The sequence below is a fragment of the Nicotiana tabacum genome, chromosome 17, assembly GCF_000715075.1.
Source record: "Nicotiana tabacum cultivar K326 chromosome 17, ASM71507v2, whole genome shotgun sequence".
Classification (NCBI taxonomy): Eukaryota; Viridiplantae; Streptophyta; class Magnoliopsida; order Solanales; family Solanaceae; genus Nicotiana; species Nicotiana tabacum.
The window spans coordinates 130,790,870-130,935,048 of record NC_134096.1 but is presented as its reverse complement, the minus strand read 5'-3'; the positions used below and the strand labels follow the sequence as shown (position 1 = coordinate 130,935,048).

At 38.7% G+C, this 144,179-nt stretch overlaps 6 protein-coding genes and 1 long non-coding RNA gene across 9 annotated transcripts; 2 read left to right on the top strand and 5 right to left on the bottom strand.

Moving 5' to 3' along the window:
* Nucleotides 1–58,468: 58,468 nt before the first annotated feature.
* On the top strand, nucleotides 58,469–61,059 carry LOC107770089 (uncharacterized). 2 transcript variants are annotated; one of them, XR_001644527.2, is made up of 3 exons: nucleotides 58,478–58,902; nucleotides 59,013–59,418; nucleotides 60,377–61,059. It is a non-coding gene; the product is annotated as an uncharacterized LOC107770089 (long non-coding RNA). The 2 variants fall into 2 exon arrangements; XR_012701481.1 differs by having other exon boundaries at nucleotides 58,469–58,902; nucleotides 59,013–61,059.
* Nucleotides 60,678–65,288, bottom strand: LOC107770088 (putative ribose-5-phosphate isomerase 4, chloroplastic). Its single transcript, XM_016589351.2, has 9 exons — nucleotides 64,994–65,288; nucleotides 64,787–64,914; nucleotides 63,521–63,590; nucleotides 63,016–63,120; nucleotides 62,670–62,765; nucleotides 62,519–62,575; nucleotides 61,821–61,938; nucleotides 61,667–61,733; nucleotides 60,678–61,059 (listed from the first exon to the last, which is right to left on the bottom strand). Exons 1-9 carry the CDS (start codon nucleotides 65,168–65,170, stop codon nucleotides 60,981–60,983), a joined length of 897 nt encoding a protein of 298 aa, XP_016444837.1. The 5' UTR covers nucleotides 65,171–65,288; the 3' UTR covers nucleotides 60,678–60,980.
* Nucleotides 65,289–87,036: 21,748 nt separating this feature from the next.
* LOC107770087 (subtilisin-like protease SBT2.2) lies at nucleotides 87,037–94,927 on the top strand. Its single transcript, XM_016589350.2, has 10 exons — nucleotides 87,037–87,713; nucleotides 88,151–88,304; nucleotides 88,461–88,858; nucleotides 89,787–89,882; nucleotides 90,680–90,752; nucleotides 91,485–91,767; nucleotides 92,474–92,793; nucleotides 93,184–93,454; nucleotides 93,585–93,866; nucleotides 94,367–94,927. Exons 1-10 carry the CDS (start codon nucleotides 87,451–87,453, stop codon nucleotides 94,786–94,788), a joined length of 2,562 nt encoding a protein of 853 aa, XP_016444836.2. The 5' UTR covers nucleotides 87,037–87,450; the 3' UTR covers nucleotides 94,789–94,927.
* A 530-nt stretch (nucleotides 94,928–95,457) lies between these two features.
* On the bottom strand, nucleotides 95,458–105,934 carry LOC107800454 (gamma-soluble NSF attachment protein-like). The gene is made up of 9 exons (XM_075235094.1): nucleotides 105,602–105,934; nucleotides 104,827–104,894; nucleotides 104,642–104,726; nucleotides 104,397–104,555; nucleotides 101,642–101,779; nucleotides 100,828–100,906; nucleotides 99,349–99,428; nucleotides 96,620–96,749; nucleotides 95,458–95,829 (listed from the first exon to the last, which is right to left on the bottom strand). Exons 1-9 carry the CDS (start codon nucleotides 105,643–105,645, stop codon nucleotides 95,725–95,727), a joined length of 888 nt encoding a protein of 295 aa, XP_075091195.1. The 5' UTR covers nucleotides 105,646–105,934; the 3' UTR covers nucleotides 95,458–95,724.
* Nucleotides 105,935–106,911: 977 nt separating this feature from the next.
* LOC107784108 (vacuolar protein sorting-associated protein 54, chloroplastic) lies at nucleotides 106,912–126,563 on the bottom strand. Of its 2 annotated transcripts, XM_075235093.1 has the most exons (20): nucleotides 125,527–126,563; nucleotides 122,947–123,009; nucleotides 122,501–122,580; nucleotides 121,583–121,700; nucleotides 120,102–120,176; nucleotides 119,199–119,355; nucleotides 118,877–118,965; nucleotides 116,376–116,632; nucleotides 115,627–115,798; nucleotides 115,444–115,527; nucleotides 115,099–115,362; nucleotides 114,944–115,029; nucleotides 114,406–114,559; nucleotides 113,754–113,835; nucleotides 112,166–112,245; nucleotides 110,961–111,122; nucleotides 109,874–109,941; nucleotides 109,017–109,097; nucleotides 107,739–107,978; nucleotides 106,912–107,242 (listed from the first exon to the last, which is right to left on the bottom strand). In XM_075235093.1, exons 1-19 carry the CDS (start codon nucleotides 126,316–126,318, stop codon nucleotides 107,846–107,848), a joined length of 2,997 nt encoding a protein of 998 aa, XP_075091194.1. In that variant the 5' UTR covers nucleotides 126,319–126,563; the 3' UTR covers nucleotides 106,912–107,242; nucleotides 107,739–107,845. The 2 variants fall into 2 exon arrangements, with proteins under 2 accessions (XP_075091194.1, XP_075091193.1); XM_075235092.1 differs by having other exon boundaries at nucleotides 114,944–115,362.
* Nucleotides 126,564–132,337: 5,774 nt separating this feature from the next.
* LOC142172117 (uncharacterized) lies at nucleotides 132,338–132,790 on the bottom strand. Its single transcript, XM_075235892.1, has one exon. The coding sequence runs from the start codon at nucleotides 132,788–132,790 to the stop codon at nucleotides 132,338–132,340; it is 453 nt and encodes a 150-aa protein (XP_075091993.1).
* Nucleotides 132,791–133,963: 1,173 nt separating this feature from the next.
* On the bottom strand, nucleotides 133,964–139,555 carry LOC107784100 (alpha-glucosidase). Its single transcript, XM_016605172.2, has 5 exons — nucleotides 139,228–139,555; nucleotides 137,174–137,874; nucleotides 136,198–136,428; nucleotides 135,420–136,066; nucleotides 133,964–134,997 (listed from the first exon to the last, which is right to left on the bottom strand). The coding sequence occupies exons 1-5, from the start codon at nucleotides 139,542–139,544 to the stop codon at nucleotides 134,110–134,112; spliced, it is 2,784 nt and encodes a 927-aa protein (XP_016460658.2). The 5' UTR covers nucleotides 139,545–139,555; the 3' UTR covers nucleotides 133,964–134,109.
* Between the last annotated feature and the right edge of the window lie 4,624 nt (nucleotides 139,556–144,179).

Here is a 144,179-nt window from a genome sequence, read left to right as displayed (position 1 = left end):
TACACATGTTATGATCTACCCATAAACTATGTTTTTAACTCACATGTGATAGAAATTACTTAACTCAATTGGTTAATGAAAATCCCTATCTAACCAGCTCCAAAATCGCCCCCAAGATGTGTAAGAAATGAGCAAAAATGCCTAAGTCCCGTATTAAATAAAGTGCTCTGCCTTCTGTGGTTTCCGCATCTGCGGCTCAACCACCGCATATGTGGAAAGGGCCTCGCGGATGAAGTCCTTCCCTCTAGCCGGCTCCTTCGCTTCTGCGTCCAGCGGCTCGCTTCTGCAAGACCGCTTCTGCGGTATGTGCATCGCACCTGCGACCTCTGTCCGCTTCTGCGCTGCCTTCCTCGCACCTGCGCCTTCACAGGTGCGGACAATTTCCCCGCTTCTGCGGTCACTGGCAGCCCCCTTCTTGGCCGCTTCTGCGGCTCGTGGCTCGCTTCTACGAGCTCACACCTGCAGCTATCCATGTGCAGGTACGGTTACACCAGAAGCTGGGAGCTTCAACTGTTGCCCCCAAGTTCCAACTTTGTCCGAGCCTCATCCGATTAACTCCCGAGGCCCCCAGGGTCCCGCCTGAACATACCAACAAGTTTGAAATCATAAAACGGACTCGTTCGAACCCTCGGAACGCGTAAAATAATATCAAAACTAAGAATCATACCTCAAACCAAATTGATTCAACTTAGAAATTTTAAATTCTTCAAACTTACTCCGAACGCGCCGAAATATACTTAAACTACTCGGAATGACACCAAATTTTGCGTACAAGTCTTAAATCACCATACGGAACTATTCCCATGCCCGAAATTCTGAATGGACCTCAATTACTCCAAAACCTACTCCAAACAAAATTTAAATAACTTTAAAACCTTCAAATAGTTAACTTTCACTATTAAACGTCGAAACTCTCCCAGGTCGTCCAAATCCCGATTCGAACATACGCCCAAGTCCTAAATCATCATACAAACCTATTGGAACCGTCAAATCCCGATTACGGGATCATTTTCTCAAAATGTTGACCAAAGTCAAACTTAGCCTTTTTAAAGTCAACTAAGGAGTTTAAAAAGTGTTCCGATTTCAACCCGAACCCTCTCAAATCCCGAACTCACTATACCCGCAAGTCATAAAATAGTAAAAGCACATACATGGAGTCTTATTTAGGGGAATAGGGTTCTAGAAAGCAAAACGAACGGTCAGGTCGTTACATTCTCCACCTCTTAAACAAACGTTAATTCTCGAACGGGTCAAGAATCGTACCTGGAGTGCTGAATAAGTGTGGATATCTGCTCCGCATGTCCTCCTCGGACTCCAAAGTCGCCTCCTCGACTAGTTGGCCCCTCCATTGAACCCTTACCGTGGAAATCCTCTTGGACCTCAACTAGCGAACCTACTTATCAACAATGGCAATTGGCTCCTCCTCATAATACATGCTCTCGTCTAACTGAATTGTGCTGAAGTCTAACACATGTTACCTGTCGGCATGATACCTCTATAGAATAGACATGTGGAAAACCAGATGAACTCCCGATAGGCTGGGAGGCAAAAGCAAGCTCATAAGCAACCTCCCCAACTCGTCTCAACACCTCAAATGGACCTATAAATCTTGGGCTCAACTTGCCCTTCTTCCCGAACCTCGTGATCCCCTTCATCAGCGAGACTTTCAAGAGAACCTTCTCGCCCACCATGAATGATAAATCATGCGCCTTCTGGTCCACGTAACTCTTCTGTCTGGACTGTGCTATGCGAAGTCGCTCATAAATCAACGTTACCTTTTTCCAAGGCATCCTTCACCAAATCACTACCATATTACTTAGCCTCCCCGGGCTCAAACTATCCGATGGGAGAGGAACATCGTCGACCATATATAGCCTCAAATGGAGCCATCTCGATGTTGGACTGATAACTGTTGTTGTAAGCAAACTTGGCCAAAGGCAAGAATTGATTCCACTGCCCTCCAAAGTCAATCACACATGCCCTGAGCATGTCCTCCAAGATCTGAATTGTCCGCTCTAACCGCCCATCGGTCTATGGGTGAAATGTTGTGCTGAGCTCTACCCGGGTCTCCAACTAACTCTGTAACGCTCTCAAGAAATGTTAAGTAAACTGAGGGCCTCTATCTGATATGATGGAAATAGGCACACCAGGCGACCAAACTATCTCCTAAATATAAATCTGGGCCAACCTCTCCGAAGTATACATGGTCACCACCAGAATGAAATGTGCCAACTTGGTCAACCTGTCAACAATGACTCAAACTGCATCAAACTTCTGCAAGGTCCGCAGCAACCCAACTACAAAGTCCATAGTAATGTGCTCCCATTTTCACTCAGGTATAGTCATCTACTGGAGTAGGCCACCTGGCCTCTGGTGCTCATACTTAACCTGCTGGCAATTTAGACACCTCGCAACATACTCAACTATGTCTTTTTTCATATGCCGCCACCAATAATGCTGCCTCAGGTTGCGACACATCTTAGTAGCACCTGGATGAATAGAATATCGTGAACTGTGTGCCTCCTCTAGAATCCTCTCACTCAAGCCATCGACGTTAGGAAAACATAGACGACCCTGGAGTTGCAGAACACTATCCTCACTGATAGTAACCTCCTTGGCACCACCTTGTAGCACCGTCTCCTTGAGAACTAACAAGTGCGGATCATCAAACTGTCGAGCCTTGATCTGCTCCAATAGTGAAGACTGGGCAACGACACATGCAAGAACTCGGCTGGGCTCTGAAATATCCAACATCACAAGTCTGTTAGCCAAGGACTGAACGTCCAAAGCTAATGGCCTCTCCTCTGCTGAAATAAATGCCAAGCTACCCATACTCTCCGCCTTTCTGCTCAAGGCATCCGCAACTATATTCGCCTTGCCCGGGTGATAAAGAATAGCAATGTCATAGTCCTTTAGTAACTCAAGCCACCTATGTTACCTCAAATTGAGATCCCTTTGCTTGAACAAATGTTGCAAGCTGCGATGATCAGTGTAAACCTCATAGGACACCCCATAAAGATAATGCCTCCAAATCTTAAGAGCATGAACAATAGCGGCTAACTCCAAATTGTGTACAGGATAATTCTTCTCATGGGGCTTCAGTTGACGTGAAGCATATGCAATAACTCGCCCCTCCTACATCAATACACAACCCAAACCAACGCGTGAAGCGTCACAATACACGGTATACATCCCCAAACCAAAAGGAAAAACTAGAACCGGTGTCGTAGTTAATGTTGTCTTAAGCTTCTGGAATCTCACCTCATAATCATCGGACCAACAGAATGGGGAACCCTTCTGGGTCAGTCTAGTCAAAGGTGCTGCAATATATGAGAATCCCTCCATAAAACGGCGATAATAACCTGCTAACCCCAAGAAGCTCCTGATCTCAGTCGTTGTAGTAGGACGAGGCCAACTCTGAACTGCCTCAATCTTCTTGGGATCCACCTTAATACCCTCGCCGGACACCACATACCCTAAGAATGCTATAGAATCTAGCCAAAACTCACACTTGGAAAACTTAGCATATAGCCTCTGTTCCCGCAAGATCTGAAGCACCACTCTCAAGAGCTGCTCGTGCTCCTCCATGTTGCGTGAGTAGATCAAAATGTCACCAAAGAAGACAATGGCGAACGAATCAATATAAGGCTCGAACACCATGTTCATCAAATCCATAAACGTCGTTGGGTCGTTAGTCAAACCGAAGGACATCACTAGAAACGCATAATGGCCATATTTAGTTCGGAAAGCAGTCTTCAGAACATCCGAATCTCGAATCTTCAACTGATAGTACCCCGATCTCAAGTCGATCTTAGAGAACACCCTGGCACCCTACAACTGGTCAAACAAATCATCAATCCGCAGTAACGGGTACTTTTTCTTAATGATAACTTTATTCAACTGGCGGTAATCAATGCACATCCGCATGGTCCTATCCTTCTTCTTCACAAATAACACTAGTGCACCCCCAAGGTGATACTCTCGGCCTGACGAACCCCTTTGCAAGCAACTCCTAAAGCTATTTCTTCAACTCCTTCAACTCTTTTGGAGCCATACGGTATGGTGGGATGGATAAAGGCTGGGTACCTAGAGCCAAATCAATGCAGAAATCGATGTCACGATCTAGTGGCATACCTCGAAGATCAGAAGGAAACACATCGGAGAACTCCCAGACTACAGGTACTGAATCAATCGCCGGAGTCTCCGCGGTAGTATCCCGAACATAAGCTAGATAAGCCAAATAACCCTTCTCGGCCTTGTGTTGAGCCTTCATAAAAGAGATGATCTGACTAGGTGTGCTGACAGACGAACCCTTCCACTCCAATCTAGGTAACTCTTGTATCGCTAAGGTAACAGTCTTGGCATGGCAATCGAGGATGGCGTGATATGGAGATAATTAGTCCATGCCCAGGATAACCTCAAAGTCGGTCATATCAAGCAGCAGAAGATCCGCTCTAGTCTCATAACCACAGAATGTAACAATGCAGGACCGATAGACCCGATCCACAACAACAGAATCGCCCACCGGAGTGGACACATAAATAGGAGTACCCAAGGACTCACGAGGAATATCCAGGAAATGAGCAAACAAAGACGACATGTATGAATAAATGGACCCTAGATCAAATAATACCGAAGTATCCCTACCGCTGACAGAAATAATACCTGTGATCACGGCATCTGAGGACACTTCATCTGGTCTGGCCAAGAAAGCATAGAATCTAGCTGGAGCACCACTTGTATGGCCTCCACCTCTAGGACGGCCCCTGCCCACTTGCCCTCCGCCTCTGGGCGGCCAAACGGCTTGTGCGGCTACTGGTGCTGTAATCATGGGCTGCTGACCCTGCTGCACCGCCTTGCCCCAAAGTCTAGGACAAAATCTCTTCATGTGGCCAGGATCTCCACACTCGTAACAACCCCTCGGAACAGTGGACTGTTGCCCTGAGGTCTGATGCTGATGGCCTAAATACCCACTGGAAGAACTCGGGATAGCTGGTGGGTGGTAGGAACTCTCTGGCATGGCACTGAAATAGGGTCGAACTGGAGCACCCCGAGAAGGCGGCGGTGCTGGAAATGTAGGCTTGCTCGGATGACCTCTACCAAACTGACCTCTACCCCCAGATGGAGCACCAATGAATCCTACCGAATGACGGAACCACTTGTCCCGTAACATCTGCTCTCGATCCCGCTGGCGATAACCCTCAATCCTCCGAGATATCTCCACAACCAGCTGGTAAGAGGTCCCCATCTCAACCTCTCGGTTCATAGTGGATCGAATACCGGAGTGAAACCCTGCAACGAACCTTTATACCTTCTCTGTCTCAGTAGGAAGTATCATAAGTGCATGGCGAGACAATTCAGAGTATCTCGCCTCATAATCGGTCACTGACATATGGTCCTGTCGGAGCTGCTCAAACTGAAACCGCAACTCTTCCCTCTAGGAAGGTGGAATATACCTATCCAAGAAAAGGCGTGTAAACTGATCCCAAGTCATGGGAGGAGAACCTGATGATCTGCCGAGAAGATGTGACTGCCACCATCTATGGGCCCTGCCCCCCAGCTGGAAAGTAGTGAAATCCACCCTGTGGGACTCTAATATACTCATATTGTGCAGTCTACCCTGCACCGATCAATGAAGTCCTAGGGATCCTCATGTCACTCACCCCCGAAGACAGGAGGGTGTAGCCTAGTCCATTTGTCCAATAACTTCTGCGGGTTGCCGACTGCAGCTGGTCTGGGCTTAGGTACGACCGTTGCCACTGGCTGGGCTCCGCCCACGGGTAATGTGCTCAGGATCTGATATACGGCAACTACATGTCCAGGAGCCTGAGCAGTAGGGGTATGTGCTCCCCCTCGCACCTGAGATATGACTGGATCTGCTGGAAATAAACCAACTTGGGTCATAGTATCCATGAATCGTAGCATACAACCCATAACCTCCTAAAATCCCATTGCGGACATGAAATCCACCGGGGCTGGCTCTTTTGTAGGCATCTCACCCTGCTCCTCGATAATAGGATCCTCTGCTGGATCCGCTGGTAGTATAGCCGGGGCCACTCTGGGATGTCCTCCTCCCCAACCTTGGGTTGGTGCCCTCCCTCGGCCTCTGCCTCGGCCTGTGGCAATAGGGGGGAGCAGCTCCTCCCGGGTCCGAAACATCTGTCGTGCGTGTTCTCACCATCTGTGAGAGACTAAGAGAAAGACACTTAGTATAATATCAACTGCACGATAGGAGATGAAGAAAGAGTAGTTTCCTAACACCCTATAGACTCTCGAAGATAAGTACAGACGTCTCCACACCGATCCGCAAGACTCTATTAGGCATGCTCATAACTTGTGAAACCTATGTGAACCTAGTGCTCTGATAACATGTTATCACGACCCAATTCCTCCTATAGGCCATTATGGAGCCCTATGTTACCGCTAGGCAAGCCAACCGCGAACTAACTCTGTAATCCTCTCTTTTAAAGATTTGAAATAGTTGATTTTTAGTTTATGCAGAAATAAGAAGTAAGAGTTTAATAAAAATATGAGATCAAAATTTTTTAAATCAAGTGAGATACGTAAAACAACCCAAAGCCATCAAGTGTCTACTAGCATAAATCTGCAAAACTTGGTGTCACAAGTGTATGAGCTACTAGTAGAATATAAAAAAGAGTACTACACTATTGTCCGAAGAGAAATAGACAGAAAATAAAGCCAAGGAAGACTTCGGCTGCTGCGGAACAGGATTGGGAGTCAACTCACCGCAAAGTCTCGTAGTAGTCAAGGATGTGTGCCAGACTAATATCCAGATGCACCTGCCTCAGATCATGCCCATTCAGTGCAGAAGTGTAGCATGAGTACATAAACAACATGTACCCAATAAGTATGTAGTCTAACCTCGAAGAAGTAGTGACGAGGGGTCGACTTCGACACTTACTATGGGCCAACAATAAAATGTATAAAATTCTAATTAAACATGAAATATATAAATGACAATATAACTCAGAAGCAAGAAATAAATAAACAATCCTTTCACCAATAGTAAGTACCAAATCAATTTCCCTCATTTAACCATTTAGCCTCTCAAGTCAATGAAGCAATATCAAATAAACTTGGGCTCCCATTATTAATACGCACGAATTATACCGAGGACGTACGATCCGATCCCATAATACATATACATATACTGTGTGCACTGCCGAAGGTCGAACGGCACGAACCATAGATGCATCTATTAACCTGCCGAGGCGAACGGCCCGCTCCCATGAGAGTAGTGAAAATTTATCCCGCTCACAAAATATACTTGCGACGCGGTTGAACATAGATTTATGAAATTATCATAATATCTCTCAACTCTTCCAAAACAAGAAATTCAACTAGAAACTTTTTAAAATATTGAAATCCTCACCCTCAGTTCTATCCAAGATAATTAGTAAGCAAAATCAATTAACGATGTCAGCAAGGCATGGTGTAAACCTAAAACAACCCGGACATAAGCATAATTAATAGCTACGTACGGGCTCTCGTCGCCTCGTGCGTACGTAGCTCCCACAAATAGAAGAACATATTAATTACATTTACCTATGGGGTTAATTCCCTCTTACAAGGTTAGAAAAGAGACTTACCTCGTCTCAAGGCCTACTTTTAGGTCCAAGATTGTGCTTAAACCCTCAATTCGGTGCCAAACGACTTGAAACTAGTCAAATGTTATATAAAACAGTCAATACATGCTCGAAAGCTCATATCCCAATTATTAAAGTGATTACCCAACCCCAATTGAAGAATTGCTAAAATTCACCCCGATCCCACTTGCCCGAATTCTGAAAATATTTGAAGAAAGTCATTACCCATAACCTCAGGAACTCAAATATATGATTTCACTAAATTCCATAACAATTCTCGTGGTTAAATACCATTTTTACCAAAACCCTAGGTTTTTCATCCAACCCATGATTTTTCACTAATACACATGTTTGGATCTACCCATAAACTATGTATTTAACTCACATGCGGTAGAAATTACTTACCTCAATTGGTTGATGAAAATCCCTCTCTAACCAGCTCCAAAATCTCCCCCAAGATGTGTAAGAAATGAGCAAATATTCCTAAGTCCCGTATTAAATAAAGTGTTCTGCCTTCTGTGGTTTCCGCATTTGCGGTTCGACCACCGCATCTGCGGCTTCGCATCTGCGGAAAAGGCCTCGCAGATGCGGTCCTTCCCCCTAGCCGGCTCCTTCGCTTCTGTGACCAATGGCTCGCTTCTGCGAGACCGCTTCTGCGGTATGTGTGTCGCACCTGCGACCTCTGTCCGCTTCTGCGCTGCCTTCACTAGCAGCCCCCTTCTTGGTCGCTTATGCGGCTCGTGGCTCGCACCTGCGGCTATCCATGTGCAGGTGAGGTTACACCAGAAGCTCGGAGCTTCAGCTGTTTTCCCCAAGTTCCAACTTGGTCTGAGTCTCGTCCGATTAACTCCCGAGGCCCTCGGGGCCCCGCCCGAACCTACCAACAAGATTGAAAATCATAAAACGGACTCGCTCAAACCCTCGGAACAAGTAAAACAACATCAAAACTAAGAATCATACCTCAAACCAAATTGATTCAACTTAGAAATTTCAAATTCTTCAAACTTACTCTGAACGCGCCGAAACATATTTAAACTACTCGAAATGACACCAAATTTTGCGTGCAAGTCTTAAATCACCATACGAAACTATTCCCAGGCCCGGAATTCCGAACGGACCTCAATTACTTTAAAACCTACTCCAAACCAAATTTAAATAACTTTAAAACCTTCAAATAGTTAATTTTTAATATTAAACGCCGAAACTCTCCCAGGTCGTCCAAAACCCGATTCGAACATACACCAAAATCTTCATACGAACCTATTGGAACCGTCAAATCTCAATTCCGGGGTCGTTTTCTCAAAATGTTGACCGAAGTCAAACTTAGCCTTTTTAAAGTCAACTAAGGAACCAAGTATTCCGATTTCAACCCGAACCCTTCAAAATCCCGAACTCAAAGCTTCTGAATTTAGAATTTTCTTTCCAAATCATCTCCCAACTTCCCAAAATTTAATTCCAACTACATGTACAAGTCATAATACCTTAAGTGAAGCTACTCAAGGCCTCAAACCACCAAATGACGTGCTAGAGCTCAAAACGACCGGTCGGGTAGTTATATTCTCCCCCACTTAAACATACGTTCGTCCTCGAATGTGCTAAGAACCGTTCCGGAGTTGTACAAAATCACTGTTTAACACCTCGTACACCTACCCGTGCCACCACATTCCAGTTGAACACACAACCTCAAGCCAGACTGAAAATCCTCCCTATAACCTTAGCTAACAAGCTTCAGAACCAAGTTCCAACTTTCGAATTTCTTTACAAGGCCTTATTCTAACACATGAACACCGTACCAATCACCACACACTATACCAAAACATGATCATGCATCTATGCTGAAATCACCCCATGCACCACATAAATCGGTTGCCTATAATAACATCATCCAACTACAATAGCTGTAATTTCACAAATCCGCTGCCTGCAATACATCTCATGACACATATAAATCATGTTCCAACTCTCGCAATACTGCCATGACGAAAGAAACGTATAGGAACTCGTAACCACCTGTTGAATCAATAATTCATGGAGTCTCCCCTCCTGACAAGAGCCATTACTTCATTCTGAAATGAATAATGATATTTCCCTTTCATGTACCTTATATAAATCTGGTTGCACTAATTTTAGGTCCAATAATCTCGTCTCATCTAGTACAAGTTGCTCAGGTAATAAGCCATCTCAGACACTGCCAAAAATCTTATATGACGCCCATAACGTGCCAACAAGCTACAACTCGAATGCGATACATAATGAAGAACGAACTCTAGAGAAGGACTACCTAGCATGCGTAACGAATAAAACTGCCGAATAGATGTCGTGAACCCACCTCAGGGGTGAAAAACAAGACACACAAAATAAGTGTAAGGAGCTATGCTCAACATCTCATTGTTGCGGCGTGCAACCCGACTCGACATGACACTGTTGCGGCGTGAAACCCGATCCACACATAACAATCACGAAGAAAACACACATATCAAGTTGTAACGCTTATACTTACGAAATGCCCGAATGTCGACCACAAGCATGCCAGGTCCATCATACCAAATCCTGGGGAAATGGATAGCGTCATACGTTACGAACCCCAAACACAACTAAGGTGCAATAAATGACCTGCATCTTGAGAGCCATCCTGCTCACATAACACCACAAGCTACACGGGACCTCAACACGTATGCGAATAATCAAGTCGTCTCATAACCCACATGGCACTATAGAGATTGCATAGAATAGCTGACAACGGGAATAACATCCAATGTCTGACGATTCCTCCGTAAGCAATGGTATGATGAACGAACATATCTAACCTGACGCAGAGCACACACTCACATTAGTCCCACCAACGGACCTCACACCGATTCTGATCATACCATACTGGGCCAATAACTTCCCAAAGATCTGTAATGACTCTATTCATGACACATAAGGACAACCATCAAATCTGAAACAAACTCACATAGGCCACAACCCAAGGAATAGGACACCTCTCAGGCATAAGCTCTCGCAATTGCGATATTACCATAAGCTCCATATTTGGTCTTGATCTTTAACAATCAAGTGACTAGCATGCCACACTTATACAAATCTCCCCGTAGGGTATGCTCCCACTACCTCATTAGGTAGCTAAGCCTGCACATCCATACCACCAACCGTCCTAATCTATAAAGCAATTCACAGCCCGCAACTCAATATACAATGCCTCTTCTACATAACACCATTCCTAGTCGAAATTAGGATAATGCTAGCTTTCTCTAAACATCTGAATTCTCCTCTGCTCATCCAAGCTCGTGACATTCTTATCAACACCGGACCGTAACCTTGATCCTCAACTTCCAACTCCCATACTGCCCATTGCACCCATCATGCCGCTACGTGATAATACACGCATTCACCATAACCCTTGAACTACTAGTATATTAACCACTTCATTGGTTAGAAACCTTTCACTTAGCCAATTTAAGAAGAACCACTGCAACACGCAACTGAATTCTCAAACCACAGAAAATACAACCTCAAGCCGTGATCTAAACCGTCATAACTCTTCAGGAATCCATTTACATAACAAAGCCATCGAAATCAAATACTTCTCAACTCAATCATGTCATGGTGGTTGTTAAGCCCGCATGTACAACCACAACCACATATATGACTTCACACGCCGAAAGGAACTCATCATTGCCACAATCATGCCGACTCAACCATTACTAACCGACCCAACTTCTTTCAATATACTCTTGACCTAACTTAGAAATATAATAGTTCCATTCACAACATAACGAACTCAATCTGCACTCATCCCGAGTGACCCGAATCACGAGACCACATCGTCTTAATACCCATGAATCATCTCATACCCTTTTCAAACACATAATAGCATTTCCTAGTACACCCATTTTGCAAGACCGTCCGCGCATCCGAAGCTATTTCTTCCTTTACTCCGATATTGCACCGTAGCCAATGATACCATAGAAAATTCCAAGTCTCGTCTGTAATCTTCTGGGAAAACTCGATCCTTAACCACACAACGGACCCGAAATCCTTATTCACTGCACTTAAATTTTTGAACCCACTAGAACCGTAGTTGAGAGTCACCTACTCTGACCTGATCCCAAATCAAACCAACTTCAACGCTCTACGAGCACCTGAACACACTCCCGGAGAAGCAACTAGCTGAATTCTTTCCCTTGTACATTACATCCACAAGAAGCATAACTCTGAGTCTTTCCAAAACCTGCACCTGAATCGAAAAGGCGAAGTATAACACACATTCATCAAGTTCCTTGTTCAAATTACTCCTGATATTTTTCTTTTCTTAGTCATAAATAATCCACCAATGAATTGATAACCAGAAACCGCACAAGCAGACAACCATGTGATCCAATCGTAGACAGTGGGGATCTCCCACTTAGCTTTAAGCTACCATCCCATAACGTAAAGCCCAAAATGATCCCTCTTTCTCAATTACCATGAATCCTATAACGTTAACCCGCTAAATTTCTCGAAGTCTTTTGTTAAGCTTTTCATGAACATTCTGAATCATCAATCACAATCACATATTCGGCCTCTTACCGGATGGCAAGCAGTATTCTTCGCAGAAACGTCATCAACATCATGCAACTGCTAGCCTGCTCACAGGAGAAAACCCACCTGTGAGATTCCTTACTGACATCTTCCGACGATGATGCACGGGGTACAACTACCACAAAATCAGTAAATCCTCCAAAACTCATGCTCGCCCACCAGCTAAATAAGTCTGCTCCTTCCCTATTGACTTCAACTAAAAGTTCAACAATACGTTCCGAACTCAAGTCATACTGCATCAGAAACGATAATCAAATCTTCATACCCCTCTTCATTTCAAGCAACTCCCTTCCGCCATATTTAACCTTTCTTCGTACAGTGACCACCATTTCGAATAAAATATGTAGGCCAAATCACCTTCCATCACGATTCCCCAAACCGTTCTACACTTTCTCAAGGCATGCGGCTATCCTACCACGAAATCCATATGCTAATCTGTCACTCTTACTTCGGTTAAACCATCTCCTTTAAGCAACTTCGCAATCTTTGCTCTTCACACTTGACCTGCTAGTACTTCAACCACCACAAAATACTTTCCGCCATGTCCTCCCTCATACTTTGCTACCAAATGTTGCATCAAATAAAAAATCCATCTCTGTAGCACCTGAACCAATAAATTGTTACCGACGCTAAGCCTCTTCGAAGATCATCTCTCTCGATCCATCAACATTAGAAACATGCCTTTGATTCCGAAACCGCTCCCCCTATCTCTGGCAACCGCTTCTCATGTACCATTTCACCACGCCCTGCCTTGAAGGCAAAATCAAAGAAGACCATAACGCCGGAGAAACGTAATGCGTTCAAACAAGGACGATGACACCGCATTATAATGAAAATTCCACCACGCTCGAAGATACCTAGTCTCATCACTCCATCAACCAAAACCCGAACATACATCGCCCGATTACCTTTCCTTTGCTGGAATTAAATGTTGAACACCTAAATCATGCACTGAGAAATCCTCTCTTCACGTCATTCACTGCCTCAACACATAAACGAGCACCCCGCCATTACAACAATAATGTGCAATAACGACGTATGAACATCATAGAAATTTGTGCATAGCCTTAAAACCACCGGAAATACAGCTACTGAGCTGAATGACAGAATATTTTTCCGCAAGGCGACGATAATAGCTTGCCCGAAAACGTAGGGAAAAACATCATGCACCACGTCTGCAGTACCAATACAATTCCTGGACGTCCAATTAACAACAAGCGCTTCACGTCGCATAAGATTGGGTAGGAAGGAAATAAAGTCACAAGACTCAATGGAATCAAACCGCACGATGAGGAAATCAAGAAGGGAAGTGCTCCTAACAACCATGTAGCCTCTCGAAGATAAGTATAGACGTCTCTGTACCGATCCGTAAGACTCTACTAGACTTGCTCATGACCCATGAAACCTAATTGAACCTAATGCTCTAATACCAAGGTGTCACGACCCAAAATCCCCTAGAGGTCATGATGGCACCTAACACCGCCGTCAGGCAAACCAACTGTGATTTACTAATTTAATTACTCATTTTAGTATTTTGAAATCATGATTTTTATTAATTGAACAACATCAAATAGAATTTACCGAGTAAATGAAAGTATTTACACAATTACAATAACGAACAACTCGTAGAAAATTCCCAAAACCTGGTGTCACAAGTGCATGAGCATTTTTCTAAGGAATATAGTAATAATACAACATCTATCCTGAATGTAATAAGACAGAATAAAATAAATAGTACAATGGAGACTCGATAGACTGCGATGTGTAGCCTGGAATGTAGCTCAGATAAAGTCTCCTCAACAGGTGCGCGTACGTGCCAAGGTGATCGCCAATGAACCTGTCAGATCCTGCACATTTAGTGCAGAAGTGCAGCATGAGTACGTAAATCAACATGTACCCAGTCAGTATCTAGCCTAATCCTAGAGAAGTAGTGACGAGGGATCGACATCGACACTTACTAAAGGTCCAATAAAACACTATAATAAAACATAAGCAGATATGAAGCATACGGCAAGGATGGGGTAAATCTGTAAGATACATAACCTTTCAATTACTCTTTTAAAGCATAAATTTCTAAACCTTGTATTCTACCTTAACAGCTCAGAAGAATGTCAAGTATCATTATCATATAAATAGGAAATACCATAAAACGTCGGGCATCGGTGGAAAGATTAGCTCGTAAATATTCGGGCTACTAGCGATATAACGCACGATACTGCCGAGGCCGTTCGGCCCGATCCAGAATAACGTGTACACTGCCGAGGAATGTGCCGCATGATCCATAGATGCATCTATATACTGCCGAAGCGTTCGGCCCGCTCCACAAGAAAAGGAAGGAAGTCCCCGGATTTTAAGTCACGCGTTTACAATATAGCACATGAGCATCAATTAAATATGATTTTTACCATTTCTCAAATAACTCGCCCACAACTCAAAGTGTTAAGGCTTAGCCTAGTGCACATATATTTACTTCTAAATCAATTTCAATTATAATTTTAATTAATTAAGTCAGCAAGATGAGTCCAAGTAATTCAAACATTTTATGATGAGATCCTAAGTCTACCCGGACATAAATATGCTTTAGCTACGTACGGACTCTTGTCACCTCGTGTGTACGTAGCACCCACAACTAGTAGCAAATAATAATAATTATCACCTAGGGGGTAGTTTCCCCCTCACAAGGTTAGACAGGAGACTTACCTTGCTCCTTAGTTCCATAACCGGCTCCATAGCCTCTCTAACACATCAAACCGATGTTCGTCAATCCAAAACTAGTCAAACAAAGTGCAAACCAATCAAAATATACTCTAATACCCATAATTAATCAATTTAAACAATTTTCAACTCCGCTCGAAAAGTCGATAAAGTCAACCCTCAGGCCCACATGCCCGGATTCCGAAATATTTTGAAGATAAACATTACCCATAACATTACGAACTCAAATATATAATTTATTCTCAATTCCATGTCCAATTTCGTGGTCAAAATCTAAAAATACCAAATTTTAGGTTTTCCATCAAAACCCCATAATTTCTACACATTTCCATGTTTAAATCCTTATACAAACCATGTATTTAACTTGTAATGGGTGGGAGTCACTTACCTTATGTGGCTTGATGAAAATCTCCCCTTGAAACTCTCCAACATCGCCCCAACCAAGTGAAAATGAAAGAAAATAGGCCAAGTCCCATTTTTATAACACTTCACTGCCCAGCGACCTCTCGCATCTACGGTCCATTAGCCGCTTCTATGGCTCCGCAGATGCGATACGATGCTCCTCCTCGCTTCGGCGGCTTCCCCCATTCCTGCGGACAAAAGGTCCGCTTTTGCGGAAACATTGCCGCTTCTGCGAAGCAGCCCTCTCTCACGTTTTTCGCTTCTGCGATTGTTCCGCCGCAGGTGCGACTCTACTTCTGCGGTCCACCTGCTAGCTTCTGCAACCCCAGGCCACTACCGCTTCTGCACTCCCTTGCCCGTATCTGCGGCAAACTCCTTGAATATGTGAATCCCCTCTATCTCACTCCCTACCGCTTCTGCGACTCGCTTGGCTACTTCTGCGATGCCGCACCTGCGGACAAAACCTCGCAGGTGAGGTTACACTAGATGTGCTGCCACCAGCAATTTCATAAGGCCAAATTCAATCCGTTAACCATCCAGAATCCACCCGAGGCCCTCGGGACCTTAAGCAAACATACCAACACGTCCCAAAATACAACACAAACTTAGTCGAGTTTTCAAATCACATCAAACAACGTTAAAACCACGAATCGCACCCCAAGTCCGATTGACCCCAAATTTTGCACACAAGTCATAAATGACATAACGAATCTATTCCAAGGCTCGTAACCCCAAACGGACATCGATACATCACAATCCACTTCAAACCAAACTTTGGAAGTTCTTAATCTTTTAAAATATCAACATTACATAATGAGGGCCGAAACGTTCCCGGGCGATCCGATACTCAAACAGAATATACGTCCAAGTCTGAAATCATCATACGAACCTATTGGAACCTTCAAATCCCGATTCATAGGTCGTTTACTCAAAAGTCACACCTAAGCCAATTCTTCCTACTTAAATCTTCCGAAATTAGAATTTCCTATCCAAACCAATCCCGAACTTCCCGAAATTTAATTCCGACCACATGTACAAGTTATAATACCTTAAATGAAGTTACTCAAGGCCTCAAACCGCTGAACAACACGCTATAGCTCAAAACGATTGGTCGGGTCATTATAGTAACCTTATGGATTTAGGGTTTAAGGGGTGTAAATATACCTGGTCAAATCATCGTATGAAAACAAAAGGGTTAATTATGGAAAGATTAGATAGAGTTTTTATTAATAATGAGTAGATTAACGTTTTCCCTAAAGTTGTTGTGATTCACATGCCCAAAACCCATTCGGATCATAACCCTTTGCTAGTCCAATTAACACCCAAAAATATTTGCTATAATGGCAAATCTTTTAGATTAGAAACCAAACATCCTGATTTCATCAATATTGTTTGAGACAGCTGGATGACGAATATTCTAAATAGAGCCCATAATGTTCTTAAGGAAAAATAATACTTTTGGCGACATTTTTAAAAAGAAGAAAATACTTCTTGCTCGCTTACATGGCATTCAAACCTCTCCAAACTATCAAAATGATTCCTTCTTAATGAATCTTGAAATGCATCTCCAACTTAAATACAATGCTATTCTCAAAATGGAAGAAGACTTCTGGAAACTTCGTTCACGTATAAATTAGTGTAATGAAAGGGATGACAATACCAAATTCTACCACATTATGGCTTCCAATAGAAAACGCCGCAATTCTATAATGTACTTCAAAAATGACAATGGCAACTTGATCACTGATGCCAAATCAATTCTTGACCATACTTTTAATTATTTTGAACGAGCATTCACAACCTCTAAGAGTGTTACAAAGAGGGATGTCTTTGAGAATCATGCCTCTAATTTATCAAAAGTTGATTTAGGCATCCTTGACAGACCTCTAGCAACTGAAGAAATCATAAATGCTATTTTTTCATTCAAACCCTTTAAAGCACCAGAACCGGATGGGATTCACCATTTATTTTACCATAAATATTAGAATATAGTTGGCAACTTCGTGAAAAGTTTTTATCACAAAGTCTTTGAAACCCAGTCCCTTCCCATTGGAACAAATGATACCTATTTATGTCTCATTCCTAAGATTAACAATGCTAACCATCTAAAATAAATTAGGCCTATTGGCCTTTGCAACACCACTTATAAAATCATTACTAAGATTATAGCCAGTAGACTAAAGCATTTGTTACGAATCCTAATTAGTCCTACCTAAACCAGCTTTATAAAAAAGGAGAGCTTGTGATAATGCTATAATTATACAATAAATCCTTAATAACATGTGCACCTTTAATAGCTCTAAGTTCAATATGCTATTAAAAATAGACCTTGAAAATGCTTTCGACAAATTGGAATGGGATTTTATTCATAAAACCCTCAATTTCTTTAAATTCCCTCCTAAAATCTCCAAATTCATAATGCATTGCATTAGTACTAGCAATATTGGTTACCTTGTTAACGGTACTAAGACAAATACTTCAGTTCTAGTAGAGGTATTTGCCAAGGAGATCCTATGTCTCCATATATATTTATCTTATGTATAGAACTTCTCTCAAGGATTATTAACAATCAAGTTGACACCATGCCCTGGATCCTGTAAAAATTAGTTTTAAAGGTCCAAGTTTCTCCCATCTTTTCTTTGCCGATGATCTTACGCTAATTGAAAAGGTTAATCACAAAATGGGTCTTTGCATTAAGCGTTGCTTAAACCTCTTTACAGAAGAATCTGGCATGTCTATAAACTATGTGAAATTCAGACTAATATTCTCTAAAAAAATATTCCCCCCAAGCATCACTTCTTACTTTGCCAATTTATTCAGCATGAAATTAAGCTTCGAGTTTGGAAAGTACCTAGGTTTCCCCATCTTAAATCATAAACCTAAGCCCAAAGACTTCAGTTTGTCATTGACCAAATGCGTACGAGACTATCCCATTGGAAATTTAATTTCCTCAATATAGCGGGTAGAACCACTTTAGCCACCTCCACCTTGAGTTCAATACCCACTCACCTAATGAAATATACTATGCTCCCTACCAAGATCTTAAATCAAATTGATAGGATTCAAAGGAACTTTATATGGGGTACTACTAATTCTAGAAAAATATTACATCTAGTGAACTGGAAGACTGTGACCCGTGACAAAATAGAAGGTGGACTAGGTATTCGTTCAGACTACAAAAAAACGTAGTGATGCTTACAATTCTAGCCTAGAGACTTCTCAATTATCCTTCAAACCCTTGGGCTCAACTAATTACCTGGAAGTACGCCCAAAAAAATCTATTATTAACACTTCCTTTATTTGGTCCGCTCTCGTTAAAGGTTGGAAAGTTTGCAACCAAGGCATTATGTGGCACCCTAGCAAGACCTCAAAAATTAATATCTGGAATTCTAGATGGATCCAAAACAACCCTAACCTTAGAAGTAGTATTGAAGGACCATTGCATCTACTAGACTATAACCTCTCCTTACAAGACCTTAAGAATGAAGATAGATGGGATATCTCCAAAATTTCGTTTGTTCTGCCAAACTCTATCATTAATAATATTAATGCAACTCCTATTTCTAATGAGCATATTGCTAGGGACTATATGACTTGGGCTCCCAGCAGTAGTGGAGATTTTACTACTAAATCTTGTTACACACTTCTTGACAATAACTCTACCACTAATCTTATCCCAAAGCTGGATTTCACTTGGATATGGAAACATCAATGCCCCAATAAAATAAAATTCTTTTTTTGACAATGCCTTAATAACCGTATGCCATATAGGGCTTTCCTACACCATATTGGCATCAATATTGATGCCAATTTCTCCGTTTGCAAACAAGGGCCAGAAGATGCACATCACATCTTACTCAAGTGTCCTATAGCAACTTGCTTCTGGAGAAATCTAGGATTAGCTCTTTATCCGAACCCTATTAACTCCCACTGGCTAATCGAACTAAAACATTCTCCATTGCAAAGTAGAAACTAAACGTACCAATGGGAAAATAGAAACAATAATAATTATAATAACCTAGACCTAGACTTGTATGTGTCAATAGTTCTCAATTAAGCCTGGGAGTGAAATTTCTTCACGAAAAGAAATCCTCTCCAAAAAACCAAAATCAAAATAGACATTGGCTGGACTAAACCTCATCACAATACAGTCAAGCTTAATATAGATGGTGCTTTCTTAAAAGCAACCTTGCACGCAGGCATAGGAGGAGTCTTTAGAAATAACAACGGTGACTGGATCATGGAATTTTATAAATCTTGTTATGCAGCATCTCATTTTGTATTCAATGTTGAATGTTCACATTCAACAATTCTTCTTCTCTTCTCTCTCTGTCAAACGCTCCATCCCCATCCCCAACGGTCAAAAACCAGACCAAACATTCATAGGCAGTCGGCGACCAAACCACATCGGTGACCACCCCCACCAGTAAGTAAGCCCCCCTCCCCCCTCATCTCTCACGCCTCCCCTTCCTCTCTCTCCTCTTTCTTCTTTCCCTCTTCCCCACTCACATACTTACTAGAGCAACAACATTAACGGTGACAGCTGTTTCGCCGGGCAGCAACATCGGTCCTTTTCCCTCTTGCTTTTCTTCTTCATTTTTAATTCTTAGTTGCGGATAATTCCCCCTACCCCACCTCCCACCCCCACCTATTTTTTCTCTGTTTCTTTCCTCTTTGTTTGATCTTTCTCTTCGTTCCCTTTTCTTTGCACTTTTTTGCTACGGTTAGGACTTCACCAGTGGTAGCGGTGACAGCCCTTCCCCCCTTTTATTTGGCTTTGTGGTGTTTTATGTGTATTTCATGTTAGGGTCGGTGGCTTTTGGTTGTGAGTAGGACGTGCATGTGCAAATAGTGAAGAACAGCCCGGGCGACTGTCAGCAAGGGGCGAAGCGGGAGTTGGACGTGAACGTGGAAAGTGGCCGCAATACCGCTGTGTATACCAAGACAATTCCCAGGTTCTAATTGCGGGTGTTGGTACCTCCCATTTTCCCATTTCCATTCGTTGTGTTAGTTAAATTATTGTCATCTTAGTTCGTATTAGTTTAATCACCATATTAGCGTGCATGTAGTTACAGTATATCTTTCTCTACTCTGGTCTGTGCCTAGCATGTGTTAGTGATTTCTAATAGTCTGTCATAGGTATAGTGGTTGTGGTCTGGGATGGCCGAGTGAGGTCATGTCCTCAGGGAGAGTGGGGGGTGGGCAGGAGTTAGGGGTGGGAAGGCAGGCAAGGGAGGTAAGGGTAACAAGGGTGCCTATATATTGAGAATTGGGTCATGGAACGTAGGTACATTGATAGGTAAGTCTATAGAGTTAGAAAAGATCCTCCGGAAGAAGAGGGTCAATATAGCGCGTGTCCATGAGACTAGGTGGGTAGGGTCTAGGGCGAGGGATGCGGACGGGTATAAGCTTTGGTACTCCGGAGTCCGAAGGGTAAGAATGCAGTGGGTATCTTGGTAGATGGGAAACTTAGAGAGTCGGTGGTTGAGGTTAGACGGGTGAATGATAGATTGATGACTATTAAGTTGGTGGTTGGAGAGTGCACTCTAAACATCGCTAGAGCCTACACCCCGCATGCGGGCCTGGATAAGGAGGTTAAACGGTGATTCTGGGAGGGGTTAGATAAGATTATGCATCAAGTCCCGCCTACTGAGAGGCTATTTATAGGAGGGGATTTCAATGGTCATATTAGGTCGACCGCAGGCGGCTATGGCGAGGTGCATGGAGGCTTCGGTTTTGGGGAGAGGAACAGAGGAGGTACTTCGCTGTTGGACTTCGCTAAGGCTTTTGGGTTAGTGATTGCGAACTCTAGCTTTCCGAAGAGGGAGGAACATTTGGTTACTTTCCAAAATGCTGTAGCGATGACTCAGATTGACTATCTCCTCCTCAGAAGGTGTGACAGAGGGTTGTGCAAGGATTGTAAGGTTATTCTGGGTGAGATACTCATGACATAGCATAGGCTCTTGGTGATGGGTGTTGGTATTATGTTAAAGAGAAAGAAAAGGTCCGACCGAGGACGACCGAGAATCAGGTGGGGTGCCTTGACTAAGGATAATGCCTAGGAGTTGGAGGGGCAGTTGTCGGCTATGGGAGCCTGGAGGAATAATGGTGATGCAAGCATTATGTAGTCGACGACAACAGACTGTATAAGGGAGGCTGCAAGAGAGGTGTTAAGGATCTCGAAGGGCGTCTCTGACAGGCACAAAGGAGACTGGTGAAGGAATAAAGTGGTCCAAGGTAAAGTGGAAGCGAAGAAGGCAGCATACCTAAAATTAGTAGGGATCACAAGTGAGGAGGAGAGGAGAGCGTACATAGAAGGGTATAAGGTAGCTAGGAAGGAAGCTAAGCTGGCGGTCGCGAAGGCTAAAGCTGCAGTCTATGGCCATATGTGTGAGGAACTAGGGGAAATAGGTGGAGAGAAGAAGTTATTCCGGCTGGCGAAGACGAGAGAGAGGAAGGCCCGGGATTTGTACCAAGTGAGATGCATCAAGGATGACGATGGTAGAGTATTGACGGAAGATGCTCAGATTAAGAGGAGAAGGCAAACTTACTTTCATGAACTTCTGAATGAAAAAGGGGATCGGGATATTATGCTAGGTGAACTGGAGCATTCCGAGAGTCACCGTGACTTTGGGGACTGCAGGCGCATTGAGGTTGAGGAAGCCATTAGAGTTATGCGTAAGATGAGTAGGGGCATAGCGATCGGGCAAGATGAAATTCCGATTAAATTTTGGAAATGTGCCGGCAGAGCAGGCTTGAAGTCGCTGACTGAGTTGCTTAATGCTATTTTTAAGATGAAGAGGATGTCGAAAGAGTGGAGGTGGAGTACGATGGTCCCGTTGTATAAGAACAAAGGTGATATCCAGAGTTGTAATAATTATAGGGGTATCAAATTACTGAGTCATACCATGAAAGTTTGGGAGAGGGTGGTTGAAGCGAGGGTGAGGAGGACAATGTCTATATCCGATAACCATTTTGCATATGGTGTTTACTGCTACGGAAGCTATACACCTTATTAGGAGGTTGGTGGAATGGTAGAGGGAGAGGAAGAAGGATTTGCATATGGTGTTTACTGCTACGGAAGCTATACACCTTATTAGGAGGTTGGTGGAATGGTAGAGGGAGAGGAAGAAGGATTTGCATATGGTGTTTATTGATTTAGATAAAACGTACGACAAGGTCCCTAGAGAAGTTCTCTGGAGATGCTTAGAGGCAAAAGGCGTGTCGGTTGCCTACATTTGGGAAATTAAGGACATGTATGATGGGGCTAAGACTCGGGTTAGGACGGTAGGAGGTGACTCTGAGAACTTTCCAGTTGTTATATGGTTACACCAAGATTCTGCGCTCAGCTCGTTCTTATTCAAGGGGAGGTGCCATGGTGTATGTTATTCGCCGATGACATAGTTCTGATTGATGAGTCGCGAACCAGTGTTAATGAGAGGTTGGAGGTCTGGAGACAGGCCCTTGATTCTCATGGTTTCAAGCTAAGCAGGACGAAGATGGAATACCTAGAGTGTAAGTTCAGCACTGAACCGAGGGAAGTGGGCGTGGAAGTGAGACTTAAATCACATGTCATACCAAGTAGTGGCAATTTCAAGTATCTTGGGTCGGCTATCCAGAGGAGAGGGGAGATTGATGAGGATGTCACACACTGTATTGGGGTGAGGTGGATGAAGTGGAGGTTAGCATCTGGAGTCTTGTGTGATAAGAGAGTGACACCGATACTCAAAGATAAGTTTTACAAAGCGGTGGTTAGACCGGTCATGATGTATGGGGTTGAGTGTTGGCATGTTAAGAACTCACATATCTAGAAGATGAAAGCAGAAAAAATAGGGATGTTGAGGTGGATGTGTGGTCACACTAGGATGGATAAGATTAGGAATGAAGATATTCGGGAGAAGGTGGGCATGGCTCCCAAAGATGATAAGATGCGGAAAGCGAGGCCCAGATGGTTCGGACACGTACAAAGGAGAAGCACAGATGCTCCGGTAAGAAGGTGTGAGCGGCTAGCTTTGGAGGGCACGAGATGAGGTAGAGGACGGCCAAAAAAGTATTGGGGAGAGGTGATCAGGCAGGACATGGCAAGGCTTCAGATTTTTGAGGACATGGCTCTTGATAGGAAGTTGTGGAGGTCAAGTATTAGGGTTGTAGGTTAGGAGGTAGTTGAGTCTCCCTTACTTCGTACCTTTGTGAAGTTAGTCTGGTAGGGTTTTTGTCGATGTCATCTAGCGGCAATGTTGTGTCTTACTACTCCTTCGTTTACTATAGTATCGGGTCTATGTACTGTCTATCGCGTTTGCTTTACATCTACTTTCTAATTTTCATGATGTTATTTTTCTACGATTTCTATTGGTGATACTAATATTGTCTCTTTTGGTCTGCTTGAGCCGAGGGTCTATCGGAAATAGCCTCTCTACTCCCTCGGGATAGGAGTAAGGTCTGCGTACACACTACCCTCCCCAGACCCCATTTCACTAGGTCGTTGTTGTTGTTGTTGTTGTTGTTGTTGTTATTGTTGTTGTTATGCAATATCTTCGTTGCTGGCACAACTACTAGCATTGGAGCAAGGATTAAAAATCGCATTAGACATGACGTTCCCTTACTTGGAGATTGAAACAGACTCCTCAGAAATGATCAAATTGTTAAATGAGGACAATGCCCTAACTAACAATACTTTGCTCAACTGCAGGTCATTAATGCACCAATTGAGAATCCCAACGATCAGACATAACTTCAGAGAAGGAAATGGTGTATCACATCAACTAGCCAAGGAAGTTGTTAGCCACTTTAAGCCCAAAAGATGTGTTTACCTTGCTCGTCCACCACTTTTTGTTGAACCTGAATTAGAAAAAAATAAGCAAGGATTATGTTTTGGTACTAAATATTTGCCTACCAGTGTTTGTAATAGCCTCGTTGCTATAAACGATAGTAATGTCTTTCGGGACTATGTTACAACTATGTAATGCTTTTGTTTAAGTAATATAAGCTTCCTTTTATGTTCAATAAAAAAGATTAGTATACTCCCTTTTCTTTTTCTTTAGCTTACAAAAATAGTTTGACCAGAATAAAAATTTAACCTCTACAAAAATTAAAGTGGTAATATATATATATATATATATATACACACACACTAATACTACATTTTTTATCTGACATCTTCTTAATTAGCTATTTAGGACCCGTTTATCCATTAAAAAATCGATTTGTTTTTTCAAAAAATGTGTTTGTCCACAAAATTTTACAAGTTTTTGAAAAATATTCTCTACGCACAAAACTGCAATAATTTTGTAAGTGAAATACATGTCCAAATACAATTTTAAATTACAAATATTATTTTACTTTTTTTCAAAACTTACAATTTTTATGTCCAAACGCCTACTTATTTCCACCATTTCAAAAGCATTTTCTAGCCAAAGTTCAACGTGATTATCTTATTCACCTTCAGAGCTTTTGTGAGTCTCTCCATTTCTCAGGTTCGTTCTGTAAATTGTAAAATGCCTCATCTCCTTTCATAAAAATCGTACTGATTCATGTCGTTGATGTGTAATCCCAAGTGTATTTTGTCTTTGAATTTTGGAAAATCAAGCTTTGTTGAATATGTTGTATTATACCATAAGTTACGAACTCTGAATAAAAGTTCGTTTCACCTCGTTTACTCATCGTTATCTTGTAATACTAGTGCCCATTCAATCAAAATCAACTTGAAATTCGCATTTATGCATATAAATTTCGATCAAATCGAGCTGAAGCCCTATGAAACAGCATAGGGTTTACAAGTTTTTACAAGTATATTTTTTTATATAAAAAAATCCTGTCAAAAATTTTTATTTGATAAGTGTGTATATGGTCGAAATAGATTTCGGCTTTCGTACGTCTGATCGAGTTCGAAAGATAATCGATCGAAGTGAGACCTCGAGATGGGTTCCGAAGAAGGTACAAACAAGCTTCAAATCCGAAGGATTGATCAATGTCGAGTTCGATATCATTGTCAAGCTCGGATCCAAATCGAACTATGATGCAAAGTAAAGCTATCAAACTTATGATCCAGAGACCAACCAACATTGACTCCGAATCAATTCGAGAGCTCGAGTCAGAATCGAGCTCGAGCCAAGATCGAGAGCTCGAGTCAAAATCGAGCTCAAACCAAGATCGAGATCTCGAGTCAAGATCGAGCTCGCAGACAAAAGCCGTTGCAATCCTACTAGAGAGAATCTTGGCAGGAATTGTGGAAAAGCTGATTTATCGTGGGTCTCCCAATGAGTATTTTTTATTATGTTTAGAGCAAGATCCCTCTATTATAAAGGGCATGGTTATCATTTCTGTAAAGACAGGTTTTTCATGCTTACATTGTAATCAAAATACTATATTCACCCATAGTAAAGAGTTGTTCTTTCAAACTTTTTAAATTAATTCCACTTATTTTTTCCTAAAATTCATCTTCTTTACAACCTTACCTATTTTACATTCTTTGCAATCCATACTTATATTTTTATTTGTCCTTACAATTTGTATTAAGTTGCGCCACATATCCTTAAAACTACATACAAATTCAACTCTATCCGTTTTTCGGGTAAACAGTTTGGTACCCACCGTGGGGCTAAGGATAACAGTAGTTATTTGATATGAATCTGAAGAAACACACTGTTGTGTTTTGCGCTCGATTCCGAAAATATCTTGGATTTCGGATTAGCAACGACTAACTACCAATCAAATGACTTCACCAATCGACAACGGAGCCGGTCTTCAAGATGAGAACAATAACTTGACACCCAGTACCGAAAGGCCACTTGTAAACGCCATTGGAGCTCGAATCAGAGCACCAATAGATATCAATTCCCATGTAGCCATTGAGCCGAACCTCCATGCCGAACTCGAGAATAGCATCCATAGTGGCACTCGGTCTGCAGCTCGAGATACCCATAACGTCGAGAAAACGGCGTTAGCTTGCGTATGATTTTCGCAATGTTGCAAGTCCAACAGGCAGCAATAGCTCAGTTGCAGAGCCAAACCCAGTTACAAAGCAGGCCGGAGCCCAGTCCACCTCGAGAAATCACCCACAGAACGGAGCCAGCCATAGTGAAGTCAAATGAGCAAGAATCGGGGACTACTCCCGAAATTTGCTAAATTGCTCGAGGAGCTCCACCAATGATAAAAGGGTTAGATTCGAAAATATTCGTTAAAACCTTTTCCCTCGAGCGCAGCCCCGAAACCAATCCCCAAAAAATTTCGTATGGCTAAAATTCCCAAATATAACGGAACGACCGATCCCAATGAGCACGTCACTTCTTACACGTGTGCCATCAAGGGCAATGATTTAGAAGACGATGAAATCGAATCTGTGTTGTTAAAAATATTCTGAGAGACCCTCTCGAAGGGGGCAATGATTTGGTATCACAACCTACCATCAAATTCCATAGACTCGTTCGCCATGTTAGCAGAATCTTTTGTGAAAGCATATGCCGGCGCCATAAAAGTCGCAACAAGGAAATCGGACCTCTTCAAGATAAGACAAAAGGATAACGAGATGCTAAGGGAGTTCATATCTCGCTTTCAAATGGACTGAATGGACTTGCCACCAGTCACAGATGATTGGGTTGTTCAGGCTTTCACTCAAGGTTTGAACGAATGAAGTTCGACGACTTCACGGCGATTAAAGCATAACCTGATCGAATACCCAACCATCACGTGGGCCGACGTGCACAATCGGTACCAATCAAAAATTAGGGTTGAAGATGATCAATTGGGGTCTGAACCCGTTATTCGAAGGGATACTAATCGAGAACGAGGTCCGATCGGGGATCGATACCAACCGTACAACGGAAGCCACAAAGTCAGTGAATCGAGACATAACCTTAGGCAAAATAACAAAAGAAGTGATCGAGGTCAAGGGTCTCGGGGGCTGATGAACATAAGTAGGTTCGATAGGCCTGCCGGATCTAAGGAAGCACCTCGGTTATCGGAATATAACTTCAGCATTGATGCATCCGCCATCGTTTCGGCTATCAGACGCATTAAAGACACTAAATGGCCTCAACCCATGCAGACCGATCATGCCCAGAGGAATCCTAATCAAATGTGCGAATATCATGGAACCCATGGTCACAGAACGGAAGATTGCAGACAACTAAGAGAGGAAGTAGCCCGGTTATTCAACAAAGGGCACTTTCGAGAATTTTTGAGTGATAGGGCGAAGAACCATTTTAGAAATAGGGATTTTGGCAAGCAAACCAAATAAGAAGAACCACAGCATGTCATTCACATGATCATCAGCGGCGCCGATACCCCTCAGGGACCAGTGCTTAAACGCACTAAGACATCAATTGTGAGATAAAAGCGATCTCGAACTCAAGATTACACACCCATAGGAACTTTGTCCTTCAATGATGAAGATGCAGAAGGAGTCATACAACCTCATAACGATGCACTGGTAATATCCGTACTCATGAATAAAACTAAAGTTAAGCGCGTGTTAATTGATCCAGGTAGCTTGGCCAACATCATCAAATTGAAGGTCGTAGAACAGCTCGGCCTGCAGGACCAGAATGTACCCGCAACCCTGTACTAAACGGATTCAATATGGAATGTGAAACCACCAAAGGCGAGATAATTCTACCAATAAACGTGGCTGGAACCATCCAGAAAATGAAGTTCCACATGATCGAAGGCGACATGAGATACAATGCCTTTTTCGGAAGGCCATGGATCCACAACATGAGAGCTGTACCTTAGACCCTACACCAGGTCCTCAAATTCCCAATATCGAGAGGAGTCAAAACAGTATACGGAGAACAACCAGTCGCAAGAGAAATGTTCGCCGTCGAGGAAGCGAAACCAATATCCTCGCCTTGGCCAGTAAAAGGATCGGGCTCAGAAGGGGAACGAGATACCAAATAGCAATAACAGACATCGGCTTTGACCCAACTAGATAACCAGAAGATCGAAGAAGATGATGTTCAGAGGATCCCTCGATCCTTCGTGATTCCCGATGACTCCGACGCCACAAAATCAACGATTGAGGAACTGGAGCAAGTCACACTAATCGAGAACTGGCCCGGACGGAAGGTATACCTGGGAACGGGGTTGAGCCCTGAACTCAGGAAGAAACTTATTCAATTTCTTATCGATAACATTGATTGCTTTGCCTGGTCCCATTTAGATATAACAGGAATCCCACAGGACATAACAACGCATCGGCTAATCTGGGACCCTAGATTCAGACCGGTGAAGCAAAAGAGAAGACCCCAGTCCGAGGTAAAGCACACAATCATAAAGGACGAGGTAACCAAACTTCTCAAGATAGGATCCATTCGGGAGGTGAAATATCTCGAATGGTTAGCCAATGTAGTTGTAGTGCCTAAAAAAGGGAACAAACTTAGAATGTGTGTAGATTATAAGGATTTGAACAAAGCGTGCCCCAAAGACTCCTTTCCGCTGCCCAACATCGATTGCATGATCGATGCCACGGCCGGCCATGAGATCCTCACTTTTCTCGATGCCTATTCCGGGTATAATCAAATCCAGATGAACCCGGAGGACCAGGAAAAGACTTCATTTGTCACCAAATATGGAACATATTGTTATAATGTGATGCCCTTCGGGCTAAAAAATGCAGGGGCTACTTACTAACGCCTAGTAAACAAAATGTTCAAAGAACAAATAGGTAAATCAATGGAAGTTTATATTGATGACATGCTAGTTAAGTCCATACGCACGAAGGACCATTTGACCCATTTACAGGAAACATTCGAGATTTTAAGGAAATACAACATGAAGCTCAACCCCGAAAAATATGCTTTCGGGGTCGGTTCGGGCAAGTTCTTCGGCTTCATGGTGTCAAATTGGGGAATCGAGATTAACCCCGATAAAATCAAGGTTATCGAAGACATCACCATCGTGTACAGGGTGAAAGTTGAACAGAGGCTAACGGGACGGATTGCAGCTTTAGGCCGATTTATTTCGAGATCATCAGATCGAAGTCACAAATTTTTCTCTCTACTCAAAAAGAAGAACGATTTCTCTTAGACCCCGGAATGCCAACAGGCATTAGAGGAACTAAAACGATATCTATCGAGCCCACCACTACTTCATACTCCAAAAACAGACAAAAAACTTTGCTTGTACTTGGCAGTATCGGAAATCGCAATAAGCGGTGTCCTAGTTCGAGAAGAGTAAGGTACGCAATTTCCAGTTTATTATATAAGTCGGACCTTAAGAGAAGCAGAAACTAGATATCCGCACCTAGAAAAATTGGCACTGGCACTACTAAGCGCCTCTAGAAAGTTAAGACTGTACTTTCAATGTCACCCCATATGCTTATTAACCACTTATCCGCTTCGTAATATTTTGCACAAGCCTAAACTATCATGCCGATTGGCCAAATGGGCCGTCGAACTCAGTGGGTACGATATCGAATATCAATCCCGTACGGCCATCAAGTCTCAAATTTTAGCAGACTTCGTGACCAATTTCACGTCAACCCTCGTACCCAAAGTCGAAAAAGAACTCCTGTTGAAATCGGGTACGTCATCGGGGGTATGGACCCTTTTTACGAATGGGGCTTCGAACGTGAAGAGGTCCGAGTTAGGCATAGTTTTAAAGCCACCCACGGGTAACACTATTAGGCAATCTATCAAAACTACCAGGTTGACTAACAATGAGGCCGAGTATGAGGCCATGATTGCAGGTCTCGAGCTAGCTAAAAGCTTGGGAGCAGAAGTCATTGAAGCCAAGTGTGACTCTTTGCTGGTGGTAAATCAAGTAAACAAAACCTTTGAAGTTCGAGAAGATAGAATGCAAAGGTATTTGGATAAACTACATGTCACTTTAAACTATTTTAAATAATGGACTTTACAGCATGTTCCACGAGAGCAAAACAATGAGGCTGATGCACTTGAGAACTTGGGATTATCGGTCGAGGAAGATGAGTTGAGCTCGGGGACTGTCGTTCAACTCTCGAGATCCGTGATCGAAGAAGGTCATGCCGAGATAAATTCTACGAGCTTAACCTGGGATTGGAGAAATAAGTATATTGGATATTTAAAGAACGGAAGGCTCTCATCGAACCCTAAAGATTCAAGGGCTCTACGAACCAAAGCTGCTCAATTCACGTTGGCTTCGGATGGAACACTATACCGAAGGACATTCGATGGACCATTGGCAGTATGCTTAGGTCCGGGAGATACCGATTACATCCTACGTGAAGTACACGAGGGTACTTGTGGAAATCACTCCGGTGCCGATTTATTAGTCAGAAAAATAATATGGGCAGGGTATTATTGGATCGATATGGGAAAAGATACAAAGGAATTTGTTCGAAAATATGACAAATGTCAAAGGTTTGCACTAATGATCCATCAACCCGGAGAGCAACTTTATTCAGTCCTATCCCCATGGCCATTCATGAAATGGGGAATAGATATTGTCGGCCTTCTGTCATCGACCCCAGGTAAAGCTAAATTTATTTTATTTATGACTGACTGTTTCTCTGAATGGGTTGAAGCACAAGCGTTCGAGAAAGTAAGAGAGAAAGAGGTTATAAACTTTATCTGGGATCATATCGTATGTCGATTCGGGATACCCGCCGAAATAGTGTGTGACAATGGGAAACAATTTATTGGCAGCAAAGTGACGAAATTCTTCAAAGATCACAAAATAAGAAGGATATTATCAACACCGTATCACCCCAGTGGGAACGGACAGGTTGAATCAACAAACAAAACTATCATTCAAAACCTAAAGAGGAGGTTGAATGACGCTAAAGGAAAATGGAGAGAAATCCTACCCGAAGTCCTTTGGGCATATCAAACAACATCAAAATCAAGTACGGGGGCAACCCCGTTCTCCTTAGTATATAGGTCTGAAGCCTTGATACCAGTCGAAGTTGGCGAACCCAGTGCCAGATTTTGATACACAACTGAAGAATAAAATAACGAGGCTATGAACACTAGCCTTGAATTATCGGACGAATAATGAGAAGCTGCTCTCGTCCAATTGGCTGATCAAAAGCAACGAATTGAAAGATACTATAATCGAAGAACCAAGCTCCGCCATTTTAAGCCCGGGGACTTAGTGCTAAAGAAAGTCACCCTTAATACATGAAATTCGAATAAAGGAAAACTAGGACCGAACTGGGAAGGACCATATCAGGTTCTCGAGAACGTCGGAAAGGGATCATACAAGCTCGGCATTATAAATGGCAAACAGCTATCAAGCAATTGGAATGTGTCACATCTAAAATAATACTACTGCTAAGGTACGACCCTCCCATATTCATTTACATTTCAAAACTAACCCCTGTAGAAGTCTGATCATGAGCTAAGATGGATCCTTCAATACGAAGCCTTATATCTGAAAGCACGCATTGCACTCTTTTTCCCTTAGACCGGTTTTATCCCAAATGGGTTTTTCGGTAAGGTTTTTAATGAGGCAACCAATGATCGTGCTGCACTTACAACAGTATCCGAGGCTTCTTTACAATCGACCTCGAATTTGGGGGGAGGGGGCATTAGCCCTCAAATATATCAAGTTCTGATGCAAGAAAGTTATTTCGCAACAACAGGGTTCCAATAGGAAAATTTGTAAGAGCCAAATGGTCAAAACGAACCATGCTCATGTAGTTGGCCCGAACCCAGACGCGAAACATGAAAACATGTATAATGACTTGCAAAGAAAGTTCTCCTCTTTACCGACATCTTATATCCAAGAAAAATTCCTCTATTTGGAGATTTATTACGCAAACAGAATTAAGATAAACTCGACCACTAAGCCTACGAGCTACTTTTATTTCGAGTTCGAGCAAGCACTCACTCGACCGTTATGCCTACGGGCTACATTACTTCGAGTTCGAATCATTCACTCGACGACTAAGCCTACGGGCTACTTTTATTTCGAGCTCGAGCAAGCACTCACTCGGCCATTATGCCTACGGGCTACGTTACTTTGAGTTCGAATCATTCACTCGAAGACTAAGCCTATGGGCTACTATTATTTCGAGTTCGAGGAAGCACTCACTCGACCATTACGCCTACGGGCTACATTACTTCGATTTCGAATCATTCACTAAACTACTAAGCCTACAGGCTACTTTTATTTCGAGTTCGAGCAAGCACTCACTCGACCATTACACCCACGGGCTACACTACTTCGGGTTCGAATCATTCACTTGACTACTAAGCCTACGGGCTACATTTATTTTAAGTTCGAGCAACCACTCACTCAACCATTACTCTTATTGGCTACATTACTTCGAGTTCGAATCATTCACTCGACTACTAAGCCTATTGGCTACATTTATTTTGAGTTCGAGCAAGCACTCACTCTACCATTACGCCTACGGGCAACATTACTTCGAGTTTGAATCATTCACTCGACTACTAAGCCTACGGGCTACTTTCATTTCGAGTTCGAGCAAACACTCACTCGACCATTATGCCTACGGGCTACATTACTTCGAGTTCGAATCATTCACTCGACTACTAAGCCTACGGGCTACTGTTATTTCGAGTTCGAGCAAGCACTCACTCGACCATTACGCCTACGGGCTATATTACTTCGAGTTCGAATCATTCACTCGACTACTAAGCCTACGGGCTACTTTTATTTCGAGTTCAAGCAAGCACTCACTCGACCATTACGCCTACGGGCTATATTTCTTCGAGCTCGAATCATTGACTCAACTAATAAGCCTAAGGGCTACATCACTTCAAGTTTGAATAAGCGCTCGCTCGGTTATAGAGGCTACGAAGTCCAAATTTGATTAAGTTGTTTAAATCCTTGTGAAAACATTCATAAGGCATGAATAAAGTCTTCACAAGACCAGAAACAAAATAGAAGCAAGTCGGCAAAAAAAAGGATATTTCTATATACAAAATTGTTTACATGATTAATTACAACGTAAAAATTAAGGACTAAGCTTACTAGTCATCCCTAGGAGCGGTCTCTTCTCTATCGGGCTCCCCCCATTCTCGGATCCACTCTTACTCCCATCGTCATCATCATTGTCATCATCATCAGCATCGAAAACCAAGGCATCAGCATCGGCTTCGAGTTCTTTGGCCTTTTTTATCTCTTCAGCGAGGTCGAAACCACGAGCATGGATCTCCTCGAGGGTTTCCCTCCGAGATCGGCACTTAGCAAGTTCAGCGACCCAATGTGCTCGAGTATCGGCGATCTCGGCTGCCTCTCTTGCTTGGACCTGGGCAGCTTCAACATCGGCCCGATAGACGGCCACGAGTGCATCCGCATCGGCCTTTGCCTTTTCGGCATCAGATTCGGCCTTGGCAAGTACAGAGGCCAACCGAGCCTCGAGCTCCTCTATTCTTCTTGCTTGAACCAGGCCTTTTTCCTTCATTCTCTGAAGTTGGGTTTTGGCCGATGATAACTGGGCTCGAGCAGTTTCTTTCTCTGCAGCAAAGCGGTCCATACCTTCTTTCCACTGCAAAGACTCTGCTTTTATCATGTCGACCTCCTCATGAAGCTTCCCGATCATCTCAATTTTTTGCTGCAACTGTGAGACCGAAAAATTAGCCATCGTTCTGGTATCAAGCCCATAGGCTTTTAAAAGTATCATTACCTGCTCAGACAGATCGATCTGATCTCGGTAAGCCTTGGCCAACTCAGCTCGGAGATATTTTATTTCCTCTTCCCTCTGCCCTAAGAGAAGTTTTAGGGAGTTCCTCTCATCAGTAACCCATTGAAGGTCGGCCTCGTATCGACGCAGCTCATTTTGAGACCGAGAACATATTTCTCGATGAACTGCCGCTGCCTGCAAAAAAACAAGAAACGAAGTTAGAAACAAAAAGTAAACATAAAGATAGTACCCACAAAATAATTTTAAGGCTTACCTGATTCAAAGCCTGCTACACCCCGTGAAAAAGATCTAATTCATCACTAGTACCGGCAACGTCCTCGATACCGGTAAACAGGTCACGTAATGGATCCTCTCCATCATGAGGCTTGTCTAGATCGAGGGCCCCCAAAGCTTGGGCTTCCCGAATCACACCTGCGGAAAAAGAGGGAAAGGTGGGCGAATCTTCGATTGCTGCTGCCCCAAATGAATCACTTGGAGCATTCTCTTCGGTTCGAAGGGATTTAAGAGGGGCCCCTTCAGACATATCCCCCATCTGTTGGCTCCGATGGGATGCGTCTTCGATCTCTGACAACTCAGGGACTCCGCCCGAATCTTTCTCTGATATACCCTCAGCTCGAGGCGGAGCCTCATGAAGCATCATCGATCCAGCTGCCGATGGGGCATCGGTTGTTCTCTTTGTTCGGGCCGCCAGCGCGGAGCCATTATTTTCTTCATATTCTTCATCTACATCCCTTATACGTAGAACTAATTCTACGGTCAAAGGAATGGCATTCTTGTTCGGCTTATGAGCCGTCCTTTTCTTCGGTTTTGGATCTTCAGGAACGGAGGCTCTTTTCCTTTTATTTTACTTCACCGGCTTTGGGAAAGAGGCCAAAGTTTCTTCCTCTATGGACAAGGGCCTCAAAACCGCATCTTTGCCCAAACCTGCACATGGAAAATTTTATTAAAATATTTGGAAGGCATCTCATTCGAATTATCAAAGAGTATGAGAAAGGGGCTTACCGTGATTTTTTGCCTCTCACCGACCCTTTGACAAATCACGCCATGAGCGCTCGGCGTATGTGGAGGTCAAAACAAGAGCTCGTACCCAGTTTTTGAGATCGGGAACTGCTCTGGGCATCCAAGGAACCGCTGCATCACAAAAAAAAGAGTATCGATGAGAAAACAAAATAAAAGAACAAAATAGAAGGAAGTAACAGCAAGATCACACTTACGTTTCATATTCCACTCCTTGGGAAAGGGCATTTTTTCGGTCGGAATCAGGTCCGAAGTCCTCACTCGAATGAACCTGCCCATCCAGCCCCGATCCCTGTCCTCGTCAATGCTCGAGAACAGAGCCTTGGTAGCCTGACGCTAAAGTTTTATTAACCCTCCTCGAAAAAGTCGAGGACGGTACAATCGAATAAGATGGTCGAGGGTGAACGGCATCCCCTCGATTTTATTCACAAAGTATCGAATCAAGATAACGATCCGCCAAAAAGAAGGATGGACCTGGCCTAGGGTTATTTGGTATTGACGACAGAAATCAATAATAACGGAATCGAGGGGACCTAACGTGAAAGGGTAAGTATACACATTCAAAAACCCTTTCACGTAAGTGGTGATATCTTCGTCAGAAGTAGGAATTATTATTTCTTTTCAATCCCAATTGCAATCTTTCTTTAGCTGTTTGAGGTGTTTCTCGGTTATCGAGCACATGTACCTCGATACTGGCTCACATTGGTCAGGGGACGATGAGCCTTTATCGACCTTAAAATCAGAAGTAAGAACACACTCCCCAGGAACGCACTCCCCAGGCCGTGGTTCTGCCGGTGTCTCATCGGCGACACACTGTGAAGATGAAGCCTTCTCTTTCTGAGGAATGGTTTGTGACGTTTTCGCCATTTTCGAATTCAAAGGTGAGGAATAGAAGAAAGTGACAAAGATTTGGTAAAATTAAAAGGGGGCTTTTTGCAAAGAGAAATCACAGATTTGCGGGTAAGCCAGAGAATACGAAAAGGGACTTGAGAAATTTGGAAGATTGAAGAGGTAAAAGTGGTAAATGATAAAAGAAAGGGTTATTTATAGGTTTAAGCGATGGCGGTTCAGTATAAGCGGTGGCCGACCACCGTCTGACATGCATTAAATGCCTTGAAAGACTAAATCGACAGGACAGATATCACGTGCGTCATGATCGAGCCCGATGAAGACGTCAGCTTATAATCCAATCTAGCCGTTGAAAAATCATATCATTTCTCACCACATTCTTCCTAAGAAACGAGGGGACTATCTGTATACGGTCGAAATAAATTTCGGCCTTCGTACGTCTGATTGAGTTTGAAAGATAATCGATCGAAGTGAGACCTCTAGATGGGTTCCGAAGATGGTACAAACAAGCTTCGAATTCGAAGGGTTGATCAATGTCGAGTTCGATATCATTGTCAAGCTCGGATCCAAATCGAACTATGATGCAAAGTAAAGCTATCAAGCTTATGATCCAGAGATCGACCAACATTGACCCCGAATCAATTCGAGAGCTCGTGTCAGAATCGACCTCGAGCCAAGATCGAGAGCTCGAGTCAGAATCGAGCTCAAACCAAGATCGAGAGCTCGAGTCAAGATCGAGCTCGCAGACAAAAGCCGTTGCAATCCCACTAGAGAGAATCTTGGCAGGAATTGTGGAAAAGTTAATTTATCGTGGGTCTCCCACTTAGTATTTTTTATTATGTTTAGAGCAAGATCACTCTACTATAAAGGGCATGGTTATCATTTCTGTAAAGGCAGGTTTTTCATGCTGACATTGTAATCAAAACACTATATTCTCCCATAGTAAAGAGTTGTTCTTTCAAGCTTCAAAAATTAATTCCACTTGTTTAGTCCTAAAATTCATCTTCTTTACAACCTTACCTATTTTACATTCTTTGCAATCCATACTTATATTTCTATTTATCCTTATAATTTGTATTAAGTTGCGCCACATATCCTTAGAACTATGTACAAATTCTACTTTATCCGTTTTTCAAGTAAATAAAGTGTATTGTCATGTGACCAGGAGTTAACGGCTTCGAGCCGTGGAAACAGCCTCATGCAGAAATGTAAGGTATGGCTGCAACAATAGACCTTTTTGGTCCGTCCCTTCCCTGGACTCTGCGCATAGCGGGAGCTTAGTGCACCGGGCTGCCCTTTTTTGCATTTGCAAGTATAGGCAATTTTAGATTGACTCGGTTAAACTGCTGCGTACTGGAAGAACATTTCTATCTATTTTGAATCCCTAAGTAACTTGTTTGATCCTGAGTTTTGCTTTTTGCTGTCATTTGAGCTCATTTCTCATTGTGGCATATCTGCATCGATTAGTTTTTGAGATGGATCTGCATCGATTATTTATGATTGAGAACTAATCGTTTTTATGATGGACTCTGTGTTGTAGGCTTCAATTGTGTTTGGCTAGGATTGAAGCCGCGAAGATGCTTTCCTTTGAAATGAATGATCTCAAAAGTAAGTCAATTGATTGGACCTAGGTTCTTATTTTGCTGGCCAGTTTATTGAAATGTGGTTTCTCCGAAGACGAGTGTCACGACCCAAAACTTTTCACCGACGGGACCGTGATGGCGGCTAACATTTCACTTGCCAGGCAAGCCAACGTTAGAGAATGTAACTAAGATAGAATGTAATAAGTGCGGAATATCATAAAATTTTATTAACTACTACCACCCGGATCTGGTGTCACCATTCATGAGCATTCTAGAATTTACGACAAGTAAAAGTCTGAAAGAAATACAACTGTCTGAATGAAAGAAAACAGTAGGACATAAAAGATAGATGGGGACTTCAAGGTCTGTGAACGCCAACAGATCTACCTTGTGTCTCCAGATAGCGGACCAGTAGCAAATCTCGATCGATCAACCTGAGCCGGTATCAAAATCTGCACAGAAAGTGCAGAGTGCAGCATCAGTACAACCGACTCCAGGTACTGGTAAGTGTCGAGCCTAACCTCGGCGAAGTAGTGACGAGCCTAGGACAAGACACCCACATATAACCTGAACAATATAATCATGCTAGTGGCAACAACAGTAAATAAAAAAATAATGCAGAAATAATAGGAAGGGGACATACAGTGGGGAATACAACATAAAGAGTAAGAATAATGAAAAGACAGAATTAAACAGAAAATCCTTAAACGAATTGAGCAATTAAAATAGCAAAGAAAAACTGCACGGCATCACCCTTCGTGCTTTTACTCTCAACCTCACCAAGTAACAAATAAGATTGCACGGCATCACCCTTCGTGCTTTTACTCTCTTACTCACAAATATAAATAATTCATGCACGGCATCACCCTTCGTGCTTTACACTCTTCCTCACAATATAATTAAATTATGCACGGCATCACCCTTCGTGCTTTACACTCTTCCTTACAATATAATTAAATTATGCACGGCATCACCCTTCGTGCTTTACACTCTTCCTCACAATTCACAGAATCAATAACAACGGATAAAGAGAAGTTTCACAAGAAATCAATATTTCAACAACAACAATAAGCATGGATAACCAGATTTAAGACTACAAATTTGCAAGAAATGAAATTTCACTCGCATGCTATGACTCGACCACAACGTATAGATGTTCGTCATCTCAACTATACGACATATGCAACAACAAAACACATAGCAAATATTCACACAATACTTATTCCCTCAAGCCAAAGTTAGATACAACACTTACCTCGCTCCGAAGACCACTTAATTCTCAATCACAACTTTTCCTTTGGAATTCACCTCTAAACCACTCATATCTATTCAAAAATAACTCATTAATATCAAATATTGCTAAAGGAATCAATTATATTTCATAAATTACATTTTCAAAATTTTCCTCCAAAAAGTCGAAAAAATCGACCCCGGGCCAGCTTGGTCAAAACTCGAGGTTCGGACCAAAATCCTCTTACCCATTCACCCCCGAGACCGAATATATAATTGGTTGTGGAATCTGACCTCAAATCGAGGTCAAAATTCCCAAATTCCTGAAATCCCTAGTTTCTACCCTAACCCCTAATTCTATCATGAAAACTCTAGATTTTTGGTTAAAAATTCAAGAAATGTAATGGGTAATTGAAAGAAAATGGTTTAGAATCACTTACTAACACTTTGGGAAGAAAATGACTCTTGGAAATCGCCTCTACCCGTTTGGTTCTTGAAAATGTTGAAGAAATGGCTCAAATCCGTGTTTGGACTCTGTTTTAAGCCACTGGACAGGCTTTCATCGCGTTCGCGAGAGGCCTGTTGCGTTCGCGATGCACAGCGGCCTAAGGCCTTCACGTTCGCGAGTCTTCCTACGCGTTCGCGTAAGGCAACTCCCCTCTAGCTTTCGTGTTCGTGACCCAGTGGACGCGTTCGCGTAGAAGAACATGACCAACCCTCCCCCAGGTCCCCAAGTGCTTCGCGTTCGCGATGGTCAGGTCGCGTTCGCGAAGGGTAAATCCCCCATCACTTCGCGTTCGCGACCAGGCCTTCGCGTTTCAGCCTCACCAGTTTACTCTTCGCGTTCGCGAGAGTACCTTCGCGAACAAGAAGAAGGACATGCCAGAACACAGATTCTGCAGAAAAAACCAGATTTCCTAAGTCCAAAACATCATGTGGCCTATCTGAAACTCACCCGAGCCCTCGGGGCTCCAAACCAAACATGCACACAAGTCTAAAAATATCATACGAATGTGCTCGCGCTATCAAATCGCCAAAATAACACCTAGAACTCTAAATTTAGCACCAATTCAAATGAAATTCTCAAGAACACATTAAAATCCATAACTTCTCAACTGGACGTCCGAATCACGTCACATCAACTCTGTTCCTCACCAAATTTCACAAACATATCTTAAATATCGTAATGAACCTGTACCGGGCTCCATAACCAAAATACGGACCCGATACTAACAATGCCAAATATCAATCAATTCTTAAAAATAAATAATTTTCAAACTTTTAATTTTCATCGAAAATTTATAACTCAAGCTAGGGACCTCCAAATTCGATTCCGGGCATATGCCTAGGTCCCATAATTCGATACGGACCCACCGGGACCGTCAAAGCATGGATCCGGGCCCGTTTACCAAAAATGTTGACCGAAGTCAACTAAAATTAACTTTTAAGGCAAAAATTCTTATTTTCATTAGTTTTCAACATAAAAGCTTTCCGGAAACCTGCCCGGACTGCGCACGCAAATTGAGGAGGGTAAAATGAGATTTTTAAGGCTTAAGAGCGCCGATTCGAGTTCTAAAACATAAGATGACCTTTTGGATCATCACATTCTCCACCTCTAAAATAACCGTTTGTCCTCGAACGGACATAGAAAAATACCTGGGCTGGTGAAAAGGTAGGGATATCTACTCTGCATATCGGACTCGGACTCCTAAGTAGCTGCCTCAATAGGCTGACCTCTCCACTACACTCGAACTAAAGGGTATCTCTTTGACCTCAACTGATGAACCTGCAGGTCTAGAATGGCCACCGGCTCCTCCTCGTAAGTCAAATCCTTGTCCAATTGGACAGAGCTGAAATCTAACACGTGGGACGGGTCACCATGATATTTTTGGAGCATAGACACATGGACTACCAGATGAACTGAGGATAACCCTGGAGGCAATGCAAGTCGATAAGCTACCTCCCCCACTCTCTCGAGGATCTCAAATGGCCCGATATACCTAAGGCTCAACTTGCCCTTCTTCCCAAATCTCATAACACCCTTCATAGGCGATACCCGCAGCAATATTCTTTCTCCAACCATGAATGCAATATCACAAACTTTACGGTCAGCATAACCCTTTTGCCTGGACTGAGCTGTACGAAGTCGATCCTTTATAATCTTGACCTTGTCCAAGGCCTCCTGAACTAAATCTGTACCCAATAACCGAGCCTCCCCCGGCTTAAACCACCCAACTGGCAACCTACACCGCCTACCATATAATGCCTCATAGGGAGCCATCTGAATGCTCGATTCATAGCTGTTATTGTAGGCAAACTCCGCTAACGGCAAAAACTGATCCCACGATCCTCCGAAGTCTATAACACAAGCGCGGAGCATATCCTTAAAGATCTGAATGGTACGCTCGGACTGTCCGTCCGTCTGAGGATGAAATGTTGTGCTCAACTCAACCCGCGTACCCAACTCACGCTGAACTTCCCTCCAAAAGTGCGAGGTAAACTGCGCACCTCGATCAGAAATGATAGACATGGGCACACCGTGAAGACGGATGATCTCACGAATATAAATCTCTGCCAACCGCTCCGAGGAATAGGTAACTGCCACGGGAATGAAATGCGCTGACTTAGTCAGCATGTCCATAATGACCCAAACTGCATCGAACTTCCTCTGAGCCCGTGGGAGTCCAACAACAAAGTCCTTAGTGATACGCTCCTACTTCCACTCAGGAATATTTAACCTCTGGAGTACACCACCAGGTCTCTGATGCTCACACTTTACGTGTTGGCAATTTAGGCACCGAGCTACATAGGCAACTATGTCCTTCTTCATTTGCCTCCACCAATAATGCTGCCTCAAGTCTTGATACATATTGGTGGCACCCGGATGAATAGAATACCGGGAACTATGGGACTCCTCAAGGATTAACTCACGAAGTCCATCCACATTAGGCACACAAATACGTCCCTGCATCCTCAAAACTCCATCATCTCCAATAGTAAACCTGCTTGGTATCACCATGCCGCATTGTGTCTCTAAGGACAAGTAAATGAGGATCGTCATCTTGCCGATCTCTGATGCGCTCAAATAAAGAAGACCGAGCAACTGTACAACCTAGAACATGGTTGGGCTCAGAAACATCTAACCTCATGAACTAGTTGGCCAAGGCCTAAACAATCCAATGCAAGCGGTCTCTCACCAACTGGAATATATGCAAGGCTACCCATACTGACTGACTTTCTACTTAAAGCATCGGCCACCACATTGGCCTTCCCGGGATGATACAATATAGTGATATCATAGTTTTTCAATAGCTCAATCCACCTCCTCTGCCTCAAATTGAGTTCCTTCTGCTTGAACAAATACTGCAAGCTCCGATGATCAGTGAATACCTGACATGGCACGCCGTAAAGATAGTGCCTCCAAATCTTCAGCGCGTGAACAATGTCTTCGATTTTGTGGGTCAGCTAGTTCAGTTTGCACTTTAGGCTTCGCACGGTGTTCTAGGTACCCATGGGTCTCAGGGTACCTGTTACACCCTATATTTTCGTACGTAAAAATGCGTCGTAAGCAAACTAATGTAGGACCAAAAATGAGATAATATTTAAAAGTATATAAAGTAAGTTAATCATGTTACCTCTAAGGTTACAAATATTGAAGATCATGAACAACAAGTATAAAGAGGGTTGGACAGTTCAGAAGCTAAAGCAATTAAATAAAATAATGTTTCGTCGAAAGTCGACAAGTTGGAAATGTTATAACATGTACCTTTGGGGTAAGACTAGGGTGATTAACATGATAAGGAGATTATGTTATGATTTATATTAGTCGTATGACATCCGTGTGTTATGTTTTGAAGTCAAGAGAGTTGTAGAACAAAAGTCGATGAAAGTCATCACAAGTTACATTCATAAGTTTTACTAAAACTTTGGGTCAAATGTAACTGTGATTTTCTCCCAATATACTTAGAGTTATGGGGTGTTCCATCTATCAAATTAAAGATCTATGAGTCTATTTTCCAACGCTTTAAACCGTTTGCCAATACGATATTGGAGTAGAAAGATATGGGCATTTGTGCGATACTGCACAAGCTGCTAGGTGACAAGTTGGTGTGTCACCTACTTGCTTAAATGAAAGCCCAAAAATGGGCCATTTCGGGTCTTCCAAAGAGGCATTTTAAGGGCCTATTTTCTTCATATATTAGACTTAAAATAGAGCATAATAACCAGACATAAGCTCTGCAAAGAATCCTCCCAAAAAATTTCCCACAAACCCTAATTGATTTTCTCTCCCTTTCAAGTTCTAATTGGAGGTAAAACCTAGAGTTTGAAGAACCAAGATAAGAGCTGAGTTATCCAACAAATAAGGTGAGTTTACTGCTCTCTTTCATCCAATTTTTCTTCTGTAAATTCATGGTAAGTCGTTCTATACTTGTAAGAACTCACGGGACGGTGATCGAAAGCCGTGAGTTCGAGTTATTCACTTGTAGCGGACTGTTTTGTGGACTGTTTTGTGTTGCTGTTGGGCTGCATGTTTTACTACTATTTTATGGAGTTTTGGAGGAGGAAGGGGGTTTATAAACACCATATAAATGTAGGGTGGTTGGCTGGTCGTTCGTCATAACATTTTCGGGTCGTTTGACACTACTACGGTGGTCGTTTTGTGTACGAAGAGATTGGGGTGTGTTGGGCTGTTTTGTAGTATTTGATGGTGTATATAGGGCTGGAAAATGATGTTTATATGTTGTTATTGTTCTGTCCTTGTATTGTTGGTGTTATCTTGAAGTTGGAGGAAGGGCATATTATAGGGGAGATGCTGCCCGTTTTAATACAAAATAAGTTTGTCGTTCGTTGTGCGATAGTTGTACCTTTCGTAACTTAACGATAGTATTATTATCGTTCTTGTAGATTAAGGTGCAAAGAGGTGAGTTCAACTTGGTGATTGGAAAGATTGTGATAAGGTATGTTAAGGCTAAGCCCTTCCTTCATTTTGGCATGATCTCGTAGCTACATGTGTTAATAATGAGACATAAAGAGAAGTTCGTATTCATGAATTTATTCACATTATTCTAGTCTCATAAGTTACAATATTATTCCTTATCGGGACTTCATATTCAGTTTAGTTTTGTCTTTATTCAGTCAAGAGAGCAGAGGGTCTATATATATATGCAGTATTACACTATTTTCACCACCATCGAGCTATAATCGGTGGGCAGGCCCCTATTGGGCAACCTCTGATCAGATGGTAAGTTATATATACCGAGCCTACTGTGGCCGAGCGCCTATGAGCGAGCCCAGGATGGCCGAGGTACAGAGCCCAGTATGGCCGAGCGCCTATGAGCGAGCCTACTACGGCCGAGCAGTTACACGTACCGAGCCTTATAGGGCCGGACATTTATTTTACTTACTATATTGAAGGAGTTTAGTCACTATCAGCAGGTAAGTATATCTCCAGACCATCTTTGACTCCCAGTTAATTTCAGTTATCATATTATCATTTCAGTTTTAGATTTCAGTCATTTTATTGCCTTACATACTCGGTACATTATTTCGTACTGACGTCCCTTTTCTGGGAGCGCTGCATTTCATGCGTGCAGGTTCAGACAGACAGACGGGTAGACCTCCTCAGTAGGTGTTTCCCGAGTTCAGCCTGATCGGTAAGCTCCACGTCTTTCGGAGTTGCCAGGTCTAGAGTTTTGTGTACATATTATGTATATCTGTATATATGTTATGGGTAGGTCGGGGCCCTGTACCGATCACAATATATCTATCAGTAGAGGCTTGTAGACATATCCTGTTGGTTAGTACAGTATGTTGGGTTTGTAGGCCTGGTATGTATAATTTGGTGGTTTGTCAGTTGTAGTAGCTATGACGGCCTTTTTGGCCTAGCTTTATATTGATGTTTAGTTAGCGCTAGTTTTCATTCAGTTTTATATTTTGCTTCGCAAATTGTCTTGCAAGGTGGCCCCATGGCCAAAGTATGACATTATGTGTTCAGAGTCCCTTAGTCGCAATTTGGTACGCCAGGTTAGGTGAGGCACCGGGTGCTTGTATCGCTCCTAGGTTCGGGGTGTGACAAACTTGGTATCAGAGCAGTTCTGTCCTAGGGAGTCTACAAGCCGTGTCTAGTAGGGTCTTGTTTATAGATGTGTTGTGCACCACATTATATAAGCAGGGCACTACATGACATTTAGGAGTTGGTTACCCTTCTTTGAAATCTAAATCGTGCTACAGAACTGAGTTATAGGAAATTTGAATTAAACTTATGTGTTGGTGTTTGCATGCACAGATGACGGTGACTAGGAAGACTACGGCTAGCCAGAGAAGAGATACAGCAGTAGGTGAGGGGACCAGCAGGGTACCCCCAGTAGATGGGGCCCAGTCTGAGGCTCAAGGTGAGACCCCTACTCAGCCATTACCGGCTCCTCCACCAACTACGGAGATTCCTAGGGAAACCGCACATCCAGTTCCCCCTCCACTTCCATCAGATCAGGACTTAAGGAGTGCGGTGCATTTGTTGACACAGTTGGTAGCTACCCAGCAACAGGCTAGGGCATCAGCTAGTGCAGGAACTTCTGAGGGGTCTGGGAGTTCAAGGGTCCGAGAGTTTATTGCTTTGAGTCCCCCAGAGTTCACGGGGACAGATCAGAGGGAGGACCCGCAGGATTTCATAGATCAGCTTCACAGGATCTTTCATGTTATGCATGCCACGGAGAAAGAGGCAGTTGAGCTAGCAGCTTTTCGACTCCGAGATATAGCCATCCTTTGGTATGAGGGATGAGAGAGGTTCAGGGGACGTGATGCACCTCCAGCTATTTGGGAGAATTTTTCAGATGCCTTCCTTGACCAGTACTTACCATGGGAAATCCGACAGGCTCGAGTCGATCAGTTTCTAGCCCTCAAGCAGGGTAATATGAGTGTTCGAGAGTATAGTCTCTGTTTTGACTCATTGGCCAGATATGCACCATCCATAGTTGCTACTATGCGGGACAGGATTCACAGGTTTATAGCAGGGTTAGCCCCAGAGTTAACCGAGGCATGTGCCATCGCTGCATTGCAGGATAGTATGGATATCTCCCGGATTCAGGCATTCGCCCAGAATATAGAAAGGGGTAGGCATTGGCAGCAGGGTACAGAGAGGGCTGAGCAAGGGAAACGTAAGAGGATAAGATTTCCCAGGTCTCAGGAGCAATATCAGGGTAGTTATAGGACCCAGTACTTCGGACGGCCACCTAGGCCTCCGCCACCTCAGTTACAGGGTTACAAGTATGACTGCTATAATCAGTCAGGACCAGGTGAGAGCTCACGGGCATCGGGTTTGCAGCGACAGTGAGGATCTGCGCAGACATGGTCATTTCCTCCACGGTGTGACATCTGTGGTAGAGGACACTTGGGCCAATGCCGAGCAGGTTCTGATGCTTGTTATACATGTGGGCGTCCAGGGCATATGATGCGAGATTGCCCAAATAGAGATTCGGGGGGAATGGCACATCCAGCGAGTTCAGCAACAGGATCATCTATGTCCGTGCATCCTTCAGGGCGCAAGTCTTAGTCTTCGGCTGGTAAAGGTCGGGGCAGAGGTAGAGGTTCCAGTTCAAGTGGTAATCAGAACCGTATCTATGCTTTAGCGGGTCGACAGGACCAGGAGTCTTTACCAGATGTTGTGACAGGTATATTAACCATTTGCTCTCACGATGCTTATGCTTTGATAGACCCAGGGTCTACTTTATCGTATATTACCCTATTTGTCGCGAGGAAGTTTGGTATAGTGCCTGAAATACTAAGTGATCCTTTTGTGGTATCTACACCGGTCGGAGAATCGATTATTGCTAGACGGGTTTACCGAGGTTGTACGGTGACAATTTGTAGTCGTCAGACCTCAGCTGACCTAGTTGAGCTAGAGATGATGGATTTTGATGCTATCATGGGCATGGACTGGTTGGCAGCTTGCTATGCCACAGTTGATTGCTGAGTAAAGGCAGCCAGATTTCATTTTCCGGGTGAGCCAGTCCTTGAATGGGTAGGTAATACACCAACACCCAGAGGTAGGTTTATTTCCTATCTGAAGGCGATGAAAATGATCGCAAAAGGGTGCATTTATCATATTGTGCGAGTTAGAGATGCAGATGCTGAGATACCTACACTTCAGTCTATTCCCGTAGTCAAAGAGTATGCAGATGTGTTTCCAGATGAGCTTCCAGGTATTCCTCCAGAGCGAGAGATTGATTTTAGCATCGATTTGCTTCCAGGAACTCAACCAATATCCTTCCCTCCGTATAGAATGGCACCTGGCGAATTGAAGGAGTTGAAGGAGCAGTTAAAAGATTTGCTGGAGAAAGGTTACATCATGCCCAGTACCTCACCTTGGGGTGCACCAGTACTATTTGTGCGGAAGAAAGACGGCTCGTTGAGGATGTGTATCGATTATAGGCAGCTGAACAAGGTAACTATTAAGAATAAGTATCCACTTCCAAGGATCGATGACTTGTTTGATCAGTTGTAGGGGGCTAGATGCTTTTCAAAGATAGATTTGAGGTCGGGGTACCACCAGGTCAGAGTTCGTGAAAAAGATATTCCGAAGACAGCCTTCAGGACCCGATATGGCCACTTCGAGTTCCTTGTCATGTCCTTCGGGTTGACTAATGCACCCGTTGTATTTATGGACTTGATGAATAGCCTATTCCGGCCATTTTTAGATTTGTTCGTGATAGTATTTATTGATGATATTCTGGTTTATTCCCGTTCAGAGGATGAGCATACGGACCACCTACGAGCGGTACTCCAAACCCTCCGTGATCGTAAGTTGTATGCTAAGTTTTCTAAATGTGAGTTCTAGTTGAAGTCTGTAGCATTCTTGGGGCATATTGTATCAGATGAAGGGATAAAGGTGGACACTCAGAAGATTGAGGCCGTGAAATCTTGGCCTAGACCTACCACTCCGACAGAGGTTCGTAGCTTTCTAGGCTTAGCAGGATACTATCGGAGGTTCGTAGAGGGTTTTTCTTCCCTTTCGGCACCATTGACGAAGTTGACACAGAAAGAAACTAAGTTTCAATGGACAGAGGCTTGCGAGCGGAGTTTCCAAGAGCTTAAGAACAGGTTGACCTCAGCTCCAGTTCTAACACTTCCAGAGGGTCTAGAGGGTTATGCCGTGTATTGTGATGCATCAGGTGTCGGGTTAGGATGTGTCCTGATGCAACATGGAAAGGTAATTGTGTATGCTTCAAGGCAGTTGAGGAAGCACGAGAGGAATTATCCGACCCACGACCTCGAGTTAGCTGCGGTTGTCCATGCACTTAAGATATGGCGGCATTATTTATATGGTGTTCATGTTGATGTATTTACTGATCATAAAAGCCTACAATATATCTTCAAGCAGAAAGAGTTGAATTTACGACAGAGGCGATGGCTTGAGTTATTGAAAGATTACGATGTTAACATTCTCTACCATCCAGGGAAAGCTAATATTGTAGCAGATGCCTTAAGTCGCCGATCTATGGGTAGCTTAGCACATGTAGAGCCCGAGAAAAGACAATTAGCTAGAGAGATTCATCAATTGGCTTCGTTGGGGGTTCGGTTAGTAGATTCTGAGGATGGTGGAGTTGTACTCCAAAACACTGCAAAATCATCCCTCATAGCTGAAGTCAAGGAAAGGCAGTACGAGGACCCAGAGTTGGTCGAGTTGAGAGAGCGAGTTCCGCAGCAGAAGAAGCCATTGTTAGAGCTCAAGGGAGATGGGGTTCTCAGATACAGGGGTCGTTTGTGTGTTCCAGATGTAGCAGGGCTACGAGACAGGATTATGTCAGAGGCACATTATTCATGGTATTCCATCCATCCTGGATCGACGAAGATGTATCATGACATTAAGGATGTGTACTGGTGGAATGATATGAAGAAGAACATTGCTGAGTTTGTCGCCCAATGTACTAGTTGCCAGCAAGTGAAGGTAGAGCACCAGAAGCCCGGAGGGCTAATGCAGACTATAGAGATCCCGACATGGAAATGGGAGGCGATAAACATGGACTTTATCATGGGTTTACCTCATTCTAATCGTAAGTTCGATTCCATATGGGTGATAGTCGATAGGCTCACGAAATCAGCTCACTTCCTACCGGTCAGATCTACATATACAACAGAAGATTATGCAAAGTTATATATTAAGGAGATAGTGCGGCTACACGGAGTACCGGTTTCTATTATATCTGACCGTGGGGCTCAGTTTACAGCACATTTTTGGAGGTCATTTCAAAGAGGTCTAGGGACTCAGGTGAATCTCAGCACAGCTTTTCATCCACAGACTGATGGACAAGCCGAGCGCACAATTCAGACGCTCGAGGATATGTTACGAGTATGTGTGTTGGATTTTAAAAGAAGTTGGGATGAACATCTACCTCTTATCGAGTTTACATATAATAACAGTTACCACTCCAGTATCCAGATGGCTCCGTACGAGGCTTTGTATGGGCGTAAGTGCAGATCTCCTATAGGGTGGTTTGATGTTGGAGAATCTGGGTTACATGGGCCAGACCTGGTTCAGCAAGCCATAGAGAAAGTAAAGCTTATCCGGGAGCGACTGTTGACAGCTCAGAGTCATCAGAAGTCATATTCTGACGTGCGGCGACGAGACTTAGAGTTCAGGATTAATGACTGGGTATTCTTAAAGGTATCACCTATGAAGGGCGTGATGAGGTTTGGCAAGAAAGGCAAGCTTAGCCCACGGTATATTGGGCCTTATAGGATCATTTGGAGAGTGGGACAAGTAGCTTATGAGTTAGAGTTGCCCTCAGAATTGGAGTCTGTCCATCCGGTTTTTCATGTATCTATGCTACGGAAGTGCATTGGCGATCCTACCCGAGTGGTGCCCACGGATGATGTACAGATTACAGAGGACTTGTCATACGAGGAAATTCCAGTTGCCATCCTAGACCGACAAATCCGCAATCTACGAAATAAGGAGGTAGCTTCCGTAAAGGTTTTATGGAGGAACAAGAATGTAGAAGAGATGACGTGGGAATCGGAGGAAGAAATGAAGTCTAAATACCCCCACCTATTTCAAACTGAAGATATGGTTCGAGATGGGACGCTACAACATAGCTCTATGTAGGCTAGCAGGTCATCAGGCAAGCTTTTATTTTTCACTTTCAATATTTATGATTTACGGTCGGTGAGGCAAATTGCTGCTATTTATAAAGATTGGCCATGTGTGGCATGTATAGTATGTTTCTGGCTACGTGCAGGTTGGTTTTAACCTAGTTTACGAAGGATACTTTGGCAAAATTTTCCAAAGTCTCTAAGAGTAAACATTCGAGGACGAATGTTCCCAAGGGGGGAGTGATGTTACACCCTATATTTTCGTACGTAAAAATGCGTCGTAAGCAAACTAATGTAGGACCAAAAATGAGATAATATTTAAAAGTATATAAAGTAAGTTAATCATGTTACCTCTAAGGTTACAAATATTGAAGATCATGAACAGCAAGTACAAAGAGGGTTGGACAGTTCAGAAGCTAAAGCAATTAAATAAAATAATGTTTCGTCGAAAGTCGACAAGTTGGAAATGTTATAACATGTACCTTTGGGGTGAGACTAGGGTGATTAACATGATAAGGAGATTATGTTATGATTTATATTAGTCGTATGACATCCGTGTGTTATGTTTTGAAGTCAAGAGAGTTGTGGAACAAAAGTCGATGAAAGTCATCACAAGTTACATTCATAAGTTTTACTAAAACTTTGGGTCAAATATAACTGCGATTTTCTCCCAATATACTTAGAGTTATGGGGTGTTCCACCCATCAAATTAAAGATCTATGAGTCTATTTTCCAACACATTAAACCGTTTGTCAATACGACATAGGAGTAGAAAGATATGGGCATTTGTGCGATACTACGCAAGCTGCTAGGTGACAAGTAGGTGTGTCACCTACTTGCTTAAATGAAAGCCCAAAAATGGGCCATTTCGGGTCGTCCAAAGAGGCCTTTTAAGGGCCTATTTTCTTCATATATTAGACTTAAAATAGAGCATAATAACCATACATAAGCTCTGCAAAGAATCCTCCCAAAAAATTTCCCACAAACCCTAATTGATTTTCTCTCCCTTTCAAGTTCTAATTAGAGGTAAAACCTAGAGTTTAAAGAACCAAGATAAGAGCTGAGTTATCCAACAAATAAGGTGAGTTTACTGCTCTCTTTCATCCAATTTTTCTTCTGTAAATTTATGGTAAGTCGTTCTATACTTGTAAGAACTCACGGGACGGTGATCGGAAGCCGTGAGTTCGAGTTATTCACTTATAGCGGACTATTTTGTGGACTATTTTTTGTTGCTGTTGGGCTGCGTGTTTTACTACTATTTTGTGGAGTTTTGGAGGAGGAAGGGGGTTTATAAACACCATATAAATGTAGGGTGGTTGGCTGGTCGTTCGTATATAGGGCTGGAAAATGATGTTTATATGTTGTTATTGTTCTGTTCTTGTATTGTTGGTGTTATCTTGAATTTGGAGGAAGTAAGGATTATAGAGGAGATGCTGCCCGTTTTAATACAAAATAAGTTTGTCGTTCGTTGTACGATAGTTGTACCTTTCGTAACTTAACGATAGTATTATTATCGTTCTTGTAGATTAAGGTGCAAAGAGGTGAGTTCAACTTGGTGATTGGAAAGATTGTGATAAGATATGTTAAGGCTAAGCCCTTCCTTCATTTTGGCATGATCTCGTAGCTACATGTGTTAATAATGAGACATAAAGAGAAGTTCGTATTCATGAATTTATTCACATTATTCTAGTCTCATAAGTTACAATATTATTCCTTATCGGGACTTCATATTCAGTTTAGTTTTGTCTTTATTCAGTCAAGAGAGCAGAGGGTCTATATATATATGCAGTATTACACTATTTTCACCACCATCGAGCTATAATCGGTGGGCAGGCCCCTATTGGGCAACCTCTGATCAGATGGTAAGTTATATATACCGAGCCTACTGTGGCCGAGCGCCTATGAGCGAGCCTAGGATGGCCGAGGTATAGAGCCCAGTATGGCCGAGCGCCTATGAGCGAGCCTACTACGGCCGAGCAGTTACACGTACCGAGCCTTATAGGGCCGGACATTTATTTTACTTACTATATTGAAGGAGTTTAGTCACTATCAGCAGGTAAGTATATCTCCAGACCATCTTTGACTCCCAGTTAATTTCAGTTATCATATTATCAGTTCAGTTTTAGATTTCAGTTATTTTATTGCCTTACATACTCGGTACATTATTTCGTACTGACGTCCCTTTTTTGGGGGCGCTGCATTTCATGCGTGCAGTTTCAGATAGACAGACAGGTAGACCTCCTCAGTAGGTGTTTCCCGAGTTCAGCCTGATCGGTAAGCTCCACGTCTTTCGGAGTTGCCAGGTCTAGAGTTTTGTGTACATATTATGTATATCTGTATATATGTTATGGGTAGGTCGGGGCCCTGTACCGATCACAATATATCTATCAGTAGAGGCTTGTAGACATATCCTGTTGGTTAGTACAGTATGTTGGGTTTGTAGGCCTGGTATGTATAATTTGGTGGTTTGTCAGTTGTAGTAGCTATGACGGCCTTTTCGGCCTAGCTTTATATTGATGTTTAGTTAGCGCTAGTTTTCATTCAGTTTTATATTTTGCTTCGCAAATTATCTTGCAAGGTGGCCCCATGGCCAAAGTATGACATTATGTGTTCAGAGTCCCTTAGTCGCAATTTGGTATGCCAGGTTAGGTGAGGCACCGGGTGCTTGTATCGCTCCTAGGTTCGGGGCGTGACAATACCGCACCCAGACCAATACGAGATGCGTCACAATATATTGTATAAGATCCTAAACCTGTGGGTAACACCAATACTGGTGTAGTAGACAAAGCTGTCTTGAGCTTCTAAAAGCTCGCTTCACACTCGTCTGACCACCTGAACGGGGCACCCTTCTGGGTCAATCTGATCAACGGGGCTGCCATAGGTGAAAACCCCTCCACAAATCGACGGTAATAGCCTGCCAAACCCAGGAAACTACGGATCTCTGTAGCTGATGTGGGTCTAGGCCAGTCCTGAACTGCCTCAATCTTCTTAGAATCCATGTGAATACCCTCTGCTGATACAACGTGACCTAAGAAAGCAACTGAACTCAACCAAAACTCGCATTTTGAGAACTTAGCATATAACTGGCTATCTTTCAGAGTCTGAAGAACAATTCGAAGGTGCTGCTCATGCTCCTCTTGACTGTGGGAGTAGATCAAGATATCATCAATAAACACAACCACAAAGGAATCCAGGTAGGGTTTGAACACCTGGTTCAGCAAATCCATGAATGCTGCTGGGGCATTTGTCAACCCAAATGACATCACTAGAAACTCATAATGCCCATACTGAGTCCGAAAAGCTGTCTTAGGAACATTGAATGCCCTAATCCTCAACTGATGGTAGCCAGATCTCAAATCAATCTTTGAAAACACCTTGGCACCCCAAAGCTGATCAAATAAATCATCAATCCTCGGCAATGGATATTTGTTCTTGATGGTGGCTTTGTTCAACTGCCGATAATCTATACACATCCTCATTGATCCATCTTTCTTCTTCACAAACAACACAGGTGCACCCCAGGGCGAGACACTGGGTCTAATGAAGCCCTTTATCAAGCAAATCTTGCAACTGCTCTTTCAATTCTTTCAACTCTGGCGGGGCCATGTGATATGGCAAAATGGAAATAGGTTGAGTGCCCGGAGCCAAATCAATGCAGAAATCAATATCCCTGTCGGGTGGCATCCCCGGCAGGTCTGTAGGAAAGACCTCTCGAAACTCACGAACAACCGGCACCGAATCTATGGAAGGAACCTCCGCACTAGAATCGCGGACATAAGCCAAATAAGCTAGACACCCCTTCTCAACCATATGTCGAGCCTTCACATAAGAGATAACCCTGCTGGCAGAATGGCCAAGATTTCCTCTCCACTCTAATCGAGGTAACCCCTGCAAGGCTAAGGTCACTGTCTTGGCGTGACAATTTAATATAGCATGATAAGGTATCAGCCAATCCATACCCAGTATGACATCAAAATCAACCATGTCGAGAAGTAGAAGATCTACACGAGTCTCAAGACTCCCAATGGTGACCACACATGAACGATAAACACGATCTACAATAATAGCATCTCCCACTGGTATGGACACATATACAGGAGCACTCAAAGAATCACGGGGCACAACCAAATAGGAAGCAAAATAGGAAGACACATAGGAGTAAGTAGATCCCGGATCAAATAGAACTAAAGCATCTCTACTGCAAACTAAAACAGTACCTGTGATAACAGCGTCAGATGACTCAGTCTCAGGCCTGCCTGGGAAAGTATAACACCGGGGCTGGGCCCCACCACCCTGAACTACGTCCCTGGGACGGCCTCTAGCTGGCCGATCTCCACCTCTAACGGCCTGACCTCCACCTCTAACTGTCTGGCCTCTACCTCTGGCTGGCTAAGCAGGTGGTGCAGCAACTGGTGCCGGAACCATGGCACGAGAACTCTGATATTGTGAGCTGCCCGTTGCCCGAGGGCAAAATCTAGCAATGTGCCTTGGATCACCACAAGTATAACATAACTTCGGCTGCTGTGACTGCTAACCCTGAAACTGACCCTGTCGACCTGAATAACCACCCTGATAACTCTGGAGTGGAGGTGCACTAATAGGAGCTGGTGGTGCATTGTAGGCTAGCTGGTCAGAATAATGCATCTGAGGGCCACGACCACCTAAGGTACCGTGAGATGCCTGAAGCGCTGAATGAAACGGCCTGGGAGGATGGCCTCTACCAAAAGTACTCCTGCCTCTAGGTGAGGTACCGCTGAACTCATCGGAATGATGAGGCCTCTTGTCAGACCCCTGACCTCCCTGAGCAAGAACCATCTCGACTCGTCTGGCGACATTAGCAGCCGCCTGAAAAGAAATCTCACTCCCAGTCTCCTTAGCCATCTGCAATCTGATAGGCTGAGCAAGTCCATCAATAAACCTCCTCACTCTCTCTCTCTCGGTGGGAAGCAGAAGAATAGCATGACGGGCCAAATCCACAAAACAGATCTCATACTTAGTAACAGTCATACTACCCTGCTGGAGATATCCACAAAACGGGTCTCATACAGAGTAACAGTCATACTGCCCTGCTGGAGACGCTCAAACTGACGGCGACGCTTCTCTCTCAATGTGATCGGCAGAAACTTCTCTATGAAGAGTTGAGAGAACTGGTCCCAAGTAAGAGCAGGCGACCCAGCTGGTCTGGTCAACAAGTAATCTCTCCACCATTTCTTGGCGGAACTAGTCATCTAAAATGCAGTGAAATCGACCCCATTGGTCTCCACTATACCCATGTTCCGTAAAACCTCGTGACAGCTGTCAAGATACTCCTGGGGATCCTCTGAAGGAGCACCCCTGAAGTGAACAGGAAAGAGCTTGATAAACCTGTCTAATCTCCATAAGGCCTCAGAAGACATAGCTGGCCCATCTCCGACCTGTGTCGCAATAACCGGCTGAACTAATCCGATTGGCTGAGCTGCTGGAGCCTGATACTGGGGAGCTATCTGCTCTGAAGCAGGAGTGGTGGGAGTCTGAGCTCCTCCTCCAACCTGAGATACTACTGGTGCCATGGGAAATGCGCCAGTCTGGGCCACACTTTCCATAAGGCCCACCAAATGGACCAAAGCGTCCTGAAGTACTGGGGTAGCAATGAACCCCTCCGGAACCTGAGCTCGTCCGGCAGGAACAGTCTAGGCTGGAACCTCCTCGTCAAGCTCTATCTGAGGCTCCACTGATGGGGCTGCTGCTCGGGCCCTAGGCTGAGCCCTGCCCTTGCCTCAGCCTCTGGCACGGCCTCGGCCTCGAGCTCTGCCCCGCGTAGGAGCTGTCACTGGAGGCTCTGGCTGCTACTCAGCTGAGGAAGCGGTACGTGTTCTCGCCATCTGCGAGAGAATAAGAGTAGAAGAGTTCAATCAGTATTGAGAAAGCAAAATTGCACGACAGAGAAGAAAGAAGTGAAACTTAACTTCATAGCCTCTGGAAGATAAGCACAGATGTCTCCGTACCGATCCTCCAGACTCTACAAATCTTGCTCACGAATCGTGAGACCTAAGCAACCTAGTGCTCTGATACCAACTATCATGACCCGAAATTTTCCACCGACGGGACCGTGATGGCACCTAACATTTCACTTGCCAGGCAAGCCAACGTTAGAGAATGTAACTAAGATGGAATGTAATAAGTGCGGAATATCATAAAATTTTATTAACTACTACCACCCGGATCTGGTGTCACCATTCACGAGCATTCTAGAATTTACGTCAAGTAATAGTCTGAAAGAAATACAACTATTTGAATGAAAGAAAATAGTAGGACATAAAAGATAGACGGGGACTTCAAGGTCTGTGAACGCCGACAGATCTACCTTGTGTCTCCAGACAGCGGACCAGTAGCAAATCTCGATCGATTAACCTGAGCCGGTATCAAAATTTACACAGAAAGTGCAGAGTGCAGCATCAGTACAACCGATCCCAGGTAAGGGTAAGTGTCGAGCCTAACCTCGGCGAAGTAGTGACGAGGCTAGGACAAGACACCCACATATAACCTGAACAATATAATCATGCTAATGGAAACAACAGTAAATAAAGAAATAATGCAGAAATAATAGGAATGGGACATACAGTGGGGAATACAACATAAAGAGTGAGAATAATGAAAAGACAGAATTAAACAGAAAATCCTTAAACGAATTAAGCAATTAAAATAGCAAAGGAAAACTGCACGGCATCACCCTTCGTGCTTTTACTCTCAACCTCACCAAGTAATAAATAAGACTGCACGGCATCACCCTTCGTGCTTTTACTCTCTTCCTCACAAATATAAATAATTCATGCACGGCATCACCCTTCGTACTTTACACTCTTCCTCACAATATAATTAAATTATGCACGGTATCACCCTTCGTGCTTTACACTCTTCCTCACAATTCACAGAATCAAGAACAACGGAAAAAGAGAAGTTTCACAAGAAATCAATATTTTATCAATGATTACTTCCACAATTTAACATCTCGACCTCGAATCAATATTCACAATATTATCGACCTTGGTGGAACCGGATACAAGTCTCCCAATATTTTAACAACAACAATAAGCATGGATAACCAGATTTAAGACTACAAATTTGCAAGAAATAAAATTCCACTCGCATGCTATGACTCGACCACAACGTATAGATGCTCGTCATCTCAACTATACGACGTATGCAACCACAAAACACGTAGCAAATATTCACACAATACCTATTCCCTCAAGCCAAAGTTAGACACAACACTTACCTCGCTCCGAAGGCCACTTAATTCTCAATCACAGCTTTTCCTTTGGAATTCACCTCTAAACCACTCGTATCTATTCAAAAATGACTCATTAATATCAAATATTGCTAAAGGAATCAATTATATTTCATAAATTAAATTTTCAAAATTTTCCTCCAAAAAGTTGAAAAAATCGACCCCGGGCCTGCTTGGTCAAAATCCGAGGTTCGGACCAAAATCCTCTTATCCATTCACCCCTGAGCCCGAATATATAATTGGTTGTGGAATCCGACCTCAAATCGAGGTCTAAATTCTCAAATTTCCGAAATTCCCAGTTTCTACCCTAACCCCTAATTCTACCATGAAAACTCTAGATTTTTGGTTAAAAATTCAAGAAATGTAATGGGTAATTGAAAGAAAATGGTTTAGAATCACTTACCAATACTTTGGGGAAGAAAATGACTCTTGAAAATCGTCTCTACCCATTTGGTTCTTGAAAATGTTGAAGAAATGGCTCAAACTCGTGTTTGGAGTCTGTTTTAAGCCACTGGACAGGCTTTCATCGCATTCGCGAGAGGCCTGTCGCGTTCGCGATGCACAGCGGCCTAAGGCCTTCGCGTTCGCGTAAGACAACTCCCCCTTAGCTTTCGTGTTCGCGACCAAGTGGACGCGTTCGCGTAGAAGAACATGACCAACCCTCCCCAGGTCCCCGAGTGCTTCGCGTTCGCGATGGTCAGGTCGCGTTCGCGAAGGGTAAATCCCCGATCACTTCGCGTTCGCGACCAGGCCTTCGCGTTCGCGAAGAAGAAGTCTCAGCCTCACCAGTTTACTCTTCGCGTTCGCGAGAGTACCTTCGCGAACGCGAAGAAGGACATGCCAGAACACAGATTCTGCAGAAAAAACCAGATTTCCAAAGTCCAAAACATCCTGTGGCCTATCCGAAACTCACCCGAGCCTTCGGGGCTCCAAACCAAACATGCACACAAGTCTAAAAATATCATACGAATGTGCTAGCGCGATCAAATCGCCAAAATAACACCTAGAACTCTAAATTTAGCACCAATTCAAATGAAATTCTCAAGAACACATTAAAATCCATAACTTCTCAACTGGACGCCCGAATCACGTCACATCAACTCTGTTCCTCACCAAATTTCACAAACATGTCTTAAATATCATAATGAACCTGTACCGGATTCCGGAACCAAAATACGAACCCCTAACAATGCCAAATATCAATCAATTCTTAAAAATAAATAATTTTCAAACTTTTAATTTTCATCGAAAATTCATAACTCAAGCTAGGGACCTCCAAATTCGATGTCGGGCATACGCCCAGATCCCATAATTCGATACGGACCCACCGGGACCGTCAAAGCACGTATCTGAACCCGTTTACTAAAAATATTGACCGAAGTCAACTAAAATTAACTTTTAAGGCAAAAATTCTTATTTTCATTAGTTTTCAACATAAAAGCTTTCTGGAAACCTGCCCGGACTGCGCACGCAAAATCGAGGAGGATAAAAATGAGATTTTTAAGGCTTAAGAGCACCGATTCGAGTTCTAAAACATAAGATGACCGTATATTCAACTGCTTTGGAAATTTAGAACATGTCTGCTTTTGCTTGCAGGAAGCATGGAAATGCATGTCGTACATGTAGTTTGATCTATGTGTCAAACTATTTAGAAATTGCACCATAGGCTTGTAGCTTAGTGTTTCTCTCAATTGGAGCAAATCAATCTCCTATTTTGGGGGTGCAAGAGTCTGTATTCTTTCATTGTTTTACCAAATATAGTGTGTTCTCTGCTCAGTTAAAACCTAGTTATTGAGATGGTACGATTGAATAAAAGAAGAAGCATGCTGTTCTGCTATTTGAAATGTTATGTCTGCTAAACTTGAGCTGATTGTTGAAACAGAGATTGGGCTAGGATTGACAGGATTCGGAGTGTTTTTCTTATTCTTGGGGATCATATTGTTCTTTGACAAGGGACTAATTGCCATGGGAAATGTAAGTACAGAATATTGCCATGATCGTCACTTATCTTTGGTTTTCTCTGACTTGTCATTTACCACTTTCCTTTGGGCACCAGTTGACATGGTGTTATTTTACTGCATCAGATCCTCTTCTTCTCAGGGGTGGCGCTGACCATCGGTCTCAAGTCATCACTGCAGTTCTTTATGAAACGTAGTAATTACAAAGTTTAGTTGCTTTTGGGCTTTTTTCCTCTTCCTGTTCACCCCAACGATTGCTCTTTATCTCTCTAAAAGTTATGGTCTGGTGGTACATCTTTTATGTTTCTATTATTTATATGTTTATCTTTTTTGCTTCTCTCTCTCTCTCTCTCTCTCTCTCTCTCTCTGTGTTCTGATCTATACTGGGAATGATTCTTGAGGCATATGGATTTGTTGTACTCTTCAGGTAAATTTGTTTTGTGGTTCCTTGGTTTCTGGCCAACATTGGCAGTTTTTTTTGCAAAAGATACCTATTCTAGGTTGGATCTTCCAGCAGCCCTTTGTCAGATCGGTATGTTTATGCGTAATTCATATACTTTCTTCCATTGCTTTCAGTTTGGGGGAGGGACTTCCTTAATAGCTTTTAAGAAAAGCAGTTCTCTTCAAAATTTTTGTGTTCTTCTGTTCCAAACATTACAGATTGGTTGGACTCGTATTCGTAATTCTGAATCCTAAGATCTATGTGACACCGACTCTGGCTTAGGATATCCCCACTTGTCTCCATCTGCCCATAGCATTACAATCTTACCAATTTATTGTGGGCTTTACTAGAATACAAAGTATGACTAGTTTCTTTATACTTTGTAAGAATGAAATTGGGAGGCCAGAGGGTATCTCGCTCTTTGGTAAATTATCAAGCCATCTGATGCTTTCTGTTAATGCATCGATTCTTGTATCACTCCATTGCTACCATGTTAAATAAATCAGACTTTTTGTTTGGTTGTTAGATATCTGATATTAAGGTGATTGTGTCTTGGAATACCCTACTCTAGTAAGGGATCATACAGTGTCATGATCGAGTCTCGAAATGCCTAAGCCTAATCATTAAGTAGTTGTCCGACATTCCAGTCCTCATGCATCTGTCTGAAGATGTTGAAGTACTGTTAAGGCGGTACCACAGAAGGGAAAATCCTCCTATGGCTGCAATTTTGTAATCTTCAAATTCACACCCGAGACCCGACCCCAATAACCAACCATGGTTAGTTACTTCGTGCCTCAATGCAAAAGCTCCACACAAAAAATAGTCTAGAAGAAGATAAACACTCTTCGACTTATAAAGTTAAATGATTGTTGTTTTCAAACAAAGCAAAAATTATCTTTCGGTGTCAGTGTCACTACATATTAAACTTGAAGAATGTTTATAATTTTCTCTTGCACTGATACATTATTACTCAATCTAAGGGAAAAGTATGCACTGCAGTGGTTCTTGTTCTCTTTCTTTTGGTCTGAGGTTATTTTTCTCTCTGCAGTTCTTTGACCGCTACCGTGGAAAACGAGTCCCTGTATAGTGTCATTTGAAAGATTCAAAGGAAGTGATATTGGTTAGCCCACTTGTTCGAATTGTAAAGTACTGTGTTGTAAGATTTACATTTAGAAGGATGATGATAGTAATAGTAGGGTCAAGGGATAGAATTTTTGACAGATTTGTTGCTCTTGAGATAATTCAACGAATCCAGTTATACAGGAAAAGGGAAAACTGGTTGACAGTTTATTTGGAAGCTGGGGGAATGAAAGTGAAGAAAAAGAATTAATGTTCAGCTCTTTCATCAATGGGACAAAAATCAAGTCTCATCTCCATTTACTTTCTTCTTGCATATTACAACCAAAGTCACTGGAACAGAAAATCATCCACACTTCTCTTTTTTCCAATCTCTTCTCTTCCTACTCCCAAACCAAATTGTAAAAAACATCCTATTGTTTCACAAAGCATGCCCTACAATAAGAACTTCAAATGTACCCAAAGATATCTTGCCTTTTTCCGCTTAAAAAAGTTTCAGAACACTTAAAATAGAAAACAGTGGCCAGTTATAAGACTCATAAAACATATATCATCCAGTCAGCTAAGCTTTGCCTTCAAAGGTTGCTTGATTCCATTTGAAATGTATTATCAACAACTTGCAGCCCATTTTCTGAGGCAATGATTGCTGTGCACCTGAAATTAATCCAGTGAAAGCAGAAATAAGAATAAAATGAAACTAGCTTGTTGGTAGAAAATCAGGGAAGGGGTAAAGGAAGGGAACAGTTGAAAGATGGAAGATGAAAGAAAATAAAATAAGGAAAATCATTTTCCTCTCAGGATACTATGTCAAACATAAGAGAAGAGACACTTTTTGTTTCATAGAAAAATAAGAAAGTCATTTTCTTCTAAGCTCTACTCTATTGTCTATCACTATCTTCTTTTTCCTCCTCGCTAAATACAGCATAAACCTTATCACTTCATCCAGAAACAAGGACAAACTATCAACGACAACAATCAACCATGAGCTATTGAAGGCAATTTGCAAGAATATTAGTGCTACAACCTTTAAATCTAACCAGTTTATCTACAATTCATTTACTTATTTTGTTTATAGCTATGTTCCGCAGATACTGTACAAACAACTCCACACAATAACTAAAAAGAGCATGAGACACTAAAACACAAAGATCTTAAATTGAATATCTTTATATCTATCCAACATTTTCGTGTATCAAGCATAATGTCTGATAAAAATAGGAAATGGATGAGATAGATAGACATAAGTGGTAGGAGAACTAACGGGTTCCTGAAGATAACACCATGTTCCACAACACCATCAATTTGATCGAGAGTTTTAGCCACTTCAACTGCCACATGAACAATGGGAGGTAGACAGTTAGCATCAAACAAGTTGAACAAAAGTGGCAAAGAATACTTTGGATATGGAGATATACCAAGGCTTTCCATTGGAGACGTAAATATGACATCAAGAATGTTGTGCCCTTCTTTAGTGACTAAAGGGAAATCACCTCCCAGTGGACCTGCATACCCTATAGCTGGCCTCCTCCAAACCTCCACAAAGAAACAAATAACATTAAGGAGATGACAATTGAATGGAAAGAGAATCCACTATGTCCCCTGAAAGTTTCTAATTGATCTTCAAATATTACTTCGACGATGTTGGTTCATATATCATTACAGAAAGATGAGGAGAAATACAATTATGAAAGCCAAGGAGAAAATGTTAAGACTGATAGATACTAGTTTACAGGTGCTCAAAATGTTATATCTCCCAGAGATAAAAAAAAGAGATTCTACAATCTAAAAAAGACCATCTCAAAGAAGAATGCAACTTTAGCTTGTGGCACTGGCAAAAATGTCAAGTAATCCTAATCCTAGCATGAATATTATTGAGGTGAAAAGTGCAAAGGTAAAAAAGAGAAGGGAAAGAGGAAGAAAAAGTTCATTTCTGTTGGTAAACTAAGTGGAGGAAAATGTGATCCACTTATCCGATATTCGAAAGACTATCATTAAGGAAGAATACTACTTGCCCAAGAAATACATCCTATCTTGGTCTTTTGCAAACATCAGAGTTTGGCAAGGAGAGAAATTTTTTTATGCCTTAACAGGGTAATACATGTCTAGGCTTTACCTCCGCATCCCCTAGGAAGAGGTCATCTATTTCTTCAGCTGTCTCAAGCCAGTTAACCTGAGAAGTCAATAAGCTTAAATGAGGATAGTTCTCACCTTTTGAACTACACTTGTTCATCAGCATTTAGCAAAATATTTGGTCGGGAACTTACAGATTTAATTAGTACTGGAATTGAACCATCTACACTGCCCTTGAATTGTTTTTCCTTTATAATAAGTATCAGTTTATCAGCGGCTTCCAGAATAATCTGCAAGCAGTATCAGTCAACGAAGGCTCATAAAAAACCAGTGAATATTAAGGAAGATGATAAAATGTAAGGAACTTCAAGCTGAAACACTGAAAGAAGCAATAATATATTACAAATCAAGATAGATGATACAAGAACAAATATGCAAAACATTGATTGCCGTGTAGAAGTACAGAGATAATAGAAATTTTTTCTTTTAGACTATCAAATAGGGTTGAATACATAACAACCCACGAGAAATATGACAAACCTTCTCTTGAATTATAGAATCATCACCCTGCAGTTTCCGACGCCCAATGATTGCTGCAAGTGTTTCTTCTTCCATAGTATCAGCATCATCAAACGCTAGATCAATCTATGTAAGAAAAAATAGAAAGATTGCGTGAAACGTTTCAGCTTCAATGCAACAATCCAATAAGTGACAGAATAAAGCAAAATCCCAGATACTAGGCTTTAAAGCTTCACTACTTAAACTGGAGTAACTATCATCTGAAACTTTACAATGACTTTACTTCAATAGGACTTTCTCTCTCTTTCAAGAAGGTAATTCAATTTACATTACCCTGACCAAGGATCTTCTATCTGCTAGCTCCATTAATATTTGCATGATGGAACTTGAAGCTAAACTAAATAGCTATATAGACTTTGACTGCAATTTGAATTCATTGTGGGTTCAAGATGGTGTCTGGACGCTCACATTTTTTAATAACTCCTAATGCAACTATCTAAGGAAGAATCTTAGTAGTGGTACGCACCATATAACCATCATTGTACTGTTCCAAGGGTATTCCTGCCTTGGCTGCTTCACTTGCGCTGCCAACACATCTGCACCAGAGTGTTCCTGGTTACTCCTAATGGAAAAACAAACAAACTCAATAACAAGGCTTCAAGTATATGGAAATAAATAAGAAAAGGCAAAATGGTCATATCCAATTACAAGCTAACATTCAACTATTAACTGGTATGACAATTTAAGGTTTTTGGTATAACATAAAAATTTCTCTCGGGAAATGATCTCACTGATGAAATCATTTTCCAGTTTTTGGTTCTCTTAAATTGTTGAAAATGTATTCTCTAGAGAAACCAGGACGCGTTTTGGCTCAAATAGAGTGGAATGGTGGTTACAAAGGATTCATATACCGGAAACCACCGAGGCAAAGTCGATGATTGGATATTCCCTCCTTTACGAGTGGAAGTCATTTTCCTTGATAAATCCTTTTAGTTTTCCATATCATTTACTTCAACCAATACATAGACATTATTGTCCCATTAATACTCAAAAAATCAACAACACATTATCCTCGTGACCGATCCTCCCCTTTCTACTGTTTCATATGTAAGCTAAATATCCAACCATACTGGAAATGATCCACAAGAAGGGGAACTCTGGTGTAACTGGTAAAGTTGTTGCCATGTGACTAGAAGGTCACGGGTTCAGGCCGTGGAAACAACCTCTTGCATAAATACAGTGTAAGGCTGCATACAATAGACCCTTGCGCTCAGTCCCTTCCCCGGACCCGCGCATAGCGGGAGCTTAGTGCTGCCCTTTTTACTGGAAATCATCCACAAATGATTTTTCGAGATAAAGCATTTCCTACACACCAAACAGAACCTAAAAGGAAAATGAAGTAAAACGGGATAAGGAAAAGAATATACATGGAGTATGTCTATTCAACAGGCAAATTAATCTATATTATGAACTACAACAAGGAAAACACTCAGAAACGAACACAAACCAAAATCAAATTGTATGATCGTATCATATTTCCCTTCTTTATATTTCCTTTTGTGATCACAGTAAATGATCTTCATATAGTTGGAATACAACAGCCGAAGCAAAATATAGTTTTTTATGTTAAAGGGACTGTAACCAAGAAGCATGTGTGTAATAAGTGTACTACCAACGAAGGCTGCGGTTGGTCCAAAGGATCGGCCCCAGACTGATTCATCAAAAAAATAATAATAATAATAAGTGTACTACCAGCATCAAGACATTTAGGTAATTGGACATTTGAACTTACGTGGGTATGCCAGTGATATCTTTTATAGCACCAACCCTAAGTTGCTGACCTAGATATTGTATAGCCAAAGCAGAAGCATGACCTGAGCCCAATCCTATTACCATACCACTCTTCACATAAGAATCCACCTACAATACAAAGAAACACAGATCAATTCGTATGTTTTACAAGAAGAAAGAATAGAGACGAAGGAGAAAGAGTATTTACTGCATGTTTGGCGGCTAGGAGGAGACCAGCAGAGGGATCAGAGAAATTGGAACGAGTAACAAAGCGCTGAAGGGAATTTCTTGATGAGACGAAATTATAAGCTTGCTTTCGAGTTTGCAGAATATAAGAAGAAATAAATGGTGATGCTGAAGAAGGCAACGCCCAAGCCAACGCCATAGCCAATGTTCCTCACTTCTTTCTCTCTTGCTCTCTATCAAAATATCTATCACCTCCTATTAACAATTTCTATCTGTTTGAAGGAGATAAGAGGGCGCCACCCGCACATTTTTTTTTAATTCTTTTAGTACTTGTTGTTATTGAATGTTTTTGTTATGTTGTTACTATTTCCACGTTGAGATAGTGATATATTGTCTTTCTTGTTTTCTTTTCTTCGTGAGCTGAGTTTATCGAAAATAATTTTTCCGCCCTATGGAGTATAGGTAAGTTCGGCGTATACTTCCTTACTCATAACCCACTTTGTTAGATTTTATTACTAGTTGTTGTTATTGTTAGTACTTAATATACACCTTATTGTTTGGCCCAAGTGCACAAAGAGCCTTGTTTAGAACCGCTATTTAAAGAATAACCAAAACTTATAAAGTATTTAGTCTGAAGTTTGATTTTGGGAGTTCAAATTTTATACCTTCGGGAATGAAGTTAGGTTCATCAGAAGTAGTTTGCCAAATCAGACTAAACTTTAAATAGTTTTTAAAAATAGGCTATAGTTTAAATAGTATTTCTCAAAGCGGCTACCTAATGCTATTTCCACCCATTGTTTGAAGTTTAGACCCAGAGGTAAAAAAATGACACCAGATAGTCACTCTAAGGGACTTTTATTTAGGAATTAGCCATGCGTCCTGAATTTCAGTTTCTCTGTTTAATTTTTCATGACACAAATATCCTAAATTATCTTGAAGTTAAGATTTTTAGTTTAAAATTTCAAGACAAAATAAGTACTGACTAATCTCTAAATAGCATCATGAGGATAACTATAAGTGCACTTGCCCCGACCCAAAGTGGGTTAATGTTTGGCCCACTAGTCAATGAATATGTTCGGAGTATTCACAATTCGGTTTGACTCCGGTCTTTACTTAAAATTAAATCAAAACAATTTTTATCGATTTCCTAATTATATAAACCAACTCAGCTAATAGATTTTTTTTGGTTTTGGTTTTTTCAGTTTCTTTAGTTACACTAAATGAGTTATGAATAAAAAATTTCATGTGTCTAGTATGATCGAATTAATTGATAAACATATGATAGATTAATATCCATTTCACTCGTGGAATTCCCTTTTTGGCCAGAACGGAAACTGAAGAGTGTATAGCAGTTAGGAAAGTCAGTCATCGGAAGAAACCTAGCAATGGCTTTTGGCCCTCTACATTAATTCAGATTCTGGCCGAAGTTGGAGCGAAAGCTTGTTTGTTTGAGTCACCTATATGGAAATATTGTTAATATTGTAATATTAGTTTTTAATCAAACATATTAGTTAAAAGTGATTTTGAATAACGAAAGAATTCCAAGTAATAAAATAAAATATTTTAAAATACAAAATTAAGATTGCTCGTATTTGTTTATAAAGATTAGAGAACACTAAAAATTGTGTAATTATGAAAATCTACTTTGGAAAAGTCTTCATAATTCAAAATCAGACAGGAAAGGAATTCTCATGATGATGGCACCACGTTCCCCTTTGCTTTTGTAACTAAGGTGACATTAAGCCAATTCGGTTTTCCAAAAATTCCTTTATTCCAATTATTCTAAACGGAATTGTGGAATTGTAAATCATGAATTTACATGGCCCGCTGCTTTTAATTTGTATAAGCATGAAAGACAAAAATCACTTTTCCAAACCAAAGTTTCTAAAGTAACGGACATAAAATTAAAGTCCCGAATCCTATGCCTTGTTCTACTGTTAGAACTTAGAACTAAGAACAATATACTAACACAATAAACCAATCTAAAAACCCTTTTCTTCTGCGTGCTACTCCAAATTAAATATACTCCCTCCGTTTCAAATTAGATGAGTTATTTTTTTTTTAGTCCGTTCCAAAATAAATGACATTGTATTGGTGGAAAAAGACATGACGCGTGAACTATCAATAAGCTGACAGGGCATGATATGTGGAACATCGATGTAAGGACAAGTTGCGTTCTTAATTAGACGAGTTAAAGAATGCGAAAAAGGCATGAGAGAAATACCCACGGTGTTACAATGAGGATAAAATCGGACCGGACAGATGTAAAAGAAGAAACAAGAACGAAATGAATAAAGGCTATGAAGAAGGGAAAATACACAAACCTGTCATAAACAAAGAAGAAAAATCGGTGCAGTTACGAGGAATATTTAATCATAAATGTTTCTATCACGGTTGTACATGGTAACGGGCAATCAAAACAATTAATACCATTAGTGAGCTCAAATTAAGTAAGGGAACCGTTATAATTGTATGCTCCTATATAAGGACTGAAATCTCATTTGTAATGGCATGAAACAATTATTATTGAAATTTATACAATTATTCTTTACTTTACTCTCAAAGTTTTAAGCCGTAATTTTGGGAGTGATTATTAGTTCATTTTATATTTTCTTTGTCAATTATTTCCATTCCTTGATCTATTCTTTCAAATTGTTGGGAAAATGAAGTAAATTGTCACGCCCCGACCTCGGGGAGCGCGACCGGCACTCAATCGAGATACCCCGATTAAGCAAGTTTGTTAGATGCCTTCTACCCAACCTTACCCATTAACAATATAAAAATCAGTACAGGTGATAGACATGAGAAGAGTCAGGTGTTCCATAATTTTTTCCACTACTAAAGGATATTCATTTATGATTTCTAAAATATATCAAGTTTACTGATATGATAAAAACATGTTCGCCCAAATACTAATACTTACTAGTTTAATTTCCAACATCATATACCACCCACAACTTGTTTATGGATGTGTCGGCGATAAGGCCCCGGCTATACCTCAAAATGTAACGTGCAACGCCAAATGACATGAAGCCCGGAACAGAGTAGGGCTCACCAAAATCTGCTGAATAGAGAGTGACTGCTAACGAGGGTCAAAACCACCTGCTGACGAATCACCTGCATCCATTGAAGATGCAATGCCCCCGGCAAAAGGGACGTTAGTACATATGGAATAGTACTAGTATGTAAAGCTAAATGTCCACTTTCAAAATAGAATACCATTATAAGAAAGAAAAAACCATAGAAACAGTAAGTCACAATCAACAATATCCAAATACCCAGTTAACACATACCAGTTTTCAAAATACGAAAAATAATATATATTTTTGGTTTGGAGATCATTAGCACCGATATACCACCGTGTTTTTAGCACAGATTCTGATCACTCCCGATCGGCTAGGCCATCTCCCCACGGACAATGTGGTTTGACATGTGATGCGAAAAAAGGTGTTACCAAGAGTAGTACCACCATGTGCGCAACATGGCGTCCGATCTCCACCCGATCGGCTAGGCCGCCTTTCCACATATGCCGTGTGGGTTGACTTTTCAATTCACAACTAATATCAATATCATCCCAAATAAGGGGAATAATCACAATCCATCGCCGTTCAAACCTACACCAGCACGTGTAGTTTCGGGTGTGGGAATTATGACCCACCCTTCCTCGGTTTGCTAATGATACTCCCAAAAATATTTTTTATTTTTGCACACAAAGGTAGTATAATTATAAATGTATTCACCTCATCATCTTTCACATTGTATAAAACTTCATTAGTACTTTCAACCACTCACAACAACAATATTTTCTTGGCTCTTTTGGCAATTCACAAGATTCATTATTCATGGCACGACGACTGTACTTCATATTCCACGCTTTTTTTTTTTTACCTTCAAGGATCATCAACATAAGCATTAACATATAGAGTATTCCGAAAATCACAACTTTAAGTTATTAGCAGTGAAGACTTAAACACAATGAATTCCTTTTCAAGAATGAAGTAAAATGGTTGGCAATCAAAGTACAAGTTAGAAACATAAATGAGTAACACATCATTTAATCTTGAAATACTTTTTCCAAAAAGGGCAATACACAATTTCAATATATATATATATATATATATATATATATATATATATATATATATATATATATATAAAAGAGCTAAAGACACATTGAAAACACTTACAAAGTATAGCATTAGTTAAAACAATCACATTTGGGCACAAGTATAACTCTCATTATTGGTACGGTGGCCACACTATCCATCTCCAACCCCCTTCTTTCACTTTCAAGCATCCTTATAGATTATCAACAACAAGACATTTTAATTCAAGACTTTAGATACATATTTGAGCAACTAACCAAATTAAGGGTCTTAGACACATGTAATTTCTTACACAATTTGATATGCTAGTTTTCATTAAAATCACGCTTCAAATCATGACACATTAACAAACAACTCATGTTTAATCACCTTCTCAAATAGTAACTCAACAAAGAAGAACGTTTGGAATACAATTTGAACGCATATATCTTTTGACATAATGCTTATTCGAAATAATAAATTTATAATGGGTAACATGGGACTTACAAGGCCATTATGGGGTTCAATTCTAAAAAAGGAGTTTAACCAACATACCTTGTTTGAGCTTTTCTTAAGTTACTACAACATCCCAACACTTCTAGCAATAACAATCTATAAGAAGGTAGAGAAAATCGAATAATAATTAGAAGGATTCACATGGTGTAACTCTCTTAGGAATTTTGTCGAACACCTAGTATGCAAAATGGATTACAAAGCTCTACAATGGTAATCTCTTCCTCCCTTAACCAATTTCAACAAGAAACCACCCAAACTAGTTCATTAAACCCATACACTACAACCTATTGTCACATGCATGGCCTATTTCTAACCCTCATAACCTAATTAAACCCATAACAATTCCATGAAGGTTTTAGAATAAGATCTTATCCGGATAGATGATAATCTAGTGATTGATTTCCTTGATTCTTGAAGGTTGGTTCAAGATTAGATGATTAGAGTGTTAGGTTTCCTCCTTCTTTCTCCAAAATACTCTTACCTCTCTCTAAAATCATCAGATAATTGCCCCAAAATGAGCCCCAAAGGCTATTTATCAAAATGGGGTCGGGTTATAAAAATAGAAAAATGGACCCTCCGAACTCAGGTCTATGGTCGCAGAATAGGTATGCGGTCTGCATAATAGACCGCGAAAGTGATGCCCAAAAACTGGGATGACCTGGACGGGTCTGCGACCGGTATGCGGTCTGCAGACCACTTATGCGGCCGCAGAATCGCCCAATAAACTTTCCTCATTCTAACTCTGCGACAGAAGTGCGGACCGCGAAACAGGTATGCGATCGCATAATGGACTGCAAAACAACCCTCAAAATTCAGCAACTACCCGCTCAACTCTGTGACGCTTATGCGGCCCGCAAAATAGATCTGGGGTGGCGAATCTGACCGCATAATTGGCTCTTCAGCAAAAAAAACTTTCCACCAACAACTCGATGCATTCTTCAACCCAAAAAAATTTTCACCAACACGTCGATGCATTCTTCAGCCCAAAAATTTCTACAACCCTCAAACACGTAAGCCTACCTCGACACCACGAAACCTTAAACTCCTTGGTGAATTTTTTTTTCGGGGCCTTATATAAATCTTGGTTATCAGTAGCCTGATTTCTTCTAGATATTGACTTTGACCGAGAAATCTATTTTTGGGTTAAATAAATTAGTTCTGTTACCGAAAATCTAATAATCTGTTCACTTTCTAATCTTTAACAATCAAATATGTCAACCGTTAACGACAACAACCAACTGAACCAACAATGGGCAACTTCACCACACCACACATTTACGGGATCCCCTCAACAGTCCCGTGGAAGTTCGCGTGAAAGATCAATTTCACGTACTGATGATCAGCATGGAAACGACCAAACCGTGGAGCAAGATGCTCTAAAGCAATTGATTGCAGAACACGTGAACAGTGCACTACAAGCTTTTGTTAGAGGATTACCCAATGCGGCGCAAACTCCTCTACCAGTTAATACAACGACTTTGGAGAACTCACGTTCAGACTTGATAATTCTGGAAGTGGAGAAAATCCTAATGAATCTCGTGATGGAGGGTCAGGTACTCCAAATAATTCTAATTTACAAAGTTTAGTGCTAAATTTGTAGAAACAGTTGAAGGAACAGAACGATCGTATAGAGCAGATACCAGGCATACCACCGGTAATCAAAGGGGTAGATATTGATAAGTATTCACAACAACCCTGGAAGCCAAGTGCGACACCTTTACCAATTCCCAAAAAGTTTAAAATGCCTGATATTCTCAAATATGATGGAACAACTGACCCCCGAGATCATGTAACTGCATTCACTACTGGCGTGAAAGGCAATGACTTAACCAAACAGGAAATCGAATCGGTTTTGGTTAAAAAGTTTGGTGAAACACTCACAAAGGAAGCGTTAACATGGTATTCTCTTTTACCCAAAAATTTTATTGATTCTTTTGCTGAGCTTGCAGATTCATTTATAAAAGAACATTCGGGGGCTCAAAAAGTTAAAAAGGAGATGAAAGACATCTTTAAGGTTAAACAATGGAGTATAAAATTGCTCAGGGAATTCGTAGATAGATTCTAGGGAGAGGATGATGTTACCTCGAGTACCTGATAACTGGGCGGTTATGGAATTCGTGAGCAACTTAAACGAGAAAAGTTCAGAAGCCACGAGGAGGCTGAAAGAAAGTTTGCGAGAATTTCCAGCAATAACTTGGAACGATATATACAATAGGTACAGTACGAAGTTGCGGATAGAATAGGATACAGTCGCACAACTAATGGCCGATGAGAGGCCAGGATCGAGACGTTCAGAATCAGAAAGAAGGTCCGGTAAAAATAGGTACGAGCCGTACATGGGACCTGCAGGGCGAGACTCTCGATCTAAACAGGAGAGTGCACGATTCGATTCAAGACCAAGGCAAAAAGACACGAGTTCTTCTTCCAAGTTAAAAAAGGAATGAGATGCCCGAAGCAATGACTCCAATACGCAAGCAAAAATAGGAGATTACAGCTTTAACATCAGTACCTCCGAGTTAGTGATTGTTCTAAGAGGTATGGGGGATAAGGTGCGATGGCCTAAAGAAATAAGATCAGATCCAAGCAAAAGAAACCCAGATTTCTTGTGCGAATTTCATAATGATTGTGGCCATATAACAGCAGATTGTAGGCTTCTGCAAGGAGAGGTCAAGCATTTGTTGAAGCAGGGTTATCTTACTGATCTGTTCAGTGGGAAAGGAAGACAATCATACATGAAGAACAGACAAGAGCCCACAAAACCTCCATCACTAAAAAGAACAGTCAACGTAATAACTGGAGAGATGAGGTCAATGACGTAACATATACAGCCGCAAAAAAGATATCAAAAGTCACAGTCACTTACGGGAAGCGAGTTCGCCAGGTCTTGGATGGAGACAATATAACATTCGATGATGAAGATGCGGACGACTTGATGATTCCTCACAATGATGTACTGATAATATCTTTACTTGTACATGATACTAACGTAAACGAGTTTTGATTGATCCAGGTAGCTCAGTGAACATCATTTTACTAAGGGTGGTGAATGAAATGCAAGCTAATGATAAAGTCATACCAAAAGCGCGGTCCTTGTCCGGGTTTGATAATTCAAGCGTTATTGCAAAAGGGGAAGTTGTACTAACCATATTTGCAGAAGGGGTCGTCAAGGATACAAAATTCTAGGTGATAGATGCGGACATGGCCTATAATATAATTCCAGAAAGACCGTGGATTCATGATATGGACTGTGTCCCTTCCACATTGCATCAAGTTATCAAATTTCCTTCACAGTGGGGAATCCATCAAATACGTAGAGATCAACAAGCTTTAAGAAGTATCAACTCAGTGGTGATCGCAAGCACGGTAGCCAATGATGGAGACATGAAATAGTAATTACAGAATTCGATTGAGGAAACTATTGCGAAAACCTCAACTGAAGACATGCAAGGATGAACTGATGTTGATTCGAGACCCGATGTTATTCAAGAGCCAGAAGAAAATGAAAATATTAAAACAACTATCGAGAAGCTCGAAGCTATACTATTATTTGTCCACTGTCCAGACATAAACGTTTATATCGGAGCAAATTTAAGCCCATAAATGAAAGGTAAGTTAATTAAATTTTTATGAGTTAACGCAGATTGTTTTGCTTGGTTGCACTCAGATATGACATGTATACCACCGTAAGTGATGACTCATAAGCTGAATGAGGATCCTTCACACCCACATGTTAAGTAGAAGAAAAGGAAGCAGGGGTCCTTCAAAAATCAAGTGATTCACGATGAGGTACAAAAGATTTTAAAAATTGGTTCAATACGAGAGGTAAAGTACCCCGACTGGTTAGCTAATACAGTTGTGGTTCCAAAAAAGAATGGAAAATGGCGAGTTTGTGTAGACTATACTGATTTAAATAAGTCTTGTCCTAAAGATTCATTTCCTTTACCACATATAGATCAATTAATTGATTATACTACAAGTCATGAACTTTTAAGGTTTTTAGATGCATATTCAGGTTATAACCAAATAAAAAGGAACCCTCTAGATGAAGAAAAAACTTCGTTTATCACAGACAAAAGGACTTGTTGTTACAAAGCCATGCCATTTGGCTTGAAAAATACTGGAGCTACATATCAAAGATTGGTGACTAAAATGTTCCAAGAACATCTAGTAAAAACTATGAAAGTCTACGTAGATGATATGTTGGTCAAGTCGACATAAGTAGGGGATCATTTTCAACACTTGTCAAACACCTATGAGATTCTCCGCAAGCACAACATGAAGTTAAACCCGAAAAAATATGCTTTTGGCGTGGCGTCAGGTAAGTTTTTGGGTTTTATTATTTTTAACAGAGGTATTGAAGTGAATCCCGAACAAATCAAAGGTATTAAGGAGATACCAGATATACCCACAAGCAAGAAAGAAATGCAGAGATTAACAGACATGATAGCAGTTCTGGGGAGGTTTATATCAAAGTCATCAGAAAAAAGTTTTAAATTCTATTCAGTGCTGAAGAAGCAAAATCAGTTTGAATGGACTGACGAGTGCCAACAAGATCTCAAGGACCTAAAGTCGTATCTATCAAACCCACATCTGTTGGCCAAACCAAAAGACAATGAAAGATTGCTCATTTACCTTGATGTGTCAGAAGTAGTGGTAAGTGTGGTGTTGGTACGAGGAGACAAAGGTAAATAATTCAGAATTTATTATGTTAGTAAGTCTTTACTAGATGCTGAGACACGGTATCCACATCTAGAAAAGCTCGCGTTAGCGTTAATTATGGCATCTAGGAAGTTACGACCTTACTTTCAATGTCATCTTATTTCTGTTATAACTACTTTTCCCTTAAGAAACATATTGCATAAACATGAATTATCAGGTAGACTAGCTAAATGAGCAATAGAACTCAGTGAGTATGATATCATATATCAGCCTAGAACTGCAATAAAATCGCAAGTTTTAGCGGATTTTAGTACGAACTTAGTTCCTGTCGCAGAGAAAGAACTACAGGTGTTTACCGGAGCTAATCCGGGGACTTGGACTTTGTTTACTGACGGTTCCTCAAATGTTAAAGGAGTAGGTTTAGGAATTGTTCTAATTCCACCCTTGGGTGAAGTCATAAGACAAGCAATAAAATATTATCCAATCACTAACAATGAGGCAGAGTATGAAGTTGTGATTGCAGGCTTGGAATTGGCACGGAAACTTGGTATCGAACAAATTATGATCAAAAGTGACTCGCAGCTGGTGGTTAATCAAATGTAGGGGACTTACGTGGCAACAGAGACGTGAATGCAGCAATACCTGGAAAAGGTACGAGAATTGCTTAGACAATTTCAGACATGGAAAGTCATGCAAATACCCAGGGAGGAAAATGCAGAAGTAGACACATTGGAAAATCTTGCGTCTATCGCGGATGTAACAAATGCAGAAAATGCCATTGTGATACATTTGTTTCATTCGGCACTCAATCAAACCAAGAGTGAGGTAAATTTTAATAATTTAACTTGAGATTGGAGAAATGAATTTATGAAATTCTTGCAGTATGGTTTCTTGCCTGAAGATAAGAAGAAGTCACAATTGCTATGGTAGAAAGCTGCTTGGTACTGCTTAATTCGTGAAAATCTATATCGTAAAATGTTTGGTGGACCTTTAGCATGGTACCTCGGTCCATCACAAACGGAGTATGTAATAAGAGAAGTACATGAGGGGCATTGCGATATTCACGTCGGAGGAAGATCGTTAGTGAAAACATTAATTAGAGGAAGATATTATTGGCCAAAAATGGAAGAAGAAGCATAAAACTTTGCAGTTAGGTGCGATAAATGTCAACGATATATCAATAACATGCACCGACAGGCAAAGCTGTTGCATTCAGTTATTTCACCATGGCCCTTCATGAAATGGGGCATGGACATCGTAGGGTCGTTGCCTCAAGCTAAAGGAAAGGTACGGTTTATGTTAGTTTTAACAGATTATTTCTCAAAATGGGTAAAAGCTTGTGCTTTCAAACAGGTGCGGGGAAAGGAAGTCAGGAATTTCATTTGGCAAAATATTATATGTTGATTTGGAGTTACAAAGGAAATTGTATGTGACAATGGACCACAGTTCATAGGCGAGAAAATCACAGAATTCTTTCAAAGTTGGCAAATTAAACGAATTACATCTGCACCTTACCACCCTGCGGCCAACAGACAAGCTGAATCAACAAATAAAGTTATTATCAATAACTTAAAGAATAGATTGGAAGAATCAAAAGGCAAATGGCCAGAAGTATTAACAGGGATGCTATGGGCTTACCGAACAACCGCAAAAACTAGTACGGGAGAGACTCCGTTTTTACTTGTATACGGTGCAGAAGCTTTGATTCCGGTAAAGATAGGTGAATCAAGTATGAGGTACACGCATGCCACTGAAGAGGCAAATAAAGAGAGTTACAGATAAATTTGGATTTATTAGAAGAAAGGAGAGAAGCAACATTAATTCGAATGGCTTCTCAAAAATAGATGATTGAACGATATTATAACAGGAAAGCTAATTTGAGGTACTTCAAGATTAGGGACTTTGTCCTCAAAAAGGTGTTCCGGTCAACAAAAGCAGTGAACGCAGGAAAATTGAACCCAAATTAGGAAGGCCCGTATAGGGTTCGAGACATCGCTGGGAAAGGAGCATACGAGTTGAAAACCATGGATGGCAAGGTATTACCTTCGAATTGGAATGCAGTCCATTTGAAGAAGTATTACTTCTAAAATGAAGAAAAGACCCACGGTCAGGTATCACGCAAGTTCGATTTTATTTTGTTCTGTTGAATTTTACTAACCATTTTAGATGATAGGCAAAAAGCTAGCCCGTACCAAATGATGATATTAAATTCGAAATACACGCGGAATACTGAATTATTCTCGGTCTAGGTTACAACTTTTCTGATGGAAAAAAGGGTTATGCAGTCATCATCTAAGACTTTACCTCCGAGTCCCGTTTGTATTTTCCTTTTCAGGGAAAGGACCAAAAGAAAGGGGTGATCTAGTATTCTAGATTTCATACTTCAAAGCTCCAACACTAGGGGACTATGCATATAGAAGGAAGGAAAATAAACCACAAGCATAGTTCAGCCTGAATCAAAACCTTGAAGAAACCCTTGAAAACTTTTCAAAGGAGTTCGAACTCGCAAAAATGATGCAAGATATTCCCACGAGTTTCTAGGTTAAAGCCATAAATTTAGTCACGGGAGAATAGATCCGAATTTGTAAATCTGCTACAATGAAAGCAGTTATTAATGTGTTGTATGAATAGTTATGAAAATGATGCACGAAATTTATTTGAAAGTTCAAAACATAAAACTTCCTCAAATTATTTCTCTTTTCATGTCTACTTCATGTTTCATATATTTGCACCAATATGAAGATGAGACGTCATCTTCATCAGTGTCGTTAATATAAAAGGGCCCTCTTTTTATAAAAACCAGTGTATATCGAAGTCACGGTATATTAAAATATTTTTAAGTGCAAGATTAAGCTCAAATACTAAAAGGGCAGAAAGCATAATATGTGGCAAAAGCAATAAAGATATTTATATCATAACCCCAAAAAGACAAGGGTAGCAAATACAAACCTTCCAAAAACGTTGTCCAAAAAACATAAGGGAGTTCCAAGTAAAAACTAACAAACAAACACTTTCGACAAAAAGTTTGGAAACGAGGAAAAGTTAAGGAGCATCATCAATGGGAGAAGAGGGTTGAACATCAGCTTCGCCATTGCTTCTCTGGCCCTAGCAATCTCAGCGTTAATGTCAAAACCTTCCTGGATGGCTTCAGTTAAAGTCTCGAGGCGAGTGTTAAAAAAAGCCCAGCTAACATCTAGCGATGACTTATCCTCGAGGGCTTCATACTGCATAGTCCTTCTCTCACTGATCAATTTCAGCTCTCACCTCTTCTTTTTCTGCTCCGAGGCTGCATAAGCTGTCTTCAAAGGAGCAAGAAAACTTTCCAAGAACTAAATTTTATCCGTAGAGGTGCAGAGATCTTCCTGAGCTTGGGTGAGCGTTTGAACCAATTCACCCGCGTAAACCTCTTTTTGATTGATGAGCTCTTTCAAACCCCTTATCTCTTCAGTAGCCTTGGAAAGTTGTTCCACAAAAGAGGATTCCAGTCTATCCTTATCCTTCTCAAATTGACTAGAAGAAGCTTTTAGAACCGCTAACTCAGCGGATACAATTCACATTTGCTGTTCCAAAACTTCTTTCTCTTCTGCAAGAACGTTATTTTCCAACCCAAGACCTTCAAATTGTTCTCTCCGGTTATCAGCCTCAGTACGTAATTCAATTAGCTGATGATCAGTCTAAGAGACCCTTTTCATAAGCTTCGTGCCTATAAAATTAATCTACAAAAAAGAAGGAGAGTTACAAATGAGGAAAATAAAGGAAAGGAATGCAAGCAAATTTATACCTTAAGAGAAGAATGAACAATGCCATTCATTAAGGTCAAGGAACTGTGACCCTTCAACTTATTTTTCTCTACGGGTCCTAACAATGGTTTCAACCACACGTCAGCTTGTCCGGACTTCCTCAATAAATTTTCACCCTCGGGGACTTCAATCATAATATTTTTCATTTTCCTCCTGCTACTAGAAGGCTCAGTTTCTACATGAGAAGCAGTAACGGGAGCAACCACTGGAGTAACACCGGAAAATGACACAGGAGGGTTAAGAGTAGATAAAACTGGAAGGGACGCGAGTGACAATTCTTCAGAAACAGGCCCGGGGCCTTCTTCACCCTCAAAGCCATGGGCGAATAACCTTTCAACAAGACTTCACGGGGGATTAGCTGTGTTACCAGTGTCTTCATCAGAAATTTCTAAAGGGGCATTCTCTGGCTCATCAATGAGTCTGAAAGGAATTGAACTTGAAGGGGGATCATGAGAGATAAGAGTTTCATCATCAAAAACCACGCATCTCCTGACACACGGTTTTCTCACCAAAGAACCTTCTTCTAAATCCTCTTTATCATCAGACCCACAGGCTTCGACAGTTTTCCTCTTGGAGGAAGAAGCACTCAAAATCCGTTCTTGAGCAAGACTTACAGAAAGCCTGGTTGATGGAACAGAAGTGGGGCTAATGTCATGAATAGCAAACCCTAATAAAAAAAAAGGGGAATGATGAAAAATTTATGTATAAACAAGTAAAGGAGGAGAGGAACTGCAAAGATAAAGAGTACCGTAAGTCTTCACTTTCCAACCAAATTTATGTGAAAGAAATTTCCAAGATCTTTTATCCATAGGAGCAGTAGTCAACATTTTTTCTACCCAAGCACAGAAGTCAGGAATTTCTTTAAAGACTTCTATGGTTGCTGAAAAAATGAATATGTGGTTACATGAAGGAATTCAAGGCAACAAAAAAAAAAACTTACGTGGAAAGTTCCATTTTTCTAGAAAAAGCATGTTTTCTTCACCTTCTAACCCACTAGTGGGGGCAGCAACAAAGCGGGCGTACCAGCCACGGTCACGGTCATCCTCGGGGCTAACTAAAACCCTTTTACTTTTAGCCACGAGGGAAAAGTTCCCCTCATAAAACAACTTGGAAGAGTAAAGATGAAGTAAGTGACGGAAGGTAAAATGAGTGAAAACCAAATCCGACAAATAGCGAAGGCATGCCACAGCCCTCCACATGATGGGACCAATCTAGCCAAGTCAAATATTAAAATAGTGACAAAACTCGATGATCACTAGATCAACGGGAGGCTTAAACCCTAAAGTGAAAGGGTAGGTATAAACGAAAGAAAAACTAGCATGGTAAGAGGTAATTCTTTGATTGGCACCAGGAATTAAAATTGGGAAATCTGGTTTCCAATGACATTCTCGTCGAACTAAAGAAAGAAGACCATGAGTGATTAAACTTGGGTAAAGTTCAGCAGGGTTAAGGGAAGCTATAGAAGAAACTTGATTCTTCATGGTCTCACGATCTGACACAAAAGAAAACTCTTGAGGAACAATCTCAGAAACCGTAGGCTTACGCATAGGTTCATCTAGGGGTCAAAGGAGCCTTATGTCTAGAAGAAGATGGCCTGGGGGAACTACTTTGAGAAGTAGAACCACGAGTAGATAACAAACCAAGGTTGCAGAGTCTACCACCTCTCCTACTCCTAGTAGGGGCAGTAGAAGAAGCAAGCTCGTCGATGATCACAACTTTGCGAGGGTCTGGTGTTGAATAAGATATGTTTAACAAAAAAAATACAGAGGAAAGGTACAGAAATACAAAGAAGGGTTAAGATGGTGGATACATAATAGAAGAAAAAAGGTTTCAAGAAATCAAAAAGGATGAAGTATTTATAAGAAGATATAATTATCGTTAAAATTGGTCATTATGAAGTATCATAATGGAACCGTCACTTCGTAACTGACGCAGCCGCAGAAAAAACCCTAAAAACGCTAAGAAACTACAGAACCAATCATAAGAAGCCGCGTGGCATGGGCATTAAATGAATGTAACATACGTCGCATCGATTCTAAATGAGGCATAATGATACTCGAGAAATAGCGACAAAGAATTTCCGCCAAAAAACTTACCACTTACTGAATATTCAGTTGAGAATATTCAGAAAGTGGGGGGGGGGAGGGGGGAGGACTATCTGTATTGGTGTAAAAAGATATGACACGCGAACTATCAATACGGGGCATGGTATGTGGAACATCGATGTAAGGACAAGTGACGTTCTTAATTAGACGAGTTAAAGAATACAAAAAAGGCACGAGAGAAACACCCACGGGGTTACACTAAGGAAAAAATCGGACCTGACAACCGTAAAAAAAGAAACAAGAATGAAATGAATAAAGGTTGTGAATAAGGGAAGATACACAAACCTGTCATAAATAAGGAAGGAAAATCGGTGCAGTTACAAGGAATCTTTAATCATAAATGTTTTCGTTACAGTTGTACATGGTAACGGGCAATCAAAGCAATTAATATCATTAGTGAGCTCAAATTAAGTAAGGGAATCGTTATAATTGCATGCTCCTATATAAGGACTGAAATCTCATTTGTAATGGCAGGATACAATTATTATTGAAATTTATACAGTTATTCTTTGCTTTACTCTTAAAGTTCTAAGCCGTAATTTTGGGAGTGATTATCAGTTCATTTCATATATATTTTATCGATTATTTCCATTCCTTGATCTATTCTTTCAAATTGTTGGGAAAGTAAAGTAAATCTTGGTTATCAGTAGCCCAATTTCTTCTAGATATTGACTTTGACCGAGAAATCTATTTTTGGGTTAAACAGACATATTTCTAAATTTCGAAATAATTCAACTTTAAACTCTTCATTTTACCCATTTTACCCTTAATGAGAAGCTATTATAACCACACAAATGTCATGGCCCCATAAAACTTTTAGCCCTTAAGCTTTTAATGCCACAAGTTTTAAAAGTCTTTTTTTTTAAAATTTCGTATCGAGTCAAACTATCTAATCTAAATTGAAACTGGGGTTATATTATAAGGAGTTGTTAGTTTATGTCATTTCTTTCCAAAATTCTACTTAAATCCACAAAGTATATCCACAGTCCCCCGCTGCCCTTTTAAAATTTGTTAATGACAGTGTGGGAGACTCATAAGTGCCCTTCACATGTACAATGCACCACCGCCCCATAAATAAATAGTATCCAATTCACCTTCCACCTCCCCATTTCCTCATACACACACTAATAGAGAGAAAAATAAATTTTGAAAAAAATGATACTATATAGCCGCTTGAAAAAATATATATTTATATATTATGTATATTATATATAAAAATTATATAAATTTTATATATTTTTTCGGCTATCGAATGTAAATAATTTCGCACACGAGTTAAAAGTGATAATACCTCAGTAATGGTGGTTGGCAAGTGTCAACATTGTCCACGTAATAAAGAGAAGTAGAGATAAATATGTATATATATTTTTGTGTGTTTCAAATTTACACAATCAAGAACTTATGAAATAATTTCAAGCAAAATACTTAGATAAATATTAATTGGTAATATGATAAATATAATTTAATTTGTTATCACATGTTGAATTATATTTGATAATATAATTTTTTTTTTTTTTGAGTATCAGTATGTATAACTTAAGTTCATATCTTTCTAGTACTACAATGGCCATTTGGTCTAATACGCGAGCATACGTACATCTATAATTGTGAACGGATTTTAACCAATCTCATCAGCTGGGTATGATAGCTATTGATTGTACATCGAACTTACATAAAGACACACAAGTACACGACAATTATACATAATTAAGTATTTTCAAAATAAATGTGATATACACATACTCCAAACTCATAGTCTATTACTTAAATATTTAGTCAGTTATTTGAAATTACCTAGTAAAGTTACTTTTTTTTTTATAACAGAAAGTTACTTAAATATTTCTATAGCACTCATAAGCCTAGAAGTCAGAAGGTCACTCAACTTGATTTCTCAAACTTTTGGTAGCCAAATACCTATTTTTCTCTCTAAATTATTAACTTTTACATATTTAATACTTTTTAATATTATTACTTTTTCTCTTTTTACTCTATATTTTGGACTTATCTATAAGATAAAATTTACTTATAAAGTAAAAAGAAAAAAAAATAATTTTCAGGTAGTTTCAAATACTCCAAACTAATAAAGTCTGGTAATATCTCTTTGAGTAAGTTTCAATTAGTGCGTGTTTATATTGGAATAGGAGTAAAGTTGATCCTTCCTTTCACCTTTATATTAGGAAAAATCCATATCCCAACTTTTAAGGATCAAATTTGACTTTCCATGAGATAAATTTGGATCTATTCTCATTATCGGGGGACTTGGCGTCAAACATATAATTATTTGTCTAGGGCGGTTTTTTTTATTAATAAATCATGGATAATGAATAGGTCAAGCAAGGACTAAGCAAAACCCTAATCTGCATTTAATTCCGACCAACGGAACTAAATAAATCTGGAAGTAATCTAGTTAAAATGAAGAATGTGTTGACATTACTAACTATGTTTAATGTAGGAATTTAAATATTATGCACGTGTAACAAATAACTTTATTTAATACTCCCTCCGTTCATTTTTACTTGACATGTTTTTGACTTTTCACGCCCCTTAAAAAATAATAAATAAAGTGCATAACTTACCATGATATCCATATTAAATGATGCATATTTTATTGGATTTGAGAAAATGATTTGAAATAAGTAATAAATATTGTGGGTATAACATGAAAAAAAATTGTCTTCTCTTGATATGCGTAAAGTGACAAGTAAAAATGAAAATCTATTTTTAGTATACATGTCAAGTAAAAGTGAACGCATGGAGTAAGTATTACATTGATAATCTATAATAAATACTCCAGTAATTAATACTCTCTCCGCTCCACTTTTATTGATTTTTTTGACATTTTTACACATGTTAAAAATTTTATCTTTTAGCATTAATTAACAATAAAATTGACCATATTAACCTAAAAATATAACAAATACTCTTAGGCTCTTTACTTCAAGGGCTAACTTTGAAAAAAAGAAATTAATTCCTTCTTGTTATCTTAAAAAATCAAATATTGTGGACCACAAAAAAAAAACTAAAAAATCAATTAAAGTGGATCGGAGGAAGTATGTTATAACATGCTAAATTACGCTGATTTGAATAAAATCTCTCTATTACAACTTAAATCTATATCTATAAATTATTAAAAAGAGAGGAAAAAATATTCACATTAAGCCAAGTGACATCATCACAATAAGCCGCTTGTCAATTTATGACAAAGTTAGTTAGGTTAGGTAATAATTATTATTTTTAATTTAAATTTTAAAAAGTTATAATGCATTATATTTTATTAATAATTAGTTACTCTTTTTGAATTTGAATATAAAAATACTTAACTATTTTTTCGGAAATAATATTGTTATATATTAAAAATATTTATTCTGAAACCTATTATATTTTAAAGTAGGAAGTTGCCAATAATATAACTTCATATATTATATTAAAATAATGATAGTGAAGCATGAGGTCAAGCCAAGTGTCATATAGAGAAAATGCTACTTCTCACTTTAAAGGAAAACTTTTACTAGATTTTATGACAAAATCTAATCTATATCTATATTAATATAGATTTGTATAGACAATTTGTTATGATGAGAGTGTTTTTGAAATTTCTTTTACCGACACATTGGAGAGTACCTCTTCCTAGCTGCCTCACCTTATTATTGATAAATTTAGACCATTGAAGAATTAACCAAGCTTGAAAGTGAAGGCAAATGGTAGTTAAGCTTAATTTGAGGATAATATATTAAAAGTTATCTAAATTATATTAAAAGAATGGTAGTCAAGCTTGATATGAAGTCAAGTAGCGTATTGAGAAAAAGTAAAATAAATATATAGATTGATGAAACTTATTTAAATTTGAGATAAGAAAGTGATTTTTCAATTGTGATAAAAAATACAATATATAATACCACATAATTAAAATCTTAATAAAATCAAAATCAAATAATAGTGATCAATGAAAAAATTTCAAGTAACGATTAAATGAACTTACTCACAAGAAAAATACAATTTTTATTATAAAATTATAGAAATAAACTTATTTGAATTTGAGATGATAAAGTATCTTTTGAATTATGATGAGAAAATTCTTACAAATAATAAAACATAGCTAAAACCATAATAGATAAAGTCAAAATAAAAAGACATAGAATAATGAATGAATTTCAAGTAAAAGAGTGATAAATTAATAATCAACTTTCTCAGGAGTAAGAAATCTATATTATATATGTTATATTAAAGGAGGTAATAATCAAGGACAATAAATCTAAAGATAAACTTATAAAAAATTCACATAAAGTGTAATCATACTGAGCAACGAATAAAACAATAACGATAATAGAGGAAAACATGGATAAAAAATAGTGTAAAATATAAAATAATAAGATTTATTAGAATTTCAAATTAGAAAGCGTTTTTGGGTTATAATGACAAAAATCATACATATATAAATTATCACGTAAATTAAATCATAATAGATAAAGTCAAAAATCAAATATATAGGTAATGAAAGAATACCAAGCAATAAAGCATAATTTTAAAACATAGTTGACTTTAATAATTAAATCTTAAAAATTAAAATTTTAATAAAGAGTCAAAAGAGAAGAAAAACTTAATTTCTAGGAATATAATTCAAAAATACCAATTATTAAAAAATTAATAGATTTATAAACATCAAAGAAAAAATTAATTTATATTTTGGACGAATTCAAAGGAAGACAATGAAAAAATGTTTAAAAACCAATTGGAGTAAGAAAAGTATATATCTATATTATATTAAAAAGAAAGAATTAACGAAAATATTAAGTCAAGTAACAAGCTAATAAAATATCTAATAGCAAATAAAATAATACTAAATATAGTAGATTATGTAATAAAGAAAAATGAGGAACTGAAAAGTTATTCGATAACCATATGAATTTTTTTTTCTAATTTCATAATTTTTTATTGGGCATGTTTCACTGAATAAAAACAGATTAAAATTTAATTCAAGCAATATAATATAATGTGATCAAATAAATTAGATCACACAACGCGATTTATATTCTCCGCGCATCTTGTGTGCGCTATACTAATTCTTGTAATAGCAATATCATTTCTTTATGGATAGATGTCATCATTTATTCAACTGGCCGAGTTCGTGGAAGGGCACGAGCTAAAAGAAGATGAACCTTTTAGTCCTAACCATCTCTTTCGATAAAAAGAAAAAGAAAAAGAATTATTAAGTTTATAACGTTGGAAACCAAATTGGCCTACCACCAAAAAGGCCAAAGCATCATCTTCTAAAAGATTTTGTTTTTGGGTTTTAAACTTCGTATAACTTATAAATTAGAAACCAAACATTGTATAACTAAAATGAGTATAAGTTATATAGAAATTTATGTATTACTAGTCAATAGTACGCAAATTACGCGTGTATCTTGTCTAAAGGAGATTTTTTTATAAAATAATTATATAAATATTCATAAACAAAAATCACTAGAAGAATTAGAAATATAAAACATAGAAAAGAGTCCATTATTTGATTTACCGTATTTAAAATTATATTTGAGTTATAAAATAAAAGGTAAGTCATGAAAATGAAGAACATAATTTTATATAGATAACTCAACAAGGAAAAATATCACCACATAGAAGTTCTTAATCATGATCAATATATTGAAAAAGAAAGAATCATCAGTCAATATACAAAGATTAAACTATACTAATTTATCATAATTAAGTGCTAAATTAAGGTTGTGATAATGTTAAATATAAAGGTATATATCTTAAATATAGTACGTGTCCTAATATTACAAAACATATGTAATTTTTATGCTTTATTACCATATGTATTTGAGTAGCTACGTAAAATGTTCTTTGTGTATATAAATGAAGCCGTTATACCTATTATATCTCTGATTTACACAGTATTACATTTGTATTATATAAAGTTATTTTATTGTAAAGGAACCTTGGGTGACATATCTTTTAGAGTTTGTCGAATAATATGAAGTACTACTATTTTTATTTTAAAACAGAGTGGATCCTTTCCTTATTTGAGATAAAATCTCAATTGAATTTAAACTCCTAAATATTAGGATCTAATTCAATAAGAAAAGATTTAATAATTAAAGCATAATTAATTTTAAAATTCTAAATATTAGGAAAATAACTTAAATTACTAATTTATTTAATACAAAATTTATTTTTAAAAGGTAAATAGTATACATATTATATACAAGGTAGAAGTTGGAATAAGTAATATATGACGACATAAATGTCCTTACATTATGTAAATTCAAATAATAATCACTGTACTATTTATTCTTCACGTAACAATCTTCATACTATTATTCATTATATAACAATTCATGCATCATAATCTATGTATATCTAAACTATCAACCAGTCGACCCCAAAGTGTATTTGATTTCCAGGCTTGCAATTTCTTCATTTAGACCAGTTAAGTGACCATCACTTTGAAAAGGAGAAAATAATAGAGAGCAATGAGCGAATCTTGATCTAAGGATTTGAGAGCAATAGTAAAATTATTAACTTGATATTAGTTGAAAATAATACAAATAGAAATTATAAGAAAATGCAAATAATGAGCAAAAAATTCTGATCCATACGGAGTATTGCCTAAGGAATTACCTATGGTCAAACACAAATTACGCCTCGATTCGTGAAAGACTATATAACTCCAAACATTGTATTTTTAATATAAAAATAGTGAATAATTATGAATTATTCACAAACATTTATGTTAGACCAAAATTCATCCATTTCATAAATTCCTTAACTGCCGTTTCATATAAAAGGACCAAACTAAGAACTCATTGAGAATACTATTGATAAAAATGCCCGTTAAAGAAAGAAGACAATGTGCATAAATCAGACAGCATATAAGAACAAAAGCAAAAGCGTAAAAACGTTCAATTTTGTTTCATCAATCTTGCTCGCAGCATAGAAACAAAAAAAGCAAAGAAGATAAAATAAAAATTCCATCAACTATATTAACTAGGAATAAACAAAACGTTCACATGCACAGCATCCAAGAAAAGTTAATCACAGATTCTCCTCTTTTTCTTCAGCTTATATTAAATTAAATGCAGGTGTCTTCATTCTCTGTCCAATTCTTGGTGGTGGCAATAGGCTTCCCATTAATGTTTCATTCACTGTAAAGCACAAATAATAAAGAGCTGCTTCCTTTGTGAACTTCACTTCTAGTGGTATTTGGAAAAGGCAAAAAAAGCAACAGTCTTTAAGCTTGGGAATTGCCAAATGGAACAAATGGGTAGTTGTTTTTGGTGAAAAGGAGTAATTTTGTTGTGAATTTTGGTCTAAATGGGAGTTCATAGGATGTGGGGTGAGCTCAAAATGGAAAAAGATTCCAGCTTTAAGTTGTTGTTGGTGTTATTTTGGGGGGTATTTGTGGGTTGTGGCTTGTGTCTGGAGAATGAAGATTCAGATACTGCTGTGTATATTGTAACTCTGAAACAAGCTCCTATTTCTCATTTCTATAGTGAGCTTAGAGTGAAGGGTCACCACCACCATCACCACTCCAAGAATCAAGGTTCAGGAAATTTTAGTAGACTGGATAAACCAAGGTATTGTTTGTTAACTAATCTTCTAGCTTTTGTAAAGTCCAAGTTGTTTGGAAGTTCAAGATTGTGTATGCTAAAAGAGGGAATTCTTGTAATTGATAGTTTGTGTGTTTGACTGATGAGTTATGGCATGTAATGAATTACTTAGGTTAAGATTCTTGTGGGGTGAAACGTGATTGATAAGATTTGGAAAATTATAACACTTCCTCTCTCATAGATTAATTGTTTGAGCTGTGTATCTCCTTCCAGTTGTAATGGAGAAGTTTTAATATTACTCAATTATCATATTTTGGTATTGTCCTTAACTGTCATTTTTGTATTTCTTGCATTAAGGGACTAGTGCTATTGCTCATGGTCTGGCTTCTTACATTATATCTCTTGTGAAAGTGAGAAGCTTTACTATTTCCCATCATATTATTGATCAGCTTTATTTGAACCAGCAATATTTCGCATAAACATGGCCACCATGCTTCCTCCATATCACGGATGCACGATTCTTTATTGAGGAAAATATTCAGAGGAGAAAAGTATCTGAAACTTCACAGTTACCACTACTTGATCAATGGATTTGCCGTGCTTGTTACTCCCCAGCAGGTATGTTACCAGTGAGTGGTCTTGAAATTTTGTTTCATTAACAGCTGCATTGCCTTTTTTGTTGCTAATCACGACACTGTTGATAGTTGAGTCATTATGTAGTTTTGTGTGTGTTTTGATCTCAATATCAACTCATGCATATGATGGTATTTCAAGGCTTTCAAGCTTGCAAGTAGGAGAGAAGTGTCAAATGTGATTTTGGATTTCTCGGTCAGAACAGCAACCACACATACACCACAGTTCCTGGGTCTTCCTCTAGGGGCATGGGCTCAAGAGGGTGGATTTGAAACTGCTGGGGAAGGCATTGTGATTGGTCTCATTGACACTGGAATTGATCCAACGCACCCCAGCTTCTCTGATAATACACCTGAGCGACATTATCCTGTTCCAGAGCATTTCTCTGGCATTTGTGAGGTCACTCGAGATTTCCCTTCTGGATCATGCAACAGGAAGCTTGTTGGCGCTCGCCATTTTGCAGCCTCTGCTATAACCAGGGGGATATTCAATGCAACTCAGGACTATGCTTCTCCTTTTGACGGTGATGGGCATGGGACGTAAGTGTTTCCCTTCCCTATGGATCATTTCACTATAACCTTTTTTCCTCAAGCACTTCAATTTCTAGTAAACTAAGTGCGTATCAATTAGTTCCAACAAAGCGGCCGGGATCTAACTAGAATTTCATTCCAATCTCAGTATTGTTGGAATTGGTCTCAAAGAAGCAATTGCCTTTGGTTGAAATGCTTATTTTACATTCCATAGTGTGTCCCTTAAATATTGTTGGTCTGGATCATGATCAATCATTATCTTTATCATTTTAAGGCTCAACTTGAGCTCAAGTAACCATTGGGATAACCAAACACCTTCATTCTTCAATAAATTACAGTGGCATGAAACCTTCTAAGCCTAACACAAATATCATGGTTTTTCTGAAATAATCTTTTTGCTTTTGAGATATCCAATGATCCCTTTTGTATCCCATGACAGATCTCTTGTTCATGTAACCTACAAGACATGCGTTTCCATAAAATTCAAAATCTGGTACAGAGTAGGGTAACCAACCAAACCTGCAACGTAGTCTTTGATTTGGGAAAGAAGCAACCATATCATTTTGACTATACACTTGTTGAAATTCATTGCTTCAAATGTGATAATGTACCATCTTCCCTCGGTATAGCTGAAAAGACTGTTTTATTTAATGGGAGTTGCTTTATTTAGACTTTGGTGACATTAAAGTACTTTGAACTAGTATGCTTACAGCCATGGAATGTACACTTGATGATCCCAAGGATTTAAACCCACACTACATACAGACAAACGGACACACACACACAGGAAAAAAAGGAAATTGATGATTGTTCAGACCTTCTTGATATCGTCGACATGCTTTTTGCAAGTATACAGTTGCTTATGTCTTCATGGAATCTTTTAGTTACTGATAGTAATTCTATTAGCAAGTGGCTTGAATTTTCTTTAAACATGCAGGCATACAGCTTCAATTGCAGCAGGTAACCATGGGATCCCTGTTGTTGTAGCTGGACATCACTTTGGATATGCTAGTGGAATGGCTCCTCGTTCACAGTAAGAGACCTGAAAATTCAAATCTTTTTCTTTTTTGATTTGCAAATTTACCTATGGATTGTGATGCTCAATATGTAACTATAGTCTGTTCTTTGGAAGAGATCCCGAAAGAGATACTGATGATGTTGCTGTACTCGCTATTGATGTGTATACCTATACTAAATTACAATCAATTTTCATGCTTATTCTCTCTTCCGCTCAACTTCCAAAACTTTTCCCTCTTTGTGAGGTTTGTTTAATGGTCTGTCTGGGCATGCTAGTCTACTGGAATATGTGATCCCGTATTTGCTTCTGCAGTGACTACTAAACCAGCACCTTTTGAAAGCTATAGCTCCTGATTATAACTTTAACCAAAGTAGCTTTTGTTACAAAGCAACTGAAATCAAAGTGTTTTTACGAATTCAGAACACTTAAAATGCTTTTGAATTTCCTGGTAATACTAGATTAGAACTCAGCTTGTAGGACTACTACTGAAGATATTTGTCTCTACTGCTGAAAGGGGTTATGATTGCCAGAAATCTTTCTTCCTGATGTTTATGATATACTTAAGTAGTTCTATAAATATGGATGCGTTGTTTCCAAGGGGAGTTGGATCCTGGATAAGTTAGCAACTGCTTCAGTTGTGAGCCCTTTGCAAAACCGACTACAGATCTACTACATCTAGTCTGCTCTGTCGACCTAACTAAGTGCTCATGTCGAAGCAATTGAGTTTACTTTGAGTTAATTTCCTAAAGTACAATATTTATTGAAATCCTATGAACTAGACTGAGATATTGATCACCAGTTGATATTTGCAGTGTTGCAGTTTATAAGGCATTATACAAGAGCTTTGGTGGCTTTGCTGCAGATGTCGTTGCCGCCATAGACCAGGTACCTTTTCATTTTTAGTTAGAGAGTAGAGAAGAAGGGTACAAAAGAAAGGAATGTATCTGTGTTTGGACTTCATACAAACGAGAGAAGAAAGTAAAATAAGTGCTGCAGGTGTTGTTTCCCTGCATTGCTTGTACTTTGATCTTTTTGATTGTGTATAAGCTTTCAAATAACTGCCGAAAATGGGATATGATCTTCTTTTCTGATTTTTGATGTGTGGACATTTACGTTGACCTAGAATCATTCCCCTCACTGGAATTTTGAGATTTCCAGTTCCATCTGATGGTGCTTTGGATTTTCTTCTCTTGAGCTGAGCTTTTCCATATAAACAGCTAAAAGAAAACAAAGAACAAGACAGCATTTTCCAGTCTATTTCCATGAGCTCGACATTGAACATGCAGATGTAGATTTGCTATAAGTGTCACAATACCTTCAGCAAAGTATATGTGCTTAATCTTATGACAGGAGTGGTCGCCCGAATTCCACAATGTGGCAACATCACACATTGATGCTTGTGTTATTAGTGGTAAAGCAGCCTTGTTAAAAATGGCGGTATAGAAGGAAAAAGATCTCATTGTTATTGGACAACTGTTCATGTATGAAAACCTTATTTCATATTAAATTGTACTCTCTTCTTCATCATTGTAGTAAGCATAAGGTGCATCTTCACAAAGCAAAAACAAGATATATCTTCATTCCTTAGCACTGATACTTATCTGTTTTCATTGATAGGCAGCCCAGGATGGTGTGGACATAATCAATTTATCAATCACTCCAAACAGGCGTCCTCCTGGTGTCGCTACTTTCTTTAATCCTATAGACATGGCCTTACTGTCAGCAGTTAAGGCCGGCATCTTTGTAGTACAAGCAGCAGGAAATACTGGACCTTCACCTAAAAGTATTTCTTCCTTCAGTCCATGGATCTTCACTGTTGGTGCTTCAACCCATGACAGGGTTTATGGTAACTCTATAGTGCTTGGAAACAACATTACAATACGTGGAGTTGGACTTGCACGTAAGTCTATCTTGATGATCAATTTAATAATTATTCTGTAGAACTTATTGTATAAATAAAGTTCAACAATTTTTTCTTAATAAAATATCGGTCGAGAATGAAAGATGACTTTTACAGGGTTGATTTCGTGTTTGATCAAGCTACGCACTTGGACATGTTAAGACCTGTTAAAGAATATGCACTAGTAGCCTAGATATTTTGCCATAAGGAATATTTTTCTTGTTAGTTTTAAACCATATTTGCTCTCCTATCTTAAGTAGTAAAAAAAAGTTGCATAATATTTCTGGAATAACATGAGTGAAACTGTGACGATCATCTGAAATTAAAATTTTCCGGGTTTTTTTCTTTTGATCTACTATACATCTACCAAACTTGAGTCTTCCTTGTTCTTTGACATATCCATCATCAGCATACAGTCATGAATTTGGTAAACAAACCATTTGCATGTTCCAAGACATTTTTGGCTTGTACATACTACTGTTCTTTCCTATGCATAAATTGGTTAGTTTTCACTGGATAAAGATAATGGAATTAAGTAACCATTAGTTTTCTTTGGGTGCAAAGGCAGTTGTTTGATTTTAGCTTGCACTCCACTTCAGCTATTACTACAATTTATTGGGGCTAGCCCTTTGTCCATTAAGGTTCTTTACAATTTAAAGAAGTTCCTGTCATGTGATTGGCTTCAAAGTTGTGTATTTTTCTGCAGCTGGAACAGATAGCATGTACACTCTAGTTATGGCAATTCATGCTTTGAATGACACAGCAGCTAATGATATGTATGTGGGTGAATGCCAAGATGCCAGTAGTTTCAATCAGACTCTTGTTCAAGGGAATCTTTTAGTTTGCAGCTACTCTGTCCGCTTTGTTCTTGGACTTTCCACCATCAAACAGGCCCTGGAAACTGCTAAGAACCTTAGTGCAGCTGGTGTTGTGTTCTACCTCGATCCTTTTGTCATCGGTTTCCAAATCAATCCGACTCCAATGAGATTGCCTGGTATCATAATTCCATCTGCAAATGATTCTGAGGTATGTCTTGAGATATGCTACTCCCTCCATTTCATTTTATATGGTAGTGTTTGACTGGAAAGGAGTTAAAGAAAGGAAAGCCATGACATTTCATTGACTATACGAGCATCTCATTAAGGGTACACTGAGAAGTTTAAAGTTAAAGAAATTCCAAATATAGAAAGGTGCCATTCTTTTGGAACAAACTCAAAAGGAAAGAGCCATATAAAATGAAACACGGGGAGTAATTTTTATCATCTGGCCAAGTCATCTTGGATCGCTAATGAAGTTTGATAAAAATCTTATATGTACATTATCATCAGCTTACTCCAAATTCTTTCAACTTTTGGTTCCCATGCACCCAACTGTTTATTTGCAATTTGCATTTACTGATTTCAAGTAACTTGGCAGATCTTACTTCAGTACTACAATTCTTCATTGGACCAAGATGAAGTTACTAAGAAAATTATAAGGTTTGGGGCAGTTGCATGCATTTCAGGGGGTCTTAATGCAAATTTCAGCTTGTCTGCTCCGAAGGTTATGTTTTATTCTGCTCGGGGACCAGATCCAGAAGATAGTTTTCTTGATGATGCAGACATACTTAAACCAAACCTAGTTGCTCCAGGAAATTCTATATGGGCAGCTTGGAGTTCCGGTGGCATGGAATCGGTTGAGTTTGAAGGTAGTTGAACTAAAGAAAGCTTGTAGGTTACTGTAAAGCTATCTCTCAACAAATGAAAAAATGCTACTTGTACATGTATGAAAATGACATTATATATTTGCTTACGTATGGTACTTGATCCAATATTTAGGTGAAGATTTTGCAATGATGTCTGGAACCAGCATGGCGGCCCCTCATATTGCTGGTCTGGCAGCACTCATTAAGCAGAAATTTCCTAGCCTTAGTCCTGCTGCTATTGGATCTGCACTTTCTACCACAGCTTCTCTTTATGATAATAATGGCGGTCCCATATTGGCCCAGCGCGCATATGCTAACCCAGATTCAAACCAGTCTCCTGCAACACCTTTTGACATGGGAAGTGGATTTGTGAATGCTACTGCTGCATTGGATCCAGGCCTTATTTTTGATACAAGTAAGGCACTCTTCTTTGCTCCCGTGTATCTTTGCTGTGGAAGTTGAGGAAAATTTATTATTCGTTCTAAAATTTAAGTAGTTATCAGATGTTATTAATATGTGAATGATGGACATGGTGGTATATCCACAGTTCTGCTTATATTTTGGCAAATTGAGAGAAAAGAGTATGTCTGAAACTGGTTTAAGGAAGATGTTCTGGAAGTCTTACATTTGTTTTACTTGAAAGGTCTATGTTGACTTGACTTAGGCCTCACTACAATGCTGATCACAATTTTATGGAGAAAGTTACTTCTCAGTTTTTAGTCTATCATTTTAAGTAGTTATCCTGTATTTTATGTAAGATTATATCTACTGGAGACATATGGTGGTTACTCCCACACATGTTTGAGCAACCAGTGTATTTTTTGGGTCGAATTGGGGGTTTGAATAGATAGATCTTGTCGTATCTCTTCATCTTCTGCCTGTCTCTGATATGGCATTTGAAAATGTTCATTGTAGGCTATAGTGACTACATGTCATTCCTCTGTGGCATAAATGGATCGGCACCTGTGGTACTGAATTACACTGGTGAGAGCTGTGGAGCATCTACAATGAATGGAACTGAGCTGAACTTGCCTTCCATCACAATATCGAAACTGAATCAATCCAAAACAGTACAAAGAACATTGATAAATATTGCTGGCAATGAAACATATGCTGTTGGTTGGAGTGCACCTTATGGAGTTTCTATAAACGTCACGCCAGCACGCTTTTTTATAGCAAGTGGGCAGCAACAGGTCTTGAATTTTGTCTTTAATGCTACTAAGAACAACACTGCACCAAGCTATGGAAGAATTGGACTATTTGGAAACCAGGGTCATGTTATAAACATTCCTTTGTCAGTCATAGTAAAAATTTCATACAACACAACTAATAGCTGATTCAGCTGTTAAGACTTCTCTTTTTTGTAATTTTGTTGAGTGTCCAATTTTTTGATTTGTTAGGCTCTGTAAATGTGTTTGAAATGTAGATAACTCATTGGTTGATGATAAATAACCATGATGTGATTTTGTTCGCCGACTGATTATTGTTGTAGTTCTTAAAGTTGAGGAAAAATAAAATCTTATGGTAGAAGTTTGGGACCAAGGGCTTTACTAAGGGGTGCCATGTGGCACGGTTTCACAATTTTTATTTTATTTTACTTATAAATAATATTCTTCTAAAAAAATACATGTGCGTATGCTCAATATAGCTAGAAAATAATACAAAATAAACATTAATCTGATATAGAAGTAAAACTTTAAATCAGATTGCCAGTCTTTTGCAAAGTCTTGTTCATCAGTTTTTAAACAGCCCCTCTGCCATTTCAGGGGTAGGGGTAAGGCTGCGTATATCTTACCCTCCCCGTACCCCAAAAATGGGCAATCCTGAGCCAAATCCAGTTTTCCAAAAACAAACAAAGGTTCAGAAAGGGAAACTACTGGGTTTGTTGTTGTTCATCAGTTTTATGGTCAATGCTGGAGGAACAAAGCAAAGGGGAGGAATCTCCAGAATTGAGTTCATTTAATTCACATAAAGTACAGAACCACAATGCTAAGATTGCACTTCAATGATCCAACAATCACCAAATAGCTTCTATAAAAAATGAAATCACATCGCAAACAAAAGCTTCCAATCTGCAAATCAATCCGTGGAGCGATGGTTTGTGAGATTCTTCTGTACAGGGTGTCTCTCAGACATTTTCTCATGATATAATCAACAAATCTAACAGGATAAAATAGTAAAAGAAGACTTGAGTTTTATATATTTGATTGTAGGTCACACCACAAACTCAGCACACATGAAGCTTTGACTCATTTCCATCAACTAGTGAGAGTCTAGGTCAGATCATCTTCATCCAAAGGCTCTTCATTGTCTTTCGTGGCTTCATTCTTGAACGCACTAACATCCCCCGTAGGCAATTTCCTCGCAATCTTGATGATCTGGATTTATTGCAATTTGTGTTAAATGTTAAAATAGCAAGTTGAATGGATTATTGAATGGCTTAAGTACACACTCATAAACAACAGAAGTACAATTAGATGTAAGTGCAGGAAAGAAGGGGAAAGGGAAGGAAAATAGATATCACACAAATGAAGCTTCTTGCTTATGCATCTTAATTTCCTTACTTTTTCGTCCAAGTGCAAATCAAACTCTCAAGCTCATCATTAACTGTGAAGCATTGAGCATTGACAATGATCTAGAAGCTACTCACGAAACAGCTATGCAGACCAAACAAGAAATTTTTTTGCAGTTCAATTAACGAAGGACTCTTTGAATTCTGGGAGAAAGTTCTGAAGCAAGTAGGAAAAATATTATACTGAGTAAAATGGCTTACGAAAACAAATATCAAAGAAAAGTACAAGTTTTTATCAGTCGGGACGATTTAGCTGAAAAGATGCTCCAAAAATCTTATTGCTAGAAAACTACAGAACCAGTCACTTGCGGGAGAGAAACAGTTGGATTAAGGAATGTCTAGTTTAAATAGAAACCTGGTGATACCCCATTCCAACCATTCTTACCAAAAAGCTGAGAACTAACCGACCCACTTATTGTCATTCAAGACGATGTTACAAGCCTAAGCACAACAGCCATCCAAATAATTGAAATAGTAGGCAATTGCAACTCAATATTGTCAAAAGAGCTACTCTGTGCCATGCTAAATTTGTTAGTGTAAGACAGTACTTAGCACTCGTCATCTTGACTCTAAAACTCTAATACTGTATGACTAACCGTGTGATCAAGATTTGATACAGTGCTTGATTGCGCCACGCGTTTAATATCCTCAACATCGCCTTCAGCATAAGCAGAGAGAAATTTACCAGCACAGCGACCTTGATCGCTATTCAGGAAAACTTCAACCCTACAAAGAAGAGCCAACAACCGTGTCTTTAGTAGGATAAGAATTAACCTGATAAAATCATGAGTAAACTAAAAATATAAGAGAGGTTATCAAATCCAGAAGCAAACATGAACTTGAAAAATAAAACTGTCCATATAGATTCATCAGTCTGAGAAAGATAAACATGAAAAGCTGAATAGGTAGGGATACACAGAAGCCTAACGATTTTAGCCGTCCATTCCTTGTTGATCCTCTTCCCTTAGCATAATGTCCCAGATGCTCAACTCACAAAAATAAATAAGAATTAAAAAAATACTCTAGGCTAAAATAGAAGGATATTAGACAAAGGCAAGTATCTGGAGGTCCATAGTCGGTAGTTCTTTTCTTCTACTATCATTTGTTTACCAGATATTCAAACAACAAACTCTTCCCACTTAGATATGCGACTCACATACTAATTGTGTGATTTGCTGAAGCCTTACACCAAGAATAGAGGAGAGAACTTGTACAATTTGCTTACAGGACATTCATTTACTGCTCTATCACAAAGGGAACAAATATCGAACCAGTGAACAAAAATTTGCAGCAGCACATTTATTCATATATTTTAAAAAACTCTATATTAAATAGGAGCAAACTGAACTCTTGTAGTAACCATCAGTCCTTTTCAATAAAACTTGTTCTATGACAGAACTAAACAACATTTACCTTAACCATGCATGTGGAAGATCCGGGGTATGATTTCAAATAATGAGCGGATGTGGAGTCCAACAGGAGAAATACAAGCTAAGAAGGATCCAAGTAGATGGACTCTAAGATTCTAGGGACTTGATGAGGATATTATAATCCAGAGATGCCTATTTATTGGCTATTCCAGATTTCACTAAGTCTGACTAACCCAGGTGAAAGTAGTATGGGATCTGGCACTCCTAGACTTAAAGATAAGGAAGTAGATTAATGTAACTGGGCTAAACAAGGTTGAAGAAGTTGCCCGCCAAAGGGCACTGGAGAAAATGCATTGAAATGGTAAAAGCATCAATCACATCATTATACGCCTCATCCTTGGATCATTGTGTTGGAAAACTCAAAGAACGCTTTTGGACCTGCCTATTTTTTGGGTTTTCTCCATACAAGACATATTTCCTTAACCACAAACACCATAAAGAGATGTGCAAATGAAAAAGGGAATGCTAAACAGTGAACTTCACTAGAGAGATTGTATTGCACTAGAACCTGTGATAAGATTCAATGGGACTGAACACATCCAGAAACTGGTTTAAAACTAAGTTGCTCCAACACGGCAGTTTAGATGCCGCATCTGTGTCGACACGACACTAGTATGGGTGTGGATATGGCATCTTTTCTGGATGTATCGGATCTGGTCAAACAATTTTGGGTACTTTGACCACGACGGCCGGAAAAATTCGAGACGAAACACAATTTGATTCCCAAAATCAGAACCAAAACTAGGGTAAATTTGAAGAAAATAGCATACTTTATCTAGGAAATCAATCCTTTACTTATCTACAACTTGAGAATAAAAAATAAATCCACACTTTACAAGCTATACGTAAGTATTCCACAAAATTTCTCATAATTTAGAGATATTTTTATATTTTTGAATTATTTTTAGCCGGATCCCTACACCCGTATCCGTACTAGGATCCGTATCCCCGAATCTTAGAATTTACATCTCGAAGGATCCGACTTCTAGATCCGCACCCATGTCGGACACCCGCAATGTGTCCGAGCAACTTAGGTTTAAAATGCATTTGTATTGAGACAAGTAAGACATTTAGGTGCAGTAAAACTAAATAAATAATCCACGCAAAGCAATAATGGTGGTAAAACAGCTAACTTGAACCAGCTGACAACTAACTGAGCATGTCATCCCTACTTGCTAGGCACCCGTATATCAGTACATGAGATCGTTCTTTTCCTTTTTAAGGAGTGCACACGATATTGTTAGTTTCTCTATTTGAGTATATGGGTCCACATGGAGTGATATACTCATAACAAGAAATTAAAATTCTCAATTTGAATGGTCTAATGGTTATTATCTGCATGGTAAACTTCCTTTGCCAAGCTACCGGGAAGCAGTCTAAAATGAAAAAGGAAACAAGGCCAGCCATGCTACAAAGCTTTGAAAAGATGAACAAGAAAGAAAAGATGCTGGTCAGTACACAAAAACTATAAGCGTCAAAGAAAACTACTTTTTCCTATTTGTTAGATCTCATTTCACCTATACTATTTGCTTTCCCCCTTTCCCACCTAATAAAATGTTATTCTTTTTTCCATCAAACCAACTTTCAAACTTTAAGTTTTTGCAATGGACTTCGCTTGTCAGATCTCGTTTCACCTTCTCCATATGCTTTCCTCCCATTCCACCTAGTAAAACTTTTATTCCTTTTTCCATCAAAACCAAATCTCATACATAAATTTTTTTAATGGACTCCACTTGCTCTCGACTTCCAATTCTAGCGTTAAAAAGTAAAACAATACATATGGAGAATTAGAAAATTAATTCTTGTAGCACTTAATTGCTTAAGTCATGAGCATAAAGGTACACAAAAAGGTAAAATCAACATACTTGAGCTGATGAAATACATAAGTAACTTACTGACAACAATCATTGTAGCACTTTTCCGCTTGCCTAAAGTCATGGGCATACAGGTATACAATGATTGCACTAAGATAAGCCTGCAAACAATTGATTACTTTAGCAAATGCTGAAAGGTTGAAACCTTCACTTCACAGAATAAATTTTCAAGTATTTTAACACTATATTTATCTTTATTGATAAAAAAAAAGTATTTTAACGTTATATTAAAAATTTATGCCCACATTAATCATGAAGAGACAAGTCATGGATGATGAGTTAGATATGGGATCAACAGATCGTTACAGAGAACCTGAGATACCCACTCCAACATTCAAGCACGTGTTAACCAAGGACTACTATTCTCTAAGAAAAAGAAAACTGAAACAAAAAGAAAATACAATAAGGCCCATATAAACTGAAACCATAATCACATCCTCCTGAGACAAGACTATCTCCTCAGTAGCTTGAAGAATTGGATGAAATGAGAGGATGATGGTAACAACGCCAACAAGGACAAAGTGAAAACAGCAAAAAGAGGCAAGAGGGAAAAAAAAGAAAGAAAGTCACCAAAAAGGGAGGAAGAAAAAAGCATACATAGAAATCTTAGCAATACATATGAGCCCATAAGTTCGATTATATCATTATTATGTGGAAAATCAGAAACAAACCAAAGGATCCAAATTTCCTATATTCTAAACCGAAACCAATCCCATAACTGAATAAATTCTGTCTAAATAATCCAAAGAATATCAGCTTTTTTGTTAAAACCGAAAAATGCACACGGCTACAGATCACTCATTAAAAATGTCTAAGAAAAGAAAACTAAAATATAAGCAGCAGATGTGAAGTTTAGGCATTAAGAAAGCCACAAGGGTAGACGAACTACCAAAGAGGCCACATCAATATCGCTGACATTGGGTCCTACATACATATGCAATTGACGGACAAAAGAATGGCAAGGAGAAAGGGCAAGAGAGAGAGAGAGAGAGAGAGAGAGAGAGAGAGAGAGAGAGAGAGAGAGAGAGAGAGATCGTGGAGAGAGAAAGAAGCAAAAACTGCCATTTATTATTGTTCAAACACATTGCAAATAGTTGTAGCTAATGAAGAATTGCAGTAGTAACCATTCCTTCAGAATGCGGAAACTACAGACTAAAAATTCTGGGTTTCAAAGGCTATGGCATAACAAACATGGACTTTGCTAGACTTTCTTTATCCAAGAATTAAACAAGATAATGTCAAAGTAGTGTTCAACAATAACAACAACCCAGTATAATCCCACTAGTGGGGTCTGGGGAGGGTAGTGTGTACGCATACCTTACCCTTACCCTGGGGTAGAGAGGTTGTTTCCGATAGACCCTCGGCTCCCTCCCTCCAAGAACTCCCCACCTTGTTCTTGGGGTGACTCGAACTCACAACCTCTTGGTTGGAAGTGGAGGGTGCTTACCATCAGAGCAACCCACCTTGTTTGAGATAAAATAAATAAGTAAACTGTCCAACCTTGCACTGGCTATGTGTTGCGTTGCACTTATCAGCAGCTAATGCCAACCTTAATAGGATACCTGCAGCGTCTTCATACCTGCATGTGGTGAGTTCAAAGTCATCATCACTTACTAAAGGTAGAATCTGTGTGAACCGCTTCAATTAAAACTTAGACTGTTAGAAATGAGTCACTTTTATTTATTTTCTTTAGGTTTTGTATAGCGTCCCTCACGTGTGGGTCTGATGCTTATTCCTAGACCAAACACATGAATATCCAACTCCGAGTGGCCCAAATCTAATCAAATTAATTACATAACGTAAATAAAACAATACAACAACAACAACAACAACAACAACAAACCCAGTTTGATCCCAGCAGGTGGGGTCTGGGGAGGGTAGTCTGTACGCAGACCTTACCCCTACCTAATATAGGTAGAGAGGCTGTTTCCAATAGACCCTCAGCTCAGAAGAAGAAAAAGAGGAAGAAGAAGAAAAGAAATTAGAAAAAGAAAGAAAGGGGAGAGAGAAGAAAAGGAGGGAGAAATGGTGCAAATTGGTCCACTTAAAAGTTAATAGATTTAAAGATGTGAGCTCTTTTTTTAGGTCTACAATGGGAAGACCTAAAACTTAACAAAATTCCGATATATAGAAAGTCACAGTCGCTCCCAACTTGGTTCCGACCTTTTAGCTCAACAAGGTATGAATATTTTTATATTTAGAAGGTAAAAAAAGAAACAAAAAGAAAGAGGTCAAAAGATACATTAGATTAATACACATTTAGATACAACTTCTAAATTCTAAAAGTAATATCTGCCTTAAATGTAATTCTTACTTTTCAAGCTTCAGATAAACCCTTGTAGCATCACGATATAGATCAAAGGCCATTTGTTCCTTCCCATCCTCTTCAAGCATGTCACAGGCTTCAATATACAACTGAACAGCTTCATCAGGTGCACCATCTTCTAAAGCACTATAACATTAACAACCTTTTATCAGATACGACACATTGTTTCAATCTCAGGCAAAAGGAAAAAGTATCAAACATATAAAAGGAATCTACAGTTAGAACTGGATATTATAGAAAACTGTTAGATCCACCAAAACTACCCCCTCCCTAACCAGAGTTTCCCATTGAACAGGTTAGTAAGAGAAACAGAAACAGGGCCAGTTAGGCACAGAATTTAGACTTATGCCAAACACAAAACTGGCATAGTCGGATTGTGCCAGTGATTATCCGCTTTTTCCCATTTCTTTGTTTCACACAGTGTTGTAAATAGCGTGAGGCGAGGCGATGCGAGCTGCCATCGCTATTTTACAGTGTGGCGTAGCGTTTTCAAAGTGGGGAGTGCCTCTGCCTCTGTAGCGTGTGGCGAGCTGTAGCGTCGCTTTTTTGCAAAAAAGAAAAGAAGAAGGCAGCAGCAGCGATCTGTTAAAACAAAAAATTAGGGCTCGCGATTTCTTTACTCTTTCTCCTTCAAGTCGACAGCAGACCTACAGCAGACCAGCGATTTCCTTTCTTCTTCAAGTTTCTTCATCAGGTGTGCTTCTCTTCATCTCTTTTCTCCTTTCTTCTTCTCCTTTCTTCTTTCTTTGAGTTTCTGTTCTGTGACTCTGTCCAATTTTTTTCTTTCTTCTTCTTCTTCTCTTCTTCTTTCTTTTTGTTTTGGGCTCTGTTTTTTATCACTGCTGCTGCAACAGAACAGAGTCTGTGTTGCTCTGTTTTTTCTTCATTTTTCTTCTTCTTCTTCTTCTCTTCTTCTTTTTTTTTTTTTTGGCTCTGTTTTTTATCACTGCTGCTGCACTCAACAGAATAGTCTGAGAAGAGCTCTGTTTTTTCTTCAGTTCAGAGAGCTTCTTCAGTACTTCTTCTCTTCTTCTTTCTTTTTTCTGCTCTGTTTTTTGTTTTTCAATTTTTCACAGCTTCACTTTGGATTTTTGAATTTTTAATTTTTGAATTAATTTTTTTGAATTAATATATTATTGCTATTGAATTTTTAGTTATATATATAATATTTTATTTTTTTGTATAAATTTCACATCAAAAAGGCGAGCGCTTCGCTGCTCGCCTCAGTGAAGCAGGCTCTCGTCGCTATTTGTCGCCGCACGCTATCCATGGTTTCACAACTATCAATCTAGCACATAAAGCCGGGAAGCCACCACATCTAGAACACTCGACTCCCCTCTTAGGATATCCACTAGAAGACATCAGCCAACTCCACAGGAGAACAAGGCCTTCACTCTTCAATCTTCTGTTCTTATATAACCCCTTTCAAACTTTCCAGTATTTCCCATGCCCAGTCCACCCTATTCTGTTCTTCCTCTTGACTTTATTCAATTGCCATTCTGGAGTTCTTCAATGGTGGGCGGAAAGACACCTAGTGGTAACTTTTAATAACAATTGCATGACGCGACATCTAAAATGTAAAAAAAATGGTAGCTTTGACTGAAACAGTGAAATGCTTGAATTTTATTCACGCTTAGATTTCTGTTGTACCTCCTCAGTACTTTTCGTCCTGCATTTTTTCTTCGCTGTACTTCTGGAAAGTAGAATTAAGTTTTGATGTAAGCAGGTAGTTGAACAGGTTGGATCAACATAAATGGAACTCAAAACCTCTTCTCTTGAGTTTGGTCTCTAGTTCAGTTTTAAGCAAGACTTGGCTTAATTTGGTACTTAGCTGTTCAACATTGAAATTATATCATGAGACTAATCATGGATATCACTTTAATTGATTTTTTGCATATTAGCATTAGAAACCTTTTTAATTCAGCAATGAGTAAGTTCAACACTTCTGTTAATTCTGATCAGTCTAGCAATATATCATGCTTGCCTTTTCTCCTAAATCCTGTCAAGATCTAATCATCTAATGAGAGATATTTAAAGTCGATTGACCACTTTAAGATATATACTGGAATAAGGCAACCGGCAGAATGTGGATTCCATATAGTGCACATTATACAGAAGCAATTGTTAAAATATGCGCTAAGGAATAATCAATGTTTAATCCCACTTCCGGGTTTCTACAAACATATTTTAAATTAACTTGAATTCAAGGCAGAGGTATCTTTGTTTATCAATTATTATTACTTAAAATACGGCTGAATGTTGTTCAAGGAATTGTAAAAATGCAAGTCAAACAACTGACAGAAACTAGTTAATCACTGATATGGTATAATCAGATTCAACAAATCTACACCTCAATCTCGAACTAGTTAGGGTTGCTATATCAATCCTTCCGTTTTCCAGAGCTAAACAAGGGGTTCCCTAGGATCGGGGAATCTCTAAATCTGTAATCAGATAAGACTTAGAAATCAACGATTTCAGAAATTGTAATTGATATAGCATAAAATAGATTGTGCCATAGACCCCTGCACTTTTGGACAGTTTTTGGGTTGTAAACTGGTAATAGGCAATTTACAATAACCACCTCCCACTTTTTTGCACTAAATTGGAAACAAAATAAATGGAATAAAAGCTGAAATATTCAATGAGTTTGTTGTGGATTTATAATTTTGTGCACTGAATCTGGCACATAATGAAAGGACAATAGCATTAAAGATAAATGCAACCAAATGAGTCAGCGACATACCGTGCACCTTTTCCAAGCGCGTCAGATGCAGGTTGGGCCCTCCCACATTCATTGTACAGCTCAGAGGCCCTTCTATAAAAGTCAGCAACTTCTTTCCAGTTGCCTAGTTCCTTCGCCATGGTAGCAGCAGACTCCATATGTTTAGCAGCATCCCAAGGCCTGATTTACTTGTCAAGGATCTCAAAACCGACTCAATCGACAAACGACAAGAAAAATTCAGAGAAACCGATTGGGGAAAAGGATACGAGGAAAGCATCTCTTGCCCTTTTGAAGCTTTCTCAAATGCTTCTTTTGCTTTCTCATAACTTTTAGCAACCCTAAATCCATTAGCTGTAATGCAAGAACATAGTGTCAGTCACGTGATTAACATGCTCAAAATGTTCCAATTTATGTAACATTTGTTTTACTCGAATATGAATATCGTACATACCTGCCTGCTCATATAAAACAGTAGCACTTCTCCAATCGCTACTCCACCTGGTAAAACTTAATTTTGTCCTATACAGATAGGGGAACAAATAATTACATAAAACTTAAAACGTGGAAAGAAATGAGGATTAAATATACAAAGGCTTCTTTTTGTACTTTGCATCAAAGAAACAGAATATGGTATTTTGCACCGCCATAACTACATCTAATCTCTCGGATCAAGCGCATTAACTAAAAATTTTGCTTTCAAGTCCCAAATCCAAATATTATTCCAGAAAATAAAAATATCAACGTTAATAAAGATCAAAAGAGTAATCAAGATGCTCCAATCTCTGATCAGAACACTATTTTACTGGTTGGTGACTTGGCGTAATAATTAATAGAATATCAAAATCTGATCAAGAAAATGGAAATTTTCTTAGTTCAATCAAGTGCTTAAACATCACACGACGGGAAAAAAGTAAGCACATTCCATTGCCACTCTCATAAACAATTCTTAAAATTATAACAAAATATGCCCTTTATAGACAGCTTAAGAGTTAAGACAATTACATGTAGATGTTCTGTATAAGCGTGTGAGAGTGTATTATACCATATTTACACGAGTAACTCAGAGAAAGAGACACCCTCTTACACAGGTTTGGTCAGACACCCTTAAAATTGTTTATATAACAACAAATTTATCTGACAAGAATTGAATCTTGGAAAATATACAAAGAAAATGACTCATAAATAGATAATACAGAATTCATAGAGGTGGTAGGTGAGGTTTTTACAGTTTATCGGCTTTGGCGATCAACTTTTCAGGATCGGAACCCATGGCTGATGATGTGCTGTTTGTACCTTTCTTGCTTCTCCGGTCAATCTGAGAATCCGGTTTTGCTCCGCATTTGCAGGGACCGTATCAGAATGAAGCAACTTTCGATTAATTGCGGAGTTGGCCCCAATGTATGGTGTCGTAACTTTTGACCCAATTCAATATGGGATTGACTCCATATTCCTTTTAAGTTTTCAAATTTATATAATCTCCATCAATCGTATGGCGTCGCAACTTATAATGGTAATCAACATGGGATTTATATATTTTTTTGACCCAACTCATTGTCATTTTTATTTATGTTAGTCTGATATGAATTTAAATAAAAAATATGATCGATAAAGATATATATATAGCCGATTCTAACTTATTTGGGGCTGACCCATAATTTAGTCCTATTGAGGAGCTGTACCTAAGGATTTTATCAGCGAAGAGCTTTATACAATCTATAAGGCTATATTTGATACAAGATTGATTACAAGCTCCTTTAACTTTTCAAAAGTGTAATTTTTACATGATACTATAACATAAACAAAGTTTGACTCTTCATTTTGGAGAAAAGGTCCAAAAAGACCCCTTATCCCTTGATATGGAGCATTAGAAATTAAGTTTACCAAAGTGCAACACTAATAAGGACCTCAAAAGAAAAACTCACTATTTTAAGGAGAGAAGGAAAAGAAAAAGAGAATGAAAGAAGAGAGGAGCTGCGAATTTGATGTGAAATTGTGAAGTGCTCAATTGAATGTCTCTGAACTTAGGAGAGGTGATGTGGGGACGAGGGTAAGCTACGAAGACTTTTTTTTAAGCTATAAGAGAAAAAAGTGGATGCGAGCTGGAGGATATATTACTAAATTTTAAGAACAAAATATAAAGAGTGGCCTCAAAATAGGCCATATGCTGCAAAAAAAAAAAAAAAAAAAAAATTCTCCAGTACAGAAGCCAAAAATTGACTTTACAAGGAACCAGCATTTCCTCAGTTGAGTGGGCGAGAACTCTATGGTCCTCACACGAGAGCCTAAAAAATATAACACAGGAGATAGATCTGTAAAACACAATAAATCTTTATAGAATCATTTTCTTCTATACAAATTCTAACTGGTAATAGGATATCATCTCCTCTACACTTAAGAGGAGACTGATGCAATCTAAAATGTAATCCAGTAAGACTCGTTACTAAAAGGATTCAATTAGCAAACTCAAAATAAATGAGCAACAAGGGGAAAACAAAGGAGCCCAGAATCAATCTATTCTCATCAGGAAAGGAGAACGAGAACAAGAACATTCTCTATGATATTTGATATTGATACAGGAGAAGGTACTGGAGTTTAAGGCATTGGTACATACAGTTGCTTTCATTAGTATACACTACCATATCTACTACAGAAAAATGCTTACCCTTTTGGGAAAGATAATGCTTTTTTCCTCTAAAACCATAAAACAAAAGAAAGGAAGAAGGATTTCTAATTTCCAGGGCGAAAGAATACAATCATAATGAAATTCAAGCATCTAGTCGATCACAAAAATTTTGTATGACAATTATAAGTTATTGTTTTGGACTCCTCTCCTCAAAACTTCATTCCCCCCCTGGTAGACTGCACATCTGCAAAATATCAAGAATATGAGATTAACCAACAAGATAAACTTCCAAATGATATTTATCTTAAGAAAAGGAACATAGATCTTAGACATTCTAACTTTAGGGATTATAAATGCCAGTACTTGAGAAAATTGAACACGTACAAGATTATATTACTTAGCAACTTTCATACCGAAATTCAGGTCTCATATGAAGGTAAAACAAGAAAACTCGGATGACATGTGAAGATAAAAACAAGAACAATGAAATATATTTTTGGGAGAAGCCTCCAACCAATGAACTTCTGTAATTTATGGCATCCATGATTGCTAAAGATTCATAAACATATTTTCCACAACAAAGTTTGCTAGACTTATCTACCCTCATGGTACAGTTTGTAATAGAGACAAAAATACCTCCATTGTATCACACAATGGTAGTAGTTTCCAAACTTGCATTATCACTAGTTTATGCAGCTTCAGTTTGATGCATATAAAAATTTTGGTAAATCCAGACTTGCCTCAAGTCAATTATACAATGCTGATGCATAGTCTTCATGCATTGTCAGATGGCCTCCGTCAAATCAAACCTATTTGATCTTTACAAAATATGGGCTACTTTACAAGGCTATTGGCCAACTTCCTCGCCAAAATTTTTTGCCACAAATTCATCAAGTTGCCCCCAATTAGGAGGACTGGATTTGCTATCTGAAGGCAATGATCTGATACATCCAAGAATATGCTGAACATCGCGATACATTCTGTTGCAAGAGAAAACAAGTTAATACTCATAAACAACAACAACAACAACAACAACATACCCAGTATTATCCCACACCGTGGGGTTTGGGGAGGGTAGTGTGTACGCAGACCTTACCCTTACCTTGTGAGGATAGAGACTTTAATACTCGTAAACAAATAACAAATAAAGAAACGAATGTAAAACACAAGAAGAAAAAAGAACCCGCAAAAAAGAAACTTATCAGCCTTCACCTCTAGGATATATTTGTGCAATTAAAACTCATCACTTTGTAAAGCGACAGTGTAATACAAGTCAAGAGGTTATCATCTCATGTGTTAAGCAATGCAGTTCCATGAAATGAAAGCACTTTAGATAGGGAGGCGCAAAGTAATCTAACCAGAAGCGATTGATTGTTTGAATAAGATTTAGAAAACAAAAGAAAAAGGAGGATAAAAATAGGCATTTTGCTATGCGACTACTGACTACTAGGATCCTCTACACGTATTCAAAATCCTCATTGTTGTTGTCTTCTTTTTCATGCTTCTTGAGTTTGTAATGCCTCTTCTTCTACTACTTCTGTTCAAAATTCTCTATATTGCCTTATATTAATTGCACTAATCTATTCTCCAATATAACCTTTAAGTAATATATAAAACGGCGAGGAACATAGTTTCAATAGATTTTATGCACCTAGCTACTTGGCTACAGTCAGATACTTTAAAACACCACTTTGTAAGCGCACATGCATGCACACATATACACAGACTCTCCAGACCATTATCTGGATGACATCATGTTAAGTTGATGCTCTGGTGCTCTTACTCGCCCCTTGTATGATGTATCTTAGGTTAAAGAACTTTCATGTAATACAGTACATTATGTAGGCATTCTAGGAACTAGTTATTTTGATAAGACAACTAAGAACTAAGGCAAGTTGAAAACAATGAATAAATTAGCTCTTCGGAAAAGAAAATAACAACTCATCGAATGATACTGCCGTACATTATGTAAATGAGCAAAATATGTTCACATATTATACACTAAAACGAAGCCATACCTTTTTTTAGCTTGTGGAATGCTAATATCCAAGTGCAAAAATGCTTCTGAAATTTGAGAATGGAAGATAGCAACCACTTGCCTGCAAGTATCACATTCATTTTAGCGGACCAAAAAAAGCAAGAACTAATATACCACATGTTAATTAAAGCAAGGGTTATAACAGAAAAATTATTTCATCCCAACACCCAATATACAAGTACAGTATTCCCAATGATACAAAAACAATGACAACCTTATGAAATAAAATGATGATCATTATGACATAAAATGATGATCACATCAATGAAATTATTTATCTTATAAAACAAATGATAATAACAACAAATATAATAAAAATAATAATAATAACAAACAAAATATAATAATAATAATCATAGCAACAAATATAATAATAGCAACAACAATGTAAGACATCAAAAAGAGTTACTGCCTATGTCCCATTTTAGGTGATACTCTTTCCTTTTTAGTTTTGTCTCAAAAAGAATGACACTTTTCTATCCTTGGAAACAATTGAACTCTAAACTTCCCATTTTATCCTTAATGAGATCATTTATACAAACACAAATATCTATGGCTTGTTTTAGACCATAAGTTTCAAAAATCTTTATCATTCCTAAACATCGTGCCCAGTCAAACATCAACACGTAAAATGGGACGGAGGAAATATATCAGATACAAAGATAAAACTAAAGCCTAAAGGTATGGGGTGTTAAGCAAATAAATATATTACAGTTGAAAATTGAAGAAAGCAAAGAACATTGATGCTGCAACAAGAATTGATTCAAGTTCCCCAAAAAGACAAAGCTCTTTCATGCTCTGCCGCGGACATATTCAGGAGAAAGTTTAAATGTTCACCTGAAAATAGCTTGAACATCTAACTCATGCAGGGTTCGAGATAAGACACGTTGAAGAAGGCCAACTTCCTTCAAACAGATTAAGAATGCAAATCAGTTTGATACAAGTTCCAGATAAAATTTGGAAAAAGCTCTGCCATAGGAAACAACAAAAGAAAGTAATTTGCATCCAACAACTAAACAGAGAACCGAAGTAAAACATAACCTCCAGGCCAAAATGGGAACATCAAGAGAAACAATTGAAAATGGGAGCAAACTTGCATTTTTTTTTTGATAAGGTAAATAATTTTATGAACAATTGGGGACTAACCCCGTGTACAAGCCGTATACCAAGACAAAGAGAACCTACACCAAAATATAGATCTCAACAAAAGAGATCCAATCCTCTATACTTGCATATGTTAAACCATTGCATCATGTATCAGAGAAATATCATCTCTGGAATTAGTTGACAAACTCAGCAACAAGGGTTCGAACTTGTCGTCGTTAATATTTCAGGTCAATTATAACTGACGCTTGGCAAGCCCGCATGTTTTACAATTAAGAAGGGCTGAAGTAAAGCATGACAAATTGCACACCGCGCCTCTACGTTTTTTTATAAGGTTGATTATTTTATTAAGAATTGGAAAATTCTCCTGTATACAAGCAGGATCTCATATGGTTAATATATATGGAAGGAAAGAAATAGGATAGCACTTAAAGAGAGAACCGATACATAAGTTAGAAGAATTTGATAGGCCATTTTGGTCCAAGGAAGAAATTCTTTGGTGCAATTTTGTGTTGTTAGATAGACTGGAAGATCTGATTCTTAAGCTATCTTGTATCTTTCTCAATGACGCTCGTATGACTATGTAGCTTAATTATTGATCCAGTTAAATATTTTTCGAGAGCATTTTCAGCATTTTAGATTTCCCGAAAATAAAGTCGCAAATTGACATTGGACGACCATTAAATGCCAATTAAAGGTGGTTCAGATGTGACAAACCCACCCTCATCCCATCCCTTTTCTCATTTTAGGACACAAACACAAGGAAGAAAAGGAACAAAAATGGGGAGCAAGACTCAGGCTCACTACTTATAGCTTGTACCTTATTAATGGAACGGGCAAATTGACTTGGCTGTGTGTCACTATCTTCTGGCCTCTTCCAACTCTCAACAATCTGTGGCAACCCACGGAGGTGGACCAGCAACCTTTCCCTCATTATCTGTACCAGTTTCGAGTGTATCTCATCTCGATGCACTTTATAGTCCTATATTTCATGAAAAGATCTAGAGTTAAAACAACATTTCCTTAGCAAAACCTTGGATTATGAAAGTCCAATAATCTCAGCACCAAACGTTTTTGACTGGGCAATACTATGTAATATTGATTGGCTTTATATAAAGAACTAGCAAACAACAGTCTTCTATGATTATACTGTAAGAATGAGAAAGGGCAAAATGCAATTGCCATGTGAGGGAAATAAAATTCATGAAATACAAGAAACTGTAAATATGAAAAATGGCATGTATTATTACTGGAAAAATGCATGATTGGGGATAAAAGGAAGCCTATGGTTATTAGAAGCAAAACATTACATTATTAATTACATTCTATTATTTTGCTAAGGATTAGTTACATCCTATTATATAAGCAGGCTACTCCAAGGCTGAATGCTTTTGAGGTCAAAGCTGCAACTAATGTTTCTAAGCACTTTTCGTTGTTGGCCATATATTGCAATATAAGGAAATAGCATTTGGCAAAACATACTCCAAGCCTGAATTTTAACAATAGAAGGGCCACATAATCCTTCATTTCATTCTAAACTTTTGCATTTACAGATTCATAAGTCACGAGGGCTTGTAAGATGCATTCATGTGATAAATACCCAAGGAAGAAACTAATCACAGCCATCTCTCTCCACTTGGTATTCAAGTGCCACTGAAGATAGTGCAAGAGATCCTGAACTTCTTATCCAGTTTTCGGCTTCCAGCTAATCTTATAACAGTTGTAACTCGATATGGTCAATTAGGAGACATCAATATAGTGATCTCTCATAAGATTCCCCAATATGAATGTTTTTGTTCCTTTCATCACAACACGTCTTGTGAGTACTGGCGTAAAGAAAATGCATAGCATAAAAAACAGATACGTACACAGGCAGGGAGGAAAAACCCTATTTTGAAAAAGAGAATGCTTCACGGAAGAAAATAAAGAATCACATGAAATAGACCAAGAAAAGAAAATTATTCATTTTGTTAGAAGCGGATTTAAGCAAAATGCACCAACAATAGCATTTAAGATTTCCAATACCTGTGCTACACGATCAACCTCCAGAATCAGAAGTCCCTTGCGTGTCTCAGGCACTTTTAAGAACAGAATCCTCTTGATTTCTTTTAACAAATACAAAACTTGTCAGGAAAAAGTGGAATTTTAAAATCACAAGGTATTTACATTAAGATACTTCTGGCCCATTTTCATTGATGAGTATGATGAGATTTGTTATGTGAAGGCTCCTTATGCCCACGCTATATCAACAAATTTAGTTTATTAGTTAATGAAAATGGTTTATATGAAGATGTTACACTTAGAATCAAAGTAGGATGTTTGAAATGGAGAAGTGCTATCAAGGTGTTGTGTGATAGAATGATACATATCAAAGTGAAAGGCAAGTTCTATAGAGCAGTTATAAGACCTGCAATGTCCTTCCTATATTACAACAAGAACTATGCCTCAATCCTAAGCAAGTTGCGGTTGGCTATATGAAACCTTACTAACCAAGCCGCTCCATTTAAACTCATATTAATTCATATTATAATAAAATTAAAATATTAAGTAATAGAAGTTCTCTATATTTTCTACTGGAATATAAATCTTAGATAGGGCTAAAGACTCCTAGAAAACATAAGACCTAAAGTAAATGCACTAATGTGACTAAAACATAGTCCCAACTAATATGTATTGCCTATTATAGTTCTTTTTCTTACATTGTGCCTTATTTTTCGCTAGGTTTGCATGGATTCCAAGAGACGGTAGGTTTTTCGATACAGCTTCCTTCCATGTTATTTTGGGTCTACTTCGTCTTCTTTTAACACCTTCATTCGCCATAATTTCGCTTTCGCACCTATAGACGGTGCATCTTGATGTCAACGTAGGACATGACCAAACCATTTTGCTACTTGTACCTTCTGCTCAATGTGGCCTTTTCGAATCTTGACCGCCCATGAATCTTAGCATGTGCATCTCAGCGACACTCATCTTGGTATGTTGAACTTTCGCGGTCCATCATTCACTCCCATATAACATTGCAGTTCTTATAACTGCTCTATAGAACTTGCCTTTCACTTTGATATGTATCATTCTATCACGCAACACCTTGATAACACTTCTCCATTTCAAACATCCTACTTTGATTCTAAGTGTAACATCTTCATATCATCCTATTCCCTAGAATATAGAACCTATCTATAAACTTTACACTTAGGCACCACAATTCCATCTAATCCCACCTTTTGAGATGGAATTCCATCTAATCCCACCTTAACATCATTCTTCTTATGTTGACTAAGCTTGCAGTGTATATATGCAGTTTTCTTCTACTTATTTTAAACCCCTTATTCGTTAGAGTGCTCCTCATAGTTCAAGCTTTTGGTTGACACTCTTGCTGGTTTCGTCAATTAGCACAATATCATCACATGATTTTCCCTTTGAGTTCTAAAACTTGGACAATAGGTTGAAAACTACACAAATAGTAACCTTAACATGGAGTTACATGAAGGAAGAATGTCCAAGCATGAATACAATAAAGGATGAAATGCAATAGTAGACTAGGAATTGGATAAACGGCCAAGCCAAAGAATTAAGACACTCCATAACAGATAGCTTTATCATCCTTACATACCGGGAATTATGGTGTATGTGAAACTGATGACTTGACTTGCCAAGGCCAAGTGTTTAGAAGTAATAGACTTCAAACCTGACACCTGTACAACTTATCTCAATTAAAAATAATGATATTGCATACACCATTGACGAGGGAAATAATGTTAGTGGAGAGAGTAAAGTGGGGTAAAATAGTCAGTAAAAAATGCACCAAAACATCAATTTCAGATCAATAGTAAACTATAAAATATAATTACAGTTGCCTTCCAATCCTTGACAATGATTTCAGAAGAATAAATCTTTTAATGGCCAAACATCTACCACATACATTTTCTGGCAAGTTTATCACCTCAAAGAACCCAATTATTCCAACAATTGCAGTCCACAAATATGGAAATGAAAAACCCAATCGTCTTCTAGCATTTCTTTCACCTCCTTTCTCACCGCATAGTCCAGGGTATTTGGATGATGACTAGTAAAAGGAGGATCAGAACATATCTAGTCCAGTACTTAGGGATAAGGAAGGTTAAACTTCTACACTGTGTGGGGTAAAGGCGGGATTCAAATCAAGAACATATTTGGTACTAATCTTTTGTCAAAAAATAAAAAATACTGTGTACACAAAAAAATTATAAGCCAGAGAAAATATAATTAAGATAACCAACACAGACCTGCATCGCTCCAGCACCCAGGACAAGCTGACAAGTCCTTGTATTGAACAACTTCAGGATTTCGACAACACGGTGAACTACTTCCGAAGATAGGCCCGGCAAACTATTATTCATATCAATATATTCCGATAACATCTTTACCAAAATCAAGCCGCTGAAACGCAACAGGAGAATTGTCATCTTTGAAGGGTGTATTTTAATGTAAGAAAAGGAAAAAAATAGGAAGGACAATCCAGCACTCTTGGCAAAGTCGCATGAAAGAGCACCAAACAGGATTAAGAAGTCATGCTATGTGATAAGTTTTCTTTTCTGATTAGGGAAAAGAAAATGCAACATGTCGAGACAACCAAGGAAAATTTACATAAGAACTAGCTTTAAACCAGTAGTTCTAGGTACTCCAGCAACCGAAACACCAACGACGGAGAAGAGAAGGGATTGAGAGAAAACAACAGTTAAGAAATGAATAAAAAAAGTCTGAGAGTGCCACCTCTACCAAAAAAGAACAGATGACTTTAACAAGTTAAAAGGAATTACTGACCAGTTCACCATATGATACCCAATGCCTCTGAAGAAAATCAGCTTAGGAGAAGATCTTCCACGCTCTCTTGAGTTAGTTTCATTAATCTGAGAAGAATTAGCTTCAAAATCAGCATTAGTACTTTCAGTTTGCAAGCTGAATCGTGAAGAACTAACCTGTGCAGTGCTATCTGATGGAATAGAATCAGTGTGCTGTGTATTTTGTGATATCTTTTGAAGTCCAGATTCTGTCATAGGGGAACCATCGCTGCCCAGGGCCATCTCGGGGCTGCTTGGTGCAATATCAGCTGAAACCTCATCAGCAAGTTCACGGGTCTCAGATTCTGAGCAGAACAGTGATGTGACAATTGCCTGAAACTCCTCAGGGACATCAATCTCAGCCCAATTTTCCTGGTCAAGAATGGCCCGCATCTTTGCCATCTGAATCAACCAGCAATACATTTAGTCTGTGAAGGCAAGACGCAATGACACAGATAATGCTCAACTGGTGAACAAGCTAACCCTGGATTCGTGTTGGAAATCAATAAAGGCCTTGGCCTGTGATTGCAGTGTTCCACGAATACTATAACCTAATCTTCCACCAATCTATATATATTGGCAAAACAGGGCATCAGTACAACTGAAATACAGATACACAACCAGTACGGTATGTATTTTACCCCCAAAAAAAACGGAGCCTTTCACCTTCTCAGTGGCAGTTATAAATTCTTGAGTGATGTTATATATATTTAGAAACTCCTGCAACCTCAATCTAGGGTGGATAGGAGCACGCACTCCGAGGACCTTTGCCCATCTGCCATGAGAAGCATCACAAGCTGCAAAAACAGCTTCTGCATTCTCTCTCAATACATCAGCTCTGTCAAAGAAAAAATAGTGGGATGAACATCTGGAAATTTTTTGAATAAAACTTGAGCAGACCCTATAAATAGAAGCCAACAATTGAAACATAGGACAGAGCATTTCGCCTTTTACAGAGTAGAATGTGAAACTTTTTTCCACTTTTAGTAAAAGCTCTAAAATGCAATTATAGAAACCAGCAATCAAGATTCAAATAATCTTGCTATGCAGCCGCTTTAAACCAACCACTTAAAGAGCCCAACCAGATAAAGATCTTTTCTAGTCAAGTTAGAAAAAGTAAAACACCTAAAACTCAGCACTGCCTCTACTCCTCTAACCCCATGCAAAAAATTGCACCCAGTACAGACAGTCTCTCGTCAATCACCTAATATGTTTTTCAGAATAGTCCTGATGTTTTACCAACATGGGCTTGTAAAAAAGTAATGAAAACCACCTTGCTGCAGAACTTGTAGTACAAACACTGTCTATACCACATCAACTCTGAAGGGAATATTTTACACAATGACACTAGATTTCTGGTAAATAAAGAGAAACCCAAAAGACAAAATTGAAAAAGCAATAGGAATGTGAATAACCTGAAATTTCTAGATAAAGTCGATGTCGTTGTACCATCATTTCCCTTCCCATGAATAGAAGAAGCCTTGGCAGAGTTCCTCTTCACAGAAAGTTGCAGCAAGGAATTCACCTGATCATCTGTTTCATGAGCTGTTTCTGAAGCCGCTGCTCCAAGTGCAATTGCAGCAGCAACTGAGTCAGCAGCATAATGGCCATCAAGATGGCACAAAATCCACTCAATGGCTTTTTTAACTTCGGATGCCTGTGCTAAGTGTGCCTGCATTCACTAAAAGACAAAATCAAGTTATATCATACCAAAATTAGATGGAACAAAGACAGAAATCACTAAGACAATTTTACACAAAGCACTTTTCCAGACCGCTGCAGTAAGGATGGGTAACAAAATATTCAAAACAACCAGGATTCCTGACCAATACTATCTCCTTTTGGTTATGTATGCAACATTTCCCATGGAATATATGTTCTATCATCAGTTCTGGTGCTTAGCAAAACTCTGCGTTTGCAGCTCTGACACTGGTGGAGAGTTGTGGACAGTCATGATAGTGATAGATGAAAACAGTAAGTACTCACACCCCACAGCAAGTAGGTACCACTGAAGTAGTAATGATTGGTGTCTTTACAACAACAACGATGACCCTGGGGTTTGGGGAGGGTAGTGTGTACACGGACCTTACCCCTACCCCGAGGGGTAGAGAGACTGTTTCCAAAGACCTTCCGCTCAGGAAGACGAAAAGAGGCAATATATCAGTACCATCAATAAAAACCATAGAAAAAAATAACAACATCACAAGAACCAGGAAATAGCTGAAGAACAAAACAATAACCAGTAGATAAAGCCCGGCACTAAGAGGAACGAAAGAGTAGTGAGAACTCAACACTAACCACTAGCAGTCTAAGACTAAATCCTAACAGACTAGCCTCACTCTGGTGCGCCGTAGAAATATGCCCAACTACCTCCTAACCTACAACCTTAATGCTCGACCTCCACAACTTCTTGTCTAGGGCCATGTCCTCGATAATCTGAAGCCACGCCATGTCCTGCCTGATCACCTCTCCCCAATACTTCTTAGGCCGCCCTCTACCTCTCCTCGTACCCACCAAAGCCAGCCGCTCACACCTCCTCACCGGGGCATTTGGGCTTCTCCTCTGAACGTGCCCGAACCATCTGAACCTAGCTTCCCGCAACTTGTCATCCATGGGGCCCACGCCCGCCTTCACACGAATATCTGCATTTCTAATCTTATACATCTTAGTGTGCCCGCACATCCACCTAAACATCCTCGTCTCTGCTACTTTCATCTTCTGGATATGTGAGTTCTTACTGGCCAACACTCAACCCCATACAACATGGCCGGTCTAACCACCGCTCTATAAAACTTACCTGAGTATCGGTGGCACTTTCTTGTCACACAGGACTCCAGACGCTAACCTCCACTTCATCCGCCCCACCCCTATACGGTGTGTGACATCCTCGTCGATCTCCCTATTCCCCTGTATAATCGACCCAAGGTACATGAAACTGCCCCTCTTGGGTATGACCTGAGAATCAAGCCTCACGTCCAATCCCGCTTCCGTCGGCTCGACGCTGAACTTGCACTCTAGGTATTCCGTCTTAGTCGTGCTCAACTTGAAACCCTTAGACTCAAGAGCCTGTCTCCAAACCTCCAGCCTCTAGTTGACGCCGCCTCGCGTCTCATCAATCAGAACTATGTCATCAACAAATAACATACACCATGGCACATCCCCTTAAATATGGTGTGTCAGTGCATCCATCACCAGGGCAACCATGGCACCTCCCCTTGAATATGGTGTGTCAGTGCATCCATCACCAGGGCAAATAGGAATGAGTTGTGCGCAGACCCTTGGTGAAACCCCATAACAACCGAAAAATGCTCTGAGTCGCCTCCCACTGTCCTAACCTGAGTCTTAGCCCCACCATACATGTCCTTAATCGCCCTAATGTGGGCAAGCGGCACACCTTTAGCCTCCAAGCATCTCCAGAGAACTTCTCTAGGAACCTTGTCATACGCTTTCTCCAGATCAATAAACACCATGTGCAGATCCTTCTTCCTCTCCCTATACTGTTCCACCAGTCTCCTAATAAGGTGTATAGCTTCCGTAGTAGAACCCGAACTGGTTGTCTGAAATAGACACCGTCCTCCTTACCCTCACAGTTCTACCACCCTCTCCCAAACTTTGTTCAACATTTCACGACAAACTAAACACTTTTTTTTTATCGGTGACAAACTAAACACCTTTTAATAGAAAAATGTTAGTGCCCCACCAAATATCCTTCGTTAGTGATTAGTATGGAAGAGATGTCCGGCACCAAGTGTGTGCTGGATATATACATCACAAAGAGGGGCAAAAAACGGTCCTTTACCATTTCTATAATGAACAGAGGAAATCTAACATAGCATCTAGTTCATGTGCATCCACCAAATCAATCTTCAACAGAGAACCAACAAAATAATATTGAATTTGTTGAGGTACACATTACCTGCACTATCAGGAAAACAGCCTTCAAAAGATGAACAAAACTTTCAGGCGACAGGCTTCTCAATCTACTGGCAAGGGATGAGCCTCCACCTGCATCAGCATATACGTGATATCAGAAACCATAGCATGAAATCAGCCAGCTCACCCTTTTGCATGAACGATGAAATTGCATCACCAATTCTTTCCCATCTTTTACAGACCTCTATTTTCTAATTACAAGAAAAGGGAAGAAGAAGAAAGAACCAATCTATTGCACACCAAATTCATTTGCATCTGAAGCATTTTCTTATGAAAATGAGATGAACTTAATGATGTAAACCCACCATCAGCATCAACTGCTCGCTCTCCTGCAACAAAATTTGAATCCATAGGTTGGGCACCAAGCACCCGTAGCATTTCTTCAACTGCCATCTTAATGGCAGTTTTCATATCAGCCGTAAGAGTGTCACGATATATTCTCAATACCGCAGGGAGTTTTGCCTGGATATCAAAAGTGAACCATGAACAAATGTTTCAGTACAAACATCAAGTAACTTCCAAACACTTAGAAAAATGCTCAAAGAAACAATATCCATAGACTTTATAGCTACAAAACAACCCAGATTAGAGTTTGTTTCATTTGCATAATTTTGCAGCTGGATGGAGCAGATGTTTAGTCAGTCTTCCACCTGCATTATTCTCTTCTAAACTAAAGTATTTAAATAATCAAATAAGCCTATCTTCGCCAACACCTGTTTCCACATAATAGATCTCCTCTTGGCCCCACATACTCTATTTAGCATTGTAGCACTGCTATAAGTGATTAAACCATGGCCAGCTCATTACATCAAATCGTATACACACAAAACTGAAGAATTTGGTATAAAATCAGTGCCAAGCCAAATTCTCTTGACAAGATATTGCTCTATTTGGATAATGACATGTGTAGGCTCGATAATTCAGCTCTTGAAATCATTCATTTTTTTATTTACACTTTAGAGTATAATCCCATCCTAAGCTACACATATTTAGCTCGAATAGTTTTGTTCACCTAACTATAAGACAGCGTGATTCTGCATCTTTTCGTAGGTGCGTTGTCTTGTTTACTTGACAAGGAGCATGATCATGATCATGATATGGCAGTGAGCAATCATTATTTACTACCCATAGAAAATCATTATGCCACCAACATTTTACAAGACAGGTGTGTAACAATTGTTACTCAGTAACAAAACAGAGATACTCACGGTTCTCAGTAACCCAATAACAAAAGGAAGTAGCCGGTCTCGCAAATTGGAGGTTTCTTCTTCATCCAATTTAACCTGCAATACATCAATGTCCATGTTCAGACGATTGGTCATCGAGTTGCACGATGACTAGCCATAAAGATATTGCTACACTAAGCATGCACATGACAAGATGCACTTCATAGGCACAGTGAACTAAAGGGTGATATGAAAGGGAGAGGAAAGAAATTCCCCCAACAATTAGAACACGAGCAACAGGAAATACATAGATTACATTTAGAATCAAGCATGGAACTTATTACCATATCAGCAGAAAAGTATATACTGCAAGGTCAACCAGAAGAAGATACAACTTGAAAGATTCAGGCACGTAGATCACCCGTCATCTTCCTAGACCTTCAAAACCCATGAACCTAATAGGACAGATACCACTAACAGGAGAACGTCCACACCAGACAAGTGCCACAAGTCACATCTATGCAAAACAGATAGCAGAGATTATGTGTTACTTTAATGTTTTTCACAAAACAATATGGTGGTAGAACTCAGAGCATTACTTAAGTGTATTAAACCACGAGCCTTTGATGATAAGCAGGTTATCAGGCATTGAAGCTGCTTTCTTATTTTTAGCTTTAGAGATGTCATCCTTAGTTACTGATGACCTGTCCACCTCCCTCCACGTGAATGGAAATGGCCTACTTCAAGCAGTACAAGTCTCTTATCCCCTCCTGCCCTAATTGATAGCTCATTTTTCTTCTTTTGTTTCAGGAAGGGAATTGAAGTCGAAAATAAGCATTACTTTGAAGGATCCAGCAGATGGAAGGTAACTAAACTCGTCAAAAAGAAAGGAAATTTGCAGCAAAAGGGAATTACTGAAGTTGGTGTTGGCAAAGACATCTAGGGAACACTTTTAATTTTTATAACAGTGGTGATTGTGGCAGCTTGCGCGCACCTCGACAAATAAGGAATTATCTCAGGATTTGATGGCTGTATTCCTATACATTCTTTTGCAAATCATAATTTTGTAGGCATCGTAAGGTTAAAATAGGGTTTTCGTCTGTTACAGTGGACAGGGGCTTTATAAAAGACACTTTGAAAATATGTGAAACTACACAGATACCTTCACATTTCTTTCTTTCTTTTTCTGTTTCTGATAATCAGATACATTCCTTCACATTTCAAGGGCTTGCAAAGGTACTTGCTACTTGGTAAATTCCAGTAAACCTTTTCAAGAAAACCTCCTACTGCTGTAGGAAGAGAATAACAAAGTACCAGTACCCAAAAAAAACTTCTAAATTTTAAACTCAATATTGTGTTCCAATCATCATTTTTCAACAGGAGATATACAGTTCTAAAACTGTTTTTCATCTAAACTGTCTAGGGCCACTATCTTCTACCAAAAGTGCAGAAAGTTTCTCAATTTGACATATATTATCTAAGACCAAGTACATCAATATACAAGTATAGAAAAACATGCTTACTTCATGGCCTTCTCCATTCATGGAAATTGTCGCCCGCACTTTAAATTCTGATGTAATTGAAGCATCCACGTCGCCAGTTTCGTGTATAGATATACGCATAAATTCTGCTGAAAGAATGCTACAAGAATGGATCCGGTAAGTAACAATACCAATATATACTAAAGTTTACTTTGAAAAAACAGTGGTAATATAGATCCTTGGTTCCAAGGATTTATTAAGCAAATACAAAATACTTGTTTAAGTAGAATGGTAATATTTTGCTGCCAAAACGTGGAAATAGAACTTGCAATCAATAGAGTGGAATAAACTAGCAACAAGCTAGCGCACTGGATGGCTATGCCCAAATATATGGTATCTTAGCTGATCAGATAAATCTTACATGTTACCAGTTGTGTGAATTATATACACACAAACTAAAGAATGAAAACATAAACATAAGTTCAAGTACTTATTTTTCTATACCAGAAAGATTTATTGATGGAAAACGGTTTGTACCCCTGTATAAAACTCAAGCAGTACAAAATAAGTATCATACGAGAAAATTATCCACGAAACCCAAACAATCATCCATGCTAACTGGAAGGTTTGGTTACTCCCTTGCGCAACACGCAAACAGGAAATTTTGGTTGCTCCTTTGTGCAAAGAAAACAAAAAAACAACTAGTTTGGTCACTCCATAATACAACTGGGATAATAGTTTGTTCTAGTTGTTATCCTTGATCCAACTAAGTCAGAAACGGAGGCAAAACCGCTAAAGATATTAGCAAACATAAGCCATCACGATTTGCTAAAGCAAATGGAAACTATGCTAAAGCTTTAATTCATTTAGCATTATCAAAACTCAAACACCTTAAAAGCAATATCATTCTTGCAATAATGTGAGTGATCCTAGACAAAAATCCTATCTGCGTAGTCTAACCTGTTAATGGAATCAATCGAAGCGGCTAACTGGTCTCGAACATGACGGAAACAATGTAGACCAGCTAACTCATCTCCATCCTGTTAAGCATAGATTAGCATTGACACTGCAGTTAGTACAATGGTCATAACAGCTTCATCTAATAGACTTTTACAACAGACAATCCACATAGTTGTACAAAATATTTTTCATTGAAGCCAAGAATAAAAATTGAAGCATATTAAACAAATATCTATTTATCCAAAAGAAAAAAATATTACCCAACTAAATCACAAAGAAGTTCAATATATTCCAACTTCAAGTTACAGAAGAAGGATGGTGACAGGTTTAGCCTCAATGAGCACAGAGGTTGATCAAGGTAAAAACTAGTCAGGTGGTGTTAAAAGGCTAGAAGGAACTAAAAATTAAAAAATGAGCGGAGAAATTATAAGACTTTTATAACATACCAATAAATTTTGTAAATCATCTATAACATCTAAAGCTCCAGCACAATCTGCAGATGCAACAAGCTGTATAAAATATGTGAATGTGTCAGATCAATACAATTCAATAACCAGTGACTTGTCAATATGAAGGATAAATTTTGAAAAATCAATAATTGCAGTAAGAAAATTAAGTTCCTCGTGATTATCTAGGCAGATCACATCTTGGTAAACCCAGCTACCCGACATAAACAAGTACCTACTACCAATCACTAACGACACTCTAGTGTTTTGTGATGCGGAAAGGGCTCTGTTGGAGTATCTAAGACCACTTTTGACATTGTTCTAACTAGTAGGGGTGGGCATAATACCGGCCGAACCGTGAATTTCGGTTTTTCGGTTTCGGTTATTCGGTCGGTGCACGGTTTTTAAATTGTTAAATTTCGGTTTTTCGGTGCGGTTTACGGTTTTGGTGTTTCGGTGTTCGGTTAAACCGAAAAACCGAAATTTTGGGTATTAGTTGAGAAAAATAGGTTTGACCATACGGGTTCTTTTGAGAGTCCAAAATTTATTACCCATCTGAAGGCTGAAGCCCAATAGTCCAATACCCATTTGAAGCCCACCCAATTTATCCAAACCTAAGACTTAGTCTTACTAATACGTTCCCAAACTTAAATCAAAAATTAGATTTAGGGTTCCTCTAGTCCTCTCACCTCTGTGCGACTGCTGCCTTCTTCCTCAGCTCGACTGTGACGCCTTCTTCCTCAGCTCGTCGCTCATCCTTCTTTCTCAGGTTAGTGCGACTTTTTCTGAGTTCTGAGTTCCTTTTCATTTTTCTTCCTTTGTTCCTCAGCTCATTCGATTTTGGTGGAAATTTCTTGTGTTGATTATTCCGCTAAGTTAAAGTCAGCATGTAACTTTCTTCTATTGATCCCTTTCTATGCTACGTTATTTTGTTAAATAGGAACATGGACTTGACGGGTTTCATTAATCTCTGAGCAATTTTCTGTTTCTTTTCTGGAGTGTTAATGGAATGAGTCCAGCTGTGTTAAACTGTTTTGGACTATTTTGCAGTTGCCACTGCTGAACTGTGCGGTATTTTGCTACTTCAGTAGCTGTTGTGTTCTGTTTGGACTTGAAAGGTTAGCTTGTTTGTGAAATCCAGCGATTCGTATATTGCTAGCTTGTTTGGACTTGAAAGGTTAATTGTTATATTGTGAAATCCAGCTAGTGGGCTGCCAGAAGTTAATTGTTATTTTGTTCATGTTGCCAGTGGACTTGAAAGGTTAATAGTTATTTTGTTCATGTTTGGATGCTACAATGTTATGCCCACTGCCCAGTTTTTATATTATGCAAAAACCACTGGAAGTTTATGACCACTGCCCAGTTTTTATATTATGCAAAAACCACTGGAAGTTTATGACCACCGGAAGTAAATCCAAGATATAAAAATCTTGAACCGTTAATAACCGAAAAACTAAACCGGAAATAACCGAACCGAACTTTGAAAAAACCGCACCGAACCGTAAATACTTTGGTTTGATTTGGTTATTAATATTACAAAACCGAAAACCGATAAACCGAACCGTACTTTCATAATAACCGACCGAACCGACCAACGCCCACCCCTAATTCCAAGTGGAGTCGGGTTTAAAGATCAATCTCAGAACATTTGGGATCATTCCAGTTGGTGAGGTGGAAAATATTTGAGGTCTTAGCACATGTGTTAAAGACCTTTTTATTGTTCTTCCATCTATAAGTCGCCTTTGCTCCACCCTTCCAATTATTATTGACTGATCAAGCATTTCAATATAATCGTCCAAGGAATGAGCACCCATTTGGTGCTTATCACTGTATTATCATTCTACCCGGCTTCTCAAAAGAATTGTATTGATTAAGCTAAGAAATAGGGTACTAAGTAGGCAATATTCCTCTTGATCGTAAAATGAAAGAACAGGGTTTTGTATAGTCTTATATACTATTGTGGAAAAGACATCAAAATGAACTAAATGTGTCTGCCTAAATACTCTAGGGCCATTTCATCCAGAAAAAAAATACTCAAATAGGACCAGGGTTCAAAAGTTACAAGATTTTACATAAAAATCCAATCTTTCCGATCTTAGCTCTCTTCCATATATTACTCGATCTACTTTCTCATCCTAAGGACATTTAATTCCAAAAATAGCTGACTAGACTGAAGTTATCACCATCATAAGAATTCAAATTGCCACAAGACTCCTTAACTTTTCTACCGGGTGGTTATTGAAAAATAAGACCTAATAACTTGCTTGCTGTGATTACACCGTCATCTCAGCTTTTCAAGATCCCGTAGTATCTTCTATAACAAAGCAAAACAACGATTCCATTCAATACCTATTTCTATCAGCCTCGTATATCCAGCTAATTTTGTCACAAAGCATGAGTTGCAACAACTTCGCTCTAAACTTCTGCTGTATTTGGGTCTATTCGCATTCCTTACTTAATTCATAGTAATTCCAACAAATGTTCCCCAAGTTCTTATACCATTTAGTTCACAGAATTTAGACAGAAACCAACATAAGATATACATAATAGTGGGAAAAAATATTAAGGATCAGTACATACCAACTTGAGAGTTGATAGAGCTTGATCAACATATAGTATAAGCTTCAACTTGTCCTGTAGTGAAATCAACTCCCTCCTCCGTACATTCAACTCCTGTACCTTTCTAGCAGACCCCACCAAATTGTCATCCAAGAGGCTTATAGTCTCCTTCAATTCCCTTATCCTATCACACCCTTCAACAATCTTCGAATTCAAATCCTCTAACTGCCCTTGAGCCTCGAAAAATGAACTGGAACGCAACGAAATCTCCCTCACCAAGTGCAATTCCACTACATCCAAATACTGTGACAGCTTCTCCTGCATAGCCGAATTTTCAGCAATGGTCCTAAACGGGCAGGCAGCTTTGAACGTTGCACCATCCTCTAACTCAAAATCCTCTTTAAAGTATAGCGCGGGGACTTCCTTTAAGCAAGCAACGAGAGCATTTTGGTCATTTTGATCATCCAGAGACTCGAATCTCGTGTGCTGTTGAATGTCGTGGAAACGGACGTACGGGTCGGAAATTGGTGAGAGGTAGGATTGAAAGTCGGACTGCCGGATATTGGATCCGGGTTTGGATAGGGTGGATAGAGGGAGGAAGTCGGGTGTAGGAAGAGAAGGTGACGTGGACCACCACCAAAACCCGTCGGATTTTCCGGCATGTGGGTTGTTAAGAATTGAAGCTAAGCTTTGGGTATTATGGGCGCTGCTGCTGGTATCGGAATTTGATTTGGTTAAGAATGGAATATTACTGGTGATGTTAGTAGGACTGGGTTCGAACCTTCCCGGAGAACGGGAAGGCTGTGAATCCATTATTATTTCTCTCTAAAGAAGATCTCAGGACCATATGCGTGTGTGTGTAATTGTAGTGTGAAAGTGTGTGGTGATACTCAAAAGAAAGGCAGAAAGAGATAAACAAGCGAAGAGAATTAGGAGTTGTGTTGAGGCCAAAGGTGAGAGAGATGGAGGTGGATCTTGCGCTCTCTGCAAGATAGTGAAGGAAAGTGCCAACAGCAACCGGGGGCCAATGGGAAAGTGAAAACTACGAAATAAGACGCAAACAAACCGGATTCACATTTTGAAATAAAAAAAATTATAAGTCGCATTCAGGATTGCCAGCATTCAAAAATTGTGATTTAATAAGTCGAATTATGATATTGCCATTTAATATATCGAATTCTATCATACGATTTATAAGTCGCATTCTAATTTGCGATTTATAAGTTGCATTCAAGTATTGCGATTTATTTATAAATCGCATTCAGCGATTTATATCCCGCATTCAGCTATTGCGACATAAGTCCAATTCAGTATTCCATTCAATAATTATAATTTATAAGTGGTATCTAGATTGCGATGTATAAGTAGTCTTCATCTTGCTCTTTGTAAGGTGCATTACTCTATTTTGATTTATAAGTCTCATTCATAATTATGATTTATAATTCGCATTTGCGAGTTCAATTTATAACTTGTATTCGGTAATTCCGATTTATAGCTCGCCTTCAATAACTATAATTTATAAGTTGCATTCACTAACTGCGATGTTTAAGCCCTATGCACTAAATTCGATTTTATGTCTGCATTACTAAATGTGATTTACAAGTCACATTTAGCAAATCTTAGTTTTCAAGTCACATTCTATAAATGGAGTTTACAAGTCCAATTAAGTATATATATTTTAAGTCACGCTCAATAAATACGATTTACAAATGTGATTTACAAGTCGCATTCACATACGAGTCCCAAAGACTAAATGCGATTTACAAGTTGCTATCGGTAAATGAATTTTTATGTCCCGTTTATTACAAGTCAATATGTACTAACTGCGATTTACAAGCAAATATATGTTGCCTTAACTCTCTCAAGGCTCTTCACATTTATATTTAGTAATCAAAAGGTGACAAATATTTTGGTGCCATAAGTTGTTTGGTATAGAAATAAATTACACAAGGATTAGTAATGTATTCCTTTTTTTAAATCGGGTGTTTGGTTCATTATATTGAAAATTGAACATCAATATATAACTTTAACTTCGTTTTTGGTTTGAAACAATATAAAATTTTGTTTACAATTATAATCTTGGGGTTTTGTTAGGCTTTTCTATTTCATTTAGTTTAGTGAAGAGTTAGTGTGGTCTAATGTTCTTTATCATTCTAAGTCAAATGAAGGACCAGAACAACAATCAATATAAACATTCTCAATTACTCCAAAACTAAGCTTGGGCAACAATCAAAGAAACGAAGGATTTCTTCCATTTTCAAAAGACAAACTGTTGCTTAGCCAATTCATAAATCTGAAACATCCTGAAAAAATTCAATGCTACCATGGCAAGACTAAATAGAATCACTGTCACTACAGCTAAGATAATTACGTATTCACAAAATTCATTTACTGTTATAAAATATAACTCAAAGTAACAATATGGAATAAGAAAAAAACAAGCTAAGAGATATACGGAGAAAGATAGAAGAGATTCTTATTTCTTTTTTAAATGTATGTATTTTCCTATCTATTACAAGGCTTTTATATAGGCATGAAAAGTGAAGAAAATATGTCATTGAATATGTCATTAAACATAGAAAATATGTCATTGAATATGTCATTAAGTATTTGAGATGAAGATCATGGAGGAAGAGTAAACATCTACCATAATTTGATATTTCTTATAACACTCCCCCTTGGATGTCCATAGATAATGTGTCTCGTTAAAACCTTATTAGAAAAAAAAAATCCAGTGAAGGAAAAAGAGTACACATATTTAGGAATACGCTCTTGGTTGCCTCATTAAAAACCTTGCAAGAAAAACCCAGTAGGACAAAAACTTGTAAGGAAAAAAGAGTACATCGCGTATTAACTCCCCCTGATGAGAGCATCAATTCACATCCTTGAACCTTTGCATCCCAATCTTGTACACTAGTTTCTTGAAGGTTGACGTCGGTAGAGATTTGGTGAATAAATCAGCCATATTATCACTTGAACGGATCTGTTATACACTGATATCACCATTCTTTTGAAGATCATGTGTGAAAAATAACTTTGGTAGAAATGTGTTTTATTCTATCTCCTTTTATGAATCCTCCCTTCAATTGAGCTATGCATGCTGCATTGTCTTCATACAAAATTGTGGGTAGTTTGTCACACTTCAAACCACATTTGTCTCGAATTAGGTGTATTACATACCTCAACCATACACATTCTCGACTTGCTTCATGAATAGCAATTATCTCAGCATGATTAGATGAAGTAGCCACGATTGATTGCTTAGTCGATCGCCAAGATATTGCAGTGCCTCCACATGTAAACACATAGCCTGTTTGAGATCAAGCCTTATGTGGGTCAGATAAATACCCAGTATCGGCATAACCAATAATATTTGGACTGCAATCATTTCCATAAAATAAGCCCATATCGGTAGTCCCTTTTAGATACCGCAATACGTGTTTGATTCCATTCCAATGTCTCCTTGTAGGAATAGAGTTATATCTTGCTAAGACATTAACTGAAAAAGTTATGTCGGGCCTTGTAGTGTTAGCAAGATACATTAGTGCACCAATTGCACTAAGATATGATACTTCAGGACCAAGAAGCTCTCCATTCTTTTCTTGAGGTCAGAACGGGTCTTTATTCACATAAAGTGATCGAATAACCATCGGAGTACTTAATGGATGTGCTCCATCCATGTAAAACCATTTCAATACCTTTTCTATGTAGGTAGATTGATGAACAAAAATCCCGTTTGTCAAATGTTCAATTTACAAACCGCGTCATAATTTTGTCTTTTCGAGATCTTTCATCTCGAATTCCTTCTTTAAATAATCAATTGTCTTTTGGAGTTCTGTAGGAGTTTCAATAAGGTTTATGTCATCAACATATACGGCAAGTACAACAAACTCCGATGTTGTTTTCTTTATAAAAACACATGGACAAATGGCATCATTTATATAACCTTCCTTTAATAAATATTCACTAAGGCGGTTATACCACATTCTTCCTGATTGCTTTAGACCATATAAAGATCTTTGCAATTTGATTGAAAATATTTCCCTGGACTTTGAATTATGTGTGTCAGGCATTTTAAATCCATCAGAAATTTTCATGTATATCTCATTATCAAGTGAGCCGTAAAGGTAGGCTGTAACCACATCCATTAAATGCATGTCAAGCTTTTCATGGACAGCAAAACTAATGAGATAACAAAACGTTATAGCATCCATAACAGGAGAATACGTCTCTTCATAATCGACACCAGGCCTTTGTGAAAATCCTTGTGCAACAAGGCGTGCCTTATATCTTTGTACCTCATTTTTCTTATTCCTTTTACGTACAAAGACCCATTTATAGCCAACAGATTTAACACCATTATGTGTTTGGAATACAGACCCAAAAACTTCACGTTTCGCAAGTGAATCCAACTAGATTGGATTACTTCTTGCCATTTTGGCCAATCACATCTTTGTCGACATTCTCCAACGGATAATGCTAGATGCAACATTATATGCAAATACATAATCCACAACTATATTCAATCGATTCAAATCTGTCTCAAAATCGATTGGGTTTATTGATAGTTCCTTATTTTCTTGAGTCTCAGGCTCATCGATATCCTCATGAATTTCAGGATTGGTTAAATCATGGGTTTCTTTACGAGACTCTTTCGTAATGTCATCTTGATCATTTATTTTTATTTTTCTAGGATTTCGATCCTTAGAACCCAATGGCCTGCCACGCTTTAGGCGTACTTTTGACTCATTAGCTATGACACTAGAAGATTTTCCAACAGGGACATCAATACGGATTGGAACATTCTCTGCAGGGATATGTGATTTCATTATCCTTTTCAAATCCGTAAATGCATCTGGCATTTGATTTGCTATTTTCTGCAAATGGATAATCTTTTACACCTCTTTTTCATAAATAGAGGCACGTGGATCAAGATGAGATAATGATGGATTTTCCCACAAAATTTTTCATTTGATTTCACCAATTTCTCCCCCTAATTTTGGGGAAAATACCTCATCGAATCGACAATCTGCAAATCGAGCAGTGAACAAATCTCCCGTTAATGTTTCGAGGTAGCAAATAATAGAGGGTGATTCAAACCCAACATATATTCCTAACCTTCTTTGGGGACCCATCTTGGTGCGATATGGCAGTGCTACAGGCACATATACAACGCATCCAAAAATTCTTAGATGGAATATATTAGGTTCATAACCCAAAACTAATTGCAACGCGAAATATTTATGATACTTTGTCGGTCTGAGATGAATTAGCATTGCTGCATGCAAAATGGTATGACCTCAAACAGAAGTGGGTAATTTCGTTTTCATGAGTAACGGTCTTGCTATCAATTGTAGACGTTTAATCAAAGACTCTGCAATGCCATTTTGAGTGTGAACATGAGCTACATGATGTTCCACTTTTATCCCAATTGATAAGCAATAATCATTAAATGCTTGGGATGAAAACTCAGCAGCATTATCAAGTCGAATAGACTTAATTGGATTATCGGAAAACTGTGCCCGTAATCGAATTATTTGTGCCATTAATTTTGCAAACGCCAGGTTGCGAGATGACAATAGGCCCACATGAGACTATCTAGAATATGCATCTATTAAGACCATAAAATATCTAAACGACCCACTAGGTGGGTGAATAGGTCCACAAATATCCCCTTGTATACGTTCCAAAAACGCAGGGGACTCAATCCCAACCTTTGTTGGTGATAGTCTAATAATCAACTTTCCTTGATAACAAGAAGTGCAAGAAAATTTATTATTTAAAAGAATCTTTAAATTCTTTAAATAATGCCCATTTGAGTTCTCTATAATTCGTCTCATCATAATTGATCCGGGATGTCCCAATCGATCATGCCAAAGTACAAAAGTATTGGAATTAGTAACCTTTTGGTTTACGATAGAATGTGCCTCAATTGCACTAATTCTTGTCCAATACATGCCACAAGATAAAGATGGGAACTTCTCAATAATCCTTTTCTGGCCAGAGACATTCTTGGTAACGATGAGATATTCGAGATTATTCTCATCTATTGTCTCAATATGAAATCCATTTTGACGGATATCTTTAAAACTCAACAAGTTCCTCTTGGACTTGGAGGAGAACATTGCATTCTCTATGATAAGTATTGTTCCCTTAGGCAGAGTTATATTAGCTCTTTCAGAGCCTTCAATTAGATTACTACTACCAGAAATTGTAGTAACATCTGCCTTATACATACTTAAATAAGAGAAATATTTCTTCTCTTTGAATATTGTAAGTGTTGTATATAAATCAATTAAGCAAATATTTTTACAATTGAACTTTGATCCAAGTTTGCTTTGAAAGATATCCATATTTATTTCCCATGATTTGACATACAAAAGAAGTATATGAATAGATATTAGTATTTTTAGAGGAAAAAAAAAAGAAATAAAGTTAAACCAATAATTCAATAGTGACCTTTTAATGCATTTTCTAGCAAATTTTAATTATTATACAAATAATTACACAGCAAAAATAATACAATTATAAGTACATGAAAAAAAAAATAAGGGTGAAGTAACAAAAGTTGTTCCAGGGTGCTTGTAAACCTCTTCTTAAAGAGAATTAAAGTAACGTAAAGAAAAATCAAAAGGAATTAAAAGATTAGTGAGATTAGAACACTAATTACTTAGATATTACTCCTTGTTTGTGAAATTTATGAAATTTAGAAAATACATATATTTTTAAAAACTACATAAGAAGTATTATTAAGTGCAATAAAAATTACAAGATATTTATTTATTAGATACTACGAATAGGAAAATATAAAAATCAAAATGCTCAATCATCGTTAACCATCACCGATCGAGTGATTTATTTTTCCATCAGGGTGCTCAAAAATATCTGTCATATCCAAGTGGGTGATGTCAAATTCATTATCATAGATAAAATTAGCTTCAGGAGCTTTATCCTTTAGAGATGCTTGATAAAGCTCAACCAAATGTTTTGATATGCGATAAATATTTGCCCAATACCCTTTTCCACCGCAACGATAACATTCAGTTTCTGAACCATTTGCCCTTGGCCCTTTCCATTTTTGGTGGTTATTTTTCTTTAGGGGGTGATTAACACCAGGAAAATTTCTTCCTTGGCCACGGCCACGACCACGACCATGAACAGGGCCACGATCTTTTCCACGCTTAGAATAATGGGAACACACCTCATTCACTTCAAGCAATGGCGTAGTCCCAGTGGGTCGATTTTCGTGATTTCTCATGAGCAAGTCATTGTTTCGTTCAGCCATAAGGAGAAGAGAAATCAACTGAGAATACTTTTTGAAACCTTTCTCTCGGTACTGGTGTTGCAAGACCATATTGGAGGCATGAAACGTTGTGAACGTCTTTTCAAGCATATCATAATCAGTGATAGTATCTCCACAGAGTTTCAATTTATAAGTAATTTTGAACATCGCAGAATTATATTCAGAAACAGACTTAAAGTCTTGGAGCCTCAGATGAGCCCAATCATATCGTGCTTGTGGAAGAGTGACCAACTTTAAGTTGTCATATCTTTCCTTTAAGCCATTCGACAAAATAAGTGGATCTTTGACTGTGAGATATTCTATCTTTAACCCTTCATCAAGGTGATGGCGCAAGAAAATCAAGGCCTTAGCACAGTCTTGGGTAGATGCTTTATTTTTGTCTTTAATGACGTCTCCAAGACCCATTGCATCTAAATGGATTTCAGCATCCAACACCCATGTCATATAGTTCTTGCCCGAAATTTCAAGGGCAACGAACTTTCTTTTCATAATATCAGTCATAATTAAAAGAGGAGAAAAGTTATACCTTAGTCTTCTCAAAGAGCTTCTTGAGACGGTAGAGTCTCGTGCTGATAACGTGTTATAAAATATAACTCAAAGTAACAATATGGAACAAGAAAAAAACAAGCTAAGAGATATATGGAGAAAGATAGAAGAGATTCTTATTTCTTCTTTAAATGTGTGTATTTTCCTATCTATTACAAGGCCTTTATATAGGCATGAAAAGTGAAAAAAATATGTCATTGAATATGTCATTAAGCATTTGAGATGAAGATCATAGAGGAAGAGTAGACATCCATCATAATTTGATATTTCTTATAACATTTACAAATTACACTAGAGTTAAGCTTTTTAATAGACAATAGTTACACAAAAATCTATATCCTCATGCTCATACCAGTCGTAGCTGAGTATCATAATAAGCGCCAATAAGACCTAAAGAATATTTTGTCAAAGAGTTAAAGTTTTATGAAGCAAGCTAGCACAGTAATGTTGGAAAGTTGGGGGTAGAGTACATTTTCATGAAGACCCCACCAAGATATGCGCCAATAATACCACCGAATGCCTTTATGGTACTAGTGTGCCCCATAAGTCGTGGTTTATCATTAGTCCGATGGTTTTGAAAGTATTTACACAATCATGTCACTTATAAGATAAGTATAAGTAAATTTTTATGATAAACATTAATTAGTAACTTGGTAAAATAGCAAGAGTAACATACTATCATAAGTTAATTAAGCTACATTGATAGTGCAAAAAGTCTTTGCACTATGTCACTGTATATGACTTTACGTCCTCTATTAAATACTAATGTATAGCACTAATTTGAACTCCTTTCCGACCAATATTGAAATCCCCGAGATTTCCATAGTAACAAACTGTCCACTCGGTTCAATATTTTTCATCATTCTTGTGCTCCCTTGCTGGTCTGATCCCATGCAACCAACAAGCTCATAGCCCTTCAATTCTCTCACATTTTTCAATCCCAATAGTGTTACCTTTTCAAGGACTAATCCTTGATCCAGTGCGTATCCTCCATTCACAACCTCTGATTTAACCATAATTTTATTGCCGATGATGTTGCTGTTAAACCTGACTATTGTCCACCTTCCTCCATCTCTTCCCATCTGCACCTCATCATCGTCGTCCACAAATAGTTCTCCAGTGCTGTTTCCGCTGCTGCTCAGCACGACAAGGAGCTTGAATGCAGTCCTCCTAGCACCTTGTGTTGTCATTGCTTCCCCTTGCATGGCCAATATGTTCCCTTCACGAACGTGTACATTTATATGATTTGGTGGTGCATCAAGTGTCATAAATTTTCCTTGATTCAAACTCACGAAACGAGAGTAATTGAAGAGGTCAAACCAGTTTCCAGCAGGGAAATATGCCTCAACTGAGGTTGCTCCTTGCTTAAGTACAGGTGAGATCATGACACCTTTACCAAGAAGGAACTGTGTGCTGATATCATATGTGTTGGTGTCTTGAGGGAAAGAGAAGAAAAGGGGCCGTGCAATGGGAGTCCCTTTTGTATGTGCCTCGTACATCAGCATGTAAAAGTGTGGAAGTAGCTGATATCGGAGCCCAAGGACTTTCTTGGCTGCTTCAGCAACTGACTCCCAAATATAGAGCTCCTGGCGGGTAGTGTCATGAGCAGAGTGGTCTCTTGCAAATGGATAAAATGCTCCAAGCTGCACAAAACTAATCTTTCTCAATCTACTTAGAATTCAAGGCAAAAGGGGCACAGAGTATTATGATCATATTCTGCTTCTAATGCATCAAATACTACATTTATATACTCAAAATTCTAAAGTGAACTATTTGAGAATGGATTTTCTTTGGTTCATTACAGTTTATCATGCACTGCTAGCAGTTCAACCAAATTAGCAAAATCTTTTTATACAATTCTCAAGATTTTACCATATTGCCAATCCCATGCTCTTAACCCCCCCAAACCAAAAAAAAAAAGGACTAGGATGACCTCTACCATTTCCCTACTTTGTGGGATTACAATGGGTTTGTTGTTGTTGTTGATGACAACCTCTACCATTGGCCTAAATTTCTAGCTTGAGAGAGGCAAAGTTTGCAGACAAAGTTCCAAACATGAATGTACCTGAATCCAGCGGCGACAAAGCTCTTCAGTAGTATTCCCTGAAAAACCACATATATCTGCTCCAATCATTGGAATTCCAAATAGTCCAAAACTTAAGATAGTAGGAATGGAGTATGCCAAATCATTCCAGGTAGCAGCATTATCTCCAGTCCAGTGTGACGTATATCTGCCAGAGCCAAGAAAAGTTGATCTTGCAAGAATGAATGGTCTTTTACCAGTGGCATTAACCAAAGCGTTATAAGTAGCTCTGGATTCTAGTAATCCATAAAGGTTATGGACATTATACTCCATAGTATTTCCAAAATGTGTGGAAGTGGCTGGAACTGTTCTATAATTGATGGACAAGTGATCACCAGAGTTGTTTATCTTATAGGGAGGGTCATCATTGGTTGCCGATGGTATAGGAGGGGAAGTTATGAAATTAGATAGTTCATTCATGTCAAGCCACAGACCATCAAAAGGTACGAGATCGTGGAACTTCTCAATTTCTTTTCTCCAAAATATTCCACTAGCTGGATTTAGAAAATCAGGATAGTAAACGTTCCCTGGCCAAACAACCCCTTGATAGGGCATATTATCGCGTTTTATGAAGACATCTTCTTCCATGCCTCTCCTATAGGTGTCATATGTATTATTGATACTAATACCTGCAGTAGAAAGAAAGAAATTCAAAATAACACTTCTTTCGCGATGATGAGGAGTCATACTCTAATCTAATTTAGCTAGATAAATAAGAGAATTAATATAATAAAGTAAACAGGAAATTGTTAGAAGTTACCTGGATCTAATATAAGTACGTATTTCTGACCACTCTGATGGAGCTTCCTGAGAAAAATTTTCACCCGATCCAATGGGAAGTTAACTGGATCAAGTGTGAAGTCCTTAAAACCATCCATGTAATCAATATCACTCCACATAACCTCCAGGGGGATCCCAGCCTTTGCATAACTATCCACTACCAGTTCAACATCATCAATGTTCTTGTAACCCCACCGGCATTGGTGAAAACCTATATCCACATACAAAAAACTACTCTGAAACACGTGAAAGTATTTGCAAGTGTAATAGCTGTTTCGTAAAGAACGAAGATTGAAGCAGAGTATCTAACGGAAAGAGCTTGTAAGTAAGCAAATGTTTATTAGCGGGTCACAAACTTTAATTTCGATCAGTATAGGAATGATAGAGTTTGAGGTATATTCTTAAATTTCTTCTTGATGCTCACCACAATTTTCAGAGCAAGGTCATCTTTTAAAATGTGACAATTTATAGTGAACAATTTCACATTTAACTAAATGTTGTAGCTTTTGTTCATACTTCTCTTTAGCAAGAAAATGATCCTTTGTTATCCTCACTAAGAACTGGTGGCAGGTTATCCAGACTGAGTAATGCAACCTACATAAATTAAGCTCACAGGCCATAGTTGAAGCTCTATTTAATGCCTTTCTCCACCTGTGTGTCTTAGGTTCATCTCAAGGTAGGATGTAAGTAGTAAGTACTGACCAGGTATATTCACTCATTTCTTAATGCTGGTTTAAAATCAAACTAAGATATTTACTTTTAACATTTATAAACTCAGATTGAATAGTTTTTACACTACTGGATCATTTCAAAGCTAATTACAGATAACTTTTTATAGTAAATGTGGATTGTTAAATTAGTCTGAAAGTGTAAAGTGTAACACTTTCATCATAAAAGAAAATAATTGAACGGAAAAAAAAAAGAAGAAAAGAAAGTTATAGGGGAGTTGTAATTACCAAAAGACCAATATGGCATAGCAGCAGGACGACCAGTAAGCTGCGTATACTGATCCACCGCCATTTCCGGCGAAGGTCCGGCAAAGAAATATAAATCAATCAACCCTCCGATCATTTTATAGCTGATCCTATCACCCGTACACACAATATCCATGCCATTGCTATTCAGAAGCAAAACCCCATGACTAACTCCGGCGGCCGTTTCATTCGCCGACGACCGGACGTCCATGTAAAAAGGATGGGACCCATAGAGATTAAGGTCCACGTTGGAACTGCCAATGTCAGCATTCCACAGAGTCAAAGTCTGGTTGTGCGTGAGCTTAAACGTGCTTTTTGTGTGCTCTCCAAGGCAGTAGAGGTTGGCTCTGGTGGTTGGTAATGAGGAGGAGATTTGAATGTACTGGTCTTTGAATATGAGGAATGTACTGTCGGGGTTTTGGTGCTCCGGCGATGTGTCAAAGAGAGTATCGCCGGTGGAACGCCGGCGGATGGTGAAACTGAAAGGGGTAGTGTTGTGGAGGGTGAATTCTAGGTCTGAGTTTTGGTTTGAGAGGGTGGTTGAGGAGTGGTTTTCTGACGAGAAGTGGGTGGTTGAAGGCCGAGACGGCGGTCGTGGACGGTGGAGGATTTCTTCCGGCACTTCCCACCGTTGGTGGTTAGCGTCATTTATTCGTATTCGGAGACGGTCGTTTGTTTCCAAACTGTAACAGAGGGAGAAATGAGAAAACGAATTAATAATTCAATGTATTTATTACAAAATAATTACTACCAATTACATATAATTCACTACGTAAGATACTTTAGCCCGTTTGGATATGAAAAAAAAATTCGTTTTTTTTTTACTTTTTTTCGAAATTAATGTTTGGCCAACAAATTTTTAATTTTCACTTGAAAATAAATTTTAAAATTTTTTAAAAATTTTAAAAACTCCAAAAAGATCCAAAAAGCTATTTTTCAAAATTTTCACTCAAATCACTCTCAAATATTCAAAAATAAACCAAAATTATATTTATGTCCAAACACAACTCTAATTTTCAAATATTATTTTTACTAAATATCACTTTTTTCATAATTTTACCATTCTTATGTCCAAACGCCTACTTAGACAAAGGCAATAAAAAATACAATACTAATTGATAAGTAACTTGAAAAATTATATCTGATTTAAAAACGTAAAAATAACATAAATCTTTTTAGAGGAAGATAATGTATCTTTCCAATTAGCATAAGCTCAATTTTGCTTTTTGTAAATAGACAAAAATTCAGTTTAGTTTATGCAACAATTTGACTAATTCATCAAAATAAGTTTTTTTTTTTTTTGACACACAAGGCTAACTAGGCAAATTATGGTTTTGATATCCATTAAATTTGGAGTTAAGTTAAAAATTAGAGATTAAGTATATAGTTATTAACACTTTAAAACTGCACTTAAAGTTGAAATAAAATATAGTGGTATCATCTAGTAAGTACTTATAAGACTGAATTGAGTAATATTCATATCTAATCATTGATGTTAAATTTGAATTCAAGTACATGTATTAACGATGACATAATAAGTTAATCATGTTTTCCGAACAACTGGAACTTAAAAACAGTAAATTAAATAGTATGTATTTTGTAAAATTCTACTTTGTAATAATGTTAAGGGAAGAATGATCCCAAGAAAGATTCGGCTCCTGAATGACTTTTTCTTTTTCTTTTCATTGTTTTCTTTAACTCTCTCTCTCTTTTCTTTTTTTGTTTAATCCCACGTATATATTTTTTAACACACTCACTGTCACAGGATTTGTCTTGCGAGGGAACAATACTCATATAACGAGAATTGGGAAAATGACTTATATAGCCGCTCCCAAATATTAATTAATATATTATATATAAAAAATATATAAATTTATACAATTTTGCTACTATCGAATATAAATAATTTCGGATGCTAATAAATAATCTTGCCCGCAAGAATTTGCCTTCTAATTTAAGTAGTCATTTTCCTTTCTCTGAAAAAAAGAGAAGATATACATTAATGTTCGTAACCATACTAGAAAGAGAAAAATCACCTTGCAATTAGGATAAGAGTCTGAATGTCAGGCCCAAAAACAGAAGAGTTGTTAATGAGTTGAAGATGAGCAAAAAGTGAATTTCCAGTGGAATCTAAGGCCACAGATGTGATTAAGTAACCATAGCCAACTTGTTGCTGAGATTCTTGCTCTTTAATGGATACTACAGAATGGGGTGAAAGGATTGATAACTCTAGCAAAAGGAAGACTAAAAAGAAGGTGTTTCTGAGTAAAGATGGAAACAGTGTTGGTTTCATTTTCTCTACGGAGGAAGAAGAGTGCAATCTCATCTGCCTTGGCTTTGGGAAAGTGGTCATCTTATGTTTGGTTTTGTGGAAAAAACTAAACGTCACTTTCCAGATTTGATATAATTACAACGACAACTCAGTATAATTTCACTAGTGGGGTCTGGGGAGGGTAGTGTGTTACGCAGACCTTACCCCTGCCATGAGTATAATTCCACTTAACAACAACCCACTATAATTCCACTACACTAGTGGGGTCTGGGGAGGGTAGTGTATTACATAGACCTTACCCCTACCATGAGATAGAGAGGCTGTTTAGACCCTCAGTTGATTGGAAGTAAATGTTGCTTACCATCAGAACAACCCCTCATATCTAATACTAACTAATAAAAAATTAGTGATCTTTCTTTACGGTGAAATAAATTACTTATGAGTTAATTTGATTTTTTGTACTCGTCGAAAAAGCATCTTTGTCGGTGTGTCAATCTAAATTATCAATTGTAGTGTATTTTTATTTTTATATAAAAATAATAAAAATAACTCGTGCAACCATAGCATTTAAAATTTGATTTGTATTTTTTGTTTTCCTCATTATGGATTCCTGCATTCTAATGCTTTTATTAATTTTGTTTTTCAAAAATTATCTTATATATATATATATATATATATATATATATATATATATATATATATATATATATATATATATATATATATAAAAATAATATACAAATGAAAAACATAACCTATACTTTAGATATAAATATTTTATTAGTTTTAGGGTACGCGAGTTGCGCGTATAATTATATTAATAAGAATAAACTTTTTGAAAATAACATAAATAATATTCAAAAAATATTTTTGAATTGTAAAATAAAATTAACAAAATAATGTTTTTAATAAATAAATATTGGTCGTATTTATATTTAAGGCTTTGGATTAACTACAAACTTCGGCTTTAAACTGATTTTTTTTAAAAGAGAAGTCTCTTAAATAATCACTATATAAAAAATAATTCTTACCATTATCCTTTCAAACAAAGCCTTGCTAGGAATTTAGTAGCTCAGTTGGCTTCTCATTCCCCTTCTCCTAACCCCAATGTAATAAAAAAAAAATGAAGCCTAAAATCTTGATTTTAAAACCCAAAATATTACTTCCCAACATCCTAAATATTAGTAGAAATAACGTGGTATAGCCACTTTTTTAAGTGGTATTTACTTTTTAGCCAGTGTTTTTTAATGTTGAGCAAAAATAGCTACTACTCTATTAAAATTGATGCGAAAAGTCTTTTTTACCCTTTCTTCATGAGTGATGTGTAAATATTAAGGATATGGTGTCCTTAACTTCATGAGTGATGTGTAAAATATTAAGGACACTATGTCTTTAACATGTACATTGCACACATGAAGTTAAGGACACCATGTCCTTAACATTTATAATGCACATATGAAGTTAAGGACATGATGTCCTGAAGTTTAACAACAGAAGTTGTAAATACAAGTTAATAATATTATGTCCTTAACATTTACATTGCACACATGAAGTTAAGGACACCATGTCCTTAACATTTACACTGCACATATGAAGTTAAGGACACCATGTCATTAATATTTACATTGCACATATGAAGTTAAGGACATGATGTCCTAAAGTTTAACAACAGAAGTTGCAAATACAAGTTAATGATATTATGTCCTTAACATTTACATTGCACATATGAAGTTAAGGACTCCATGTCCTTAACATTTACACAACACATATGAAGCTAATGACATCATGTCCTTAATATTTATACATCACTCATGAAGTTAAGGACACTATGTCCTTAACATTTACATTGCACACATGAAGTTAAGGACACCATATCCTTAACATTTACACTGCACATATGAAGTTAAGGACACCATGTCCTTAATATTTACACATCACTCATAAAGTTAAAAATACTATGTATTTAATATTTACATTGCACACGTGAAGTTAAGGACACCATGTCCTTAATATTTACACTATACATATGAAGTTAAGTACATGATGTCTTAAAGTTTAACAACAGAAGTTGCAAATACAAGTTAATGATATTATGTCCTTAACATTTATATTACACACATGAAGTTAATGACACCATGTCCTTAACATTTACACTGCACATATGAAGTTAAGGACATGATGTCCTAAAGTTTATCAGCAGAAGGTGCAAATATATGACACTTTGTCCTTAATATTTACACATCACTCATGAAGTTAAGGACACTATGTCCTTAATATTTACAATGAACACATGAAGTTAAAGACACCACGTCCTTAATATTTACACTGCACATATAAAGTTAAGGACATGATGTCCTAAAGTTTAATAACAGGATGTGCAAATACAAGTTAAGGACATTATGTTTTTAACATTTACATTGCATACATGAAGTTAAGGACACCATGTCCTTAACATTTACACTATACATATGAAGTTAAGGACATGATGTGCTAAAGTTTAACAATCGAAGTTGCAAATACAAGTTAATGATATTATGTCCTTAACATTTACATTGCACGCATGAAGTTAAGGACACCATGTCCTAAACATTTACACTGCACATATAAAGTTAAGGATATGATGTCCTAAAGTTTAGCAGCAGAAGGTGCAAATACAAGACACTTTGTCCTAAATATTTACACAACATTTATAAAGTTAAGGACACCATGTCCTTAATATTTACACAATACATATGTCTAGTACATGGGTATTTTTGTCCGGCGGGTAAAAATTTATTAAGCACTGGCTAAAGAGTAAATACATTTAAAACAATGGCTAAAAAGTAAAGACATCTCTAATAAGTGGATATCTGTGCACTTCCCCAAAAAGTGGATATAAGCATTAGTGTTTAAAACTAATAAGATAGTGAAAGAGATAATTAGACACTTACAACAAACTTTATGTCCATAATTTGTGTAGTCCATCAGACCGTTCTGATATGAATAATAAAATTTAAAACTATACATATAAGCACAGTGAAAGACAAGTAACAACATTCCTTGCATATTAGTTTTTGTGGGAATAATAGGGTGGAGTTATTTGTGTTTCTAGAATTAATCGGTTAGAATTTATTATAAAGAATAAAGACTCCTAAACTTAAAGGAATTCTAAGTTCGAAAGTTTCTACTTTGATTTTCTTATGGGAGTGCTTGTGCTCTGCACGGGCGCCCGATGTCACTATTCCTTTCACAATTAAACCAACTACTTTAAACTACCTTTAACTTCATAATTTTGTAGGTAAGACCAGCAATATAAGTGTAAACAAAGGAATTTAAGTGAACTTTAAGAATAATAATAAGCTTGTTTAGTGAACAAATTATCACTAACTCAATTATATAAAAAAAATTACAGTTTTACATTCTTATAATTCAAGAGCTCATTCACATTGAGATCACAAAGCATTTCCCAGATGATCCATTCTCCAATGAGTCCTCATGCAAAGTAGCAATTCACTTCATCGCGGGTGTTTGATAGGATAAAACGACCAACTTTATTTGAGAGTACAACATCGAATATTTGTAGGAGCTTTGTAATGAAGTGAAACTGAAATTTTTTTCAAAACTTCTAAGTTCAAATGTACTAATAGATATGAAATTTTGAATGAGCAGGAATGACAATGTATTAACTTGATAGATAATAGCACAGTCGACCTAATTGTTATATCTGAATGATATTTCTTGTACCTGTTAAATGTTTCACCATATGGCTAGATTTGTTTCCAATAATAATATTCATAACCTTAAAATCAACTAGATATAAAAACTGAATGGTGAGAAAGTAAAATTTAGCTCCTAAATCTCTTAGGTTCACACTATTCGGTGCAACAAACTTTGCTAGAGGTCCTTTAGATTTATCGAGACCCATCTCAATCATTGTCTCCTTGCATTTTTTTGCGGATAAAGTTTCACTACTTGCAACTACAACATAAAAAGAGAGACAGTAGACACACAACATTTTCAAATTAAGACTTTCCTATTCTGTCCTCTTTCAATAACTAACGTTTATACAATTATGGCACATAAAGCAGAAAAAGGAGGATTAATTTTGAAAAAACAGATGACATTTTTATCTTCCATCATTATCACCTCTCTACATCTTCTACACATAGTCATAAGAGAAGCAAACTCGATAGACAGTACATAGACCCGGCACTATGGTAAACAAATGAGTAGCGGAAAAACAGAATGTGTAATCATAAAAATATGCAAAGGATATTTTCCAAAAAAAAGGACTTATTGAACTCCTTCCCCAATAATATCTTGCATCAAAACGTCTCAGAACCAGAAGTGATAGAGACATATAAGATGCCGCATGTTCAAATACAAGGGTTGCACCAAACCAGAAAAGTGTCAAAGGAAAAAACGATGGTCACAACATCTTATGGCAATTTCTGCCAAGAAGTTTATATCCACTCCTTTAAGAGCACTAATCTGTTAAAACAAAAGAAATCCATAAATGTTGATGTAATTTATTTCAAGGACATAGAAACGATGCATAATGACCACAAATAGAAAGTCTAAACACAAAGATACATGTTAAAGTATTTATTAGACAATATACGTTTCTTAAGCCCATCTTTGTGTTCGATATTTATGGGGTATGCATGAAGCTGAATCCAGGTTGCGGGGTTGAACTGATCCACATCCACTGTTAAGAACCTCCATCAAATTAGTTAG

Bases quoted from the DNA above. Each gene is read 5' to 3' on its own strand.
- LOC107770088 (XM_016589351.2), bottom strand. From the start codon at position 65,170: ATGGCGTTGGCTTGGGCGTTGCCTTCTTCAGCATCACCATTTATTTCT. The intron at 63,121-63,520 runs GTGCGTACCACT...TTTCTTACATAG, and splicing joins AGTACAATGATGGTTATATG to ATTGATCTAGCGTTTGATGA. The intron at 61,734-61,820 runs GTATATCTCCAT...TTCATGTGGCAG, and splicing joins GTCTCCAATGGAAAGCCTTG to TTGAAGTGGCTAAAACTCTC.
- LOC107770087 (XM_016589350.2), top strand. From the start codon at position 87,451: ATGGGAGTTCATAGGATGTGGGGTGAGCTCAAAATGGAAAAAGATTCC. The intron at 92,794-93,183 runs GTATGTCTTGAG...GTAACTTGGCAG, and splicing joins CATCTGCAAATGATTCTGAG to ATCTTACTTCAGTACTACAA. The intron at 93,867-94,366 runs GTAAGGCACTCT...TGTTCATTGTAG, and splicing joins AGGCCTTATTTTTGATACAA to GCTATAGTGACTACATGTCA.
- LOC107800454 (XM_075235094.1), bottom strand. From the start codon at position 105,645: ATGGGTTCCGATCCTGAAAAGTTGATCGCCAAAGCCGATAAACT. The intron at 100,907-101,641 runs GTAAGAATTACA...CACCACATGCAG, and splicing joins GTTTATCTGAAGCTTGAAAA to GTATGAAGACGCTGCAGGTA. The intron at 99,429-100,827 runs GTTGGACAGTTT...AATTGTTTGCAG, and splicing joins CAACACATAGCCAGTGCAAG to GCTTATCTTAGTGCAATCAT.
- LOC107784108 (XM_075235092.1), bottom strand. From the start codon at position 126,318: ATGGATTCACAGCCTTCCCGTTCTCCGGGAAGGTTCGAACCCAGTCCT. The intron at 119,356-120,101 runs GTGAGTATCTCT...TTTGATATCCAG, and splicing joins TTATTGGGTTACTGAGAACC to GCAAAACTCCCTGCGGTATT. The intron at 109,098-109,873 runs GTGAACATTTAA...TGATACTTGCAG, and splicing joins GATGTTCAAGCTATTTTCAG to GCAAGTGGTTGCTATCTTCC.
- LOC142172117 (XM_075235892.1), bottom strand. From the start codon at position 132,790: ATGGCTGAACGAAACAATGACTTGCTCATGAGAAATCACGAAAATCGA.
- LOC107784100 (XM_016605172.2), bottom strand. From the start codon at position 139,544: ATGACCACTTTCCCAAAGCCAAGGCAGATGAGATTGCACTCTTCTTCC. The intron at 136,067-136,197 runs GTAACTTCTAAC...TTTCTACTGCAG, and splicing joins CGTACTTATATTAGATCCAG to GTATTAGTATCAATAATACA. The intron at 134,998-135,419 runs GTACATTCATGT...AGTTTTGTGCAG, and splicing joins TTTGTCGCCGCTGGATTCAG to CTTGGAGCATTTTATCCATT.